The following is a 129613-nucleotide window of genomic DNA, read 5'->3' on the forward strand; positions in this document are numbered from 1 at the left end:
GCGGCTCACCAGGATTGATGGTCATAGCTGTGTTTGGGGCAGGAGCATAATGTGTGTGTGGTGGCACATAGCAAGACTCGAGAGGGGGACTCCCAGGAGATGGAGGACTGTCATTCTGGTCAGAGTGCGGGTCCTCACTTATTCCACTGTCGCTTGGAGAGGGCGGCCATAATGGAGAGCCAGACACAGAGTCGGTCCCACTCAGCAGGGCATTGAAGAAGACTTCACTACCCTGACCTGACATCATCATCTACCAAACAAAGACAAAATACATACTACTGGTTGTATTAAAGTCCAGGGAGATTTGCTGAAAGTGTAGGTCTGTTGGAAGCATCACTCACATTAGGGTGCATTAGCCAAGGCTGATCATTATGATGCGCCAAGTTCTCATGGCATAAGATGCCATCGTTCTTATCAAAAAGCAGATCCAGCAGTTCTATACCATCACAAGCCTGTTTTGTGAAACATGAATATTTATGTAATTTAATGACATTTCCTGTGTGCGTAAAAATGAGAGCACTCCAAAGCAAACAACTGAAAAAAGATCTCAAACATTCTGTCTGAAACAAAACACACTTTATTCATTATAAAGTTTTGCTTTAAAGCTAACTCATGCATTTTCTGAACTTTGGTCTTTGGCATACATGACACATCTAGCAACACTAGATCACAAAAGCAACACAGTCACTGCATCCTAAATAAGAGCTACTTACTGGTTCTGAGTTGAAATCCATTACTTGTCCTGTCAAGGATACCTCCAACAATCCAATTATAACTGTACAAAGCCGTTAAAAAAAGATAATAATAATAACTAATAAATAAGCAAACAAACAGCTATGTAAGCTACTCCCTTGTGTTTTAGTCCTGCCTTTGTCTCTATCTGATTTCAATATGGGGACAAAGTTTAAACTCCAACACTACAATCTGATCATCAGGAAAACCTCTGGCATCCCATTGGCTACTGCTAGGTGACGTATATCTTAGCTACAGCATAATGAAATGCCAAATAATATTGCCAGAAAAAAGAAACAGATAAATAATGTAATACCAAATAATTATTTCAGCAAATTACAATAAAAACAATAGTTTATTACCTGATTGCGTAATAGTACTAAATATGTGAAAAGAACAAAATACTACTAGATTTTAGTTTTACTACTAAAATAGTTGCATGTTGTTGTTTTTTTACTCAGATCTTTGGTTTGGGTTTTGCCTGGATGATCACACTGCACTTCTGACCTGCTCAGATCAAAGGTCCTTTTTTATTTTTTTAAATTAGGTTTGATAGCATGACCTTTAACACAGTTTACCTCACCTGTTATATATTCACCTATTACCAAACATTATCACATTATGAAATTTTGTTGTAATTTATTAAGGTTTTATTATGATACACCACCATTTTATTGTACTTTGTAGAAACTTAGGTCATAAAACATACCGAAAGACATGATGGTGAATTTCATTACTGTATCTTACACTACCATGGTGTTATATGCTAACTGTGTTTATTGTGACTATGACACACTTTTATAACTCACCTCCTGCCATTATTGTCTTAACACAGATGCTATCATGGATTTATTGTGGCACTTTGTTAATGATGTCACTACTAACATATATCTGGCTATATCTTTAAACTATTATTTGATAGTAGGTTACTATTTGATATAAAAGAACAGCTTTTCCCCAAGTGTCCTGGTCATAACACATGTAACTACGGTAAGGCCTTGTTTGTTTATTTTGTGAGGTTCCTATATTCCCAAAATCCTTTCTTTCTTTTTTTTTATTACAAATTACAAAAATGACAAAAAAGGAATTTTAATGAAATTAATAACAAATTTTAGTGTGGCACATGCAACATCAATTCTTTAATCAACCAGTTCTGTCTATGTTTAAAAGTTTTATTTTGTTCAATTGTGCATAATAGAACTACAAGGATGGCATAATGATTCTGATGGTAGTAAAACTTTGACCGTTTATTACAATTAACATATGGACATTTCCAGCAAATTACTATCGTGGTTTGCGACATTAAACAATAATTTAGACTAGGGTACATTTAGACTAGGCAATGCATATACTAGCATTTTTTTGGAAAAAAGGAAATCCCAAAGGAAAAACGACATGGGGAAAAAAGACAGAGAAACTCTACATATATTTTAAGAGGAGCTTATGATTCCAGAGGATTCCAGGAGTCTAGTCACACACAGAGCTGTGAAGTGACACTGCTAACTGATTTAACTTAAGTGAGTACTCAGTCAGAGTTGTTTGATTAGATCAAAGAAGCATTCCTACATACAGATTTACGGTGTTTAAAAGGTTTCAGCCAAGTTTTAATGAAAGATTAATGTAACCTTGAACAAGCATGTTCAGGTATGAACATTCATTAGTAAAAAAATGCGAAAATAACTTTTTAATAAGACTCCTGAATAAATATTTCAAGGAACGCTGGGGTGTATGCTAACTTGATACACTTTTTATGAGTCTAATCATGGTTAATGCAATGAAATCTTTCAGTGGACGATTTCATGGTGTGAATTAAAATAGTCAGCCATAGAACAAGGTCATACACATAACTCACAGAAACTCACAGAAAACAATGAACAGCTTGGTATGCAATGAATTGTTGATACTTCGCAATGAAGTTCAGTGTGGAAGTGGCTTAAATAACCCGGATGTCTCCCTTCACTCAGAAACTGTTCAGTATTCGGAAGGGGGCTCCCTCTGGTAGGGAAGTTGTAAAACTGCAGGTGAGGTCTTTACAGTACTCCCCTTCTAGGCACACCTCCAGGTGTTCTCCTTCGGGGGTGACCTCAAGGTCTGGAGATTATGGAGGGGGCCCAGGATGTCATTGGGAGGAACCCATGATCTTTCCTTGGGGCCATAGCTCTCCCAATCTACTAGGTACTGGATCTGTCCCCCTCTCCTGATGGAGTCCAGGATGTCATGGATGAAGTAGGCTGCTAATCCCTCAATCTTTAGTGGTAGTGGGGGTTTGCAGTCTGTACTTTCAGTGGTAGGGGAGATGTGGGCTGGCTTGAGATGTGTGGCATGAAATGATCGGGAAATTCGATAACTGGATAGAAGCTGCAGTCGTTAGGTGACAGGGTTTTTCTGTTGTAGTATTTTGAAGGGTCAAATATAGCATGAACTTGAGTTTTTGACATGGAAATTTTAGCTTCCAATTCATTGTTGATAAGCACATCATTTGGCCAGGCTGGTAGGGTGGGTGGAGTCTTCTGCTTTGGTCAGCCTGAAGACACCGGTGTCAGATGGCTTTACTCAGTCACATGTGGGCACTCTCCCTCATATCACAGCTCCTATGGAACCAGTTAATATGTCCAACAGAGGAGACTGGCATCGCAAAATATACTAGAAGGGTGTGAGGTCAGTCGAGGAATACAAAATGAAATTTTGATGTACTCCACCAAAGGCAAGAACATGCTCCATTGATGTTCGTTGTGGCTGTAGCAAGATTCTAGATTATATCCAAGATCTTGGTTAAGGCATGCAGCCTGGCCATTGGACTGGGGGTGGTAGGCCAATGTCAGACTGATGTAGGCTGGTAGCAGAAGGAGACACAGTCTTCAAGGAGACCGTAGGACCAAAAGAAGAGAGCTGTGGCCGTCACAATGTGAGATCTTGTATGACAATGTATGTCAACTGCAATGTGAGAGGACTCAAGTAATAGAGCTGCCAGCTGATGGGACGTCTAGAACTGGGCACAGATGCAACATGCCTAGACAAACTTTTTGACATCCGTAGTCAGTGTATACCACCAAAAAGCATTTTGTATTAACATTGTGGTAAAGGAAATATCAGGATATCCAGAGCTTGGAGAGGAGTGCACATATTTCACTGGTTCTTTGTCAAAGACTTGTGAGCACATTCTGTTGTTTGGAGGACAAACAGGCGTGGAGCTTCAGTCTGTTGGGCGCATTGAATTTCCTCCATGTCCCAATGTACAGGGGAAATGATGACTGGGGTGGCACTTTGATATTCTTGGTCCCTGGCCTGTATGTAAGTGTAAAATACAAGTGTGTGAAGAGGGCTCATTGGGCCTGGCAGGGGTTAAGTCGCTTTGTGCCACCGGCACACCCACTAACTTTGTGTCGCCGGCGTCTGGAGCTTTACCACATATTCAGCAGCTGTGTCTGTCCCTTTGCAGAAGCTGAACAGAGACCTCCTTACCCCTGCAGGATACTCGAACACATCCTGGATCAGCTGTGCAAAGTAGTAAGCCGTGCAAAAGTGCAATTGTCCCTTGTGAGCGATTATAAAAAAACACAATGCAAACAAGAGTAACTCGGAGAAACAGAACAAGATCAAACATGTAGAAACTCACAGAAACAATGAACGGCTTGGTACACAATGAATTATGAATGCTTTGAACCAAAGTTTAGGGTAGAAGTGGTGAAGTAGTGGGTTCCCTCAGACAGGGAGGTGGTACTGTAGAACTGCATGTGACGTTGTTGCGTATTCTAGCTACTTTTTATATTCCTAAACTTTTTTCATTATATGAGTTTTTATTTGCACAGACAATTTTGCTCCAAGTTGACATTATTTATAGGTCTAGATGTTTCAGGGACCAGTGACCAGCCTAATCGGGTAACATTGATAAGAACACAATTAATGGTTTGGTTGATTTCCACCATTGATTTTTTTTTTTTTTAAATCATGAAAAATCTGGCTATGCTTCACGGCATCCATTTTGAGAACCACTTCAAGAATTTTGCACTGATTATAGGCTGCTGCTTTTTTTTAATATTTAAGCACATCGGATCTGAAATACAATTACTTCAATCTGTCCTCAATCAAAGCTCTTTGGGGAAATTATAAAAGCATTCTTCTATAAGGACTTGTGGTTTTCAAAAGCTGGGCTTCATTATAATCTTCATGAAAAATTCATGCAGTCCTGAACATGCTTGTTTAGCTATTAGCATTTATGCATTCCCGATTTAAAAGAGCTTGTAATCAGTTATTTTTCATGCTATGTAGTACTCTGGTGTCCTTAAGGATTTTTAAGTTGCTATCAGATAGTCTGATAGCTATCCGAAAGCTAAAAACATTTAACTATCCAAAAACATTCGAAGAAAGCTTGGAAGGATTTGTTATGTGGAATTATCAGGAAATTTATTAGCTTCCTGGCAGATGCCTTTTCTTTCAATGTTCATTCTTCTGTCTCAGCTAATTATAGCCTATTACTAGTGAATGATAGCTTATTGCAAAGCATTTTCAGTCTTCTCTGATTTACTTCTACTTCCAGGTTACATTATCAGGAGGGGTTTCTTTATTATTCAAACCAAAAAATTGTACCGTATGAAGTGAGTATACTCTAAGGCAAAAAGAAATTTCAGACATTACAATGTACCATTCATAATTAATGACCATCCACTGATGACATACAGGCTGTCAAAACTTTTGTCCTAGCTTTGACTGATCTGTACCATTTTTTTATTTACATTTACATTACAGTTTCACTGGTAATGGTAATTTAATGAATGTGTCAGGACTCTTTTCTGCCAGAACATTAGAGGTTTTTCTGGCAGCATGTTGTGTCATGTGCTTGTGTTTTATGTTTTGTTGTCATGTGTCTGTTTCCCGCCTGTATTCACCTGTCCCTAATGGAACATATAGCTGTTAATTATCTGTTAGCTATTAATTATCATGCCTATTTATCCCCTCTGCAGTGCATGTGGCATCGTGGAGTCCTAATCTCTAATTTGTCCATGGTTTTTTTTTCAGTGTTAGTTTTCTATTTATTTTGCCATGCCTTTTACCAAGTGTCACATGGCTTATTTTCCTGTCTATATTTCATGTTATTTTTGTTAATAAATTGAGTCGCTTTGTTGTCTCTGCACTTGGGTCTGGTTTTTATTCCTGACACGGCATTCTGATCTGCAGGATGAGCACACTTGATTTTTTGAGATAAATTAACTCACTTGGATTCAGGCCCAAGATTTTAAAATAGAGATAGCAGCTATTTGATTGAATATTTGATAGACTGTATTTAAGATATGCAGTCGAAAGCAGCACCTGCATGGTATGTTAAAGCTGTTGAGATAATTCAGAGGGTAAGAAAGAAGGAACAATATATTACAGATGAAAAACATTGACTAGAGATGGGAAGGAGCATGAGGGGAAAGATATTTATGTAGATTTTTGAGTCACAGTTGAGTCACACAGTTTGTCAGTGCCTGTGACAGCAGTTCCAGGCTTCTGGGTTTGTTTGTATTATTAGAGAGGAGTCTTTTTAGAATATAAAAGTACACTAGGGGAAAAAATAAGAACAGCTTGCAGCAGCAACTACAGCTCTATACTTTTCTTTACCCTTCACTGTGAAGGCTGTATGCTTTCTTATGAAGTCTGTTTGAACAGTTTGTGAATTTTTCCATACTAAAAAAAGAAGAGTGAGCAAAACCAAACTGGATTTACTGGCCACTTTTTCATAAACTATAAAGTTACAGATAGCTTGATAGGAACTCAGATAGTGCAGTTGTGTCATAGATAAAGAACTAAAGACTAAGCTAGAAGCATCTTGGTTAGAGCTTTTTTAACACAATGCACAGCACCTTTTATGACCCAGGGCTTAGTGAAAAGTTTAGAAAAAAATATAATTAAACAGTAAACACTATAGCACTGATTACATACACATATAATTACATGCAGTTTAACATAGTCATCACAGTGTCTCATACATACTAAATACAAAAGTGGGATTAAACTGTAGTCTTGTATTATTCACAAAATGCTGATATGCATAGTATAAAGAGTATACTGTCATTAAAAACTCTCAAGTTTTTTTTTTTCAATCAGATTAGCAATTAACTTGTTGAAGTTGTCTTAATCAGATTGTATGTAGTTGGAACTTTTATTTTCTTGATAAAATTTATTTTCAAATAAATATATAATGTAAAATCCTAAACACACATATATATATGTGTGTTATTTATTATTATTATTATTATTATTATTATTATTATTATTATTATTATTATTATTATTATTATTATTATAACTTCAAATCAATCACTGGTTTACAAAGACTTTCAGATATAAAGTTGCTACAGGAACAATAGTGCCACCTGCTGATGACTAATTTTTTTTTTGTTTTGTTTTTTTTTGTTTGTTTGTTTGTTTGTTTGTTTGTTTTTCAAACTGTACTGAAGTGGCTCATCGGGATTAGAGAAGTAAAAGTTTAGTGATTTTCCTGTACACAATAAACTCAATTTAATCCTAATTTTTGTATTTTTATATAACAAACGTTTTTTTTTTTTTTTTTTTTTTTTTTTACTTTATATAGATATAATTTAATGGGATATCGGTATCCTCTCTAATATTATATTTACTGTTAAAATATTTATAAGTAAAATATTCTGAGGTCATTTTTGTTTATTCAGAATCTGTAGATACAAATCCCAAACTCCTACGTGACTCCCTACATAGGTGCACTCTGTAGGTTATAAAATAATGGAGCATGTAGTAGACTAGATATTCATTACCATCGTTTGTAGGCAACCGTTTTCTGACGTCGCCACGCAACATTACGCGTGACGCACCCTCGCTATATATTCCTACGCGTTGACGTCAACGGCCTCTTCCCTGCCTATGCCCTGGTGAGGTAGGCAGTGTAAAATTTGTGTCTGCTGCTCCACACAGCGAATCCAACAACATCCGTCAAAATGGTGAGTCTTGTGTTTTATTCACCGCTCATATACACAGGCATGGAGTTATAGCTTAGCTTTGCGTTGCCATTTCAACGCTTCGAGTTGTTCCAGATGTTTATTTTTCAGTTACCGGGCTGCCATTTGATGCACCGGGAAAGCAAAATGGCGGCCTATTGTGTTTCACCGTTAGGCCTTATACCGTGTCGGGGACATGGATGCTGCGTATAGACGTTTCATGGTGGTCTTATAAGAAAATGTTTTTGATATTTTTTTACCCCCGGTATCTAACTTGCCGTAAATGTTGCTGGGATTCCATACAGTATTTTCTCAGGCGTTGGCCGCTGGCTAACTTGTTAGCCGCTAGTTTTCTTGCTAACCCCGTTTTGACGAAGGGAAAAGGCTTGGACATTAACTGTCTGACTGGTATTCCTGAATCTAACTCGCATGACAGGATCTTGTAGGATTGTACCACAGTTACATGGCTCTGTGTTCACGTTGTTCGACTAAAACCGCCAGCCGGCCCGCGTGCTGTGCCGCTTATATAGTTACACGTGGCCTGTTACCGGCTGATGTGGCGGCGCACTGCGTTCAACCAGAGAAAATGCCGGCGTCATCAGTTGGCACGAATCATGATTTTGATTTAAGGATTTCTCTTTAGTGCTGGTGTTCTGGCCTTACCGTTTACGATTATCCCGTAGATGCGGGTTGTATTGGTATTGTATTATTTGGCCAATAAATCTGATTCTGATTCTGCCTTTTCCTGGTGTTTGCCGGTTATCAGAATCGGAGAGCTTTATTGCCAGGCATGTTTTCACGTGAGAAATTTGTTTTAGTGACGGAAGCTCCAGTGTAACAGAATGACATACAAATTTAGACAAAATTGTATATACACATGTACAGGTGTGAAATGTGCAATTAAAATATACGAATGTAGGCATTTTGTATGTGCGATTGAAGTATACAATATAGCCAATAAATTATGATTAATCTTCTTCTGTCCTACACGGACTTTTTCCCTTCTGGATTGACGCAGGTCTAATTGCGTCAGCAAAAACATGTCGGACCTGCACTGCCCTTTTGTAACGTGTACATTGTATTTTATGTGTTTTATACATTAGACTTCTTGAGAACTGAAAGCTGTATGCATTCTGATTTTAAACTGTTTCCTTCCTCAGGTGAACTTTACAGTAGACCAGATCCGTGCCATCATGGACAAAAAGTCCAACATCCGTAACATGTCTGTGATTGCGCATGTGGACCATGGAAAGTCCACTTTGACTGACTCGCTGGTGTCCAAGGCTGGTATCATCGCTTCAGCCCGAGCAGGAGAAACACGTTTTACTGACACAAGAAAGGATGAGCAGGAGCGTTGCATCACCATCAAATCCACGTGAGTGATTTTTGTCCCTGGTCCAGAGTCTGACGTTTCTGCCAAGTGGGATTTGCTTCATGTTAATTGTCTTATTATTATTTTGCAGTGCCATCTCCTTATTCTACGAGCTCACTGAACATGACTTGGCCTTTATCAAGCAGTGCAAGGACGGCACTGGCTTTCTTATCAACCTGATTGACTCCCCTGGGCACGTTGACTTCTCCTCTGAGGTGACTGCTGCTTTGCGTGTCACTGATGGAGCCCTGGTGGTCGTTGACTGTGTGTCTGGTGAGTGCAAAACACTATACTGAACATTGTTTACCTGAAAATGGTTAAACAGCATGATCCAGTTTTAAGTTGGCATGAAGCCCAAACCTGACCTGTTTGCTTTTGTAGGGGTGTGTGTGCAGACAGAGACTGTGCTGAGGCAGGCTATTGGTGAGAGAATTAAGCCTGTGCTGATGATGAACAAGATGGACCGTGCCTTGCTGGAGTTGCAGCTGGAGCCAGAAGAGCTGTATCAGACTTTCCAGCGTATTGTGGAGAATGTCAACGTGATTATTTCTACCTACGGAGAGGATGAGAACGGACCCATGGGTAACATCATGGTGAGAATCGCACATTTTGGGTTTCTGAACTTGGTGTTAAATCATTGCAACTCTGTCATCTGAGCTCTGATTGGCATTGATTAAGTAGGATGTTATCATTTTTTTCCATTTGTAATACTGAATCAATTGTCCTGTTGGCATTGCTTAAATAACTCAACTCTATTTTATGTTTTAGATCGATCCAGTTGTTGGTACTGTTGGGTTTGGGTCAGGACTGCATGGTTGGGCCTTCACTCTTAAGCAGTTTGCTGAGATGTATGTGATGAAGTTTGCTGCCAAGGGTGATGCCCAACTTGGCCCTGCAGAGCGCTGCAAGAAAGTGGAGGACATGATGAAAAAACTTTGGGGTGACCGGTAAGGCTTCCTGCTTAAGACAAGTAATTGTGTGTTTTGGCTTAATGCACCATGTGAATTGTGCTGTAACAATTTTTTTGCCTTTTTAGGTATTTTGACCCTGCAACTGGGAAATTCAGCAAGTCTCCAACTAGTCCTGATGGCAAGAAGCTCCCTAGGACCTTTGCTCAGCTTATCCTGGATCCTATCTTTAAGGTAAGCAGAAACAACTTTGCATTTAAAGCAAAGTCAGTTGTTTTGTATGTACTTCAGTGATGATTTAATATTCTTCACTTTGACCTGACTGTCTAGTGATGAAAGCATTCAGTCTGATATTTTGGCTTGGAAGTATAGACTGCAGTTGCTTCCAGATTTCACTGTTTAAATTTCAGTTCTTCACAACAGCTTACTTTCTTCACAGGTTTTTGATGCCATCATGAATTTCAAGAAAGAGGAGACAGCTAAGCTGATTGAGAAGTTGGACATCAAGTTGGACTCTGAGGACAAAGAGAAGGAAGGCAAGCCCCTGCTGAAGGCTGTAATGCGTCGCTGGCTCCCTGCTGGAGAGGCTCTGCTTCAGATGATTACCATCCACCTGCCTTCCCCTGTCACTGCTCAGAAGTATCGTTGTGAACTGCTCTATGAAGGACCTGGTGATGATGATGCAGCTATGGGTATGTTTATCCTGGAAGATTCAATGTGACTTAAAAGCAATTGCATAAAGTGATCAACTCTGAGTAATTTTTATTTATTTTGAAGGTATTAAGAACTGCGATCCCAAAGCTCCCCTTATGATGTACATCTCTAAGATGGTGCCCACTACTGATAAGGGTCGTTTCTATGCCTTTGGACGTGTCTTCTCTGGCTGTGTCTCTACTGGTCTGAAGGTGCGCATTATGGGACCAAATTACACTCCTGGCAAGAAGGAGGATCTTTACCTCAAGCCCATTCAGAGGTTAGTGCTTTCTTTTTATTTTAGTTTATTTATTTTTTAAAGCAGTTGAGTGGTTCACTTCTAGGAATCTTTTTGAAGTTGTTAACGTGATTGTTTTACATTAGGACCATTTTGATGATGGGCCGTTATGTTGAGCCTATTGAGGATGTGCCCTGTGGTAACATCGTGGGTCTGGTTGGTGTGGACCAGTTTTTGGTGAAAACTGGGACCATTACCACCTTTGAACATGCCCATAACATGCGCGTGATGAAGTTCAGCGTCAGCCCTGTGGTGAGAGTGGCTGTGGAGGCTAAGAACCCTGCTGATCTGCCCAAGCTGGTAGAGGGTCTGAAACGTCTGGCTAAGTCTGACCCTATGGTGCAGTGTATCATTGAGGAGTCTGGAGAGCACATCATTGCTGGAGCTGGTGAGCTGCATCTTGAGATCTGCCTGAAGGATCTTGAAGAGGACCATGCCTGCATTCCACTGAAGGTACTACCATGCCCATCACTGTATTTTTCACTGGTATGAATGTGCAGCCCGAGTTGCGAATCATGTCTAACTTGTGTCCAACAGAAATCCGACCCAGTTGTATCCTATAGAGAAACCGTTTCTGAGGAGTCCAAAGTAATGTGCCTGTCCAAGTCCCCCAACAAGCACAACCGTTTGTTCATGAAGGCCCGTCCCCTGGCTGAAGGTCTGCCTGAGGATATTGATAAGGGTGAAGTCGCTTCTAGGCAGGAGCTGAAGGCACGTGCCCGTTATCTGGCTGAGAAGTATGAGTGGGAGGTGACCGAGGCCCGTAAGATCTGGTGCTTCGGCCCTGACGGAACCGGCCCCAACGTACTTGTGGACGTAACCAAGGGAGTGCAGTACCTTAATGAGATCAAGGACAGTGTGGTAGCTGGTTTCCAGTGGGCCAGCAAGGAGGTGAGATTTCTCCTGTTCAAGTTTTAGGTTTTCTTATGTCTTAGTTTATTTATCCAGAGTAGCTTTTTTTCTCACCCTTTGCTTTTTCAAACTACAGGGTGTGCTTTGTGAGGAGAACATGCGTGGTATTCGCTTCGATATCCATGATGTTACACTTCACACAGATGCCATTCACCGTGGTGGTGGCCAGATCATTCCTACAGCACGCAGAGTGCTTTACGCCTGCCAGCTGACAGCCGAGCCCAGACTCCTTGAGCCGGTCTACCTGGTCGAGATCCAGGTGAGGGAGAGCAGGCAGTTGTTAAATTCTTGCTTGGGTTAAAGTGTAGATTAGTGATTGACACACCCCCTTCCCTATCCACAGTGCCCTGAGGCTGTTGTTGGTGGTATCTATGGTGTCCTGAACAGGAAGAGAGGACTGGTGTTTGAGGAGTCCCAGGTCATGGGAACCCCCATGTTTGTGGTCAAGGCTTACCTGCCTGTCAATGAATCTTTTGGTACGTGAAGCATGAGCATACCGATTGCCTTTTCTCTTTCTATACTGATTGTTGGGTGTAATTCATTTTTCTTTCCCCCAAAGGTTTCACTGCTGACCTTCGTTCCAACACGTCTGGCCAGGCCTTCCCACAGTGTGTGTTTGATCACTGGCAGATCCTTCCTGGAGATCCAATGGAACCCAGCACCAAGCCAGCTCAGGTTGTAGCCGAAACACGTAAGCGCAAGGGTCTCAAGGAAGGAATTCCAGCTCTGGATAACTACTTGGACAAATTGTAAAGCTCTCACTAGGGACTGGACTGGACTGTACAGAACATCATGAGCACTATTGCTTGCCAAAACATGTGATCGAGAAGTTAACATTAATAAATAAAAATGGTATTGTGTGGAAATGGCTGTTTGTCAATTCATGACTGATATGCCCAGATTTTTACACGTGGTTAAAATGGTATTAAATACACAATGATCAACTTCTACTTTGCTTCCTTACTTGCTTGATTTAAAGCTGTTTTATAGTGTAAGAAATACCTATTGGAAAAATTGATCTACTTGAGTTGTTCTAAGATGGTTAAATTTGTATAGAGGGGTTTGGTGTGGCACTTCACTTTCCTTTAAGCATCAGATTTTTATTGCAGGAGACATCCATGTTCTTGTGTTAATTCCAAAAGGATAGTGATTTAATTGAACCACATCCGAGACCTATGATAGGTTTCAGGTGTGAAGCAAGTCTGCAAGCATTGCATCATTTCTTACGCAAAGAAGCACAAGTGTACAGACTTTAATTGAACATGTATTTACAGCACTTTTACAATGACGAAGAAACATGGTACATAAGCAATACATACAAAGTTAACCTCATTCAATTCAAAATTAAAATGGCATTCTGAATGCAAGTGCTCCATTGGAATTGGTACTGAAGATTATCAGGGGCATTTACAGTTCAACACCATTCCTTTGTAAACATACTTTTCTGCTATTTTTCAACATTTGTATGCCTCAGAAAATGTAACAGTCTGTATTTCAAACAAATGTGTATTTTGCCCAAACACGTTTTGCAGTTGTGTCTGAGTCAAAAGTGCATCAGTGCAACTCCAGAATGTCTACACATTACTTACTAGAGTCAAAATGTGGACCCAGTTTAGACCCGTTTAACATTAACCAAAACTGAAATTTAGCTGTCTGTTACTGAGTGGTAAAAGCTCTAATGACAGCATCTGACCAATAAGATGTCACAATCTGGTCATAGGTTCAGCCTTATGCGATGAGGTGCTACACAGGTAGAAAAACATCCATACCCAAAGCACAACTGGGTACATGATAGACTTCTCAGAACAAAAAAAGAAAAATCATTTGGTTACTGATGTCTACACCAGAGCAGTTCATTGAAAGAGTAATAAGTAGTGAAGTAGTCCACACGCATCCAACATATCCACATCCATCATTACGTGTAGAAGATGAGCTCGGGAATTTGTCCATCTTCTACTGAAGTGCCGTTGTTGTTTCCTGCAGCATAGCAGAAGGTAAAGCAGGTCTTTGTGCCTGTAGCTGGAGCTTCATGCGTGACTTTGCGCATACCCTTTGTACCATAGTGGGAGTCCGGACCCTACATATAACCAATGACAATCTCTTATTAATGAATTGAGAATCATTGTTTAAATTGTTTGAATTGTTATAAACTGTTTGCTCAGAAGACTACCTTAAGTGTTGCACAGGCAATGTAGTTGACACTAGGGAGAATCTCCACAGGCTCTTTAAACATCACACGGAAGGTGTTAGCCGTGCCGTCACAGCTGAAACCAGTGTCATTCTGCCCCAAGACTGTGTTGCTGTCTGTGTGAATGATCTGTGTAGAAAGACTTTTTTGTTTTCTACAAACATATTTCACATAACTGGTTTTACAAGGTCATTTTAGTATCTATAAATAACATATCCATTGGCATTATTATATACTATTGCCTGTTCAACTTCACCAGCAGTGAACAAAATTCTGTTGGTACTAACAGGTCAGGGTCTAAAAATTATATTACTGTACCAAGTTAACACCCTGTTAGCAAAGATTTGGTACAGCAACAAAAACAATACGAGTTGTTATTTTAATTATAAAGCTTCATGGTAGTGCTTAGTGAAAAGGTAAGTCAATCTTCACTTGAAGACAACCAGTGACTTGGTTGATCAGAAACCTTAAAGAAGGTCATGAAAGATCCTATTTCAGTCAAGAGGAGTTTTGAATTCTCAGTCTTTCCTCATGGAGAAAAACCCAACCATTTTCAAAATGGGAAATGCTTGGTGGATAAATAGATTGGTTGGTTGGTTGATTCTTGAGTTTGTAAACAGAACTCTTGTTAAATGTTTTCTGAATTGCCACATTTCCACCCAGAACTATATCCCTGGCCTGGTACTACACCTTCAGTTGTTGCTGGAGATGAAAAAACTTTAGGTGCTTTTGGAGCACCTTTTGGGTCAAATAGGACATATAGAGCTTTGCTTACCAAAACTTCCAGACACAAGAACAGTTGTTAATCACCCTGATTAACAACTCACCATAATTATATTCCCGGCTTCATATCTACTGCATTATCAGTCAGTCATCACAATACTGTTATTTGCACTACCATGCACTTCATGTACATAACTGATCAGTCATATATTCTGTATTCAGATTTAATACACGTACTGTCTATATTGTATCACATCGTCTGTATTGTCTCGTATAGTCTGCATCGTCTTGTCTTGTATAGTCACAAACAGCTGGAACCAAATTCATTGTGTGTCAACACACTTGGCAGATTCTGATTCTGATATTAACTTAAGTGAAGATAGCTTTAGGAGACATAACAAATCTACCATATTAACAGCACTATAATTGACCATAATGAAAAAGATACAGTATATAAAGCTACAAATACAAAGATATAAATATTTATCTAGATATTATTATAACAATTTTACTATTTAACTATAATTAATGATAAGGAGTTCACTCATTTGGCAATCTGCAGACACTACAGAGAAAAAAACATGAACACATTTACACCACACCATTATATTTCCTGACATTTGTTAAAAGTCCTACCTGGATGTTGACTTGATAGTCAGTTGGACCATGTATGGAGCCATAAAGCCCAAATCCCACCACAAATATCCTGCGATTTACAGAAAACCTAAGGAGAATTTTTGCATAATAAATAATCTATCCAGTGCATCACAGTAACACTTTAAAAAGTCTATCTGCACTTTTAGGATTACCGGATGCGGTCGCTGGTCCCGCTGTACCCCCAGCGGCTCTCCACCTGGCCGAAGCGTGTGATGCTGCACTCTTTCCCTCGCAGACAACAACGTGGACGATCGATAAACTCCACGTGAGGTTTGGGGTTAACGGTAAAGTGCAGGAACAGGCTGACCACCTCTCGATCTGTCAGTATGCCTGACTGAGCTGGACCTGAGACAAACACAACCAATAAAGTTTAAGCATGAAATTCAGTGTATTCTAAGGAGACATTTGTTATGAAGTTCTCAGGCAGACTGTGAAATAATTCACTATATTCATTAAAATATCAGTAACTGCACTCACTTTTATCCATAGTAAATTTGTATGTAAAAAAAACCAAACATCTATTTTTGACTAAAATGCAATTTCTGTTTCAGTTTTTTGTGGCTCGGTGCACTTTCTTACCTTAACATTAACATGTGATAAATATAAAAAATGTAAGGCTTTTATCATTTTTCACATAATCTTGTGTGTGACACAGATCACTCAATCTTTAACAGTTGTTTTATAACGAACAAATGTAAACTGCTTAAATAACTATGGCTAACAGAGAGAATATTGTTACCTGCTGCAAATTCTTCTATGGTCATAAGCGGGAAGCGGATGAGGCCGAGGGCTTTGCCCAGCACTCGCCTCTTGTTCTCTGGTGTAGGCTGCAGCTGCTGCCTCTGAGTCTCAGCCTCGGCCCAACGTACCGCTGCTCCAAACAGACGCACCTCTCGCACACCAAGTGTGTCCCTCTCCAGTACCGCCACCAATGTGTCTAAAAATTACCAATAACTTTATCAAATAATATAATGTACAATGTAACAATCGGGTCACTGAAAAAAGTCATATTTCTGTCAATAAGTCATCCATCTCATTTCTGTGCATTTACATAAACTTTAGCTGTCAATAACATTCATTTGTACATCCATCTTTTTTTCCCCCAGCAAATCAATTGGAATCTCAAGGATATTCATATGAAATATTCAGACAACACAAAAACTGTAGCAACTAAATTACAGAGGATCAATGATGAAATCCAGATATCAGCAAGATCAGTATTACAAAAGATTATACTGTGAAAATGTTTTAAAAATATATTATGCAGCCCTTAAAGAAAACACAGAAAAACCCACCAAAACTGGAACCATTTCACTGGTCATTTTTACATTTATATGTCTGGTATTCAGCAGACACCCTTATCCAGAGTGACTTACATTTTTATTTCAATTTATACAACTGAGTGAATGAGGGTTAAGGGCTCAGGAGCACCAGCAGTAGCAGCTTGGTGGATCCGGGATACGAACCCATGACCTTCTGATCAGTAGTCCAACACCTTAACCGCTGAGCTACTAAGGTCAATATCCACTGTTGAGTAGTGTTATCTGTCTCCAGAAACATCTTATATTTATCTATGTTTGTGAAGATAGAGAGATACCAAGACGTATCTTTAGTATGGTATGATATCATACAAATGATCCCAATTACTGGGCTAAAATAACTAAAGAAAAACACAGTACCACAGCACTGTTTCTGAATTCTGAGTGTTTGGAAGGTGTTTAACTTCCTACAAACTAACAATAACAATAAAGTCAGCTGTAAATCAAATGATACTGTAATATAAAATAACATAATTTATGTTAATGTGCTTACGCTTATATGTTACAAATAGAATAACCATTTCACATAGACTTGTATGGTGGATGATCTATATCTACAATCCTAAGCTTAATGGTATAAAAATAATTTGTCTCATAAATATTTTGAAGATTTCTTTATAAATATTTCTTCCTGAAGATAACTAGGGGGTTTTCCCCCATGAAGGGAAAGCAATCAGAACAGAGAACTTTGTAGTTTCTGGGTTCTCAGTAATACAAGATGTGTTTGTTGTCTTATTATCTTGAAAGAGAGATAAAGAGAAAATGGTGAGGGAATGACAGCTTACAGCTGCTATAACTAACTTGTCGTGCAGGTTCAACAAATTTACATTTACAGCATTTAGCAGCCTTATCCAGAGTGACTTACAACTGAGCAACTGAGGGTTAAGGGCCTTGCTCAGGGGCCCATCAGTGGCAGCTTGGTGGACCTTGGGTTCGAACCCATGACCTTCCGATCAGTAGCCCAACACCTTAACCACTGAGCTACCACATCCCCAGCTACCAACTTTGAGAAATGCAGAAATTTTCAAATAGATAATCATTAGCACATTGCTGTGATTTTTAGATAATCCAAATCATTTTATATTAATTATTTAACTGTCTGCTGCCTAAATTTGAGCTATATGTAAACATTCAGGTCTGTCTGAGTGTGATCAGTCTGTAAAATGATAAATACCCAGGTCAATGTCAGTGAAGCCTTCAGCAGCGAGTGCATCTGATGTGTTCTTGTCTATGTTCTCAAGGCAAAGGCTGGCAAGCTGTGGCTCGTCAAAGAGCCGTGCCTGAAAATGTAATGAGACATGTTTCTACATAATTAAAAGGCATTTTTTACAACAGAGCAGCTGATTGCAAGCTTTGAGAGTTAAAGCAGTACTTCTGAATCTACAATACATTCATTGCTAGTAGTGTAGGTATTATAATAGTTTGATGTTCTTACACAGCAAGGCTTTGTATATGCAATCATCTCAGAATTACCACATTGGTGTAATCTGCTTATAACACAACATTAAACACATAAAAACTGCTGATACATGAAGTCAAATCATTCAAGAATAATTAGTGTGACTGCAAAATAACCAAGAAAGACATTACAAATCGACAAACTGTAAGCAAATGTGTCAGTGTAGGTGAATGGCATTAGGCTATGCTATAACTAGTCTATAACTAAAAACATACGTTTGTGTTTTTTGCTACTTAAACAAGGCTTGTTTACTCTGTGTATACACAGCACCATTTTGAATCCAGAGTGGCCACTGTGTGCTACTGCCATGCCACCATCTTGAATCAAAGGTTACAGATTAACCCTCAACTCTTACCTGGGTGAGTAACATAAAAGCATTGTCAGCTCGTAGGTTTTTCTTCAGGAACTCAACACAATGTGCCTCGAGTGCGGGCACTGCGTATTTTTTTGCAGTGTACAACGTGGTCATCACTGTCTCTGGCCCAATTTGTACCTCATCAGAGTACAAAAACCTGCAAATGGTGGGAAAGCAGACATGGCTTATACATAGCTATGGATTAAAAGAATGGTTTGATTAAAACATCTAATTCATTAGTTGCAATTAGAAAAAGGTCCTGGTTGATTAGTTTCATTTGCAGTGGAGTAAATGGAAAAGATTTATTTTCACCTAAGCATTTCTTTAGGGCTTCTAAACAGCTTTGAGATTAAAATTTGCCCACTGTCCCATAGGACACAAAGGCCAGAAAGGTTTCACGGGTGTCCCTTTAACATCTCAAATACTTATAATACTTAAAGTTCTAGGATTTATTGGAATTTCAATCATTTGAACATATATTACTTAGAAACCGATTGGTGGGGGGGGTGCAAACTTCTGCGCTCAAATGTAAGCTCTGATCCCGCTTTAACGTCAAGGGTATCTCAAGGGCATGTGAGACAAAAGATCAGATGGAACACTAATAAAGGTTATTACCACCAAATTATGCTGATGTTCTTACTTAAGGAGGGCCAGAAAAGCAGCAGGTTCCACGTCGGGCAGCTCGATTTCGGTGGATGTTGTGGCCATGCCGCCGTTAAACATGGCATCAAACACTGCGCTCCCAACGGCGAGGGCAAATCTGTCGAGACGCAAAGAGACATTACTATGTGCTGAATAAAAAAGCGGTCTAACTGATGACGACTGAAGGGTTATTTAAAAGTAAAACAGCCTGGTGAATTTTCAGACTCTGTGTATCTGATGCTGCGCGTTCAACCTAAACATCACCCATAAGGCGCAGCCGGATAGAAAGACGCGAAAACGCAAAAGAGCGGATTTTCTGACTGTTTTCCAACACAAGCTGTTTACAAAATGCCAAATTAAACATGTTAAAAGCGTTTCGTCAGGACTTAAAGCTGTTATATTATTGCTTCCGTGTAAACACTTGCTAGCTTCTATCGACGTTTCGGGGCTCTGTGTTTTCTCATTAGCTAATTTTACATTTTAAGAAAGTAAACAAATGACTTATAGAACTGCATTGGCCCCATTTCGGCCCTACCTGTGCGCAGGAATGCGCTGCACTCCCATCCCCTTCCCCACCAAAAAATGGACGTCGCTCAGCACCTCGTTGTTGAACAGAAACGCGAACCTTTCTTTCACCGTGCTTTTTGTTGCCTGCCAGTTGTAAACGGGTTCACGATACACGAGCACTGAGGCTGGGCTGCCGGGGACAGAGGCCGAGACTGCGGACGCGCCCGCAGACGATGAAGAAGATGAGGAGGAGGAGGACGAGGATGATGAAGATGCCGCCGCCGCCGCGCTGGACGTCGACGTGGCCGTCATGTTCATGTTGGAGGCGGCGCGAGAAGCGTCTCTGCTCGCCGTGTTGTGAGGCGCGGATTGCCGCGGAGGATTCTGCGCGCTCACGGTGTTCGCGGACACCAGCGCGGTGTCTCGATCGAGGCCTGGCGCCTGAGGATCAACGTTCCCCGCGGACCCTGCAGACCCTGAGCCCAGGTTGCTAACGGGTACCGAATGAGCACCGTTGCTCGGCCGAGCGTTGCCCAGCGAGCCCGAATTGGATGGATTTAAACAAGCGGAGCGGCTATTGCTCTCACCCGCGGCCATCTTGCACGGAGAGCACTGCAGGCTGGGCTGGAATAAACGCACACAACAGCGCATAACCAGAAATAGGGCCTAAATGAGCCGAGAGGGCGGAGAGAAATGGCTTCACCCAGCCGTCACTTCACTGTCTTCCATGACATAAAATGTAGTGTTTTTACATAAACATAAATCACCCCATGTTTGTCTCCAGGCTTTAATTAAGCTACATGGTTCCCAGTATTTACTTAATAGAATGATGTATATACACTCACCCATATATGTATATAAAATTTCTAATAAATTTCAATTCGCATCCCATTTGAACAAACATGCCACCTCACAGATGAGTAAATCAATTCGTATTTATTTGTTTGTCTATTTTTTTATTATCTCAAAAATAAACACCTGTTTTCAATACATTAATGATTCATGATGCAATTTTTAAAAAAAATAATAATAGTACTCACATGCAATAAAAAAAACTTCGTGTAAATATGTATTGTTTTGTTAACTTGATTTGATTTTGATCTTTTAGACGAATTAAAAATGTGAATTAAATGAAATTAAAGTCTAGTCCCAAACCTTTACATTATTATTATTATTATTATTATTATTATTATTATTATTATTATTATATATTTAGCTCAGGTTCACGCCGTCAGGATTTACGACAGAAAGTGTGTTAAAAAAAATTTTGTAATTCGCTTTCTAAATGATGTGTAAAAAAGCATTTACAAACAGCAGAACAGAAAAAAAATTGTTCTTTTTTTTCATATAAATGTATTTCAGTTTAATTAAATTAGTAGCCTAAGTTGTTGACAGGCGTCCAAAACTATTAATGGCAACAATTCCGGAAAGGTTATTTACAGGGTTAAAGTCATATAAAGTCTGCGCTCTAAAGGGTGGTTATATTATTAAGATAATAACACGCTTACCGATCAATCTAAAGACGGAAGCAATCAAAACTTTTTAGGATGTCTGTCTGCTTCTATATGTACTCACCTAGACAGTGAGTGCGCGCGCGTGCGTTTGTGCGTGTGTGCCAACAGCTGCCTGTAGTCTCACTGTGTAGTGCTGCCTAATGAGTCAGCGTTCCTGTGTGCAGGCTGGTGGATTGAGACGGACCTCTCGGCCAGCGACACATCATGTATTGTCAACACTGCCATCTTGTGTTGTTACTATCTTGTTATTTTAAATGTAAATCCTCTGAAAAGTACCCCGTCATTAGCCATTTGTGAACCTGCCCAAATTCAACCCTCTTTGAAATGAAGAAACTGTTTTATTTCTCAACCAGGAGAGGTTTGAAAGACTCACAGCTAACACGTACCTATGATCCATGTGTCATGCCGCCACGTGTGTGCTACTTGGTTTAAAGTGCATTTAATTTCATTCAATAAAAGACTAATAAATTATGGGTCATCAAATAACGTTAAAATAATTTTTCAGGGTGCAACGAATGTGTTTAACATTATTTGTGGTGCACTTTAAGATACAATTGTGCAATAACAATGCACATAATATAATATATAATATTTATATAAGGTGCACACACACACGCATAATATTAGACTATTTTCCTGTATGCATAAACTGTAGTCTGTGACCACCACACTGCTTTTTCTCACCATTTTCCGAATGATGTTCACAGAGATCACACACAGGAGTTTAACCCTAGATCAAGGTGCCTTAGGGGCCGCCATTTTCAGTGACATTGGATTAGGACAGGGCTTTGACGTGCTCAATGTAGAATGGAGAGGACTGTTAGAAAGGTGCCGCTCCGCCTACTCAGTCAAATCCAATAATCTTTAAGAAGCCCACCTCGACTGACCAATCATCTGTTGTGATTCCATCTAAGCGAACCTCGTCGTCCAATCAGCTTTGAGAACACGCCACACACTATTATGCGGTTGTTGATTTGGGAGACACATCTATTCAGGTAAGCTAAATTGTTGTACCTCTACCAAGCTATACAAATAAAATTAAGTGTATTGATTTAGAAGCAGGCGTTTTTTTTCGCACCGCAATCTGGAAACGAGTTCACATCGGTGCTAGCTGTTTAGCATTGCTAACTGTTATGCTAGTGGTAATATATGCTCGTTTGTTGAACTAGCGCTAGCATTAGCTATATAATGCTTGCTAACATTACAGACAAGAGCAAGTATTAACTCCGAGACATTTTAATAATCGTTATTACACGACAAAAATAACATTGAGCTTTTGCAGTTAGTGAAAAAAAAATCGATCAGGTATATTGACTGTATTGACTAGTTTTAAATAGAAAGGATCCTGCCAGGGCTGTAATGTGAATGCATTTGGCATTAGACTAAAAATATTTTTGCGTAGTGTCGCTCCAGATTGCTTTAGCTTGGTCTGTACTGTTGCCAATTCAGCTGGTTGGTGAATTATGAGTGATGCTTAAGAAGAAAACTTTTCAGAAAGGCTGAATGGTTAAATCGTTCGTGTACATGATGCTTGCACAACATATCCAATCATTCCCTCTTCTGTGTAGCTGCTTTTGCCTGGCCAGAGTCACTTTGGATCTGGAGACTATCCTGGGTGCAAGTTGGGAATACACCCTTCATGCACTGTTAGACTATAACAGGGCACTGGAAACATATTCATCGACAGCTAGGGGCAATTTAGAGTAGCTGTGCCATCTACATCAATGTAAAAGGAAAGTGAGAGGAAGCCAGAGAACCAGGATTGTGAGAACATGCACCATAGATGTGAGGTGGTAATACTACCCACTACGCAACTTAACATATTGTTAATCCTTACTGTTAAGTTAGTTTTGACTTCTTGGTTATGTGTCCCCTGAATTCTGATCTTCAGTCGTAATTATTTTATCCTAGGTTCCATAGGAACAGATGAATCTGTAATGGGGGGAGTCAAACAAGAGCAGAGCGATGGTCCTGGATCAAAAGGTTTTCATCATTCAGACTCAATGCAAGAAGAGGTAAGAATTCTAACAAGTCATAAACTTGTCTATGATCTATGATGTTTGAGATACTTGAATTTATTTGTTATCTGCTTCACAAATACAACTTGCCCAGAACAATAATTCACTCAATGCCCAGCCTGTGAAAAAGCGTGGCTGGCCCAAAGGTAAAAAGAGAAAGAAGGTCTTGCCCAATGGTCCCAAGGCTCCAGTGACTGGGTACGTGCGCTTCCTGAATGAAAGACGAGAACATATCCGTGCCTTGCACCCTGACCTCCCTTTCCCAGAGATTACCAAGAGACTTGGGGCAGAGTGGAGCCGCCTAGCTCCCCATGACAAACAGGTAACTTTCTGTCAATGCACATCTTAAACATTTGTCAAAATTATACCAGGTTAAGTACATTGTTAGTGCGTAGCAAATTCTTTTTGCTTGCAGCGTTACCTGGATGAAGCAGATCGGGAAAAGGTGCAATATGCACGAGAACTGAAGGAGTACCAGAAAAGCGAAGCATTCCAGATCACCAGTGCCAAGATCCAAGACAAGAGAATTAAGAAAGGTCAGAATTTTTTGTAATTTGCTAGTGTTCAATGCACCATTTGGTGGATGGAGCAGTTTATATTCTTGTTCAGTCTGAATTTATGAAGATGTACATTTTCCACTTATTTTTAATTTAATTAGAAGTATTTAATAAACCATACGATCCTGGGTTATGAAACTTTATACTCATAGATCTTCATTCTGTGTTGAAACTGAATGCAAAATGTTTTATTTTTTGTAGAGGAGTTAACATCTGTTATTATAAATGCCAATAGTTCAGCATCTTCAACTCTTAAGGTATGTTTTAACTGCTGAATTGCAACAAAAGAAGTTCATCAGTCATGTTCAAATTTTTCTTTCTTGATTTTTCAGTATTTAATTAACATGGAATTGTACTTATTTTATACATCATTTCCTGCATTCTGTTCTTCAGAGTTCAGATCTCTCTAGCAGATTTGACGTGCCCATTTTTACAGAAGAGTTCCTCGATCAAAACAAAGGTACAAGTATTATCAAATATATATAATCACATAAAACACAAGTTTCTTTTTTATGAAATGTTTTATTTTCCCTCACAGCACGGGAGGCTGAGCTCCGGCGGCTGCGTAAGGCCAACGTGGAGTTCGAGGAGCAGAACACCATTCTGCAGAAGCACATAGCTGAGATGTTTAATGCCAAAGAGCGTCTGGAGGCTGAGTTGGGCCAGGATGAGATGCGCACACAGGCTCTGCACCGCCGGCTGCAGGCCATCAAACAGACATTAGTCAACAGCCTGGCTTCCGTGCCCCTGCCAGGTCAGTCACTCTGGTGTTTGTTTTGAAACCGTTCAGCTGTACACTGCTGAGATCGAGGCTTGCCCTGATACTGTGACAGTTTATTAACAGTACAAAGTGCTCCAATAACAACATCCCAATCTGATGACAAGACACTACTTTGCTCTGGACATATTTTATGATTAATGATGGCAGATCAGACTGCAAACTGTGTTCTTCAAACGTAACCTGATAAAAACATCTTCTGGTATCTTTTAGTAGAGAGCTTCTGGTTGGCCAGCCTAAGGGTACAGAGCAGTATTAACGAGCACAATCAGTAAAAAAGAAATGTGTCTTCCATATTTTTATTTTGTGTAAAACTACTTCATTTGGCAAAATTGCAAGTACAGGATTCTTCTTTAAAACTACTACCACTGAAGACACTTGTGTAAATACTTTTTATGACAAAGAAGGCTTTGTCTGAATATGTGTTGTGACATCACATTATGTCAGGCTAGGTTTCAAGTGTTTTTGTGTTACTTTTTGCGATCACCAAAGCCTGGAGGGATTTAATAACCACCACTGAATATCTGTATATTGTTTTGATAGACTACAGATACATACAATGTTGTGTTCTTTTAAACTCATACTTTTGAGTAAGACTTCAGGAGATTTGGTTATATTATTATAACGATGTGACTTTTCTTTACTGATTTCTTTGTAAAATTGGTCTCTTGTTTAACAGGCACAGGTGAGACTCCCTCATATGGAACTCTTGACACTTACCTGAGTCGTTTGAGCAGTGCCTTGGAAAGCAGTCCTCATGAGCACCGCACTCTGCTGATCAAGCTCCAAGAGCTGCTGGCTCACTTAGACAGGTATCTTCTTAATGGTATAATTCTATGTTTTTGAATTTTAATTAAAACAGCTGTGTCAGAAATACCAACTTAAAATGCACACCGCACACTTTACCATTTATAAAGGCAGCAACCTCTCAAACAGAGTACTTTTTTCCTACTAACCAAAGTAGAAACCATTATCTAGTTTGAAGCTAATCACATGTGATGCTGCTAGCTTAAGAGAATAAATAAATTTTTTAATTTTACTGTTTTTTGGGGGGGTTTTTTTTGTTTTTTGTCAGAGTTAGCTTTTATGCCCAGTATGACCTCGGTCACCATCAGACGAACGTGTAATTGTTTCCAGAGGCAGATTATGCTTGTCTTGTTCTCATCCAGTGTCAGCAATTGTTAGCCCATCTCCTCTTCAGCTAAGCAAACATGCAACCACTGAGCACATGAAGTGTCCAAATTTTGTTTAGTCGTATCAGTGGGTTCTTGAAGTGCACTTAGTTCTTGTTGGGATTTTCAGTGCGAATACGTCTCACACTATTTATAATAAAACTGGCATAGAATAGTGCATACATTTGAAATTTGGGACACATCTTCATTGTACTTCTTGCAATTCATTACACTGGCTGTAAATGTTTTTGAAAAGCTTAAGATGAAAGCTTAGCAGCTCAATTAACAAAATCTGCAATAAATCTCAAATATACTGCTTTGTGGATAAAGTGGTAAAGTGCCAACTGAGACTTTTTTGACCTCTGAGTGTCCATTTCATCTGAAATCCATTTAATTGACTGACAAGCCAAGAAGCTTTTATTGTCATTTCAACCATATATATAGCTGACGCAGTGCATAGTGAAATGAGACAACGTTTCCCCGGGACCAGGGTACTACATAGAACAAAAACAGATACATAGAACAACACGCATCTAAGGACTTAAAGTAAGTTAGTCTTAACCACATAATGTGCAACCTGGTGCAAACAGTGCAAGTCCAACATTTAACTCCAACTCAGTGTTGAGTTGAGGGTTCTGTGACATTTCAAATGTGTGAAGCACACTTTCGAGTTTCCTTTTTCAAACTATCACTAAATACAGGAAGGTAGATGGAAAATTAAAGACTACTTTGTTGTTGTTTTTTTATTAGTTATTAAACTGTTTTAAAATGCTACTTGTTTTGGTGTTATTAATAGCGACATATAGCTTATGTGCCATATTTATTTATTATTTAACCGCTTACCAAACTGTTCTGCTTTTTTTAGGAACCAAATTAACCCATCTTGTTGTGATAAAACAGTTCTTGACAGTACCTAACATTATTTGTGATTCTATCCATTCTCATTTCTGTTTTCCAGTGAGAAACTCTGAGAGTCATGTGCAGCTGGGCTGCGTATGGGTTTGAGGCTTTGAATTACAGCACCATGAAGACAGGATTACTCAAAATTACTGAAGGAAAATCTACTTTTTATGGGGTGCAGTTGTGTCTCAACATCTAGACGTGGTCGATTCTTTAGGCACTATTGACACGGTCATTTTTTTAGAATGTTTTAATTTGTTTTTAATTGCTTTGTTTTATTTGCATTATTTCTTACTTTTAAACTGTCCTATTCTTCTCTTTTACTTTTTACATTTTATATCAATTGTCCATTTGTCATTCCAGAATTGTAAATCATTTTCCAGTAATTAACTGCTAATATGTAATGCATTGCAGTATTTCAGGCAGATTATTATTGTGAAACTTTTTTCCTGAATGTAGATTTTACATGTTACACTGATTTATAATAACTTTATTTAAAAAAAAAAAAAAAGAAAAATATAGAGATGGGTACTGAAAAGCTGATTCAGGGAATGTTTTGATGAAATTAAATTCTTCTTGTTTTTAAATGTTTACTCTGTAAACAAATTTTCTGTAATGTGTTAGTGTATAATTCATCATAAGTGTATGCTGCTCCATGTTGCAGTGACCAAAAATGCAATAAAATGGGGTATACAGTATTTTTGTGTTAAAGTTTTTTCCTTTAATTATTCTCCTTGAATTAATTGTAATTTTCATATAAGACCTCATTTTATATTATATTATATTATATTATAGTGAATTATGTTTTACATTTCTTCACATCTTTATTTATTTATTTATTTATTTATTGGGGGGGGGGCAACGTAACTAAAAATAATAGTTAATGTTACAAATCCAAAATCCTCTTCCTACAACACTTGGGGGCCAGTTGTTCAAAAAGTTTAATCTGGATCAAAATGATCCGGATTTGGAAATCCCATTTTTTCCTATTCAGGATCAGGTAATCCGTTTTACTTTTAATCACCCTGATCCAGATACACCGTTTTCAAGATTACTAAATCCGGATTACCTGTGCTCTAAATGGGACAACATATCACAACGTGGGCTACCAGCTATGTAAAGAACAGGTAGAAGAGCCAACATGGGGTCACTGTAAGAGCTTTTTATTTTGAGACAAAACCCAAAAATAACAAACATCCATTTCCATTCATAATTTCTTTTATGACCCCTCATCTGAGTCATAAAAAATAAATATACATTAACAAATACATTGTGGAAATTTTGAAAACATCTTTAAAAAATTAAAATGGCTAAATGTCCAATAGTTAACAAAATTAAGAATGTTCAGTGTTCTTTTTCATCTGAGGAGGAGAGACCAGCATTTACAAGCTCTGCTTTTATGAGGCAGATCTGAAGTCTTGTTTAGAAGTTTTGCTTCAATAAAAGTATATACACTAAATTATACAAATGTATTATTTGACCCATTTTAAAGTTTTACTACATTTTCCTCCTGGAATCCACCTTGAAATCCTACCCCCTGTTGGGATCAGGATAATCCTGTTTTTTTGGATCAAAGTTATCCAAATCCTACTGACAAGTTTTGAATAACACAAACTGAAGTTTTGATCCAGATTAAAACTAGGATTGGATTCTGTAATCTAATCGGATTTCAGATTCCTTCTTTCCCTTTTGAACAACCCATTTTCAAGATTTGATCCAATCCGATAACCAAAATCCGATCAGCTTACCTTTGAACAACTGGGCCTTGGTTATTATACCACATACAAATCTTGTGCACTTTGATGCTTGAACATTGCTATACAGAGGTCTAATCACTAATCAACCCTAATATAATTGCTTGACAAACCTTTCATTTTCTGAATAAATTGTGTATTTGCAGTGAAATTTATTTTATCCATCTTGTCCAGCAGATGGTGGCATTTAACATTTAAATATTAATCTCAGTTTCAAATAATTGTCCAGATGTTTTGTATAATGCTTGTTTTGTCAAGCTCTTCAAAGTAATTTTTTCTGTTTTGACTATTCTGCATTATCCTGCCTGTTTATTAGGTATATCTACATTGTACCTACACTTGTGGGCCATTGCAGGGGAACCATATAGATGCAGTTTGTATGTGTAAATTTACATCTGTTGTGCTCTGCCTTGTCCTAATAGAACTGGACCAACACTGACTAGATATTATTTGGCTAGAATTTGTACAATAAGCCTAATATTTAAATACTCAGTCCATAAAGCTCTGCTGTGTTTCTCTTGCAAAAATCACTTTCCTAAAATCAATTTCCTAAAATCCAATCCACTGACACAAGTTTGCTAGAACGAAATCAGCCCAGTCTTTTTCTCCATACAACATTTTGTTTTTCATTCTTTCTTATCTGTTTGCTGTGCCGTTGTGAATGATTTCACAAAAATACAAAATGTTAAAGACTGTAATACAATGTGGATGGTAAAAATGAAACTTAATTCGTGTTATGAATTCTCAGCTGAATTTATTCCTCTGGCACTCAGAAATAAACAAAATGGAAACAAAATGCACTATAATGTAGGAGAACCTGACTGTTGATTAATTTCCTAGCGTCTTCCAAGACTACCATAAATGTCTTTTTTGGTGCACCAATTTTCATTAGCATTTCTTTTTAGAATTGCTCTGATTTGATGGGGTTAAGTGATGCTGGTGACCGCGTCACGCCGGTTCAGCTTTTCTTTTTTTTAGTGACGTCACGATAGTAGCTGTCCTCGTAACGGCGGTGCTGAACAAGATGGCTGTGCGGCGGTTCAAGAGAGGCTAACAAGACGAAAAAATCACCGTTTGCCCCCGAAGAACAGCGAGGACTTATGTAGAAACGACACTCTAGACAGTCGACGTTTAAATTTCAACTACTTGCTCGTGTTATATTTGGTCAGTGAGTTCTTTATTTCGATTGAAAACGTGTCGGCTCTGATTTAACGGTCCTGTCAACGTAAAGCGTTAAATATATTTCTCTATTCTGTAAAGCATCAAAACCGCCAACATAGATTATAAACAGCTGAAAGAGATGTCACTGTTGTGTGTTGGAGGTAAGTAAGGCTTTATGTCACTCGGTGAACTGAAGTGTGGGTGTGGGGGGGTGTAAATGGACCACCAGCTGTTGGTTAGGATTAATGTGGCTAATGTGTTAACTTTGCTATTATCGTGCTGTCTCACGCTTTAAGACCATTTTGAGTACGCTGGTTTTATCTGAAGTTGATCTTTAGATTAACGCTTAAATCTGATCAACTCCGTGTGGAGTCGTAGTCACTTGAACCGCCTTGAAAATGTGCGAATAATTTCACACGACGAAAGGAAGGACGACAGTAAAATTGGGAGGCATTTCAGCAGAACCAGAACCTCTATTCATTGTGCTTACAGTGCCACCTTGCTCAATTCGGTAGTCTGTGGATTTTGTCGCTTTATCTGTCAATTAAATATTACTGTAAGATGAAACCTCAACAATAGTGCAGGCTAAAAAAACCCTTAACGTTACTGCAAAGATGCCAGATCAGCACAGGGAAATGAGCTTCTTGCATTAATGTTCAGTCGCTGTGAGTGTGTAGGTGTGTTCCCGCGTCGCTTCTTATTTCGAAGCAAAAATTTGATGTACTATTTGGTTTTATAATAAATAAGCTTACAATGAGCTATAAGACCCTTTATTATCTTTTGCCAGATATTAAATTAGTGTGACTTGCTTGCCTTAATGGGTTCTGTAAGGCATAGCAAAATCCTTGAATCATTCATTCATTCATTCATTCATTCATTCATTCATTCATTCATTCATTTATTCATCGTCAGTAATACTTCACACACCCATTCTCTTTTAGGGAGAATTTATAATACCCAGAACACCTACAGACATGTTTTTTTGTAGGAGACCTACACAAACAAAGAGAGAAGATGTACTCAAGCTCAGGATCAAGTCAGTGACCCTGGGGCTGTGAGACAGCAACTCTACCTTCTCTGCCATTGTACTGCCTACAGTTAACATCATCTTAAAATAAACTATACTGCAAAGTAGTCTCACTCAATTCACATGAAATTCACACTATCTGGTACCTCATAAATGCTGAATGTTTTCCTTTACATATATCTGATTTAAGGTTGCTAATACAGAGATAGCATTTGCACTGAGATGAACTGTCTGAGTTAGAACAGGAAACTAACTAAATAATAAATTAGAGTTGTCAAAAAATTAATATTGCAACAATTTCTTCACACAAGCAAGTCTGTAGTTAAACGAAATAGCTTTATTTAGCATAACCACATGATTGTGAATGTGATTTTGATTTTATACAACAGTTCTTTAAGCTAAAATGAATACAAAGTGACATTTTGGACACAACATGGCCAAATGAAATCGATACAGAAGAATCACAATCACTATATTATACATAAACTGGCTTGCTCTCTCACACTGATTTGTACAGTCACATTAAATGTGCTTCTGGTGACATTAGTGCCTTCTTAATTATTTACTTCAACTGAGTAGCTTCCATATTTTAAGTCTATAGATATATTCCTAAAATGCATCATTTGTCATGTTTGCTGATGATTTGATAATTACAAATTAATGGAGTAATACACACAGTGAAATGTACCAGTTTGGTTATAGGAAATATAGCCTTTATTGGAACCACTTAAACCACTCAAATTAGTGAAGTAGCTGTTGTATTAATTAAATGACACCACCATGCTCTCAAAGCAAATTGTTATATGTTGTCTTTTTTATAGTCACATTTAATAGAGATATACGGCAAATACCCCACAGATTTTTTTAAAAATTGTGTAATTCTTGATTATAGAATTATACAGTAAAACTTTTAGTAAGGAGAAATTTAGTGACTTTTATCTTTGGAAAGAGTCTCCAGTGTCAGCTGTAACTGGTAAAGCCATTCCCTGTTGATGCTTTACACTTTCTGATTTCTCAGTAGTTTCATGAGACTGAAAAAAATTACTCTGATAAAATTGATCATATCTTACTTGGTTTATAGAGATATAACTATAACTGGAGAAAATGTGCTTCTTTAAAAACATTCTCACCATATCACAACCACTGCCGCTGATTATTTTCCTATAAACGTAGACCCCACGTTTTTTTCCTTAAATACAATGTGCTTTTTTAAGAGTATTGGGCTGCTATTGTGCATTACACATACAAATCTATTTGCAGTTCCTTTCCCACTTTCCCCCAAGTTAGACATTTCCATTTCCCCCACTAGACAATTCTCTTCTGTTACATAATAGTTATTTACCAGGGAGGGTTAACATGCGCTTTCTTTAAGCCTCCACATCTCATGTAATATCATAGGGTACACTTAAGTACATAATACACTTGCAGGAGAGCGCTAACTGCCCTTTCCTATACATGAGCTCACGCACACCCCCACATTCAGTTAAGGCCCTTCAGAAAGACAGAAGATTTGTTGTTGTCAAAAAAGTATGCAAACTTATATGTAGTTCATCTCTATCTGGCACAGCAAAGCAGAAGTAAACATTGAGATTGTAAGTACTGATTTATAATCTTTTTGAATATGCTATACTGCCCACACATACAGGAAGAAGGTATGATTGAGGAACACTGATAAAAACATCAAAATGACAGAAACTTGCACATTTGAAATCAGCAATTTTAACACCTTTCTCTCCAGGACTGATGTACTCTGTATGACTTTGATACTGACTTATGTCTGTCATTTAGTTTAGGCTATTTATTTGACTGTGGCTTTCCAAAGTTAATTGAACTGACATATTTCTTCTCTGCCCTCACATGCACTGTAGTGGCCTGATTTCATTATAAATGACCAGGCTCAGAGTTCTTTACAACCTTTGTCCCATTTGCATGCACACCTACCAGTCTGCCACCAGTCTGTAATGAATTAGGCAGAGTTTCCATCACCGCCATCCAAGTGCGACTGCATGCGTATGTGGGCGAGTGTCAAAGAGGCTGGACAGATTCCTGGCAATTGCTTTAGTAACCTGAGCAGATGCACTGTACTAAAGCTTGTCTGTTCTCAGTTGGATGATTTTGTTTTGTATATTTGTTAATAATCATATCCATTATGTTTCTCTTTTTCCTTTATTACATTTATTTTTTAAATGTCTTTCACTCTTCTGAAGATGGGAGAAAATGATATAATATAAAGTTTGACACAGAGTGTCACTGTGTTAATGACTCAATTTTGCTTTAATGTTTCAGTTAGTTGTTAATATATGTTTATATTAGAGCGAATGACCGATATGCTGCATTCTTATTCTCGTGAATTCTTACACCCTTCTGTTATGATTCTTGGAGTTCACTAAGCAAGAACTGAGTCTTCAGCAAAAATGTAATAATTAGTTACAAGACTAAACAGGTCATACACAACTGTCTTTACTGGTATGATATGTTGCAGTTCATCAAAGGCTTTCAGGAATTAAATCAATGCAATTTTATGTGTTCCATATTATGAAGCGTATTCAGACTATATTCATTAGTTCTCTGAGCTTTCTATTTTTGTGAGACAATGCCAAATGTCACACCTTTTCACACTTTACCCAAGCTGGCTCATGGATTTCTACTATAATTATATATAGTAGAAATATATTATTATTATTATTATTATTATTATTATTATTATTATTATTATTATTATTATTATTATTATTATTATTTGCATTTTCTCTTTTCAAAGCAGCATGACTTTCTGTTTAAACAGGTTGTCAGTATTTTTCAACATTTGAACCCAGAAATAATTTGTGTTTGGATTTTCCTCTTCATTGGTAAAGAATTGGGTTTAAACACATCAAAACCAGGCCTTCAGTGAAAAGATATTTTAATATTGTTGCTTTTTTGTTTTTAGTTTTGGATGCAGATATCAGCTCTCTGTCACACTACAGCAGCTATTTTTAGTAGTGGGGATACAGCACTCGATGGCACTGAGAGATTAAATAGAGCTCATGTGGAAGAGATGGAGAGAGAGTTTATATGCATGGAAGCTACATAAGAAGGGAACTATGTGTGCTAGTAAAACTTGAAGAATCTGTTACAAGGCACATTGAACCTGATTTTGTGTCTCGTGGTGGACCAGCATTTTAATAAGAATCTTTATGTTAAATTGTCTTTCTAGTCACTGGTCTATAGGGACATTAAATTACTTTTATCTTATGTCTACACATTTATGTATGAATGGCATTGTGTAATCAGGCCTAGTGTTCAGCATATGACACCCTCATAACACAAGGCTTTTAATTTTTCGAGGGAGAAGTATCCGTGCAAGTGGTTTTATAGGGTACTACCCATCTTCATCCAAACTCACGAATGAGCTTCATAAACACATTGTCTCTATTGGTCATTGGTCAAAATTAATAGATAACAGCAACCTTTCTCTGCTTTTACTATTTATAGGTATGTGTTTGAGTAAAATGAACATTTTTGTTTCATTATACAATAAAACAGTTCTTCCAAATTCCAAATAAACATATTGTCATTTTAAGCATTTACTGTATTTACAGAAAATGACAGCTGGTCAAAAAAAAATGATGCAGTTTTTCCAGGTCTCAAATAATGTAAAGAAAACAAGCTCATATTCATCAATACCTAATGTTTTAACTTAGGAAAAGTTCAAAAATCAATATTTGGTGTAATAACCAAACCCATAAAGAGAAATCCAAAAGATTTTTGTATGAGCCATCATTACAAACCTTAAAGAATGAAACATTAAAGATTAATGAGTGTGTTTTTTCACTGTGGATTCCAAAGTGAAAGGTGGGTGTAGGGGATTAACAGGAGAGCTTTGAATTTTAATGCCATCTTTATTGAAGCTTGCCATCCATGTTACATGGTTTTACATGAATTATGAATAAGTATAGTGATGTCAGGTTGCCTTTAAAAAACAGTTCTTCCAAAATCCCCAAAGCATAAATGACAGCAGTGTTCTGCCTCCTTCTGTGAGCCTCAATATCTTTCAGTTTTTATATGGCTAATTTTTATATTTTTATAAATCATTTTTTTAATAAAATTATATTTATGGTATTTGGCAGACACCCTCATTTAGAGCAACGTACAACAGTACTTTGCACTCTCTCTATACTGGTTCACTAGTTCACAGATACCACGAGTCTAAAACTCTGTTGGAAGGAAACATAGCACAATTTCTTTTAAACAAACAGTTTTAATATTTCAGGAAGTTAGGTTTTTACATGTCTTAGGGAAGTTCATTCTACCACTTAAGTTCCAGATTAGAGAAGGGTCTCCATGTGTACCTACCTTTTACCCTTGAATAAATAAATGATGCACAAATGTTTTTTACAAGCTCCAGCATCTGCACTTGTATTTTCACACTTGTCCATTATATTCTGTAGGTACGGTAGTAATTTATGTAATTTATTATTTTTTCCTTTGCTACAGTGAAAAAAGCAAAGCTAGATGGACCACAAGGTAGGTCAACAATCTTTACTCAACAATACTTGCTGTCCATTTTCATACTCTGTAGGTTTCATTTATCTTAATATTGCAGTACAGCAGTGTTTAAGACGTGTGTGTGTGTGTGTGTGTGTGTGTGTGTGTGTGTGTGTGTGTGTGTGTGTGTGTGTGTGTGTGTGTGTGTGTGTGTGTGTGTGTGTGTGTGTGTGTGTGCGCGTGCGTGCGTGCGTGTTTATGTGTGCGTATGTGTGTGCGCTTTCCAGAGAAATTCAACACCTATGTGACACTTAAGGTGCAGAACGTGAAGAGCACCACCATTGCTGTGCGAGGCAGTCAGCCATGTTGGGAACAGGATTTTATGTTGTAAGAAGAACTTATGCATTTCTCACACTGTAAAGCACAAGAGACTTGGCTGAAGTAATTCTAGTGATTTTACTAGGGAGCTATTTAGATAATCGTGATGATTTTGTATCTCTCTATGGGCTTGCACAAAACATTAGCTTTCACAACAGTTTATTCTTTAAATTTTTTACACTTACTTGTCTAAATGCTATCAGAAGCTTTTATTATTATTATTATTTTCTCAGAAATATCTGGAGTTCCCTAAGTGGTGAGATGCACACATTTCCTTAATGGCCTCAGTCTCGTGTGCAAAGATGTTACCTAGTGTTGCTAGCAATAATTCATGATTTTTGAACAGACACTTTTGAGTTCTGCTTAAGCATTTGTACATTCGTTTCTAGTGTATGGCAGAGGAAATGTTTTCAAACAGCCAATACACAGCAAGGAGGAACAGGCATCATAGATTATGTAGTTTCAGCAGCCTCTCTCACTCTCTCCACGTTTTCATGGTTCCAAACAGAGCAAAAAGGCTAAGTGGTTTCCTCTTCATTACAGACCCTGTTGTTCATAATGTTTCAACCCTGATGATCATGTTACGATCAGGAATGTTTTCATGACGCCTTGAATTTTGTATGAAAAAGGTGCTGAACAGCAATTACAGAATAACTTTCAGTGACAAACACTTAACCTGACTCTACTGAAATTGCCTGTTAACAAGGTGTATCGTTTACTTACCCTCCTCCTTGCTGCTTATTGGCGTTTTCCTCACATATGTGTGTGTATGTAGGTATAAACAAATGTATAAAGAGAAGTGTCTGCTCTGCTTCTTAATGTTGTACTACGCTGATTTGTAGATTTTCCAAACTCTTAAAGTGTCTCTTTAAGTGACTTATATCTCTGCCTGTGTTTAATGTGGCTCCAGTCAACGTTCCGAAGGATTTGCCCTAGAGTCACAAACACAGTGATTGGTACTCATTTCAAAGCTATTATAAGGATTAGATGCAGATTTCCTTCCTGTGGAGAGGAACTTAGGGAGAGTCATAATGCAGATGGTAATGATCTTTCAAAGAGAAAGTATAGAAAAAAATCTATGTTCTTTAATTACGATGTATGTAAATGTTCACTTCAAATTATTTAATATCAAGGGTCTTACATTAAACTGTCATGGCAAATCCTGACATTTACAGTATCATTTTTATAGTTGCTGTTTTGAAAGTCTCTTTCGTTTCACCCCTTTCATTCCTAGTGAGATTAACAGGCTGGATCTGGGCCTGACTGTGGAGGTCTGGAACAAAGGCTTGATCTGGGACACCATGGTGGGCACGCTGTGGATCCCTCTAAGCAGCATTCGCCAGTCCAATGAGGTATGGCACAGATGGCATGTTCGCATCCAACAGCCTGCAGTAATACTCACCCTCTGTAGGCCTATACATGCAGAATCCGGCCAGCTGGCTTTCAATACATTTTAGACTCTGTCAAATAAAATGAAAAACATCAAATACAGTGAGAAAAAAAATTATTTGACCCCCTGCTGATTTTGTATGTATTCCCACTGACAAGAAACGATCAGTCTATAATTTCAATGGTAGGTTTATTTTAACAGTGAGAGACAGGATAACAACAACAACAAAAAAAATAAATAAAAATGCATTTTAAAAAGGTTATAAATTGATTAGCATTTTAATGTGTAAAATAACTGTGTTTAATACCCTATCAATCAGCAAGATTTCTGGCTCCCAGAACAGGTTGTAGACAGGTTTAAGGGAGTAATCCTCCCGTGTAACACACTACGTGGTGAAGGACTGACACCCTTCGGTGCCACATGGTCCCCCTGCTCAAGAAAGCACATGTACAGGCCTGTCTGATTCAGAGGAAAACTGTGTCAAAGTGTTATAGTCAGATGAGACCAACATCAAGCTCTTTGGCATCAACTCAACTTGACGTGTTTGAAAGAGGAGGAACGCTGACTATAACTCCAAGAACACCATCCCCACCGTCACACATGGACCTGGAAATATTATGCTTTTGGGTGTTTTTTTGGGGGAACCCGACAACTTCACAGCATCAAGAGAACCTCCTTCCCTCAGCCAGGACATGAAAAATGGATGGGTCAAGAAGAAGTCATAAAGGTTTTGAGGCTGATGTTTGGCAACTCGAACCTTCAGCTCCTTCCACAGATTTTCTATGGGATTAAGGTCCTGGAGTGGCCAAGCCAGTCTCTAGATCTTAACCTACCTTAAAATTATTTTTAATTTTAAATATATTTTTTAGATATAGTTCATGATATGAGTGACATCCAGTGTTATACATGATACCTAGCACATTCACATATGTATAATGTTAAAAAAAAAAACATTGCATTGTCTAAAATTATATTCTTAGAAGGTATTAAATAGAGAATATCTTACATATACTACTCATATGTTGTTTCATTTCATTTCATTTAACTTTTCAGCACAGAGCAATGCTGTAAGATAATCTCAGTTACAGTATTTACAGTTTTTGTAGCATTCCTGTATGACTACTGTATAGGTACAAATAGACATTTCATATTTACCGGTCTATTTTGGTAACCAAAAAACTTTTCTCTGAAAAAGCGTTCCCATTTTCTGGACCGCTAACTATACAGATTTATTTAGTAATTTAATTTCACAAATGGTTTTGCTTGAAAAGGTAACAGGACTATTCTACAAAATGATGCATTTCACTTCTTTTAATTAATTTACATTATTTGACTTTACAAACATCTGCATGTAGACTTACGTTCTAAGTCAGTTTTGTTCAAATGGATTTTTGATTCTTTTTCTAGTTTTGGGAAGCACTAAAATTAGACAAAGGTTTAAAAGCCTTCCTTCAATAACTTATTAATGGTATAAAAAGAATATACTCCTTTTCTTCATCACACACTGGCAACAATCAAATATCATAATACTGTCTTTTTAATTTCCTGTTTGACAGGAAGGGCCAGGGCAATGGATGACTTTAGACTCAGATGTCATCTTGGCAGAAAATGAGATCTGTGGTACTAAAGATCCAACTTTCCACCGTGTGCTTCTGGATACGCGATTTGAGCTGCCTTTAGGTAAAGTGAGCACTGCAGTCTGATATATTGTGTGTTTAATAGGAAGCCTAGGTGACTTCACTCTGTGGCATGCCCCAGAACTACTAGCTGTTAAAATCTCATCATTTATTTCAGACATTCCAGAGGAGGAGGCTCGCTACTGGGCCAAAAAATTGGAGCAGCTAAATGCCATGAGGGACCAAGATGTGAGTTTTCTCATCCATCTCCAGACTTTTGGGCCAGAAGGCCAGAGCAGCTTTTAATTAAGAGAAATTGTCACTCGGTCATCAAGAATGAATTGTCTTTATTACCTTTCTCCTTCTCTTGTGTATATGCTGATGTAAGGGAAGTTAAAAGCTATTTTGTTATTACTAGCTATTAGGCTCTTGTATTTATTGTGTTGTTTATTTTTATGCAGTATTCATATCAGGAGGAGCATGAGAGACCACTTCCTGTGCCATCAACACAATGCTGTAAGTAGATACACCACACTCTTACAGTCAGTGCTGCCATACATACACACACAGGCTCAGACACTCATTTCACAATATATAATAAACAGCCTAAAAGGTAGAAGGTGCAGAAAATACAGACAGCTTTAGTGTCAACAATTAAGAATGCATTAAAGGGGAGGCGAGGTGAGAATAGCTCCTCTGGCTATATAGTTAATGGTTACACTAGATGCTATCATAATATCCTAATCACATTTAGTGTCATCCTCACCCGCAGTTTATGCCCTTGTCACATCTGGCCTTTATGATTCCCCGAATCACCTGCTCATCACCTCTGTGATCTATGTGTAGCTGATCTCCTCTTTTTTGTTGCAGGTAACTGGAGTCTATGGGGAGACCAACAAAGTAAGCAGAATTCATTTATTTTCTTGGATTTTAATCCCAACTTGCTATTCCAGGAGAACAATTAAATGTGGCTCCGCATGGCTACTTTTCTTTAAAAGTCATGATTTATATTGTTTTCAAAAATTAAAAAATGCTATTAAATTAAAAAATGTAATGGTTCTATTTAAAAACATTCACTACAGGAGACTGTAGCCAAATGTTCATGTACAATATATAACCCTTCTGTCTGCTGTCAGTGTTTTTATATAATTACTTCATGCTTCCAGATGATGATCCAGACAGTGCAGTGGATGATAGAGACAGTGATTACCGAAGTGAGACGAGCAACAGCATCCCTCCTCCCTTTTACACCACATCCCAGCCCAATGCCTCCATGCATCAGTACCCGATTCGTAATATGCACCGTGGCTCCCACTACGATGACATGCAAGACTATGACTACGATAACCAGAGAGCTATGAGGTACATAGTGCTATGGCCCCTGTGTGTACGTAGTTTATTTTAACTGCTTCATTCAGGAACCTCGGACTTTATTTGAATTCAGTAAATAAACTGTTATATATGACAATGAATTCACATTATCTCTATGAACTTCCTTTGAGTATTCAGGGGTCTTGGATAAGCACTTAATGTGTACCTAGGATTGATGGCGAGCATCACTAGCACCTCCTCTGACCTGAATACTGGAGATACCTTCAAGCCTATGCCTGTCCCCTTAACTCATGTTTCTGCATTTTTCTCCAATTTTTCCAAAACAATATCAGTTTTGGAAACTAGTGTTGCATTGAATGATGGGATGCATAAAGATTTCATGAGTAATCCATTTTTCTATATAAGACAGAGGTATATGAATCTTTCAGTGACATATTTTAATTTGTAAATGGCTACAGAATGTTTGCTAAAGCTTTTGTGAAGAGTCTTTTATGCAGCCTGGTGAACCAAACACCTGGAGTTGGACACTGTACCATGTTGGTTTCACTATGTCTGTCCTTTAAAGGCCAGATGCAAATAAGCCATGACTTATGCTCCTCCTCTTCCTGCCTTGTCCCCTCCCCTTCCCTCCTCCCAGACGCTATGATAGTTTAGACTCCGCCACCAACGGTCGCAGTGATCTCGATTCGGCCTCCGGCTCGAGCAGGCGGACCAGCCGCCAGTACTCCTTAGACAGTAGGCGCTCGCTCTCTGATAGGTGGGTCTCTGTAGCTCCTTCACCTCCACCTTCCTTTTCCTCCTGCTGCTCCAGCCTGTGATTCCATGCCGCTGTGATGATGTCGTGGATTTGGACATGTCTGGTCCTGTGGTCCTTGCTGTGTTTGCATGCATGCGCACAACCCTCTTCTTTTACATGCATTACCTATATTGACTATATATACATATATATTTCTGTATCTTCTGTTCTCGTTGTATTTCTCTTCTGTGCCATGACTGCTGTGTATTTAATGATGCAACATGAGGTTATTTTGATGTGTCTGACTGAATACTTCTGGTTCTCAGCCGCTGTTTGTCATGCTGTATCAGGTCAGCTTAGTGTGTCACACACTAAAGAAGAATGGTATGTGTGTTCTTCTGATAGGCTGCTATTTGCTTGTCTTTTGCCTGACAGCGATAGAATAGTCTGTGATTTCAGTATGTCTAACTTCAGCTACAGTAATTGCAGAGCAGTTAAAAAGCCCATGTTCAGAGCTGGCAGCTGGCTACACTGTAGCAGGCAAGGCATGTCAGAGATCAGTGGATTTGCTCCTCAGTGTTTACTGGTTTTCTCTTCATTCTACAATACAGTGCCTTAAAATTGGCCACCTTCTAAATGCTCTTGATGGTTTTTCCTCCTTGGAGTGTGATCCGTGGATATCACAGCAAGACCTAGTCAGTAAATTATCTAAGAATATGTTAGAATGGTTTACATTTACATTTAAAAATAATGCAGACTGTGATTTTGAATTTGATTTTGTGATTTTGACATCAGAATTTTAATTCTTTAATTCACTTACATCAGCACTTAGCTTTCATTTGCACTTTCATTTGTTTTCACATCAGGCTTAAAAAAGATATGAATGGCAAAAAAAAAAGTTAGCTAGTTACGTTCAGTTGCTGCTGATTATCAGATGTATTGTCTATATTCAAACTACACATGATTTCATATGGTGTTAATGCTGTCAGTTGATATCCTTTCCATTTACATTTGTCAGTCTGACCTTTTGCATTTCCTGCTTCGGCAGAGGGAGGGACAAAATTATTAGACACAATGCAAAAAAAGCTGCTGGGTCCCTGGATCGGTTCGAGATGCTCAAGATATATTATTTACAGGAAAATATGATGATGCATATTATGAGAGTATTTTTAGAGTGTCTGACATTGGATTCTACAGGAATTCAGAAAATATAGAGAAGGAAAGAAACATTAGCTCGTGGTGAACAACATAAAGGAAATATCTTCGTGATTGTGCATGAGTGAGGAAAAACAAACAAAAGTGCGACAAAGTGAGTTTTGATTAGCTTCAGAGTAGGCTTAATACAGTAGGTGAGAGGGTCTTGCAGACATAAACATTCTGTATCTTTCATTTGTCTTTTATTCGTGTTAAAGTTTGAGCTTTGTTGAATTGTGAGCGTGGGGGTGCACTCTATGATTGAATTTGTGTATTTTTTTCATGTTATCTTTCTCTCTCTCTGTCTTACTTGGTTGATGATGGATGGATGGATAATGAACTTGTTATCACTAATGACTGTTCTTTCAGTCTTGTTATCTTGCTAATGGTAGGAAAAGCTTTTTGAAACCTTCAGCTTTTGTGCTATATTTGAGTTTTGACATCTGCTTTCTTCACAGCTTAGTAAAGTAGTGTTACATTTTAACTTTAAGTTCTCTTTTGCGTTATGTTGCACTGGCCTTCTACATAAACATGCATACATACTAGGGCTGTCAGAGTAAATGACAACTCATTTCTCACATTTTAAAAAACATGTAAGCTCTAGGAAACTATTGTTTATTCCTATGTGTAGTAAGCAAATAGAAAACAGGAATTCATAGTGTTGAGCTGATTATACGTGTATCCTGCATAACATGTTTATGTCATAGATTTTACTTGTGGTTTATATGATATGAAAGCATAATTGTACTGCTAATAGTTGATAGTGCTAATCATAATACAGAATTATGGGTTTAAATGCATTTGAATGCTAAATATTTTAAGTAATTTGAACTGAAATGCAATATTTGAAAAGAATTTGGCAGCCTTACTACACAAACAGAGAAGTGTTTGTCAATGTTACCATTCTCCCTTGTAACCATAGGAACCTACCTTCGCTCCTGCATCTCCTCTCTTTTTATTCAACATGTCCCTACTGTCTCTGCAGTCCCACAGGGTCCAGTCGATATGCTTCGTCAGGCGAGCTGAGCCGTGGGAGCTCACAGCTCAGTGAGGATGGCGAGAGCTTCCGTGGCTCTGGAGAGTTCTATGATGAGAATGATTCCTACCACTCATGCCACTCCTCGGTCAGCTATGGTAAAGAGTCACCTGGCTGGGACCATGATGAGCCCCAAGGAGTCTACAGTGACGAAGGTAGTTATGTCAAAGATGGCGGAGAGGAAGGCGCACTTTATGAGGATGAGGATGGTGACTTGTATGAGCGGCAGGAAGGGGATTACCCCTACGAGGAGGAAGACGGAATGGGCTTTGAGGAGGATGAAGAGTTGTATCCGCAGGACGGGACACTTAGTGAGGAGCAGGAGCCCCAATATACACCCACCCCAACCAAGGCAGCTCCCTTGTTAGCACGGGAGTCCTCCAGCTTCAGTCGGCCACCTCTGGAGAAGCAGACATCACTTCACCAGCATCAGCCCCCACAAGCTGAACTTCATTTCCGGCCTACAGATTCTCTCACAGAAGTTGTTCCAAAGCAGCAGAGCTTTGACGACTTGAGCAAACCTGTCAGCAAACCTGTCAGCAAACCCACAGCACCTGCCTCTGATCTGGAGCCCATTGGTCCAGGAGCACCATCATTTAAACCTGTAACAAAACCTTTTGGAAACACAGATGAGCTGAAGAAACAGGTTGAGCCTCCAGTCACTGAGCACTCTTCTGCAGCTCTGCCAGAGAAACTGGAAGCACCACCAGAAAGGTGAATTGTCGAATCTAGATTCTAAGCAGAGATCGAAAAAAATACAACAAAATGTAGTTACACCATAGCTGTTTTGTACAAATTACCTGTATTGTTTTTCTATCACCATTAAAATGCTAGGTTTAATGCTAAATGCATTTTAGCTGAAACTCTCCTCTCCTCTCTACCCGTAGTGTGGCAAAGCATGATGAGCCAGTGGATCCTGCTGAACGTGCTAAGGCCAACTGGTTGCGACTCTTCAACAGGGTTCGAATTCAGCTGCAAGAGGTGAGTCAGTCTGATACGAAGGCATGGTGTAGCAATAGAACAATAGAATACACTGATACTGTCTGGAAGCTTCCTAACCTGCAGTTTTCTTTGTGGAAAAGCAGTCCGTAATTTGTTGTGCAAAGGCAATGCCCAAAAGGAGCAGACATATTTGTTTGTGCAGTATCTTTTGATGTTTTTTCTATGTAGTTTTCATTTCATTTCATGTCTTTCTTTCCTTTTTTTTTTTTTTTTGCTGTTGACATTTAAGATCATTTATTATATTAATTGTTTTTCCATAATAAAGGTTTCTCCTAAATTTTGTGTTGACCCATTTTTTTTGTCCTTCACCCCATTATTGTATTTTTTTTTTCTTTTTCTTTTCTTTTCAGTTTTGTGTCATTGCCATTGCGATTGTCATGCTCTATCCTGAATGGCCAAGACTGGATGAACCCTCAGAAAGGTGGGTGTTTCTGTGTGCAGGCTGAGCTAAAGAGTCTCTTTTATAGGGGGCTTCTGCCTTTGTCTTAAGAGATGGATTTACAGCTTTTACCAAATGACAATCACGAGGATAATGCTGGACCGCAATCTGGCTTCATTTTATGAGAGCCGCATATGACGTCAATGATATCTGCAGGCGCATATCTCTAGTCACAAATTTAAAAAAATAGTCTTTTCTTCTAATAGGAACAGTACCGAATGAAATTACAGTCAGTGGGTTTAAAATTGTTCTGAATGAGAATTGAATGTGGTCTAGCAAATGGAGAAAGCGGTAAAATGATGTTGCTCTATGTCTGTGTCCCTGCTGCTGTCTGCAGGCCCGAGGCGAGACTCCTGGTCTGGCTTCATTGTTTCTACAAGCAGGGTGAGTGAAAAAGAAAATAGAGAAAGCTACTTTCTTTATAAAGAAGTCTGTCTGAAACAGTGTTGAAAATAAGTTCAGCTGATGAGATTTAAGAAAACTTGTAGGAGAGTCAATGTTCTTTAATTAAGATAATTTCAAAAAAGCCTAATCATGTTGGGTTGCTTGTGGGCTCCTTCACCATCAAAACCTTGTAAACAGGGTTTAAGAGATTTCTTTTGTTTGCATTTTTGCTCAGGCCTGGAGGAGCTCTGTACACCATTGACAGCATGCCAGACTTGCGCAAACGAAAGGCCATTCCTTTGGTTCGAGATTTGGTGAGTTATATTTACTGTCTGTCACTACATCCGTCTTATGTCCAAGGTTCCCACGTAAACACCATCATGTGACACCTTCTCATATTATTATCCCAATAAAACACAAATACGCAGTTGTCTAACACACTGAGTCATTACACAGATTTAGTTCTTGGATTGGACATAATTTGAGACTTTCTGCTGTAACATATTTTTAAATCTATGCACAACATTTTTACATTTTTATTCCCCTCTTCGGTCCGATCATATGACAGCTACCAACAGGAGAGTGTGGGAGATAAATGTGCTTCCTCTGTGCTGACTAGCGAGCGCATTAGAGTAACACAAGTGCATTTAATAATTTTAAACACTTAATCCTATTATTATCACTGCTGACTTTATTTATAGTGTTAAGATTGACATTTAATCTTTTTAGGTCAAAATTGTCTTGCTACTGTTTTCAAACAACAATTCTAGTATACTTTGAAAAAGTATAACTTTACTTTTGCTTACACCCTGCATCATTGACCAATAAGTAAATAAATTAGCACCGTGCATATTAGCAAAGTCGACACCAGGGATGTTTACTCTTTCTACTCTTTGTACTGGATGGCTTCATATTTTATATATTTTATATTTCGTTGTGGGGGGCACAGTGGCTTAGTTCGCCTCGCACCACCAGGGTTGGGGGTACGATTCCCGCCTCCTCCTTGTGTGTGTGGAGTTTGCATGTTCTCCCCGTGCCTTGGGGGTTTCCTTCGGGTACTCCGGTTTCCTCCCCTGGTCCAAAGACATGCATGGTAGGTTGATTGGCATCTCTGGAAGATTGTCCGTAGTGTGTGAGTGTGTGAATGAATGAGAGTGTGTGTGTGCCCTGTGATGGTTTGGCACTCTGTCCAGGGTGTATCCTGCCTCGATGCCCGATGACGCCTGAGATGACCCGAGTAGTTCGGATAAGCGGTAGAAAATGAATGAATATTTCGTTGCTCTTCTGTTCTGCCGGTCTGGGTTACAGGCACCCTCTCTCTAATCTCCTGACAAAGACATTTTATTCAGACTGATACCCTCAACACTCTGAACTCTCTTAAATACATCTGAGCCTTCATGACTCACAGTCATGATTCATACTAAGCACCATACTAACAGAGCATACTCAAATTGTATAATACTGGAAACTGTAAACTATTTAATCATACTTCTTGAGTGTTTTGGACATGAGCATTTGAAACGTACAGTCCTAGGTTTGTTGAAGTAAGAGATGTTAACTGTTTAGCCCAACCATTTTAATCCAACCTACAATTCTGCATCGTCACCGTAAAGAACAAAGGTTCCCAGGATTCCCTCGTGTAGACTTCCTTTTAGAATACCATTGCATAAAGGCTTGCATGCTTTTCTATTAAAATGATACTTTTTGGGTATGTCATTAATGATTTGTGAGTAATGGTTTGCCCAGCATCCTTATAGTAATGTGTTCTTTTTTCTTTCCCTTTTCCCTGTCCAAACCTTCAATAGGCAATGGTGAGTCAGATTTTGAGAGTTTTCAATGTGATTTTGAAAATGAGATATACTATAAAGATAATTACTGTGTAGCTATGTAACTGAGAAAATGTTTGCATGTATAGGGCTTTTCGATATCCTATTCTGTATTTCAAAATATTAATTATACTGAAAGTTGGGAAAACATTTTCTTCTTTGTGCTTTCTACTTTAGTCCCTTGTGCAGAATTCTCGCAAAGCTGGAATCACCTCAGCTATGGCCTCCAGCACACTCAACAATGAGGAGCTGGTATGCTCACATACATTCTTACCCTTAATGTTCGCTGTCAAATTATGTCTGGGTTTACTATATGTTTTACACTTGTATTTATATCCCTCACACAGAAGAGTCACGTGTATAAGAAAACCCTCCAGGCTCTGATCTACCCCATTTCCTGCACTACGCCCCATAACTTTGAGGTGTGGACGGCCACTACGCCAACTTATTGCTATGAGTGTGAGGGGCTGTTGTGGGGTATTGCCCGACAGGGTATGCGCTGTACTGAGTGTGGTGTCAAATGCCATGAGAAGTGCCAGGACCTGCTGAATGCTGACTGTTTACAAAGTAAGGTCTTCTTTGGTCAAAATATTATTGGAACGTTTTGACAATTTATTTATTTTTTTGTTTGCACCATTTCAACTTTTTTCCATTTCAAGCAAATAAACACACAGTACTAGTTCTCTCTACAGAACTACTGTATTGCTGTTCCAAGTAATTTGCCTTCCTGCCTTTAGGGGAGAATTTATTCTAAAATCATATTTATTCAGACTTTATCCAATTTCTTTCAGGAGCTGCAGAGAAAAGCTCTAAGCACGGTGCGGAAGATCGTACTCAGAACATCATCATGGTTCTAAAGGATCGCATGAAAATACGCGAAAGAAACAAGCCAGAGATCTTTGAGCTCATTCAGGATGTGTTTGGAGTCCCCAAAACCACTCATGTCACCCAGATGAAGCAGGTCAAGCAAAGTGTCTTGGATGGAACATCCAAGTGGTCAGCCAAGATCAGCATCACAGGTCAGCCAGATGATCATCACGGGTCTCACAAGTTAATTGGCACATGTCTCACTCAAGTTACAAACAGCTGAACACCTAAGGCTAGTTTCTCTGACCCAGATTGCTTATTCTGTTGCACTGATGTGTTGTAATGACCATAAAAACTGGGTCAAAGGCAAAAAAGAAAACCAACAGCAACATGGTAATATCCCTATAAAATAGGGAGTAAGAGTAATTTATATATTAAGAGAGTAATTTATATATTTACTGTTGCATTTGATTTTTTTGGCTCAGCTATTTGATTCATAAATAAATAAATACATTTAGCTGCACAATAAATCCATTGCTTTCCACAGTTCTGTGTGCACAGGGACTGCAGGCCAAGGATAAAACTGGCTCCAGCGATCCTTATGTAACAGTGCAAGTGGGCAAAACCAAGAAGAGGACCAAGACCATCTATGGCAACCTCAATCCTGTCTGGGATGAGTCCTTCAATTTGTAAGTGCAGCACTCAACCTCTTAGTTTGAATGAGATCTGTTATAATTTATTGCATGTACAGTAAAATAATTATTTTCAGAATTTTTTCTAGAAGTGACCTGAAATGATGTGTGTTTTCAGTGAGTGCCACAACTCTTCAGACCGGATAAAGGTACGGGTGTGGGACGAAGACGACGACATCAAATCACGTGTTAAGCAGAAGTTTAAGCGAGAGTCAGATGACTTCCTGGGGCAGACTATCATTGAGGTGCGGACACTAAGTGGAGAAATGGATGTGTGGTACAACCTCGGTAAGTGAAATAGATTCAGTTTTCTCTTTCTCCATGACCTGTTTTTGTAACACTAATGATGATGTACCTTAAGAAACAGACTGAATTAACCACAACCATAGAGGATAAACTAAGCCTCTGTTCAATTATGTAGGATAATGGAAAAGGGTTAAAAAAAAAATGGTTATGTGTCTGTTTGTGACAATCATAATGACACAGTCTCTAATACTTAATCACTGACTGTTGAATATACCATTATACTGTAATTGCTCTATACCTTTTAGCAACACATTCTTAGAGAGTATTAAAAGAGAACACTACACTATCATAGAAGATCCATTGGTTGCCAATGAAAGACATTCATTTCTCTTGGTCTGTTTCCTGTTCAGACAAGCGTACAGACAAGTCTGCTGTGTCAGGAGCTATCCGAATGCACATCAGTGTGGAGATCAAGGGAGAGGAAACAGTGGCCCCTTATCATGTCCAGTACACCTGCCTACATGAGGTCAGTCAACTTCTCTGCACAACACTTACAGTGATGTTTATGCAAGCAGGTGTTTTTGTTTATTTCAAATAGAATTTTTTTGTTATTGTCAGTAAATCTCTGATGTGTATGAACTTATATTAGTATCGCATGCCATCCAGTACCTTTTGGATAATGTTATCTCTGTCACCCTGTAGAATCTCTTCCACTATGTGACGGATCTTCAGAACAACGGTGTGGTAAAGATCCCAGATGCTAAAGGCGATGATGCCTGGAAGGTCTATTTTGAAGAGACACCTCAGGAGATTGTGGATGAGTTTGCTATGCGTTATGGAGTGGAATCTATATACCAAGCCATGACGTTAGTTAAAGCCTGATAAGCATGACTAATAAAAAATTAAAACATAACAATATTCAGAATTTTAATGAGCAATTGAAAGTTCATGTCATCAGTTACTGTAGAATGACAACAGCACTGAGCAAACAGTCATTATGAATGCACAAGTACTTATTTTATCTTTTTTCCTGTTTTCATTAGACACTTTGCCTGTCTATCATCTAAGTACATGTGCCCAGGAGTGCCAGCAGTGATGAGCACTTTGCTGGCTAACATCAATGCGTACTATGCCCACACCACACAGGCAACCAATAATGTCTCTGCTTCCGACCGTTTCGCCGCATCCAACTTTGGGGTTAGTGGCTTGAGCATAAATAATAATAAAGTATTGGTGGCATTTTTTGAATGTCATTAATGGGTTATGTGCCTTACAGAAAGAGCGCTTTGTAAAACTCCTGGACCAACTACACAACTCTCTGAGGATTGACCTCTCTATGTACAGGGTACTGTGTACTGTTATTTTATGTTATTGCTTCTTTTACTGTGTCTCTCTAATTAATTCTTTCTGTATTTTAGTCTTTATTCCCACCCCACCCCCACCCCCACTCCCCCACCCACACCCACACACACACACACACACACACACACACACACCCCACCCTCTCTCTGTCAGTTTGGCTGTCTCTAAAGGCTCTATTTTATTATTTTATCCCCAGAAGACAAGTCACTTAGAGAGTTTCCTGCAGGCAGAATTCTGTGCTGACTGATTATAATAATACGGATGATGGACATGACAGCATTATTAAATAACCAAAAGGATTAGATTTAACTTAGAAAATTAAGCTCTGTCCTCTGAGATTATTATTTTTTCTTTTTTTTCTTATGTATGTAACAGAATAATTTCCCAGCCAGTAGTCCTGAGAGGCTACAGGATCTCAAATCCACAGTGGACTTACTCACTAGTATCACTTTCTTCAGAATGAAGGTATTTTACTCTTTACACACTAAACACACCAAATCAGTGCATCATTTTGCATCCATTGCAAAATTTCACCCATTTTGTCTCCCAGGTCCAAGAGTTACAGAGTCCTCCTCGTGCCAGTCAGGTTGTGAAAGACTGTGTGAAGGCCTGTCTGAACTCCACATATGAATACATCTTCAACAACTGCCATGAGCTGTATAGCCGTGAATACCAGACTGACCCAGTAAGCAGCACCAGCTCCAAATCTACACTCCATCTAGATTACGGTTTTGTTCATTCTTTAGGATGTCAGTATGTTATAGGCTCTCCTTAAAAATAAGTACATAATTGCATATTAATTAAACATGTACAAAATTTGGAAATATTTGCAGGAGCTTCTTTTCATGGTCATTTATTTTGCTACCATACAGTGGTTGGCCTCATCTGGCTCTCAGGAGCATATTTAGTGGCTTTAATTTTTGAAGTCATTTATCCCAGAGACATGGCAAAATAAATCTGAGCTTCCAGCTATGGTAAAGTTCCATAACTAGTCTTATTTCATTTAGTCAAAGAAAGGGGAGGTTCCTCCTGAAGAACAGGGTCCAAGTATCAAGAATCTTGACTTCTGGTCCAAACTGATCACTCTAATTGTGTCTATCATTGAGGAAGACAAGAACTCCTACACTCCTTGCCTTAACCAGTGAGTTCATCACAAAATCTAACTTCCCTCGTCAATTACATCACATGTTTTTTATGATTATTGCTTGCTGATTCCAAAACTAGATTTTCCTATATAGGCAGGTTGGGTATGCATTATTACACATTCTCATATCCTCCTAGGTTTCCACAGGAACTGAATGTAGGGAAGATAAGTGCAGAGGTTATGTGGAATCTGTTCGCCCAGGATATGAAGTATGCAATGGAGGGTGAGTGCTGCAAAGTTATTTTCACATCAAAAATGCAATAATGCTAGTTATATAATTCACAAATGCACACGCAATTACAGTTTGAGCATAAGATCTAATTATTATAACATTTTGGGAGGTGTATTCCAACTTTGTTGGTTTCAGAGATCTGAGAGGGCAGAGCCAGGTATACAAGAGCTGAAAGGGTCGGGCTAAACCACAATATTCTGTCAAAATACTGTTTCTAACATGGTTATCTATAAAGGTATAAAGATAGGCATGAAGTACAAACTGAATGTGGGAATAATAACTTAAAAACTGTGACATGATTCTTTCATGCAAAGTTTATTTCATATCTTGGTACAGATTTACTAGACAAGCTATAAATTTCCAATGGAAACAGTTATGATTTCAGCATATTTATAAAATTTCTATAATTACTATTCATAAGGTTAATTTCTCTGAAGTCTCTATATCCAGCTCCAGCTAGTATGGAATGTAGTATTTTTGTTACCTCTCCTTTTTTCAGAGCATGAAAAGAACCGCCTGTGTAAGAGTGCTGATTACATGAATCTGCACTTCAAAGTGAAATGGCTTTACAATGAGTACTGCAAAGATCTGCCTTTCTTCAAGAGCAGAGTACCGGAGTACCCAGCGTGAGTGACTCCTGTTCCCATTATCTTCTCACACATGCATGCACAAACACACACCGACCGCATGAAAGTGACATTTAAATCTAATGATCTGTTCATATGCAGGTGGTTTGAACCTTTTGTAATCCAGTGGCTGGATGAGAATGAGGAGGTTTCTCGAGACTTTCTGCATGGAGCTCTGGAAAGGGACAAAAAAGATGGAGTATGTGTGTTGAACATGACCATAGTTGCTATGTATAATGTCATTGAAATTTGATAGCATTCCTATGCTAGTCTGGAATAAACATACAATAAATAGATGGCTAGATGAACAGATGGATGGATAAATAAAAAAAAATAGCAACAAGAAACACAGTTATTATTTTTAATTAAGGAATGTCTTAAATAACGCATTTTTAGAAGTTGGATTAGAAAATACTTCACCTGTTTCCTATTTGCAAATCTCTGCTGCATGCATAAGATGTCACACCTGCTGCTGTCTAGCCACAAATACCAGCCACCCTCCTGTCTATCTGGCTTCAAATCTTCCACAACTTTTCCTCTCCCACTCACTCTTCATTTATCACTCTCCACAGTATCAGCAGACATCAGAACATGCTCTCTTCTCCTGCTCAGTGGTGGATGTCTTTTCCCAACTCAACCAGAGCTTTGAAATTATTAAAAAGTTGGAGTGCCCCGACCCACAGATCGTGGGCCATTACATGAAGCGATTTGCCAAGGTGAATAACAGTAGTGTCCCTTGTAGGATATCTGACTTGTATAATGCTAGTGCATCAGTATCATTATCAACATTTTATAGCAGTTGTCAGCATAAGGTTGCATAATAATTGGACAATAATAGCTCATATTATTATGGCATTATTATGTAACTGTACTGTACATCAGTATTGTGTGTCTGATTGCTTCATGACTATTGTTTGAGTACTTCTTGCAACATAGCTGCTGCTCTCTTTGCTTTTACTATAACTATATCTTCTTGCTCCTGGTTAGCTGATTAATAAAAGTTGATTCTATATACCCATTCCACTGGCAGCTCTTTTAACAGCTAAATAAGTGAAGGCAATATACTGTAGTCAAAGATGTAACTGTTTTTTCTGCTTTTTCTTATGCAGACTATAAGCAATGTCCTGCTGTCCTATGCCAGCATAATTTCCAGAGATTTTCCAAACCACTGTACCCAGGAGAAAGTGGTAAAAAAGAATTTTAATGTCTGTTACAATGTTTTCCAAAACAAGTTACATAGTTTCCTAATAGCATATTTTTCTTTTCATCCAAATCTAGAATGCAAAAGATGGTGCTGTAAAGGTACTGTATGGTTCAGGGGTATAAATTTAGATGAATCAGTTTTTAATCTGTAATTAAACAATCCGTTTTAAGGCTTAAAAAATGTATGAACGGATGAATGAGTGAATCATCTCTCTGATTTTAAAGGAGCGATTTGCTGACTGAATTCTTACTGTAATATACATTCAAATGGTATTTTTTATATTTCACAATGTGTAAAAATTTGTATTTCCACAGCCCTGTATTCTGATTAACAACATTCAGCAACTCCGGGTACAACTGGAGAAGATGTTTGAGGCAATGGGAGGCAAGGATGTGAGTTAGCATTAAGCTGTACCATGTGTTCTATAGTAATTTACAGATACACACAGCCTATGTGATTATTTGCTGGTGCATTGTTGTTTTGGCTTTACCTTCAAATTTTTCTTGTTTTAGCTGAATGTTGAGGCTAGCGACATTTTAAAGGAGCTGCAGGTAAAACTGAACAATGTTCTGGATGACCTGGCCAGGATCTTTGCCACCAGGTGAGACCACCAGTTAGTGCGAGGGATCAGCCAGGTTAAAATCTCATGTGAAACCTGATGCTGACACAATGTCATTTAATGTTTTAGAACTTTAGTTGAAGCATCTAAGCATTGATTAGCATTTCATAGTAATGTGATTATTATTCTATGGCTGTTTTTCCAGTTTCCAGCCCAACATTGAGGAGAATGTGAAGCAGATGGGAGATATTCTGAGCCAAGTGAAAGGCACAGGCAATGTGCCAGCTAGTGCCTGCAGCAGCGTGGCTCAGGATGCAGACAACGTACTGCAACCTATCATGGACTTCCTGGACAGCAAGTGAGTTTTCTCTACCAAACCTTCCTTCTACTGGTTTTTATCCAATTTCCTCTCTAAGATACAACCAAGAATAAGACTACAGATCTAGGAAGTGTGTATGCTGACTAGATATGGTTATTGCATGGCCATAAACAGAAAGGTGTATTGTTTTTGCAGCCCCAGTGTGCCCAGTTTAACTCTTCAGGGTTTTTATATTAGTATTGGTAGTATATGGTAAAATGTAAAATGGTAAATGTTAAAGATGTAGTGTTGACTCCAGATTAAACATCAGCTCAATTTTTTTAACTTGTATATTTTATTTATTTTTTGCTATTTTCACAGCTTGTCACTGTTTGCTAAGATATGTGAGAAGACAGTTCTGAAGCGAGTGCTAAAAGAACTCTGGAAACTTGTCATGAATACTATGGAGAAGACCATTGTTCTGCCTCCTCTAACTGATCAAACGGTGAGAGACTAAACAATTTTTTCAGCCATTTTTCAGGCATTTCTTTTCTCCTTGCACCGCTGCATTCATTCTGTATTGGTTGCTCATATTTGTTTGTCTTTTACTTCTATGGTTATCATGGGTTCACAGGTAATGCCTAGCTAGTGTGATTATGGCTAAAATTATAGCTAGAAAAAGACTGTATGCAGAAATTCACAATTGAATATATCAACAGCAGTCGATTGTATTCCTGCTAAAAAAATAAAAAAATGCCAAAGGAAAATATTACTCTATAACATGCAGTGATGCGTTGCATTACAGTTTACTAGTGTCAGAATGAGTCTGAAATGTTTTCTGCTTAAAAGTGTTTAATGTCCCCAAAAAAATGCAGCGACAAACACAAGAACTGTGGTGTTTTGGGTAAAACATGTGAGTATCACTATAAGCAAGTATCACTCACTGGCTCAAGAACTCAGAGTAGGAACAAATATGTGTATCCAAAAACCAGTGATAATGTTTCACTTTAGTAAATTCACTGTAGAAAACTTGAAAATTGTCCTTCACTCCTGTTAGTCATCACCATGTCATTTTGATTATGATTATGATTATAATTTTTAAAACGTTAAAGTTCCCTCAGCATTTCCTGTCCCACTACACATTGCTAACTTTGCTTTCGCCTCCTGTCACTATATATTTCTAGCTTACATTTAAAACTAATAGATTCAGGTGACTTTTCCATGTCTTGATACTTGTGTGAAAACGGGGTTACACATATTAGAAACTGTTGCTAAATATTGCATATTGTTTTCCGGTAAAGCTTGTCCCAGCCCCTGAGGTGTGACTAAAATATTCCAGTAACAACCCCCACTGAGACGTTTTTAACAATGTCTGTTCCATGGCCCACTTGCAAAAATCTCTTCCATTCACCTGAAGATACTCAGTATTGGCCTAGGGAGTGCACCATTGTCATCCACTAAAGGCTGCTCTTTGTTCTCTGCTCTTGGTGGCAGTTTTTTTAAAAATAAGATTCCTGTTGATGAGATCAGAGACCAGCCTAATTTTGTCTTTATACATCTGTTATTTGTGTTATTTATTTTTATTTTTATTTTTTATTATTTATTTATTTTTACAAAAGAGCCCCATGTCTGTACTCGAAAACCCCTAGTTTCTGAAATAATATGTTCAGCTAAAAGCTTCCTAACTTCTTGCAAGTGTTAACACTGTAACCCAATAGGCATAAAGGCAGAGAAGCTGAAACTGGCAGTGTGCAGACTCAGGGCCTTTTTGATGTTGATGCTGCTTTGTTTTGATGTGGGGCTCTTTGCAGCTTCACTGATCCTTCTTTCTGATTATTATTACATTCTCGCTTGCCCCCCGCTCCTCCTCCTCCTCCTCCTCCACAGATGATAGTAAGTACAGCAGCCCTCCTCTTTGTGCGTCTGTCTGTCCTGCAGTTCGTCAGTACCGGGTGGCCATCCACCCACTCCTTATGCTCTGTGTGGCTGCAAGCCCCCCTCCTCCCCACCCAGTGTTCATCCTCATCTGTCCATCATGTCTCTTCATCTTACTGTCTCCTCCACCTGCTCTCTCCTTCCCCACTGTGCGGCCTCTTCCTATTCACCTCTTGTTTTCAGCTGAGGTGGCTGCAGCATGGTGCATTCCTGATTGACATGATCAAGGCCTTTCCTAATGAATCCTTCAATCTGGTGGCCCCTCCACACTTCTTGTCCTCCTTCTTCTTTTTAATCTTCTATCTTTCACTTACTTTCTCCTCTCTGGAAGTGGCACTATCCCATGCTTCCACTGTCTCCTGTTCCTCCTTCTGCATTGTGTGGCAGGTTTTTGGCCTGGGTGGCTCTGGTTGTGGCTTGGTGGTTTGGTTAGTAACTTTCACCTGTTTGAACCCCTCTTTCCCCTGTTGGTCTGTTGCTTGTGTCTCAACTCTTGATTCTGATCTACAGTCTTCACTTACCAGAATTTGTTTTGTCAGTCTGTCCTTTTATTGTGCTTTCCTAAAGTGGTTAAGACAAAATTACCTAATTGTTTTTATTTCAGACCAAGCAAGCTCTCTGGCTAAACTGTTTTTGTTTTGTTTTGTTTTCAATAAAAATGTAGGCCACATGGTAATAATTGTGTTTCCTCTGCAGCTGTTATTCAATATAATGCCCTTGAAATTATTTTGATATTCTTTTAAATATATTTATTTTCTCACTTTTCTTTATTTTGAGCTTTTCCATCATTTGTTTAAGAATATGCTTGTGGTTACTCTAACGATTTAACATTTTCTTCTGTGTGCCAGTTTTTCTGCAGTGATATCAAGTCTCACCATATCAGGTGGATCAGGGCAGATCAGGCTTAGAGGACATTAAAACTTTAAATCAGGCCCATCCTAAATGTTTCTGCTGCAAACCAGATACTGTTTTCTATACATCTAAAATTAGAGACACTTTATTTCTTATGTAATACGCACATTTGTATGCTGTTATTTGATTGCCTTGTCAGTGTCAGTCCCTGTCATTCAACCAATGTTAGAAAGGTGGAAGCACTTCTGGAGTTAATAATGCATTTCCTCTCTTCACAGGGCAGGGTGAAGCTTGCTTGTCACAGTGATGTAAGAACTAAAACCCATTTAGTTCAGTGTGTCCTGTCTTTCTTCCTCTCTCCATTTCTAAATGTCTTTCTTCTCTGTCATATGGTTCCTTTGTCTAAAACCAGTCATACTGGAGCAATAGTTTCTTTTTTTCTGAGATTTTCTTAGTGGTAGCACTATTCATCTCAAATGTCCCTGACATAGTGAATGAAAGATACCATATTCAAATTTTTTATCTATTTTTTACCAAGAAATCTTTTTTTGAACTGTGGTTCTCATGCCCACACTTTGAGTACCCTAGCCTGCAAAATTTCCTTATATTTATTTGTCTTATCAACTAATTATTAATTATTAACTAATAAAGTAAGTAATAAATAAATAAATAAATTGCTTGACAGACATTTCTCAAGTGTTCAGAGCAGGGTTCTCCTTCACCACCCAGAGGAACCACTGTATTACTAGCTCATGTAGGTCTCAGTGGTACATATTAATATATATATATATATATACAAAATAGCACAATGGGTGTTTATTTACTGAGTGTGTTGTGGATTAAGATCATACTGAAACTGTTTAATAAACAGTTATGAAGGAACAGTGTCCTTACTATTGTGTCATCCAGTTCTACTAGGAAGCCCACCATGTTGGACAGTATCTTAGTGCCTAATTTGTCTTATTACAAGATCAATGTCTCATAGGCCACAATTTTATTTCCCTTTTTAACTCTTTATACCAGAGGCCAATTTGTGTCTGTATTGGCTATGCCTATATTCATCTTACAACATATTTCTGATGTCACCCACCACAGTAATTAGTGGTATATCAAAGTAATAATAATAATAATAATAATAATAATAATAATAATAATAATAATAATAACAACAACAACAACAATAATAATAATAATAATAATAATAATAATAATAATAATAATAATAATAATAATAATAATAATAATAATAACAATAACAATAATAATTATTATTGTTATTATTATTTTTATTATTATTATTATTAATATTATTATTAGAAGTTTTTCATAAGTATTTCTTTTTTTTTGTCCTAGCCTGCTACATTTAACTGTTATAATATAAAGTTATAATTTTATTATTGCAGTTGTATACAGTGTTTTACTGTTTAAAAAAAAACTTTAGTTGTACTGCCCATTTTATCTTTCGACCAATGTTACTGTGTAGAGGTGTGAATTGTTTGCTCAGCAAGGGGCTTACACCCTGTCACCAGCAAGGGGCTTACACCCTTACACCCCTCACCAGCAGCTAGACACAGAGTTATGATAATCTACACAGGAAAACTCAACAGTGTCTTGACAAATGTAAAAATGGTCATGCGAAATATTATATTATTATTCTAAATAATTATAAATCAAGTTCTCAAAATCTCAAGTTCATTCCACCTGTGGAATGGAATTCGGAGTACTGCAAGAAAGGGTTACATGTGAAGTGAAAACTTTCCTGTTCTCTTGTTTTTTTTTCTATGTGTTTGTGTAATGTTTGTATCTGTTTCCAAGTATACAATTTTGCTGTTTGGAGTGAAATTGGTTTTAAGAAATCTGATAAATTTCATTTTCTTCTTCTATTTCTTCTATTTCTTCTGTTGTTATTATTATTATTATTATTATTATTATTATTATTATTATTATTATTATTATTATTATTATTATTATTATTATTATTATTATGTTATTATCATGTTATTATTATTATTATTATTATTATTATTATTATTATTATTATTATTATTATTATTAGTTGACCATAGTACTCAAATAGATGGTGGTCCTAATGGATTTTATAGACCTTTCAGCTCTTTCTGTTTGTACACTTATGTAAGTTGTGTCCTCTCTGCATAGCTATGTTTACTGTTTTATGTTACATTCTGTAAATGCTGTCTGTGTGTGAAAACACTGTGTATTTGATTTCTTCAGATGTTTCTTAGCAATTTCCTTTTGCTGTTACATGACCTCACCGATATCCTTTCCTTGTTTCTTCTGTCTTTGCTTTATGTGTTACATGCTCCAGGGTACACAGCTCATTTTCAATGCTGCTAAAGAACTTGGCCAGCTTTCCAAGCTTAAGGTAACCTAATGTTAATTATATTTGTGGATAATATAGTTTCTGATGATAAGTAAATGTTGTGGGTACCCACCTGACAGGAGCACATGGTGCGTGAAGAGGCAAAGGCTTTATCACCCAAGCAATGTGCAGTTATTGAGTTGGCCCTGGATACCATCAAGGTAAAGCTCTGATTTTTAATATCTCCTAAACATCTCATATACCACTAATTTAGTGTGTTAATATTAAATGTAAGACACTGTACTAGGTAGACAGCTCTTAACGATGCTTTATTTTGTAGCAATATTTCCATGCTGGAGGAGTGGGCTTAAAGAAGACTTTTCTGGAGAAGAGTCCTGACCTGCAGTCTCTCCATTATGCCCTGTCTCTCTACACACAAGCTACAGACAAGCTCATCAAGACCTTTGTCCAGTCACAGAACGCCCAGGGTATGCTCTTATTCATCTTGGATTTTGGTATTCATCAAATAATGTGTATCACAAATAGGGCACCCTTAGTTAGGATCTAATAACTTGACTCATATACTAACTTAAAATACTCGACCCATGATAATTCGACACAGACTGATGATTTCTATAAAAACATGAACCGAAAGCTAATAAATTAGGGCTGCAAATCTAAATTTACTTATTTCCGACCTTAATTGTGTGGTTTGTCAGTTATGTGAGTGTCATGCACAGTAATTTATTGCAGTGCTATTCGTTTGCAGCTTAAAGTGGTAATTATGCACAACATTAGAAAAAAGCAAGGATCCGTTTTGGAAGCAGAGCTGTTTTTATTCAAGTGTTCAACTTTTTAACAGGTGAAACAGAAAAACAAGTGCCTGGTTACAGAAGTTTAAAAAGGGTAACAAAAAAAAAACCTTAATTTCTTAAACCTTTTTAAAAATCACACTACAGACCAATCTTTAATGTCGCAGGGGCTGTCAGTTTTTGAATAGTATTTTTTAAGAGTTATTGTATAGCTAATAGTAAGAGTTATTGTATAGTAATGCATTGCGACATGAGATTAATAACAGTGACAATAATATTTGTACATTTTTAAAATAATAAATCCCAGAGGGGATTAATAATTAAGTAAATTAAATTGTAGTACATATTGGTACATGTTACCTATTCCACCCTAGGCCTATTTTTCTATTTATCTTTTGAGTATAACTCAAAAACTAGAATGTGTATTCAAATACCATTTTTTTACCATTTCTGCATTTCACCATAAATTTTTTCAAGACGGATTTATCTATTGTGTATCAGAGATATTATAGAGAGTTTTTTTAGAAGTATGTCTAGGCGGACTCTGAGGTTTATCAGGGTGTATTTGAAGAATTCTGGTACCAAAATAAAAGTTATGTGAGATTGCTGCAGAAGTGTTAAAATAAATAAATAAACATATATATATATATATATATATATATATATATATATATATATATATATATATATATATATATATATATATATGTCTTTTTTTACGATTATAGTGCATCTATTTTCTGACATTCACAACCAGTAATACTATACCCAGTATAATGTGTAATATAATAATATTTTACATACATCCAATAAAAAACCCTAATGATTATGACCAATGATTGACTCGAATTTATGATTTGAACAGCATTCCTTCCTCTGCTTATATTGAACTCTGTCATATGTTCTGTAAGGAGACAGAGACTTTTCTGGATACTGGTGTACTTCTCCTCTACTTCCTTTTTTAGTATATGTTATTGTAGTCATGCGTATGCTATGGGAATCCTGACACAGTTTGGTTTTCAGTGCCTCTGGCAGAGAAGCCCATTTAATGAAGGATCACTTGTAATGTAATTAGAATAAATGTCATTCGTTTAGCTAAGCAATTAAATACATTTACAAAGGACTGAATGTAATGTAGTATGTGTGTGTTGAGGGAAAGCCACAGCAGATTATTAAAAGACTGAATGAAGCTGAATCTGTATTACACTTTATCAGAAAACCCTATAAGGGCTTGAAGTGCTTATTGAACTGCTGGTTTGTCTTTTTGTCTCTTTCTCTCTTTCTTTATCAATTCCTCTTGCTTTCCTCTTCCTCTTTTACTTTGTTTCTCTGTTTCCTTTATTTTCTCATTTATTTATTTTTTTAATTGTTTTGTTATCTCCCTATACATCCTGCCCTTCCTTGTCTTTCACCAGTTCATGGAGGGAAGGGGATAAGGTTCACCCATAGCGAGGATGTGTACCCCGAAAAGGGTACGTCTACTAAGGGCTCTTACTCTGCACCACTAAGGACCAGTGGCCCAGCCGAAAGCTTCTCTAAGATGATTTTCAGATCATGTGCATCCCGTTCAAATGGCCCAAACGCATGCCCTGAAATCACTCATATCCTCCCACAGAGTCTCAACAACACTGCCTTGCATGTACAAGGTCTTGGGACTGACTTGCTGTATGTGCACATACATTGGTTGGACATGTATAATGGCACAACAAGATGAAAAAAAACCTGAAGTGTGTGTGTGTTTGTAGGTGTGTGTGTGTTTGTATCGTGGTGAGAACCAAATGTCCTCACAAAATAGGAAAATCTGACAGTTTTGAACTTTCTGTCTGTTTCCAAAAGCAAAAAATACATTAAAAAAACAACAACGTGTGAGTTAGAGAGAGAAACGTGCACATTGTTAAAGGGTAGTTCAAGATTTTCCTTGGCTCAGTCATGTTCACATGTGTGTGGGGGTCTTGGTTGGATGGCGCACAGCTGGCAGCAAGCAGACTGAAGCAACAAATGACTGAGATGATCAAATCTTTTTGGACAGTTTTTTCTTCTGAAGTGTGAGAATTCTGCAGATTCTGTTGCTCATCAGATCATGTGTATTTATTTCATTACTCCATATTTGAGTAATGAAGTAGTATTAATGGAGTAGGACTTAGCGTGTCCGGAGGCAGGGACAGTTCTTTTCATACCTAAGCACTCAGGAAGACTGTCCTGAAGGAAATGGTCTTTTCCAGAATGACCCTGTCTACAGGGCTTATTGAATGTTTCGATGAGGATGTACATTGTGCAAACACAGCCTCTACACAGCCAGCCCCTTGAAGTATCCCCTATAGTGGCAGTTTTCCCCAGTCTGCATTTAGAATCACTTTATAAGTGTGGCACAAATGTGGAACAAATCAAATATTCCACAAATAGTCCTAAAGCATTCTCAGTGCAATCCTTCTCACAAGTTTTGTGAATACTGCAGTTGGAATAACTTCACGAAAGTACACAGCAGCCTAAATAGCTATTTTTAGCTTACTTTGCCTACTGCAGAATAGATCAGCGAGTGCCTGCTGAATTTTGCTGTCTAACTGGGCCATGGTGCAGAGAGTCAAATGTGGATATCACCCTCAACCCCTGCTCTTGCGTACCTTTAGGCAAAACACAATAAGAGAAGCCTTGCCACAGAGAGTGCTGTCAATAGCCTCTTTCCAACACATTTACCCAGCCAAATGGTAAATAGACTTTGAGTGCGTGTGTGTGTGAGTGCGTGTGTGCGATGCATGTGTTTGGATCCACTTGAGTCCATTGGGAGAGGCGAACAACTTTACTGCCCCCGGCTGGACGAATGAGCCATACCTGTTTGCATGTTGCCCCTCCCCACTACTTTTTCAACACAGTGGCATGGAGCAAAAGCTCAGTAAACTCAGGCACTCTTCTTACTAACACACACATTCTGTTGGAGGGGTAGCACCTGCCATAAACACACTAGGGGAGTACCTGTATCTATATTCAGATGTAAATGAAGAGAGGGTGTGGTTTAAACTATAAAGGGGATTGTTTACTTGTTGTTTGTTTTCTCCTGAACTAAAGTTCAATCATTGAATTTTGGGCCAGTTTTGATTGAAATGGGGTAGAAATGTGGTTTTAATTGGAGCTCAATGAGGCAATGTTTAGGTCATAAGCAAAACAAAAATCAATATTTTATCTCTTATTCAAATCTGTATTTGTACCATATAATTCTGAATAATGTATTTGCATTTACTCTATGTTACTGAAGATTTTTTTTTGTTTTAGCTAAATGACAAAAGATGCAGTGTACAATCTTGCCTTGCTCCCATGGCTACATAGCACAGTGTAACCCCTCTAGCAGAATGTTATTACACACACACACACACACCTTGCAGGACTGATCATTCAGAGGTGATGGTTCTATCCCTGAAAGTCTGTAGGTGATGGAAAAATAAGCACGTTATGGCATGTCCCTGCCTGAGTTTAATCTAGTGGAAGAGAGTTCTGTGCAATGCCCTTTTTTCTTCCATTGTTGGAGCAATGAATCCACCACTTTCCTAAGACAAGTAAACACCCACAGCATGTGTGCAGATCAAATGCAGATCTCACATAAAGTGGGCCCCTATATGGTTATTTTAGCTGTCTTTTGGTTCATTTTGCATGAGCATAGTTTCAATTTATGAATTACAATACAGCATACAACTTTATGAAACCTGAAGTCTGAACCAACCAGTGGGCTATTTAAGGTTTACATCATACCATTTCACAATCTTATTGTCTGTCCACCAAATCTGTTAGGATTATCACAGACAATTTCCCTGTACTGAGTTAATAAACACTATATTGCCAAATGTTTTGGGACACCAATCCAAACCATAGAATTCAGGACTTCCAATCACTTCCATGTATAAAATCAAGCACCTAGACATGCAGACTACTTCTACATACATTTGTGAAAGAATGGGCTAACTTTCTCATGAGTCAGTAGCTACAGATCTCCTTGTGTGGCCTACAGATTAGCTCAAGAATAGTGCATAGAGAGCTTCATGGAATGGTTTTCCATGGCCGAGTCGCTGCATCCAAGCCTTAGATCACTACGTGCAATGCAAAGCATCAGATGCAGTGGTGTAAAGCACTCTGCCACTGAACTCTAGAGCAGAATCACAAATCACGCTTTTCTGTCTAGCAAGCCGATGGACGAGTCTGGGTTTGGCGGTAGCCAGGAGAACAGTATTTGCCTGACTGCATTGTGCCAAGTGTAAAGTATGGTGGAGGGGGATTATGGTGTGGGGTTGTTTTTCAGGGCTTGGGCTTGGCCCGTTAGTTTCAGTGAAAGGAACTTTTAATGCTTCAGCATACAAATACATTTTGGACAATTTCATGCTCCTCTGAATTTTGGGAATGGCCCATTCCTGTTTCAACATGACATTTCAAAGCAAGGTCCATAAAGACATGAATGAGCGAGTTTGGTGTGGAGGAACTCGACAAGAACTACCTTCACATACTGTAGTTCTGTCTCCAACCCGATAGAACACCTTTGGGATGAATTAGAGTTGAGACAGTGAGCCAGGCCTTATCGTCCAACATCAGTGACTGACCTCACAAATGGGCTTCTAGAGGAATGGTCAAAAATTCCCATAAACACTCCCAAACCGTGTGGAAAGCTTTCCCAGAAGAGTTGAAGCTGTTATAGGTCCAAATAGTGGGCCAACTCCATATTAAACCCTACTGATTAAGAATGGGAAGCTCATGTGCATGTAAAGGCAGTATAGTGTACTTTTTAATATACTTTTACATTTACATTTCTGGCATTCAGCAGACACCCTTATCCAAAGTGACTTTATACAATTGTTTATACAACTAAGCAATTGAGGTTTAAGGGCCTTGCTCAGCGGCCCAGCAGTGGCAGCTTGGTGGACCTGGGATTGGAACTCATGACCTTCCGGTCAGTAGTCCAGCACCTTGAACACTAGGCTACCATGTCCCTTTTGGCAATATAGTGTAGTTTATGTGAAATATAATGATTCTATTCTACATTCATTGTAATATTTTGACGAGCTATCGGTTTTAGTATTGCATATATCACTAAACCGTCACACACTATAACAAATATTGTGTAAACATTTATCTTACTTGAATATGTAATAATACTACGTTCCTCCACTGACATAATATCCTTTCAGTTGTAGCTAGTCATCTTTAAAATATACATAAAAGAGAGCAAGTGCCGGGATGAGATCCTGATTTGTGAGCGTTCTTATCTTCCACTTCTTCACAGGCTCTGGGGTGGATGACGCTGTGGGAGAGGTGTCTATTCATGTGGAGATCTTCACTCATCCCAACACAGGCGAACACAAGGTCACAGTAAAAGGTCAGCTGTACTTCTAACCAGTTTTGGAACATTTCTTTAGGATTAACTCTTCTGGATGGGATGCTTCATTGTAAAGCAATGTTATGATTGTAAAGCAACACCTCTCTTCATAGTGGTTGCTGCAAACGACCTGAGGTGGCAGACGTCTGGAATATTCCGACCATTCGTGGAGGTCTACATCATTGGCCCCCACCTTAGTGATAAGAAAAGGAAGTATGCCACTAAATCTAAGAACAACAGTTGGGCTCCCAAATACAATGAAACATTCACATTGTGAGTATCATCTTTAAAAAATGTTATCTAGCAACTATTTAATATAAGTATTATTAGTGTATTTACATGTTCAGGATATATTAGCATTGTTCTTGATAAAACCTGAGGCCTGTATTTCTAACCTTGACTATAGCACGCTGAGTAATGAGGTGGGACCAGAGTGTTATGAGCTGCAGGTGTGTGTGAAGGATTACTGCTTTGCGCGTGAGGACCGCACTGTGGGCATGGCCGTGCTGCAGCTGAAGGATGTGGCACCACGGGGTAGTGTGGCATGCTGGCTCCCTCTCTCCAAACGCATCCACATGGACGAAACGGGCCTGACTGTGTTGCGCATTCTCTCACAGCGCAACAATGATGACGTGGCCAAGGAGTTTGTCAAGCTCAAGTCAGACCAGCGCTCAGCTGAGGAGGGCAGAGGGAGCTAAAGGTATTAATGAAGAAATTGCAGATTTACAAAATGACTGCCCACCTCCTTTTTCTGTTGAGTGTTGCACTAAAACAGACAGCTAACACAAACACACACTCTCTGCAGATTATACTGGACCAGTCGCACATGATAGTGATGCCTAAGACACTGCCATAACCTGCTATGAGGCTTGTCTGACAAGCAAATTGCAGTACATAAAAAGATACAGGTATAAAACCTTGTATCTCTATAATAGTTCATCTTTGTGGTGTCCTTGATTTTCAAAAGTACATATTATATGACAAAACCTCATGGTTAAAAGATATTAAAAGAACATATTTATCTAGTTATTCATACATAAATATATAAAAATTGCAAATATTCTTTCAATAATATATATGATAATATTGTCTGCCATCATATTGAAAGATGTTTAAATGGATCCTTTTTTGGGAAAAGGTACAGAGCAGAAATATACCTGAGTGAAAGCAGGGTTGCTATATGTAGTGCCATTGATGCCTCCCAGAGCCCTAATACCCCAACTCCCTTGTTTAATATCTGATAATGATGTCTGTGGAAATCTTGTCTCTAACTGCCTTGTTCATTTTACAATCATTCCTGCACCTCCACATGGGTGTCTCAGTGTCAGGGTTTTTCTCTTTTGTTCTCAGTGAAATGTCTTTTTCCACTACTTCTGAAAGGCACACTGTTTAATGGGGCCAATGTTTTTTAAAATTATGCAAACTTTTAGATCAAGCACAAGAACATTATTATACAGTGAAACCATTGCTTGTGGTGCAAGTAGCTGGGACCAAATACATTTCACAAAGCAATTGACCAATATTACTTTGATAATTCTTTACATCCCACTGGGAATGATGTGAATCAGGAGAAAGCAATGTATTGGCGGCTGACATCAATTTAAGCATTTGTTGTGCTAATGTAGGCAAACATTAACTGAAGACCTTGGAAGCTAATGTTGAGAAGGTTTCACAAAATGCCACTACTGCTACTATTAGCCCTTAATCATTTGATTTACTGTTATCAATGTTGGCATGTTTGGGTGAAGTATTTCTTTAAACCCAGTGCCATTCCTCCCTTATGTCCAGTTTTTGGAGTTTTGTATCAGTTTCTTTGTGTGTGAGCATGTGTGCCTTGCATGTGTGGTGTATAAAGTGAGTGCATGACTGAGACTTTATAAATAAAGAAGGCAGTGTGGGGTGTGGTTCAGGTGCAAATATAGTGAACGTCAAATTTGAGAAGTGACTAAGTGACTCATTTGCATTGTTTACTTTTATAAAGTAGCATCTGTTTTTACATAATTTCCCTACCAGGAGACACATCAGCAAAAGAAATTATCTTCAGTTCAGAATAATTCCACTGCTGTTGCCATAGCAACCCCCATGATCTTGCCACCCATCTATGGGTTACAAAAGCACAAAGTGTATGTAGACTCTGTGCTTGTTTAACCAGATAAATACATATCTGCATTGATCATACCCCTTTATTTCCAGATATTTAGAAGTCAGTACTGGGAATGTAGCTATATCAGCCCTTAGTGTTCTGAAGTGTTTCACAGTGGAGGTCAGAGATAATGACTGATTAAAGCTTGGGAGGACTGTGTGGTTTATCTTCAGGACGAACGAGATCTGTTGAGTGCTGCTAGAGCTTCAAATTTAGGCAACCAACATTAAAACATCTCACTTATTTGCATTCCCTAGATATCAAACACAAGGAACATTAGCTATGTCGGAAATCGCATAGTTTTATCGCGAGCTAGCTCACAGTGAAAAAATCACCAAAATAACTTTAATGATATACTTTAATCGTTTACTAAAACTAACAAAAATTGTTTTGACATAACTTTTTTGCGGTGTTCACAGCCTATTGTATGTTAAAAAGGGAGGCACCTTATGCTGCAATTTATATTTTAATGAAAGGCTGATACACAATGAGAACGCTGCTTTATATCAATGAGTTTAAATATTGACCTGAATAACTTTACAGTCATTAAGTCGCATTTCTGATATCCTAAAAAATTAAGTATTACATACGGCGGTAACTGGTGCACAGTATATATCCTACAGTGCATAGAATGCTATTTGAGACACAGCTATATAGCAGGAAAGAAAACAGTTCACTCAGTGGCAATTTTGGCAATGCCTTTGGGTATTAACATATAATTAAATGTTGAGAGACATATAAACCCCTAACTGAAAGCCAAACAGATATTTTAATTAAGTATTTAAAATATTTGTTCAAATCTGACCCAAAAGGCAGATTAACTCAAAATGGCAAGACTTTGTAGTTCACTCTACATGTAGGTGGAGGCCATTCAAGATTCAAGCTTGCTGGTCCCTCCGATCTTTATCTATTCGGTTTTTATTTCTATCACAGCTTACAAAAATGTATCATGTTAGGCATCTAAGCAAAGCAAATAATGTATTAGATCATTTCATAGGAAGCCTACTGGCTTTAGATAGACTAGGATATTAAATTAAGAGCTCTGTAGCTAAACCACATCATATCTAGTTGAAAAGATAAGAGATGTGAAGTCTGACCTAAAACACCAAGATCACCAGTATCTGTGCTAGCATCAGTGTAAGAATGTGAGAAATCTGACTTATTTCCAGCTGTGGCTTTAATTATTCATTGAGACGTCCCCTAATTCGATGTGGATTGTTTTGAACAGCGAGATGTTGCCTCGCTTTAAAATGTGTCTGGGGGAAAGTTCTAGAAAGTGCACTACCAATCAAAGAACCATTTGGAGATCTGGTAAATTTATAAATTAGTTATTTTAAACCAATTCCTCAAATTACTGATACAACTAACATTTTTTTAAAATGTCAAATCACTAGGTGTAGACTTAGGTTTAAGTAATAATTATTGTTTACATTGTGGATTATTAATACCAACAATGATGTCATGGTTTATTGATCTTAATTATGTTACAATAAGTATACAGTAAGTTTTTTACAATTTTATTTCTGATTCTTTTGAATCGAGACTGTTTTACGAGGGAAACATTTGCAGAATGCAGGACAAATGAATGCTGCACAGATGTGAGAGAATGTGAAGCTGTGTGAGACGCCAAAGTGACTGTCAATAAGAACTAGAAGCATAAACAAGTGAGAGCATGTAAACAAAGCACACAGAGATCACGCTTTCATGCTTTCTCACAAACTCACTCACTCACACACACACACTCACACACTCACACGCACACACATGCACACACACACACACACACACACACACACACACACACACACACACACACACAGCACAGCACAGTCTGACCTCACCCAAACCATGACTGTAGATAGGAAGCAGTGCATGTTGGAAAAGATCTCTCTTGTGCCAGCATGTCTTTGATGTGTTTTTCAAAATGTTGTCTTTTTGTTATTTATTTTGATATTTGGTATTATTTTCTATTTTTGGAAGGCTTGTGAATATATAAATCTGTATTACTGATGTGTAGTGATACAGAGTACTAGCATGAGAGTTTTTTTTTATACACAGATGTTTATAATTTCTGTTTTTCTAACTATTATTGTTCTTATTGGGGAAGAAAGTGAAACTAATAGCATTTTTGCTGTGTTTCTACTTAATAAATGGTCATAAATATATGAAATAAATGGTTATAAATAAAATAATTTGCCTTTGTTATTATTGTTGTTATTATTATTGTTGTTGTTGTTATTATTATTATTATATTCCACAATTAGTGATCACTGGCACGTACAATAATATGACAACTAAATCAATAGTCGTATAACAAAAATATCTATAGAAAAAAAAACAATTAGAAATCGAATCCCCCAAATATATCTGAATGTAAACGTTAGATGAGGGCTACACGAATATGTGTGAAGTGCACGTGCTGTCCGAGATGTCTTCCTTCAGACTCTACGCAGGAAGGTGATCTTGAGAGCTTCCGGGATGTGCAGCTGCTCGGCGCTGATTGGTGAAGGCGGCGTGTGCGGGAAGGTGACGGGGAAAAAACTCTTGATGTCCAGCAGTAGTCCTGCGGGGTTTCCATCCGCACGCCCCTTCAACAGGCCCTGGCGAACCCCGTTCACAAACTTATCATTCTCCAACGAGCATGCACTCTTCATCCATTCATATAAATATACAAACTTATCATTCTCCAACGAGCATGCACTCTTCATCCATTCATATAAATATACAAACTTATCATTCTCCAACGAGCATGCACTCTTCATCCATTCATATAAATATACAAACTTATCATTCTCCAACGAGCATGCACTCTTCATCCATTCATATAAATATACAAACTTATCATTCTCCAACGAGCATGCACTCTTCATCCATTCATATAAATATACAAACATTCTCCAACGAGCATGCACTCTTCATCCATTCATATAAATATACAAACATTCTCCAACGAGCATGCACTCTTCATCCATTCATATAAATATACAAACTTATCATTCTCCAATGAGCATGCACGCATGTTTGCTGAATAAAACATGCATTTTTACCTGAACAATGCGAATAAAACGGAGTGTGACTCTCTCTTCAGCATCACTCTGTGGGGTGTATTGTGATAAAAGCTTCACAACCTGCGAAACAAAATATTACTATTAGCATACAGCACAATTACACATACCCGTCTTTACAGGAGCATTATATCAAATCCAGGTGCACCACCTGCTGGCTGGACAGAGTATTGCAGGTGTTAACTATGGCCTGTGCGTCAGCCTCTGATTTCTTGCTCATTTGGAGGAGCTGTGCTGCCTGAATGAGGGGCTCCAGTGAGGCTGCAGCTCCCTTTGTCTGCAGCCCACGACTCCTCAGCCACTCCTCCAGCAAACTCACATTATAGCTGAGAAAGTAGAAACAGTGAAAAAAGAATTGGAAAGTGATGTTGCTGTTGATGTATTGTGTAGTGTATTGATTAAGTGAGGTGTTTGGAAATGCTGCTGTAAGGATAGCACTAAAACTGTTTTATAATCAAATCTATATGTATAAAATATACTAGTATGTGAACTTCTTATGCAGTTCTCAAACACTTACGTCAATCTTTTTTGTTTGAGGTAACACTTCCTGTGTTAACAGTGTTTGTGTCTGAAGCTGTTATGAAAATATGTTTTTATACTCTATACCTTTTTACAATTTCAGCTCTAGTCTGTTTTATGGATTTTCAGCATTAAATATTGCTGACCGAATCAGCAGGCCACGGTTCCAGCAGCACATGTCTTTGCGCAGTATCAGGCTGTTGAGCGAGCAGGCAGCGAGCAGGTGTGTGACCTGGCGGAAAGCTTGCTCGAGCAGTGCTGAGGGAAGCTCCTGTCGCACCATTGCAGTGTGCAGAGCTCCCAGCTCCCTCAGGACAGTCGCCATGTTGATCCCATCCAAAGAGCCTGCATACCGTGGGTCTGGACCCACACACTTACGAGAGGTGGCCAGCTTTACCACAGCTCCAGACAGGCCTGGGATGGTCTCACTCTCTAACATTGCTGGGACTGAAGCAAATTGAAACAAAATGTTAGTTCAAAAAGCCTCAGAATAACAGCAGTAATTCTGTTATTCTATTATTCCCATCACTCATTATTTATTATTTAACATTATTCCAAAGTGATAAAATGTACATAGTTTTTAATATAACATGTATGGAAAAAGTCTCCAGTTTTCTGCCTTGGGACAGACTTTAGGATTTATTACCATCAAGAGGGAAAAGAAGACTGATTATAGAATGACTGCTATAATAATAAGTGGTCACAAGAATTAATAATTTAAAAAAAAGACTAGGATGTGCTGTAACTTGAGGTGGTACCATTAACACATTTTCCTATAACAGCACACCCCATCATGTTTACATGTTCTTGTGATATCACTGTCTATGAGACAACCAAAATAAAAGTTCTATATGCAACAGTGAGGTGCTATAATGAGAGAACTGTACCAATGATGGGCTGCAGACGGATCTCAGAGATGAAGACAAGCTGCTGGTATGCCTGAATACACACATCACCGAGCATTCGTACCTGCTCCTTTAGCTCGACCTGCAGAGGAAGCACATCCTCTGTTCTCCCTGTACCCTATTTAGCCACAAAAATCATTTCATGTTTAATAGCTCAACATTTAAGACAGTCCAACATTTCCTCCCATAATAACAATTATAAATTAGCTGTAGAGAATATGTTCTGCATGTGTAACTTACAAACAATTACCACAGAAAAGTATTTTTAAACCTAGACCTTGCATTAAAAGAACCATAATAAAACCAATTAATACTACAAATACTATGAAAATCACTTTAACTGAGGGCAGTTGTTGGTACAGATATGTATTAGAGTATAACTATTGTAGCTTTGGATTTGCATTATATAATGTCCTTAAATTTGAATTTTAAGGTTGTTTTGAATGCCCTCTCAGCACTAGGACACCATTCAGAATTGCTGTTTTTGGTCTACACAGTAAATAAAGTTTAGGTTGCAAAACTACCAGAGTGTTAGTTGAAAATCTTTGCTTTGTCATGCACTGTATTACTGATATTACTGCTGGCATAAGTTGCTTAGACTGAAATAGTTAGCACATGGAAACAGCGAGCAGCTGGGACCTGTGTGAGTGAATGCTGAGTAAGCAGGTCTTTAAGTAGGTAAGCGTTCTTCAGCCACAGCGCCATCATCTCCAAATCACCTCTGTGCTTCTAAAGCAAGAAACAAAAATAAAGTCTACATAAGTCTGCATATAGTACTGCTGCATCATCATCTCTGTATGACCTCATTCCTTGAATGACATCTCCCATAAGACCCCTCTCAAAAATAGTCCAATAACGTATACTGTTAGAACTGATCCTGCTTGAAGTAATAAATATGACGGTTTGATAGAAAGTAAGACAAAGATAAAGAAATCCTACAAAGCCATCAGCATCACAGCTTAATATTTAAGTTAAGCATATTTATGAGGTTTCCATGCTACTATCAGAACTATAAAGATTTTCAGTTATCTGGCAGAGTTCGTAATCAAACTATTTTTTGGCAAAGTGTGTTTGTGTGTTCTTTTACTTTTAGGGCTGCTTTAATGGCAGTCACTGTGGTAGTACAGAGGCCTCGGGCTCGAGCCTCGTCCCTGCTGCAGTCTGCCTGACGCACGCACAGGAAGAGGAGTTTTGCTGCTAGTCCAGGTGCCAGAGACAGAGCCACATCCACTCGTACATCTACAGAAAAAACACAATACTACACTGAGACATTCAGTAATGACATAAAGGTAGTATTATTTATATTGTATTTTGTGTGTGTGTGTGTGTGTGTGTGTGTGTGTGTGTGTGTGTGTGTGTGTGTGTGTGTGTGTGTGTGTGTGTGTGTGTGTGTGTGTGTGTGTGTGTGTGTGTGTGTGTGTGTGTGCTTGTGTCAGGACTCAGCCCGGACTTTGGCCACGTGCATCTGTTCGTCTGCTCCTCCCTGTCTACACACCTGTTTCCTAGTGTGATTACCTTGTGTATTTAACTGTGCCGCGTTGCCTTGTACTGTTGTCTTTGTCCTGTCTCTAGTCCGTGTGGTGTTTCATGTCCTTTTGTTATTAAACCCTGTTGATTTGGCTGTCCTGTGTTTGGGTCCGCTTCCTTACCCCGAGTCATGACCGTGTGTGTGTGCATTCAGCAGAAGGTGTATACCAACATATAATTTATCACAATTAGGGTTGTACAGTCCTTTTGAAATGTTCTAAAAGAAAATTGCACTTGTAAGTGGTAAGTGTAATACTATTTTGAAGTATTAGACACAGCACAGCACTTATAGACACTGAAGTGTTTAAAGACATTTTACTGTAGTTACAGCTCACAGTTTTTGGATGATAGGGTGTAACCTTTAAACAGCTGTGTCATACAGAAGCAGAAGTATTTGTGAGTTAGAGAGGAGGGGGACTAAAGATTTAACATACTTCAGCTGTCATTTTAGCTTCTTAAAATTAGCATCAGGCTCAAAGAATTCAGGCATGCATGTATGTAATGTAGGAACCGTACTGCAAACAGACTGTGATTGGTGTCTGAGTGTGTTGGGTATGTACCTGTAATTAGGTTTTTTATCAGTTTGCTCTCATCTTTCTTCCTACACTCCAGAAGTCCAGTCAGAGCCAAGCTCGTGTGTTGTGGTGAATTCACAGTATTCTGACTTGTCGACATGGTTGTGCCTGAGAAGAGCCAAGTTATACTGTCACATTTAAACTGTGTATCTTGTGTGTGTATATGTGTCTTTCTTTTATATCTGACAGACCTGCAAATGAAAGAATTCGTCTGAGTGTCACTGTATTTTTCAGCTCCTTTAGTTCCCTCCTCATTCTACAGCAATCCTGTTCCTGAACCTCCAGCTGCTCCATTAGCTCCTAAACACAAACATATAGTCATCAAGCTAAAACTAACAATAGGGTTTAGTGGAGAAGAGCCAGCTTCACTGCAGATAGATGCTAAAGAAGAGAAGCTGTGAGTGAAGTTGATGCAGATGATCACCTTCTGCTCTTGGTTAACCGGAGCATTTCTAGTTTGGGCTTCCTGGAGCTGCTGAATAAGTGCAGTTTTCTCCTGCTCGTGCTCAGCTCTTTGAGCCAGCAGCTGCTTCTCCAGAAACCTGTAGCAACACGTAACACTGCTGTCACACTCCACACACACAAGTCCTTTAATACATTCTACGTGTATATATTATTCACAATTCGATATTCAAGATTTTATTTGTCATGTACACTGTTTTATACAATATACAACTTGCAATGAAATAAAAACCCAGCATGTTGTGTGTGTGTATATATATATGTAAAGTAATTCGAAAAAATATACACTAAAATAAGTATGACTAGAAATAAGATTAAAGAAACAGAATATTCATGTGTAATTGTTGTGTGCTATCAGTACAGAATCTGCATGTACAGAAAAGTTATGTTTCAAATGTGCAGATGTAAGTTTTATATCTGTGATTCTCCACACAACAATTAAAAAGCAGCCAAATTATTATCAGCAATGAAAAGTGGCTGAAAATTGGTAAGAATTATTTTGTTTTAACCAATAGCAACTCAACAAAAATTTCATTTTACAAATAAATATGAAATGTTTATATTTATTTGCATCACATTAATTTAAAAATAATAAAAATAACTTTGTATTCTTCTAAGTATTCAACATTCAATAAGATAAATATTCAGTGAGATGAAACTGACTTGTTTGCCACCCTGACAGCATTGTAAGCATGGTGAAGATCTTCTCCTTGCATTTTTCCTCCTGTGTCCTTTGTCACTCCAAATTCTTCCATTAATGCATTCTATATCCAATGCAGTACAGTATAAAAGCAATTCAGTCATGCGCTGGGTTAAAATTGAGTCTGAACATTTGCCATTTTATCAGTTAAACTGACTATATAGGTGCACTTTGTTGGCCAGTTTCCATAATGTATCCTAATCTATGGGAAATAGTTTAATAAGATTATCACGGGGCCACTGCTGTTGAGATCCTATTCGGTTCTATTTATTTTCTGTTCTAAATCATCATGAAATTTTCCCAAGGAAATATGTTTTTTTCTATGTGATCCTCCAAAGCCCAAGGCCTTTGGGGATGTTTTTTTCTTTCTCAATTTTAAGACACCTTGAATACAAGTGTCTGGACACAAAATACATGTAAATAATAATATCCAGCGAACAGATCCAGTGTCATCCAGAAGAGCACAGGTTCTCTTTCAAGCTTTAATCCTTGCCATCTTTACCTCTGATTAATAGTGACAAATTTAGACTTCTATTTAGATTTCTATTAACCTGTATTTGTTAAAAGTGCTATAAAAATAGATTGAAGTGAAAAATGAACAGTGATGCTGTGGTCAGAAACAGACACTGATGAAGAACAACAGAGGAGGATCTAAATGATATTTATACTGAAAACAGGTGGACCAACAAAGTAGGTGTATCTAATAATATGGCTAGTAAATGTACACAGTAAGTAAACCCACAGAAACACCTAATGTCTGACACCAGCAGCATAAACTCAACTGGTCTGAGAATGGTTGACAAATTATATATAACAGGTGTAAATAATTTAAATAAACCTGATATCCAGGATCATGACTGAACAAGCTTGATGTGCTTGACTGGACAAATTAATTAAAAACATGATTCTGAGAGTGGTGCCTGGTCTCACCAAAGGTCCTTCTGTGCTGCTGAGCCTCCTGTCACAAGGTGAGGTGACACTGATCCTCCTGCTCTCCTCATAAGAGGAAAAGTCAGGGTAGCTGCCAAAGGATGGAGAGATGGGAGAAACAGGGTCCACAGAAATACTCTGAGTGGAATCGGTCCTTTTGTGTCCAGACCAATGCTGCAGCTGTACAGACACATGCATGTAAATCAGCTTTCATACAAAAAATAATGGAGAGTATGAATCTCATATCAAGTTTTACCTACACTAGGTAAATTTCACCTAGACAAGAAACATCCTAGACAACAACCTAGACATCTCAGAAGAGAAACAACACTGCAGCAGAATTCTCTCTCTTCCCAACTGTCTGTAGAAACAGTACCTCAGCAGTAGGGAGCATGCTCATGTCTCTCAGGTTGTCGTATCTCTGCTCTAAGCGAGTAAACTCCCTCAGCAAGCCCTGATATCTCCTCCTCTCTTCTTCCAGCTCCACCTGTATCGCTTCGCCTGCCTGTGAGACCAATTGCTGGTTGCTCTCTAACACACACACACACACACACACACACACACACACACACACACACACACACACACACACACACACACACACACACACACACACACACACACACACACACACACAAAGCAAAGTCTTTCATTTCCAGGGTAGGAAACATGGCCTGTGTGCTTGTCAGTCAAAACAATAAACCAGGTTAAGGTGTGTAAAACTAGGCCACTAGTTACCTTCTTGAATTTTCTGCTGCTCACATATACGAATGGATAGAGCATCTCTTTCCTTTAGCAAAGAGTCCCTCTCTACTTTCAAAACTTCCATCTCCTAAAAGGAAAAAAGTTAAAACAGCAAAGCACATACATTTAACATAAGGAGAGAAACATGCAACATGGACTCTACATTACTGAGGCTGAACAGTTCTCCACAGACTCATGGCAGGTTCTGAGATATAGTGGACACACAGACCTGTGTGAGCCTGTGAATCTCCTGAGCTGCTCTCTCCTCAGCTTTCCTCTTCTCCTCCTCCTGTTTGGCGGTAAAAACTGGAACAGCTTGGCTCTGCTCCTGGAGCTGCTGCTTTAGATTGAGCAGAGTTGAGCGCAGCTGTTCCACCTCTGTATTGTGTGACTCACGTTCAGCATGGAGAGATTCACGAAGAGATGCACGTTCTCTAGCCTAAGATGCATCAAACACATACAGTACAGAGAATTGTTATGACCTTTGGACTGAGCCTTTAGCATATATAATGAGAAGGGAATCATGATTTCTTTACATATCAGCAATTTTAGCCTTGAAATTGGTTGCCTATGTTAAGAGGTTAAAACTTGGCAATAGATGGAACATTTTATGAAAATGACTTAATAAGATGTTCAAATCAACAGAGAAATAGGTTAGAATAGCAATGTTCTAATAAATTTAAAGTGCAAATAAGGTTGACAATAATTTTGTAACCAGTGTTTCAAAAATCTTCTCCTCCCTCACCTGTTGGTCAACACGCAGCTGAAGTTGCATGAGTTTGACCTCCATGCCCTTGTTGAGCTCTCTGTATCTCTCTACAGAGCGTGCCTCTGCTCGCAGCTTCCGTAACTCCATACATGCAGCTCTCCTTCGTACACAGCACTGCATCAGCACCACCGCAGCTTTAATGCGCCTGAACCAACGACGAGCAAGCCAGCAGCGCACCCACGACTGCAGACAAACTGCTGCCTTCTCCATCAATACCTACAGCCACAGCATTAAAGATACACCACTTTGAATTTATTATGCAATCCTATACACATGGAACAGATCATAAGCTCAACATAAACAAATTCACATCTAATCACATATTTAATGGTTTTCTCTTAAGATTTACAAAGCAGTTACCAGTCTGTAGTTACGGCGAGCCTGCACGCCCCTGGCAAAGGCCTGGATAGTTATTGCGGCCTTTCTGGCAGTAAGGAAGCGGTGTCTTACTATTACCATACGGTATGTCTTCTGAATGACCAGTGTTGCCCGTGTGTACCTCAGAGTCCAAGCCAATCTAACATCAGAGAGCATCACATTAACAAACAATATTAAAGCAAAACAGTGAAGTGAAGACAAAACTAAAGAATAGTTTAGAACAGTGGCTCACATTTCCTTCAGTCAGTAATAGTTTTTGAAAACAAAGCAAAATATGCTAACAGCAAATTTGCAACTGCTGTTTAACAGAAACATGTTTTTTATTGCAATTAGCTAGTTAGTTCTTGCTTAGCTATTCACAGAATATTGTGTTAGCAGTAGCATAAAAAGCCTAAAGCTTGTATTTAGTTGCATAAACCAGGTAAAACAATTATTTCCTTTTGGATGATTTATGTTAATAATATTTAATTTAGCTTTTTTCACAAATCAAAAATTTTTCAAAACACAGCACACTGTTCACACTGTTAATCATGTTCATGACAATAACATGAGCTACACCTAAGCCTGTGACATCACTGGTTCTGTCAATTTAGCACTAAAACTAGAATCAGCTTGTTTGAGGATGAAAGATTGTCACCTGCGGGCCAGAGCTCCCCGGGTGTATCTTTGCAGAATTAAAGTTGCCGACCGTAGCTGCAGGTAGCGTCGTTGCTGGATCCAGCCTCTCATCCAGCTCTGGATCTTTACCCCTGCTGTCCGTAGCCTCTCAGCCCTCAGCTTCTCCAGCAAGGCCACCTGACCTGGCCGAAAGAATATTTTTGTCTTGCCAAAGCAGTACTGCTCAGGTTCAGGGATAAGGGCAGGAATTTTCTTTCTGCAGGATGCCCGCAAATCTTCCTGAACAGACAAGACTTGGAGGAGAACTCTATAGCGATTGAAGAAGTCCTCATATGTCCACCTGGAGAAAAAAACAAAACAAAAAAAACAGGTTTGGCTTTATCTAAAATCTGAAAAATTGTTTTAAAGATCAGAAATAAATGTTTTGACTAAATGAGTGGATTGACATGGTGGTTTAAATTTTGATGTGTTGACTCAAATTAATCAAATGACTTGATTTAATCATAAAAAAAACATATTATAAGTTTTAGATGGTTATTGTTTTCTCTAACTATGCATTTCCACTTTCATTTTTTACACAGTTGAGTTGTGATCTTCTATTTCAGCTTGTCTACACAATTAGCTGCATATGAGAGTTTTGACTTTGCCTGGATGGGTAGCCTGCAGCACTGATTCGGATTGTCTCCAGCACACCACAGGCTCGCAGCTGCTGCACTGCTCTTTTAGGATCAAACCTGAGACAGAAAGAGACAGATTACCCAAAACAGTACTCAAGATAGCAGTTACATTTTTTAACCAGAGACCCCAGCATACATACAGGAAAGGCTGTTTGAGGTCGTTGGGTTTGATGCAGCGGACGTAATGTGGGGTGGTGCTGTTCAGAGTGTCCATCAGGAGCTGCAGAGACTGGCGGAACTGGAAAGCCACTGTCAGTCTGTGCTCACGGTGAGCTCTTTTTCCTGAATGCACACTCGCAGGTACAGAGGCAGAGAGAGGGCCCCCAGCTGACCCTTGATTAAACAATTCAGCAACAAACTCCAACTAAAGAGACAGGGTATGTTCTTAGATTATTGTTCAGGTTTCACTTTTTCAAAAGGGTGTAGAAGAAGCAAAGTATCTGTACCTGACTGGCTCGCATTATATTAATAGGTTCCTCAAATATCGTGTCACGATTCTTATCTAAAAACCCTTCACATTCATACTGGACCTGAAAGAGAAATATAAAGATATGCATTTAAACACAGTAAAACTAAAACACAGTAGAAGAGAATAAAATTTGTAATTGGTGTGTCTAACCATGTCAGCGAAGTGGAGCACAATAAAGGTAGCATTGGACATGCGCGGCTTACTGAAGTTGGGGCTTTGATTCAAGTGCTGGTCATAGAGTTTTTGAGCCCAGTTTTCATCGGAGCCTTTAGGAATCTGGTATCAGAATAATACCAGATTTCAGCAAAGCTTGTTTGTGTGGTGCCATATGGTTAATCATGGTTAAAAATGACCATATTTATATACATATATACATATATGTATGAGAAAGCAAAAAAAAAATAAAATCCTGAATCACACAATAAATAGGGGGTTCCAAAACGATAGACTGTCATCTCCTTTTTGACATCTTTTAATCTATCCCACATCTAGATTGGATGAAGACTGGACTCTAAAGATGAGACCTGGAACACTTATTTAGGACAACTTACTCTGCATTCCTCATCCAGTAGGTCCAGAAGACCCAGAGAGCCCTCAATGAGGGTGATGCATGGCTGGTTATCACTGAACTCAATACGGTTCCATGGTAGCTCCTCTCGCTCATACTCCTCCTGCTCCAGCTGGAACACATGCTGCAATAATAATAATAATAATAATAATAATAATAATAATAATAATAATAATAATAATAATAGTAATGCAAGAGACCACTAATACTAACACACAAACACATATCAGCAGTGGAATATAGTCTAGGGAAAAAGAGATGAAATGTGTCACTTTTTTCCATTATCTATCATTATTCCCATTACACCACCATAATAAAAAGTGTTAAAAATAAATTTAAAAAAAAAATACATTATTACAAATGTATTAATACATTCTATGAATTCAACAAACTCTCCTGACAAGGCAATTTTTTGGCATTTGTCTGTAATCGTTACCCGGGTGAACTGTTGCTGAAGTTTCTCATTGGCATAATTAATGCAGAATTGTTCAAAGCTGTTTCTGTCAAAGGTCTCAAACCTGTAAAAAAAAAGAGGGACTTCTTACTTACATAATAATCAGCAAAGATCAAGGACTGGACGTGAGTAAAACTATCCTACTGTATATTTCCCAACGCACCCATAGATGTCCAGCACTCCTATAAAGGTCTTAGGCTGCTCTCTGTGTGACCTTAGAGCTGAGTTCAGCCTTTGAACAGTCCAGGTGAACAGCTGCCCATAAACATGTTTAGCCAGAGCATCCCGTGCCTCATTAGCCTTCTGGGCTGACATAGGCTTTACCAGTAGCTCCCTACCTACAGCTAGACGCTGATGGCACAACCAGTGGGCCATCTGAGTTCTTTCAACCCCCATTAGTTTGGAAAAGATCACCAAAGATCGGTCATCTTCCTGGCAACACACACACACACACACACACACACACACACACACACACACACACACACACACACACACACACATAACACACCACACACACACACACACACACACACACACACACACACACACACACACACACACACCACACACCACACACACACACACACACACACACACACACACACACACACACACACACACACACACACACACACACACACACACACACACACACACACACACACACACACACACACACACACACACACACACACAAACACTGTTTGTAAGGATATACATTTTAGAAATAGTATTTATATACATTTATATAATGCCCGCACATTAATGTAGCTACGTTCGCCTCTGCCACTGGATTGGATATTAATGTTTCCAAGATGGAGGACAGCTGCCAAAATCTGAAAGAACTCCATCTGCTGGTCAAGTGGAACTCCTGCAGAGTTGAACCAACATTACATCAGATCACACATGAAAACAGTTCAAATCAGTGTGTTATGCATGCACGTCTTACCCAAAACAGTCAAAGCATTTCGAGTGTGCTCCAGCTCCATGGCATCATCTGTACCTGGAATGTTTATATCTTGTCCTTGGTTAGTGTATCGAAAATCCTCTGCAGCTTCTAGGAACAAGAGTTTCAGATTTTCTGGTCAAAATCTAATCTGTGCAAAAAAACATGCAGACAGGATTATATTGCTTCTGACAGACATTTATAGCTTACTTAGTTTGAGTAGCCTCAGTTCTGGTAGGTCTCTGGAGGCACAGAGCTGGTAGAAAATGTGATAGTTCCTTTCCTCTGGGGCCTAAAACACACAAGGAACAAAAATTAATATAATTTATTATGAACCATAAAAATGAGGAGATATCAGTAGTACACATGATTTTAGTGAAATTTAAGTTACCTGAAAAACAACTCTAGATTTCTCCAAGAGGTAAGTCCTCATGTTCGCTCCAATTATATCTCCTTTAGATCCAAAGCCGATCTCAATATACTTCCCAAATCTGCTGCTGTTATCATTTCGAGTAGTTTTAGCATTCCCAATGGCCTTCAACGCAAAATATTGTAGATTTTAATACTCTCTAAAATTCCACTAAATGTTTATTAATATAAAAGAACACAAGACAAAAGTCTGCCCCACTACCTCCATGATGGGATTGGAGGCCAAGACTTTCTCCTCTACACTGGTCTGCTGAGCTGCTCCTCCAACCACAGCAAAGTATCGCATGGTGAACTTGGCAGACACGGTTTTTCCAGATCCTGACTCACCACTAATGATAATGGACTGGTTTTTCTCCTCTCTTCACATAAAAAAAGTTTTTTACACTCAGTACACTACTGTGTGGTGACACACATTAAGTGAACAGGAATAAAATTTTTCTACAGAAATAATAGTAAACTGGCTTTGTCCACTTTGTCCACACTTTTACATTTAAGATTCCAAAGTTTTGAGGCACTTGTGTGCTAAATGCAGATAGCCAATCATGGCAATTCCAGATTACAGATCTATGTTACAGCTACTGCCCTGGTAATACAAATTATTCAGCCATTATTGATGTTTCTATAAAAGCGATAAAATGAGCATGATGAAAAATATGCACCAGGCAGAATCCTTTTTTTTAATTATTATTTCATACTATATGATTAATACCTGCAGTCCCACAATTACTACTGACCTGATCATGGTACGATAGGCGTCCTCTGCTATGGAGAAAATATGAGGATCCATATCAGCCATGTCCTGCCCGCTGTATGCATCAATCACCTCTTCTCCATAGATGGGCAGCTGTTCATATGGGTTCAGGGCAACTAACACAATGCCTAAATAAGGTAGAGTGCGAAGGAAATAAAAGAGTTGATGCTTCAGTTGTTCTTTAGTGAGGTAGGATTCTGCAGGGAGGGACACTTGAGTGTGTCCACGCTCAAAAATGTGAATCATTTGATGGAATTGGAATTTACATTGAACTTTAGCCCCTTTTATAACAGAACATATAGCTGAGACTGTAAAAGCTGTTTGCTATCTATTGTAACCATTCTGAACAGAAATTACTAACTGTGATTCCTCAACATTATGAAGTGCAAGACTTCAAGGAATAATTTCAGGCATCTGTTAAAGACATGTATTAATCATTTTGAAGATTAATTTAGCAGGCGCTATAATGGCTCTCAATGGTTCTGTTGTATCTGACAAATGTTGTTGAGGAGGTTATATAGTGGTTATATCAATGGTCACGGGAGATTTGATCTCTTCTGAAGGACATTAAATTTGACAGAGAGATATTAAATGAAAAGTCATTTTCTTCTTTTTATATTGAGTTAATCAGCAACAAAACATGAATTTTGACCTTTGAGAGAAAACGGAAAGAGGACTTAATATTAGTCAGGGATTTTGAACTGTTTTAAGCATACACACTTCAAAGGTTTCTGAATTGGGATGTAATTTGTGTGTGTGTGTGTGTGTGTGTGTGTGTGTGTGTGTGTGTGTGTGTGTGTGTGTGTGTGTGTGTGTGTGTGTGTGTGTGTGTGTGTGTGTGTGTGTGTAAACTGGTCACACACCACAGTAGGTGTAGATGCTGTTGTAGTGGAGGAACCGCACACGTAGGTTGTGCAGCACGGCAGGCTCATGCAGGAAGGTGAGCGCTGTTAGGTTGTTTTCACCCTCCAGTATATCTGGGTTTCCCAGAGGGGGCAGACCAGCAGGAGGCATCACTGGGTACTGCATCTGCTAAACAAGAATAAAAAGGGTAATCACTAGTGGGATTAAAGAAAATTCTATGAGCCCACAGCTGGAGATGAGTTTTACAGTCATTCCAGGAGGATATATACAAATGCAAAATAAAATTACAGAGGGTTAGGGCTTTTATTGGTGGATCTCAAGAAATCCTAGGCAGAAGGCAAGTATACACCTTACATAGGATACCAGCACATTGCAGTTTACCATTACCTCTCTCTCTCTCTCTCACTCACACACACACACACACACACACACACACGCACACACATACACACACACACACACACACACACACCTAGATCCGGTTAACAGAGTCAGTTGAGAGGTAGAGAACTCAGAGGAAATTGTTGTTAGTTATGTGCACATGGAATTAATATCTGGAGGCTTATTAATGGACACAGGACAGATGCTTCACATGTGATTAATCCTCCTCTTTTATTGAACTCCCCCAAGCAACACACATACTTACAAAGTTCCTATCTGGGTATTTCACCTAATCCTAAACAAACATGGACACAGGGAGAATATGCTCCATAATCCAACCTCAGTATTAAACTGGAACCCTAAAGTTGTGAGGCAGCAACACTACCACTGTGCAATCATGGCCACTATGTACATTTGTATATTTCTTGTAATTTTGCATCATTTAATTATATATTTTAAAATAATTTTCAGATATCTCACTAAGTTTTGTCTGAGGTATTTCAACTGGTTATATTTATTTTATATATTCAACAGCATGTTGATACAGATTTTTCACTACAGTTAATAATGTTACGGTTGAAACAACGTTGTAAAATGCGGTAGTTATGGAGACTACTGACAGCGTGACATGACTCATAAATCTGCCTTTACTAAACTGTAAAAACGGTGTACTTCCAGGATCAGACATTATTATAGTGTAATGTATGTTGAAAGTTAAAAGGACAATATTTGCCACAGCAGCAGTAGACTGGTCTGAGTATTATGATCTATTGTTCAAGAAAGGAATATGTTTGCTCAATTTTTTTTCAACAAAGAAGCCATAGCTTTTGATAAATTGTTTGCTATTAGTGTTGTACTGGATTATATCATTAATGATGGAGGTATATGAATGTGTGCATATGTGTCTCACTGTGCCATCGCTGAGTTTTATTGTGAGTTGCTGTTCTCCAGGTTGGTAGTCCTGTTCGAGCTGAGCACACACCCACACCTCTTCAGAATCCGGCACCCACACACACGCTCCCTTTAGAATAGAGTGGTTGACATACAGTATAATAGCCTGTGAGTTCCCACATCACATTCTTCTTCGATTTCATCACAACTTTATGTAAAATTATAAATTACTCATTCTATGCATTTTGTATATGGATGTTTGGAGAATAGACTTGAACAGTGAATATTCAGCTAAACATCTGCCACTGTAATTCTCTAAGGAAAGAAAGGTTGACACTATCATTCTGAACAGCACACAAATAAACACAGTAACAGCATTTCTCCAGCATCAGCACAAATTAGATTCGTATGCATTAAATATTAACACCAGTCATTCATTCCTGTCCAATCTTGTGGCTCTTAAGCTTAAAACACTCAGTGAACATAAAAAAAACCCACAAGTATGGTTTTCCCCTGAGCTACAAATTCATTCTAGGATTTTAAGAGAAAATTATTTTGGAAAGAAATCTTTTACCATCTCATGAAGACTTACATCCAGTACCTCTATGTCAAGCAGATTTCCATCCTTACCTTAGTGTAGAGTTCAGGAGATGCCATATTATTCAGTTATTTACTGTAGAAACAGTCAAGGCGGAATGTGAAAATATTTTACAAATTAAATATTAAAATTAATAATAAAAGCTATTCACTACAACAATGATAGCAACACCACTTCCTCTCTTTGTCCCTCTCCCTCACAATCTCAGGCCTTCTGCCCTTTGCTCTGGCATGGAACGAAGGCATCATAACTTTAATGGCAAGTTAACGGTTAATCTGCACGTGGACGCCAAGAGGGACAGTAAGGTTTCATTACTGCTGCCAAGCAAGCTTTTTAAAGAGCTTATTTGGGTTAATATAATGCATCATAATGCATTTCTGTTTCACTGTTAAAATGACAAATGAAAGCCAGTCACTCATCAAACATACAGGAACACTTTACTCTGTAAAATGTAAAAGAAATGTTTAAACCATAGAATTAACATTAAACAAAAAACATTAGACATGCAATTTCAACTTAGCAATGTGTGTTCATTCAGAAAAACAATTGTTTTTATTTAAATTTTTTTGCAGTACTATATAGAGTCAGCATTCACATTTGGATTCAGATTTAAATCCAGTACATTGTGAATAATGTGAACAACAAATGATCCGACATTGATGATCCGCAGACTGATGAAACATAAATGAAGGTCTGTGGTGCGAGTTGTTTTATTTCTATTCTATTGTGCCAAAGATGAACTTATTGAGGTCAATACACCAATGTAAGCTTACAAATGTACAAAAACTTTGTGGCAGTTTATGATACAACATATAATTCATACTTGAGTCAATTAAAAATAACTAAATACTGAACTCATCATCATCTCTGTAACCAACACTGAATTTGTAGATTATTCAAACATTGAGAGACCAAAATTTAGGAATATGAGGGATGTGATTTCGAGCATAGTACAAAAATTTTACTGTGGAGAATAAACGTACCAAACATCCAAGATTAACATGTTCCATGTGGTTCCTTCAACAGTGCTCTATATTGTACAACACTAATTGTAATCCTTTTTTACAGTCCCACTATCCTGCATCTTTAAAGGAATAGTCATCAGCTAAGATAAGCTCCCCATGCTTAATTAATCAGGCGGATTTGAGTTTGACCCGATTGTCACATAACTCCCCCAGACACAACCCAAACACATAGAAGTGCCACTTTCAGCTCTGGAATTCCCAAATAGTTTGTTCTTCTAAACATAAAAAATAAAACAGAACTAAAACCTAACAGAATAAAATCAAACAATGACTAAAATCCAAACTGACAGCTCTGGAAAGAAATCCCATCCAGTGGGTTTAGATTAGTGTCCGTCCTTCATAGCAGGAATAAAGCATCTTGGTAAAGAAGTTGAGCTGATCTGAAGGAGCGAGGGGTTCTGGTCCTTGTTAGATGGTTGAGTTGATAGGCCTGTATGCAGGTAGTTTCACACATGCCTTGCTGCCCTAAAAAAGAGGGGATTGAGCAGCGGTTATCTATCCCAATATTGCAGTGCTTTATTTAAAGATGCAATTTCTTAATAAATGGTTTTAACAGTACATCCAAACATTAATAATTTATTAATAATATAATATTTAAAATAATATAATTAATAATATATAATAAAAAACATATTTGATAAGTTGTATCCAAAATGGTATTCATATAACAGGCAATGCAGGCTGTTAATACTTTCAAGTGCTGTAACTTTACAGTAAATATACAGAAGTGGTAACATATTACTCTAAGATATTGTTGTTATTTGCTAGCCTTCACAGCAACATAATTCATCCGAGGACTATGAGAAAGACAGACTGCTGCTGTTTGAGGGCACTAATGAACTTTTTTACATTGCCTGTCTGTTTCATAGTGACAAATTCTTGTCAAATTCATTGGAAACAGCCATCTGCTTGGGACATAATTACACAAATGTTTGTCTGGTGTTTATTTCCCAAATGAAGTATGTCATCGTCCATTCCTGGAACATTCGGCATTCAGAATCCAGGATCTCCCAGTTTCTATTGTTCTCGGTTCTTCCAGACTTCACGTCCATCAGTGAGAGAGTTGCATGTGTCCTCACCTTCGCTATACTTCCTCCTTTTCATCATGGCAATTTCCCTCATCCTTAATGGCCTCTTCCACACTTGAAGCCTCCTCTACATGAGCCAACATGTCAGCCATGAGAGCCTCCTCCAGACGCTTCCGCACGTTGTACACCAGCTCCTCCTGTTTCCTAAACCAGCAAAGAACACAGAACATTTTGAGCAATTCATACAAAGGCAATTATTTCATAATGAGGATAAAAAGCATCCATATATAGGGTTCCACAACATTACTTAAGTTGTTTTAGGATGACAAAAGTGAAATAACACATTCATTTTCTAAGGGCATTATAAATGAGTTAAAAAAAAAGAGAGTAAAAAGGTAATGTTGAACTATTAAAAATATTCATTTCCTTTACATACCCTTGGCAGATAAAGATATTTTGTGTATTTTAAAAAATATATTTTTCAAGGTGATGGCATGGGCCAATATGTGAACCATTCCTAAGCATGTCTAAAATTTTGTCTAAAAGCAAAATACTTTTATTTACATGAAACACAGAGCTTTCCTAAATTTCCCAAAAACATTGCATGCACAAAACATCATCATTAAATGGCATCACTAAATACAGCAAGCATCATACTGAACATTCTACTAGTTAAGACAAGCTCAACTTTAATGTTTAAGTACGTGTAAACAAATGTCCCAGTTACAACTTGTTCTAACGTTACTTTATCCTGACACAATCATTATCAGTTAGGATTTGACCAGGTTGAAAATATGTGTGTGTAAATATACACATCAAATATTTCGATTATTTTATATTTTAAATATTTTAAATATTTTGAACAGTGTGATCGGATCACCTTTGTGGTTAAATCAGGCAGTCATTAGTGAAAAAGCCCCTGCTTACATTATACATCATCATGCAGTTATTAATACAAAAGTGAAGGACTGGATCACTAATTACACAGATGCTGATATCTGGTTGCAGACAGCATTGCAATGCTTGGTGTAAATGGGGACAAAAATCCCCCATATATGGAGTAACTCCTAGGCAGTGTGAGCCTCACCTGATGTCTTCATCTGTAACAATGAAAGCCTTGCAGAGTGGCTGGGCTGTGTTCAGCCACACTCCAGGGTTCTTCTCCACAGCTGCTGACAGCTGGCCTGTGATGGGAGAAGAGCTGGTGTGCAAGGCGCTAGCAATCGCAGACAGCAAGGTTTTATCCGTGCAGCCAGGTCCTACTCCTGCAGGAGAACAACGCCACCTCACTTTAGTCGTGCTGGTAATTATATAGTAATAATAAATAATATATGTTAACAATATTCAACAGTTTCACATAAATATTCATTTTCCTTGCAAAAAATGACATTTTCAATGTAAGAAGTGTTTTTAACTGTCACACCCTGTAGACCTTTAGGTAGATCCATGGTTTTCACCAACTCCTCTGCAATGTCATAAGCATTAAGACCACTCAGCTTCTTCTCCCAAAACAACTGCAAGGTAAAAATAAGGCCATTCAATAAGGATTAGATACAGGCTAAAAAAACGCACTGAGGTAAATCAGCACCGGAATTATTGCCACAGTATATAAATACCAGCTAAAGGTCATAAACAGAAGCAAGCATTAAAAATGAAACATATCATCATCCATGAAAAACAAATCGTTTATTCCATACCTATGTCAACAGTCTCATGGTTACACAAAACAGGAAATGGTCAAAGGTTCCCTTTTTTCAAGAAGCTTGTGTTTTTCAGAAACTCTTCAGATATTCTCCTTATAGATTTATAGGTGACGGTTTGTAGTTAGAAGAGAGTAAAATATAAATCTAGGAATCTAGATTTTTTTTATTTAATGATTTTGTTAGAAAAAAGTCTCCAGTTTGTCCACTTCTTTAGATGAAGATTTTGTGTAATTACCCAATTATTCATGTTCTTGCTGATAAAGGATGTCAATACATTCAAAATTGGTCACAGATTACATGAGCTAAATAATCAATGTTCTGTAGTAAAGCATATTTACATTTTTTTATATTTAACCTTGCTTGTGTGTACCTGTCTTGGCTGGTCTACAGCTTTCTGTGGGTCTGTTTTGACTTTGTTGCTTGGATGGTTAGTGACTTTTGTGACGGGCTGTTTGAAGATAGATGCTGTCTGTCGGACTGGGAGAGATGTATTCAGGTCTGGTTTTCCCTATAGGACACATAATATAGGATAAACATCATGACACGGCTATGAACGTTTCACATACAAACACCACAGAGTTATTTGAGATAGACACATCGGACTTAAAAAGCAGTCAGCTTGAAATAGTTGTGAATAAATTTTGTATAAAGACTTGGATAACATAAGTAATTATTAAAGGAGACAACTAAAAGGATAAATTGGTCTGGGGCATTTTGATGGCATGGTTGGAATCCACTTGTCCCCTTAGAGAAAAGAGAGACTGGAAATCAATACAAAGTTATTCTGTCTGATCATTATCGGATAATTATATTCCCTTCAGGATTAAAATATCCTGTAGGAATGGTCCTTTCCAAAATGATGAAGTCTAGATCAACAGGGCATAAAGGCTAACTGAATGGTTTGCAGAGGATGAAAATTATGTAAATAATAAGCTATGACCTTAGCAGTCACTGGATCTCAACTAAATTAAACACTTGTGGAAGTTTTTGGAGTAATATTAGACATTGTCCCCAACATCATTAATAAAAACAAAACAAAAAACATTTAGATGAGTCAAATAACCTCCAGGCATTTTATTAGCAGGTGGAAGCTACTGGAGAGCGCAAAGCAAACCCATGACACTGCAATACCTCCCTATGTTCACCTTTTATGAACATAGACATAATTAATTTATGATCACAATTATTATTATTATTATTATTATTATTATTATTATTATTATTCACTTTAATTGATGGGAAAAACATATGGGACATGTAACCAAAGTCACATGTAACTGTGGGATTTGTGTTCGACAGCAGTTTATACATTAAGGGATTAATCTGCCCTCACCTTTGTTTGACTGTTAGTATCGTAGCGAAGCCGCTGTCTGTTCTTGTTCAGTTTACTCATGAGCATCTTGCCTGTGCGAAAATCGAACGAGCTGAGGTCCATGGAGTTGCCAAGGTAACGCACCAGCTGAGGCTTGCTTCGAAACTTCTTACCAGCGGGACTTACAGGAAAAATAGGACAAATCTTATGCAAACCATTTCAATCAACACCACAATAGAAATAAATAGCGATTAAGGTTTTGGTACAAAAATCTATAACAGATGGAAATGCATGGGGTTATTTTTCAGACCACTGACAAATGCAAAAACAACCAGTCGCATGCAGTGATCGTAGCCTAGCTAGATAAGCCAGTTTCACACCAGGCCCAAAGTCTGATACACCTAATGACTGTTATGAATGATTTTCACAATGCATTGATACTGTTTATAAGGGTTGATACTCATATCAGTTACTGTGCTCATTCAGCTTGACTAGGTTTTTTCCTTTCCAATGAATTTGAAAGAAATCTTTTAAACTTTGAAAAATGTCAGGACTAGATATTCAAATCCCCACTCCTACCATCGGGACGCTTAAGTAATCATATCTCTCATATCATAATCATATCTAACTGTGGAACTTAAAGGTGTTTCCAAACATTTTTGATAACATGTACTCAAAGAAAAGAAATTATAATTATCATACTTATATACTAAAATTCGAATTGTATCAACCCAATATTGATTCAGATATTGTTGTGTGTTATGACATGTATATGACGTGGACAAAATGGCGAGATCTAAACAAGATGAATATACTGAATGTACTATACAGGTCTTGGAAACCTTTTCCCAACATGGAAAAATGGAAAATTGTTCCAGTTTTTACAGGAATTGTGCATCCAGGTACACAAGCTAAAGCTTTGCACCTGTCTTTCCACACAAGCTGTCTATCATGCAAGTATGAGCACTGACACTGTCTTGGCATTTTTTCCCATGCAGCTGTCAGAAGGCAGGACTCACCACATCTAACACAAAGCCAAGCTTTGTTTGTGCAGTGTGTGTGTGTGTGTGTGTGTGTGTGTGTGTGTGTGTGTGTGTGTGTGTGTGTGTGTGTGTGTGTGTGTGTGTGTGTGTCCTTACGGGGACTAAATTTGCAAGCATTATATAAGAATAAAGTATACATCTAAGGGGCAGTCGTGGCCTAATGGTTAGAGAGTCTGGTTCGTAACCCAAAGGTTGTGGGTCCGAGTCTCGGGCCGGCCACGACTGAGGTGCCCTTGAGCAAGGCACCAAACCCCCCAACTGCTCCCCGGGTGCTGCAGCATAAAAATGGCTGCCCACTGCACCGGGTGTGTGTTCACGGTGTGTGTGTGCACTTTGGATGGGTTAAATGCAGAGAACAAATTCTGAGTATGGTTCACCATACTTAGCCGTATGTCATGTCACGTCACTTAAGTATAATTTAAAAACAAATAGAGGTTATGTTAATTAGCACATTTTATCATTATGTCTTCACAGATATGAGGGTGTGTGTGCGTGTGTGTGTGTGTGTGTGTGCGCCTGCCCTCCACTTCCTTTTTGGTTGAATGCAAACACAGTATGAAGTTACATAAATATTGAGTATGACTGATCAAATGAAGATGTCATGCCTGGTGTTCTCAAGCTTGCCAGATGTGCAGCATGAAATGGGGATATAATAATAACAATAATAATAATTATTATAATAGTAAGCCTACCACAAACTAAACAACCGACCCGCCTCTCTCCTGTGCTCTTCCTCCTCTTCCTCACCTCTGCTAAAAAAAGAAACAAGTTGTGTCTATTTTGGGTCATGGGCCGCATACTGCTTTTTTACATCGTCCTGAAGAGATGAAGCTGTATTTATGCTGTTTTTTAAGACATCTATGAAAAGGTGAGACATTTTGTTCACTTTCTTGCAGCACATTTACTTTTACAATCTCCAGGTCTGGTGTGGCATTATGTTACTATTTCATTAGTGACCATGTTTGGGGCACAAAGCAATGAAATGTTTATTTTTTTACACATCGCACTAAAACACTTCTTAGTCTGTGTCGAGATTTGGGAGCTGCAAAGAGAGAAAGAGAGAGAGAGAGAGAGAGAGAGAGAGAGAGAGAGAGAGAGAGAGAGAGAGAGAGAGAGAGAGAGAGAGAGACCACAGACTGTACACAGAGACAGAGACACAGAGACCCAAACCATAGACTGTACACAGAGACACAGACCACAGACTGCACACAGAGACACAGACCACAGACTGTATACAGAGGCACAGACTGTAGACAGACATACTGAACTGTAAAAATCTGGTTTTACATCCAAAGCAGATAATCACATAAACCAACCATCAACTTGTGACTTTTAATAATATCTCATAGATAATATATCTGTAGACTCATTTCTGTGTGCAGTTCATTTTAAAAACTGCACCAGTTTAAAGGGTAATTCATTCCCGTCTGCTGAGTCTCACCGAGTCCGAACTGAAAGGTTCAGACAAACGCTACGATTGTTTTCAGCTCTGCTACACGAACACTGCAATTCAATGAAAACGGCAGTAAAACGACTTGTCCTAACGTTTGCACCAGCCGTAAACGTGTCAGGACGCGTGAAAATGTAATTACTCTGCTACGGACATGTCATAAAGCTGTAATGATATGCGGCTAGTTTTAGTTTAGCTAGCAAAAATAAATAAATAAGAACACAAACGACCATAAAAAGCCTCGGTCCACTATAATCAAAACACAAGGCCAACCTGTAAGAAGACAAGCTCGTTTTTATTGCATTTCGACCCCCGTTTCTCATGTGAAACACACGTGAAAAGGGAGAGAAAGCTAGGCTAGCTTTGTTACCGAGAGCCTGCGTTATCTTACGCAGGAAAACTGATCTGCTCTCATGAACAACAGAAAAGCCAAAGACATGTTTTATTCTCACACAAACAAGCAGAACGGTGATCCTGCTGTAAGAAGGAAAATACAGACACGTTTTAATGTAATATTTGCATTTGATACTTACTCGTTTTTCTCCATTTGCATGCTATTTGTGTGTCTCCTGGTTGATCGTTAAAGCCCCTCTCTTCTCCTCTGCACTTGCGCTTCCCCTCCCCCTGCAATGAGACTAATGAAAGACATCATGCGCCCTGCAGGGACAATCACACTCTCTGGACCAGTGCAGCCACTGGAAACCACCTCTATTACCAGTTACACCAACAAAATGTAATTCAACGTGTGATTACAGTGAAAAGATGAGTGGTTTCATTTGCAACTTTACAGAAATACGGATGTAGATTTATATGATTCATATCTACTGCATTATCAGAACTGTCAGTCATCACATCATCTGTATATGTTACACACAACTACTACTGATGCATATTGTACAAAAAGCATAATATTGCACAATATTGTTATTTCCACTACCGTGCACTTCTCACACTTTATGTACATAACTGGTCGGTCATATATTCGTCTGTATTGTCTCGTATAGTCTGTATTGTAATGTCTTTTATAGTATGGTGTTATTTATGGCTGTACTTTTGAGAGTCACAAACAGCTGGAACCAAAATAATTGTGTGTGTAAACACGGCCAATAAACCGGATTCTGATTCTGATATTTAGATACCCAGTAAGCAAGCCAGAGGTGACGGTGAGCAGGAAAAAACTTACTCAAATGACATGAGGAATAAAGTCTGAGAGAAAGAGAGAGAGAAAGAAAGAAAGAAAGAAAGAAAGAAAGAAAGAAAGAAAGAAAGAAAGAAAGAAAGAAAGAAAGAAAGAAAGAAAGAAAGAATTGTTAGAAATACTCTAGAAATACTCTTATTGTAAGTTGGTTTAAAATTGAGGTTCATTGTGAACGTTCAATATGAAACATTACTGCACAGGCTGATTTTTTCTAAGCTGTTATCCAACCTTTTAAACCAAGAAAACACAAGGTTTCCATATGACTTAATGTAACTAACTATAATTGCCCAATATTAAAAGGTTTCCCTGTTAATTAGGTTTCTTGTCAAAATGATTTTCTGATTCATTTCTGACAAAGGAACATGATTTAATAATTTAATACATCCTTTAAACTTACTATGAAATTATAATGCACAGATCTGTACAGACAGTAACCCCATGCTCAGGATTGTTCCTGGGACCCAGGAGCTGTTAGGCAGCAGTGCTAACGTGCCATGCCATTAACCATATGATATGTGTAATATAGGCTGCTGCTGTTGCTGATAATAATAATAATAATAATAATAATAATAATAATAATAATAATAATAATAATAATAATAATAATAATAATAATACATTATTATTCACATATGTTATCTTACAATAATGTTAAGGCTGGAAAAAGCTGGGAGCACAGTGAGAGTCAGTCACTCTTTTAACACCATCCAAACTGCACTCCTCAGGGATAAGATTGTGTACATGGGAGTGGACCATCATCTGTGTGCTTGGATATTGGACTATCTCACAGACCGCCCACAGTACGTGAGGACTCGTGACTGAGAGTCTGACATGGTTGTCTGCAACACTGGAGCCCCACAGGGAACGGTTCTGGCCCCGTTCCACTTCACCGTCTACACTGCAGACTTCATGTTCAGCTCAGCAACCTGTCACCTACAGAAGTTCTCTGATGACTCTGCCATCGTCGGTCTGATCACAGATGATGATGACAGGGAGTACAGAGGACTGATCCAGAACTTTGTGGACTGGTGCCAACGGAGCTGCCTCCAGTTAAATGCGAGGAAAACCAAAGAACTGGTGGTGGATTTCTGTAGGCACAAACAAACTGCATTACCACCAGTGAACATTCAGGGAAAGGACATTGTGAGAGTGGACTCTTACAAATACCTGGGTGTTCATCTGAACAGCAAACTGGACTGGACAGACAATACTGAGGCAATCTACAAGAAAGGGCAGAGAGACTCTTTCTGCTGAGGAGACTACGGTTTTTTGGAGTGCAGGGAGAGCTACTGAAGACCTTTTCTGACTCTGTGGTGGCCTCAGCCATATTCTATGGTGTGGTATGCTGGTGCAGCAGCATCTCTACTGCAGAAAGGAAGAGACTGGACAAGCTGATCAGGAAGGCCAGCTCAGTCCTAGTGATTCCTCTGGACACTGTATAGGAGGTGGGAGAAAGGAGGATGGTAGCAAAACTATCATCATTGCTGGAGGACGACTCTCACCCCCTGTATGAAACGGTTTCAGCTCTGAGCAGCTTCTTCAGTGACAGACTGTTACATCCTGTTACTGTTACAAGTGTCTGAAGGAGCAATACAGACGTTTTTTTCTCCCTGCTGCTATTAGACTTTACAATCAAAGCTGCTCCCAGTGAACCAGTCACCATAATACACACTGGATTACTGTTTATATAACAATAACACAGTATTTTAAACATGTGCAATAACATAAATTTTGAAAAACGTGCAATATTACATGCAATGCAATATTACATGCAAGTGTAACTACTACTCGTGGTCTCTTTTTTTACATTTTGTTTAATATATACTGTATATTATAGTGTCTATTCTTTTTATATATTAGCATTTTCTTACTCTTTGCTGCTGAAACAGTGAAATTTACCCATTGTGGGATGAAAAATAAGTTGTTATTTACTACAACAGCAAGCTGAAACTGTGTATAATACAAATTGTATGTATAACTGTGTATAATTCTGCCATTTTATAGGTTCACACTAGTGGAAAACCATTTCAAAGCTCATACCCAGGTTAAAACCCACACACCTTTAATGCATTACTGGAGTTTAATTATCATTAGCATATTCAATACTGTAGTTATATTGCATGTGCAAATATATAATTGTGCATAGTTCTTAATGTCTGTCATGCTCCTACCATCTCAGTTTTGTGTTAGTTTCTTCTTGACTTTCTGATCTCTGCTATCGTTGCTGCCTGAGGATCGGATTACCTGGGCCGTGTTTTGGATTTGTAAGCAACTGTTTCTTGGAATACTGTGAGATATGTGGAGTAAGATAATATGGAATTTATATCTTGCAGTTGCTACTGTGGATTAATGTGTGTGGACTTCGTCTTGTTGCTCCTGATCTGTATATCTGTGGATTACAGAGTGTGAACTTTGTATTTCTTTATCTCCTGCTCTGTGGATTATTGTGCGCATCCCCTGTTCTGAGGGTCTCTGTAAACCATGCTATGCTGTTTCCCTGCCCCCATGTGTTTCTGGATATTAGGACTACTTACACTGTGCACATTGAGTGTAATAAACTGTGTGCTCCATTTCACATATTAAACCTTTTTATTGAAATTTTGTTTGGTGTCCTGCATTTGGGTTCCACTGTGCAGTCTTTGACAGCAATGTGTGGACAGACATGGACCCAGCAGGTTCCCAGAGTCTCCAGGCTCAATTGAAAGCCTTGACTCAGACTTCCTCTGCCCATGAGTGCTATCTGCAGTACATAGGACCCCCACACCCCTGCTCACAAACCCAACCTTCCCCACCCTGAACGTTTCTCTGGAGAACAAGACCTCTGCCGAGCTTTTCTTATGCAATCTGTCATCTGGCCTAGCAAAATTGGCCTACGTCATCTCCCTTCTGTCCGGCAAAGCTTGCATATCACCAAATGCTTGTGAGTGGGAACGCCGATTCGCTGTGTGCATCTACTATTATTCCTTTTCGAGTGAGCTCTGCAAGGTGTTTGACACCAACACACCCCAACAAGACACAGGTCAGAAATTTGTGAAATTTTGTGTGAAATTTCCCAGTGCGGTCACTAAGCCGGGGACTTCCATATGGCGGCTGCAGATTCTAGACGGAACTCAATGGCCCTTTGCAACGCCTTTTACCAAGGTCTTACCACTGAGTTAAAAGATGAGTTCACCGCCTGTGAACTAGACAACCCGGTCTATTTAGCTACCTGGATCAGCCAGTGGAGCATCACGCAGAATGCACTCTAACCTCTAGTGGTCCACTTCTTGTGCCGCAGCTGTCCCAAGGACCCTGGCATCATAACATTCTACCCCTCAGTCGGCTCTACTTCAGGCAATAGATATCTGAAGACCTAGTAGAGATTTGATGAATGGAAGACAGTGTTTAACATGGTCACAGGTCACTAAAAATATCTAGTGATGCTGTTTTGTCTGACTTATGCCACCGCTGTCTTCCTTTTTAACAACACCCTCTGTGATATGCTCAACTGATTTGTTTTTATTTAACTCGACAACATACTCATTTACTCACATTCCCCAGAGAAGCACATTTACTATTTCCGGGCCATCCTCCAGCGGCTGTTTCAGAACCACCCGAACGTGAAAGCTGAGAAATTCGAGTTTTACATCGGGACGCTGAGCAAGCCTTTTTCAGACTTAAAGACTTATTCACATCGGCCCCCATTCCCACCCTGCCCGATGCCACTTGTCAGTTCATCTTGGAGTTGGATGGCTCTGATCTCAGGGTGGGGGCAGTACTATCAACACAACTGCCAGTATAACCGCCTCCACCTCTGTGCCTCCTTTTCATGTATTTACACTTATTATGTAAATGGATCACAAGAACCTAGAGTACCTCTGGACAGCCAAAAGACTCAACCCTCATCAGGTCCAGTGGGTGCTCTGTTTTGCGAGGTTTCAGTTCACCTTTTCCTACCACCTTTGGTCTAACAGCAGCAAACCCAACACTCTTTCTCTTCAGTTTGCCCCAGCTGAAGAGGAACCAGCTAGGGAATGCTTCCTCCCTTCCTTCACTGGGAGTTTACCACCAACCTCTGGAGGGAATTCTGCTACTAATCTTCTGGATTCCAGTTCCAGACCAATGGCCAGACAGAACGCATCAATCAGGAACTCAAAACTGGACATTGTTTCCTTTGTGCCAAGGACCCCACATATCGGTCTTCCAACTTGATCTGAGTTGAGTATGCCCACAACTCCCTGCCATCCACTGCCACTGACCTGTCCCCTTTCCAAGCTGCTTACAACTATAAACACCATTTGTTAACCCCCAGGAGCTGGAGGACTCTTGCCTTGGTCAAGTGCTGTAGATGTGTCTGGAGAAGGGCACAAGCCACACTACTCAAGTCACCCCACAGCTGGACTAACCATAAGCACTGTCCACCATCCTGCTCCGCCATACAGTGTCGGCCACACGTGACTTACCCTCAAAATCTCCTGCTGTAAGCTGACTCCTCGCTTTGTTGGGCCATTCCCCATCTCAAAGATCCTCAACCCCATGGCCATTTGCCTCAGAATACCTAGAGTCCAGAGAATCCACTGGACGTATGAGCCTCTTGGATCACGCTAGGATTTATAAGCCCCTGTTCCATTGAATACCGTGTGCTGACTTTATATCTCATTGCTCCTGATCTGTGGATTATCATGTGAGGACATTTTATGTCTTGTTGCTCCTGTTCTATGTATTATGTGTTGACTTTATATCTCACTCTGCGTTTTACCAAGTGTGAACTTTGTATCTTGTTATCTTTTGCTCTGTGGATTATTGTGTGCATTTACTCACATCCCCTGTTCCGATGGTCTCTGTACACCATGCTGTTCTCTGTTCCCCTGCCATTGTTTGTCTCTGGATTTTAGGACTATTACACAGTGCATGTTTAAAAAGTCATTTTCTGTTAACTAAAGCCTTGACGGTTCTGATTTTAGTATCACCTTTAAGTAGGGATTGGTTCATACAAAATAATACACCCACTTTATAACCATTACATCTGTTGTATAGAATATAGTTGTAGTCCTTCTTGAAATGGAAATGTTTTTAGGATATATAATCCAGAACAAGCCATTGATGTCTGAAATAGATCAGAAAAACCGCACATGCAATGCCACAGACCACTACAGCTGGAGTCTTTTAAAGGTCTTGGTATTAATGTAACATCAAATTAATGTTCAAGATTTGCTCAAAATAATAACCTCTGTGCTAAAAATATTTTTCCCACAGCCTGCAATTTAGCCTGCCTAATGAACTGGGATTGGGTGGTATTTCAGTAGACACTACGCAACAGGCAGACAGTCTGAGTATGAACTATTATCCAGTCATATAGCTAAAGACGATCAAACAATAACAACAGCCGCAGTATTAACATTAACATGAGGTCATATCTAGTAAGATACAAAACACAATGAGTTTTGCTTTTAAAGGAAAAAAAAAAATTAGTGGGGTCATGTCATGCAGTGCGAATGATTAGAATTTTTAGTTATGAACATTTGTGAACATAGTTATGAGCATCATATCATAACAGCCTCCAGTCTCAGTTTGTGGAATTTGGCTATTGGAATTTCTATCTATACAGCCTCAAATGTGTTAGTTACAGTAGATGGGGACGGCTAGTGCAGTCACTGTTCTAGTTTTCACAGTATAGTGTAGTTTTTAACCATTTGTAGTGATATTTAATATTGCAAGACTGTTATAATTTACTTACATTTAACAGTCATTCCATAACCAGGCCTCTTTTTTTTTTGACCCTCAAATTAATATCACAAAAATAAATTTATGTTACAGAGAAATTGGACAGTGCAGTCCTGAAAACTTTTGTGTAGCAAAAAACATATTGATAAAGTGCACACACTGGAACCTCTTTCCATCAATATAAAATAAATGTTTTCTTATAGACATCTATACCATAACAAATCATATGAATTAGATGTACACAGACACAGAAATATTAAACCAATAGCATGTTTTAGAATTGAAACTGTGTACATCTATACCATAACAAATCATATGAATTAGATGTACACAGACACAGAAATATTAAACCAATAGCATGTTTTAGAATTGAAACTGTTGTCAGAGCATAGAAAGTTCAATTCAACGCCTTCTGACTAATCAGCCTGAAGAATTCATATATAACAAAATTTGAACTAAAGTCAGATCAAAATGGCAATATGCAGTTGTTTTTACCTACCAAATGTGGTCCATGGGAGGACACCCAGTAAATGGGTGTAAGGGCCAAGGGAGCCAGAGTCTCAATGAAGCGCATTGGGAACAAAAGCTTGCATGCCTGGTCCGTTTCCAATAAAGAGCTACTGTAGCACGAGCATTATAGGAGCTCACTCCTTATATAGATCAGTTTCTTTTACATCACATATGAGAGAGGGCACTAGAATGCACTATCGAGGAAGGAAAGCCGGCAGAGGCAGTGTGATTCTATTCTCAGTGTGATTCTCGGTAATTTTCTGCTGGGAAACCTTGGGTTCTGGGATTGATGTGGGTATTACTTTGATACACATCACCTACCGAAGCACTGTTGCAGACCAAGTACATCCTTTATGGCAACAGTATTCCCTAATGGCAGTGAGTTCAGGTTTTTGGCTTGTTCTCCAAATTCACCAGATCTCAATCTGATCAAGCATGTGAGTTATATGATGGACAAACAGTCAGCTCCATGGAGGCGCCACCTGAAATTTTAGGACTTAAAGATCTTTCTTGGTGCTAGATACCACAGCACAATTTTTGGAGTCCATGGCATGACAGGTCAGAGCTGTTTTGATGGCAAAAGGGGGATCAGTGGGGCAGTGGTTTAAATGTTATGGTTGATTGGTGAATAAAAATTAAAGACATTTTGGAATTGGGTGGACATTATTTTGACTATGAAACCTTATACAGAGCCAGTCACCATTACAGATTTGGAATTTTGATTGAGTTTCTATTTCTTCCCTTTTGTTTAGAAAGCAGCAAAGGCTTTCAAAATAACAATACACTTTCTATTACATGTTTTTATTTATTTAACTTTTTAAGGTATACAAGATTCAAACCCAGACATTGAAAAAAAAAGTAGAATTTTGTTATTAAAAATGGCACATTTATTGCTACATTACTGTTATATACAGGACAGAATCTTAATACCTACTTATATTTATATATTTATATTTATATATATATTTATAAAAACAAAAGACAGAAGTAAAAGACTGAAGAGACACACGCACACGAGCAGACCCACACACACACCCACACACCAGGAGGCACTCTGAAGCCACAACAGAAGTATTCTGTATTGTTCATGTCCCCTATTCAAACTGTTGGAATAACAGTGGTGTATTAGTATAAACATGTCAGGCAGGAAGTTCTGCTTCAGATACAACAGTTGTTATAAATGCTGCATTTTGAAACAATGGAAGTTACCATAAAAATATAAATCGCCACAGGACATGCATGTTCATGCTTGACAAGAATGCTGAAATTTAGTTGTGTGTGAAATATTTATAGTGATTGCAAACAAATTTAAAAGGAGAAAAATCATTAGAAATCCCAAAATGCAGCTCCTCTACAAATAATTGTATCTACCAGTCAGTAATGGCTCACTACTTAACTGAATCAGCAAAAAAACAATTGTTTAATGTTCCTGGCGGTCATGTTAATGCCGTGACGGACTTCTTTAAGTTAGACAGATAAGGATCTTCATTTTCTTCTGGGTTTTAATAAAAGAAACAAAACCTCCACCCAGAAGCTAATCTGTGTGCCCACTACTGGAGTCCTACAATACGGCATTTCTAAAGTGTTTATAAATTTGGCTGGTGGTGGAAAATACTGCTAACAGTCTAGTGTTCGAACAACCATCATAATGGAAGATACTTCTCCCATAGTTTGACATGCTTTCCAAATCTTGGGTACTTGGCATCAGACACCAAAAGAAAGAAATGTGGGAGGGGGTACGGGGTAGGGGAGTGTACACAAGTAAACAAAAAAAAGTCCAACCACAAGCATCAGATTATTGACAAATCACACATACCTAATCAGAAACGTATAAATTTATGAAAGTTGATTCATTTTCTTCCCTCAAAAATGAAATGTCAGTCTCGAGACTTTTAGCCATACATTTACTTTGAGCACTTCAGAACATTTTAAAGATAAATGAAGAATAATATTTAAGAAGAAAAATAAATTTAGGCACTAATAAGGCACCAAATACGACTGCCTTGACAATGAGAAGGCCACATTGAAAATATTCAAAAGGTCAATTATGCATTCCTCCCTCAGTAATCAAATGCATTCCTATAATCTCTTTTGAAAACAGATATTTAACAGTGTCCACAGCAGACAGGATTGTAGACAGATCATGAATTAACACTGTATTATCTTACATACGTTAAACCATCCATGTAATCACACAAATAAAAAAATGTTTTTAATCAGAAATGGATATATTATATACTGTCAAATGAAATAATAGAACTGAACTGGCAGTATTCTGACGTACAGCGAAAAAGGAGTAGGATCTATATTTGAGTGTACATTCAAAACCAGTTGCATAATGTGTTCAAAACTGAGATGAGAGACGGGCAATAGTTGGTTAATAAATTTCAAAATTCAGTATGAAGGGAATTGTAATTGCAGACAGTGATATAACTGCATTATCTTCCTTTTCCCTTACCAAAGGAAAGATTTTCATCCATCAATAATGTTTTGACACAACAGGCTTCCTAGAACGCTCAAACATTAGAATCAATTCAATCCTTTACCTGTTTTTGTATAAGAGCTAAATGAAGCCTAAACACAGCAACACAGAGAGTAAATGTTACGCATACAGACACCGTCCGTGGTCAGAGGAGCGCAGCTGAAAAGAATGGACCAGAAATGGTCATTACGCAAATAATCCAGAGCCGTTCTGAAATGCACTTCTCCAGTCATTTTATCACACCCTGCCCTGCTCTCTCACTTGAACAATATAGATTTCTACACTTCAAATTAATAATGATTTTTTTTTATTTATAAATCTACAATGTATATACTAACAAAATATATATTTTTTATATATATACGTTCTTACATTTTGCTCAAGTTGAAATAATATCCTTTATGCATGTGTGAGGTGGACACAATGAGGTTTCAGTGTTTTGGCAACAACAGCCGATGAGAGGATATATGCCTGTTTTCAGAAAATGCTTTGAACTGGTGTCTTAGGATGGACAAGAAAACAATGAAAGATGTGCTGGAGTATATACTCTCTGCAAATCTTCAGCTAGAACATCAGACTTACTAAGCTGACAACAAGATAGCCCTGAAATAATATGGTAACGCTTACACTGCTGGGCATCAGGGTTTCATTCTTGGTTTAAAAAGGAGAAAAGATAACTGGAAACAAGCAGGAATGCTGAGGCTCACACATACCACACGCTGGTGCATTTACTTAGAAAGGTACCAAATACTTCAAACTGGGGTCTTAACAGACACATTTTCAGTGCTCTCATGAGCTTTGTGTTTGCTCTGACTGGCAGAACAGTGATTGATCACAGTCTGATGTTTAAAAAAATCTGAAGTGTTATTTGAAAAAGAAAAATCTAAGTTTGGATTGAAACCATTAGTTTCACAAGAGTTTGATGAATTTAGCTGGTCTGTGAGCTTTCTCCCTTTAAATACAGACCTTGGGCATGTTGGGATATGCAGTCCCCAAAAGCACCACAGGTTATCTCCCACTTCACATGGGTTTGGTAACACAACACATGTAAGACTGTACCTTTAAGCAGGGAATGCCAAGCGACATAAAAACATTGCTCATTTACAAGCAACTCCCAAACAAAATTTGTTCCACACAAGTAAGCAATTTGCTTCAGTGTCTCTTATAAAAATGTAACAATTATTTAGGCACAAATCCTTGATTATATTTTGACATATGTAACTTCTTCCCCCTCATACTCTCAGCTGTGGGGTAAATTGTCCTTGGTAGATACAATATATCTATCCCTGTGTTCCATCAGTTCATGGAAGCAGAAAAATACTAAAAAAAAAAAAAAAAGGAAAAAAAAGAGGAAAATAAAATACACAGTTCTTCACATTTACGCTGGTAATCACAATCAGGAGTGCAGCAAAATGGGTTGTCAGTTTGGCAGTACACTTGTGTTTCTGGACGTGTGAAGATGCACCTCTTACATTTCATGGACGATACACTTTCCAAGTCAACATGTGTGAAAACACACATACACACTCATACACACACATACTTTGAAGAGGATGAAGGAAGAGATAAAAAGGCCACTTCTTCCATGAGCCACTGATCTGCAAAACATGTCATATTGACATCGGTTTAGACATGTCAACACATCTCCATTTCATAAAAGAATAATCACCAGGATATGAAAATTGTAGTAACAACAGAACATGGAATATAAATGAAAAAAATATATCCATGGATCACCTTGAAGCTCTATAGACCTACCATCATATATGACCGACAGAACTGTGTCCATCTCCTCCCAGAGTAGGGTGAGGTCCTGGCAGCTGCATTGGAGAGTCTCCCACAACACCAGACACCTTTTCTTCCTCCCGTCGTTTCAGACAAGCTGCCTTTGGGTTCAGATTGCGCTCTGGAAGCAGGCAGATAGATAGATAGATAGATAGATAGATAGATAGATAGATAGATAGATAGATAGATAGATAGATAGATAGATAGATAGACTTTAATTGATTTGCTTTAATTGAACCATAATTTCCTACAATTATCTAGCAAGAAAACCCAATCCCATATATTAAAGTCTTCCATGCAATATATATATATATATATATATATATATATATATTGCATGGAAGACTTTAATATATAGTTTGCAAGTTTGTACTGTTTCTATTCCACCTAAATGGTACCCAAGAGATTATAATATTTGAGAGGATGAAACAGAGAGCAGGGATTTTGCCACTAAAATGATTCATTAATGCAAAGCAAGTGATAATTTGAAGAAAGAGAGAGTAACCACTTCAGTAATAGATATATTTTATCCAGCACTGACCCCGCACTTGTTGCTCCAAATTGAGTATGACATTGACAGCCTGGTGAAGGATGAGCAGTTTGGTCTGTGGTTTGTCCGTGCTCAGGTGTAGTTGACACATGCGGCCAAGCTCTTTAAATGCTTCGTTGATGTCCCGCACACGCAATCTCTCACGCGCGTTGTTGGCTACACGCCGCTCTTTCTCCCGTTCCATCTTCACTTCCGCTGGCAGATCTTCATCGTCCTCATCATCTTTACTATAAGGGGTAGGGAAAAGGAGGTCAATTTAAATAAGAAATGTGTGTTTAAAAAACTTGCTACAATTTAAAGTTGTTAATTAAAGCAAATGAATTAGTCAAGACACATTCTGAAGTTTTCTGCTATAGTATTACACAGAAGCTACAAGCAAATATCACGAATATCACGAAGATTTAAACCGACTTTTCTATAAAGACATGGTTTTGCTAAAAATATGGACCTTTATCATCACAATCATATCTGAAACAATTGTGTTAAAACACTTTGTGGCAATACTAGCAAGTTTCTTGCTCATACCAAAATAGGTTTCCAATGATGATTCTAGTTTCAAGATGGGTGAAGATATACAAGATATTAAGCACTGTTTTAACTGTTTTCCATTTTTAATTAATAACCGAATATAATAAACCATATAAGCAAGCATATTTTTCTTTTAAAAATAAAGAAGTATTAAAAATTGCTTAACAACCTGATGTGTTTGTGATAAGTGAGTTATTATTTACACATGCAGAATTGGTCAGATGATTGCATTTGGGATGAGGAACAAATGCTTGTGTGTGTGGTTTTTTTCTTTTCTTCATGATTAAAGCAGTGTTTTGGCAAAAACAGACAAACAGCAAAACAATTTTGTAGGTGTGTGAGAAACAGTGCATAGCTATAGCTAGCAGTTAATAACTATCAATGAATAGTATTAAACACCAGATGAACAATGAGTCTAGTTTTACAAATACAAACCAGTACAAGTCCTAATATATAATCATGTCAGTTCAGTTTTTACCAAGCAAATATTAACCAATGGGGAACGGTCATAAATGTCTGAATGTGTTTACTGTGAAGTGCATATGTTCTACACAATAGAAAGGTTTCGAGCAAGGAATATAATTGACTGATCTTGAAGCGGCTCAGCAGTGCAATCTATAGCGGGAGATAAACTTACTCTTCTCCCTGGTCTGAAACACTTGAATGGATCTGGAGGGAAAACGCCTCCTTTCTGAAAACAATGTGAGAGTTGGGGAGGGGAGGGAAAAGACCATGAGAGAGAGCAGTGTGCCTGGGATAAGCCCAGACACTTTGGAAACAGACTCGGCCCTTTGTTCAAGTGAATGAACACAATAACCTAAATACAACATTACACACAGTTCGGTGGAAGGGCGTGATTTATACAGTCTCTCTTTGAGCCATGCAAGATGTGGAAGACTCAATTCTCAAATCATCTGTATGTCAAAGAAATGTTTACTAACATCATAACATAATATCATAATATACCTTGTTCTGTTGCGAGACACTTTGGGGTCCTTCCTTTCCTCTTCAGACTTATCTGCAATGGAAGAGTTGTCGTCGTCATCTTTGTCTTCCCTCTTGATGTCGGAGCTGTTTGAAGAGTGTGTGGCTACACCACCTGGCAAACCTGCAAGCAGAGAACTAGTATAAAAACACAAGCAAAGCACAACCATAAATCTCTCTGCACAGCTGAAGGTCATTTGGTAAGATCTAGTTGGTACGGACTAGTGAAGCCCTCTGGTGCTCCTGTAGGCTGTGGAGTGCCGGAGGCGTGGGACGTTGGTAATAGGCTGCTGCTGGGAGGGAGGCATGCAGGGTCATCGTGATGGCTTCCACCCTGCAAACACAAGTCAATACAGAGAAAGGTTACTAAACATGTGAATGCCTTTCAATATAGTTTTATATATACAAATTACAGTTATTAAGGTTTAGACAAAACCCAAGTGAATAATCAAACAGGGAAACTATAAAAAGACAAAAATAATCAAGATAATTTTTATCATAAAAGTAGTGGTTTGCTGCTGTGACTAAATTAAATGAATAAAGTAACTTTTTTGTGGCTATTACATCACGCCTGTAACATGTAACTCGATTTGCCCTTTAAAGGTTTTCTGACAAAATCTCTATTGGAGAAAGATGTAAAATTTAACATACAGTCATAAATTGAATCCACCTCCGCTATATCATTGGAATCAGAAAGTGTCAAAGGTCTAAAAATGTATGTTAACTGTTTCAGAGGTAGAATTAATACAGTGCTGCTTTTCAAAGTTACACAAACACAATGTAATCTGGTGAATAATGCCAATGCCAGAATGATTCCCTGTTAATCCAGGTGCTTGGTGAGCTTACCATAGCAGGATGTCTGTTGCTCAGAGCCAGACCAGCACCAGGAAATCCCTGGCCAAGGCTTCCCAGGGATCCATTATGAACAGACGCGGAGACAGCATTCAGCAGACTGTGAACCTCTGAATGGGCTCCACCAAGGTTTGCACCTGGGCCCTGACCCACTGCATGACTGCGCAGAACATGGATGGCCTCCTCTAGATGGTCTTCCATTTTATTCTGCTGTTAAAGTAATGCAGAAGCATGACAAAAACACTAAACAAAAACCTTTTTTTTTTTTTGCCTTTTTTACCGTTCACAGCTGATTACTTTAGGGTTTAATATTTGGCTATTTTATAAGCCTCAAGAAAGGTTCTTGATACTTACAAGTGCATGTAGTCCACCTTCATAACTAGGTGAGAGAGTTGTTTGGCTAGAAGATCTTGGCCACTGAGAAGCGCCTATGGAACAGAATGTCAGCATGAATCAAACAAAGAATACATTAAAATCTGACATGCAGTAGCAAATAAGGAACAAGAGAGGGCGCTCCAATGATGTGTTTGGGGGAAAAGGGAAGCTCGTTTGCAGTCTGGGCATGAGCTTGCAAACACCGCAGCAGGAAAGTGCAGTTCTAATATCTGCCTTTCTTTTATCATGACTTTCTCATCGACATTCCATATACAGTAAAACAAGTTTACTTGGAGAGTCATTAAGTGATATGAACTGGCCATATGACCAAAACAGTATTGTCGAGGTTTGGCAGGGTTTAGGAAAAATGTTGCATGTGACATACCTGCAATGCCCTGGGGTGAGCCGACTGGCGTTGAAGGTGTGGAGGGGAAATTGTTGCTATTGTGGTCTGAAGGGTAGATCTGTGATAAGTAAACACACTCGGTTATTTTCATTAAACCAACACAAGTATGAGGTAGGAGTACATAGATATAGAGTTAGGCATGGGCAAGATCATGTTCTGTAGTATACGACACAATTAGTCATTATACTTTAAATACTATAGCAGTGAAACTAGTAAATCAGTTTTAATCACAGCCTGTAGGGCAGAAACTAATGAGTCCCCACTCACCGAGGCTAGGGCTTTTCCAATCTCATCACCTGAGCTGCCTGTAGCTGAACTTCTACTGACTGTAAGAAGGGGAGAAAAATAGTTATTTACTACCATTTAAAAACACTACCCCACTTCAGGTAGGCTTGAAATTTATATTTAAGATAAAAAAAAAATTAAAAACGTATGCCAGTAATAGTAAACCCAATTGGGAAAAGTGTCCCTAAAGGGAAAACAATGGATTTTTCAAGAACGATTCATTTCTTAATAGAGCCTTTCTTGGGACATTGAGAAATTTTATGATAAATAATTATTATGTTTGATTTCGCAAAACAGATTCTGTGGCTTTGAAGCAAACACTTCCCACATGCAAATTACTACAAGAAAATATAATACCCAGAAGCTTTTAGCCACAGCATCTACCAAATTAGCTAATGTTAGAAATTAACACAATGTTAGTATAGTTTGCCAGATGTCTTGGGCAATGAAAATATATTAAACCATTTATTCTTCTCTATGTTCAGGAAAGCTCTACAGCTCAAAGCAAACCATTTAATGCTATCCTTCTAAATATATATCCACCTAAAAAAAGGCATACCAATGACAGCTTCATATGTCAAATAAGAATCTTTAGGCAGGTGAAAAAGAGGATAATTTGTGACTTAAACCAAAGACACATGAACGGTTTCACACCCATAATGCTGTCAGCTCCGTTAATGGACGACGTGTGGTTGTAGGCTCCGGAGCCTGAATGGAAGCCGTTGACGTCAGCGCCATGGAGAGGGTAGTTTTGTGGAGAAAGAGGCAGTGGCTGGCGCTTCTGAAACAACATGATCACATCAGTAATAACAGATCACTAGTAACGAATTGTTAGTCTAACAGCTAACAGACAAAAATTATGTAATTGGTACTATCAGAATAATACCTATGCAATTACTGCATTTGGATAAAAGGCTGATTTCCAGAAATTATGTTGATACTTTAACATATATGAAAAAAATTATTCACTTCATTATCCAGATTCTCTAGGAAAATGCAAATGCTTATTTAATTCAGACACCAATCACAGAAAATAAAAGCATGAAACAAAACTGCTTGCTTTAATGGCTCAGGATGAGCAGGGTAATGGAGCAGAGAGAGACTCACCATCCTGTCCTGTGGATTGATGGCAGTGAAGGAACCTGGCTGGCTGATGTGGGGCGAGTTGCCCAGCATGGCCGAATAGCCTGACTGGCCCAGAGGCCCAGAAGATGCCCAGGGATCAGGGGAAGGATGCAGACCCTCTATTAGTAGGAGATAACAAATACAGTTTTGAATATACTACAACATTAAACACAATTAAAAAGCATTAAATAACCTTTTACATTTTTTTCAGTTAATTTTAAACATGCTTCTGAAAAATGGTACATATTAGAATTCCATGTGAACCCAGACCGTATCCCTAAAATTTGCACACCTTGCATGTAGAAAGAGCCGGGGTACACAGGACCCGTTTTGGAGCCTGGATATCCAGCACCGTCTCGAGGATACTCATCACCGGACGTGGAGGCATACACCTGGCCCAAAATAAAAACCACATACTGAAGCAACAAAACTGCATCTGCGCTTAAGGGAACAATCGAATAATGGCCTAAACAGCAATATCTGCACAGCTGTGCATGCTTCAGCTATTCAGCACTCGAGAGAACTGAAAAAGGGCCCAAAGAGTTTGTCAAGTGCCCTTACATCTATTTATTTTCTTTATTAATTTATATATTGGGCAAATGACGTGTGCAAGTGTTTCCACAGTGCTCCCTCAGAATAAGTGACAAGGAATAGGACACAGCATGCTGGGAAAGGTGCCACAGCCATGTCGCGGCACAGTCTGTGCATCCTCTTGCTCTCTCCCATGAGCCAAAAGCAGGAGAGGATGGGCGCGTACAAAAGGGCATCACTAAAAGCATCATCCAGATCAAGTCAAGCACCCTCGGGATGTATTGCACTACAGAATCAAGCAAAGCATTCTCTGTGTCTATGGCACCCATTTAAAGTGCCATCTTTTTTTCTCGACTGCCCAAATTAAATGAATCGAAATAACGAATAAAAAGATCAGAAATCAATGTAGCAGAACCTGAAAGCACTGGCAGTTTGGGGGAAAAGACATTTTCAGATTCATTTTCCACCTCAAGATGCTAATTTGTATTTCTTCAGTAGACGTCATGCAAACAACCACATGCCGCCACATATCACACTCTCCTACATAATGGGCCACCATATACTCTTGCCATGTATGATTTGTTAGAAACTCTGTGCACATGTAAATACCGGGGGGAAAGTAGTTTGGAGCCCAGTGGAGAACTGACAACTCCAGCAAACTGATATTTCTCTTTTTCCTGTAATTTGATTTAACCGGGAGAAGTGGGAAGGGAATGGAGAGATGCACTTCTAATTACAGAGCCATCTGCCTGCTCCTGGAGCCTGTCCAACTCCACAGGCAGCTGGGCTGAAGAGAAGAGAGGAGAGGGAGGGAGGAAGGGAAGGAGAAGAGAGGAATAAGGGGGGAGGTGGTGAGAAGTGACAAGGGGAGAGGTCTTGCAGAAGGAGGGGGGGAAAGTGGAAAAAAATAGACTGGCTGGTCACATGGTAGCTAGAGATGAGAGCCGGTGAAGACAAAATGAGATGCAGCCTTTGTCACCCAAAAAACTCAAAAGAAAAGACTGCGGTGTTGTTAGAAGGCAATACTTAAGACTAATACCTAGCATGAACTAGAGTAATAAAGCCTTTGGTTTTTACTGCAATTCGGAGTTAAAAAAAAAGAAAAAAGAAAGAAAAAAAAAGTGATTTAAGACAAAGGACAATGAATTAAAAATGTCAAAGCTTTAAACATATAAAAGCCAAAAAGAGCCCCATAATGTACTACAAGCCTTCAAAAAAAAGTCAGCGCATGCTTTAGGGCAGTAAAAGAAAGTGGCCCATGTTGCTGGAGGAGTGGGTGTTGGGCAACAGGAAGTTACCTAGCAGACAGAGCTTCACCATTGCAGCACAGAACAGGAGCTCTACAAAAAAAGGGAGGGGGTGCAACTCAGGATCATCAGCTATTAATCTGAGCAAAGACAGGTTAGTGAGACAAAGAGGGAGAAGAAAATGAAAAGAACAAATAAATGGGGCACAGAAGGGGTACTTAGTTCTGGTACCAGCGTGCAGAGGGAAAGGACATTGTCGTGTGGTCAGGCTTAGGTCGATGGGAAGCTAGTGCAATGGGTGGGGGAGGGGTGCATTATGTGCGTCTGGAGGGCACGTGGTAAGATCATTTGGCTTCGAACCAAGACAAAACAATTACTCTTTGAATGGGCCTTAACATTATTAGCAAACAACACCGAAGCCTGAACCCATTTAAAATTCTGGCCTACAGAAAAACTGCATAAAAAGAATCCCTCAACAAATACCTTTTATAAGACCTTCCACCATTTCCTGTTTGTGCAACATGTCCAAAAGTGTTGAATGTGTATTTCTCTAGCAATGACTTTGTTTAAATGTGTTTCTTCACAACATGGACGTTTTCCACCCAGAGTGTGCCAGCAGTCTCTGGCAAAAGTCTTATTTACTAATCTTGGCCAATATATACGTCAAATGCAGACGACTTGCTGGGAATCCTAGAAGCCTTTGGACTTTATAATATAATACTGCACTCATTCCCCAGTCACCTGGACTGGCTTTTTTTTTTCCCCTCAGCATTTCCCAAATTAGCTGAAGCATGTTCACAGCTTATGGAACACAGCTGTGTGACGGCCCTGCTATATTTTTGCACACATCCATGGATTCAGACTTCCACGAGAGCTGCAGCTATAGAATAGCTCAGAGAATTTAATATGGACTCGAGTATTTGTTACAGTGCAATTGCGTGACTCCTGTCACAAAACTACTGATGCTGAACTTGCTTACTGAGACCTGGAGGGGGAAGGGGGAATCTAAAGGCAGCTAAGATGCCTATACTTACAGAAGATGGCAGTCCTGGTGGCTTCCTAATCTTTTTTGGCTGGGTGTCTGAAAAGAGAAAAAAGGTCACAAAGCCTGTCAGCCAAATTTTCATATTAATCTATGCGTCAGGGAGTTGACAGTTTAGCTACATTTATACTTCTCTTACCAATGTTTCCATCTGGTGGGCGTCTCCGGGGGTTGTTGGAGAATGTGGGGTAAAACTGAGAGCCAGACTTCAAGCCTGAGGGAGACATGGCATCAGCATTGGCCATCACAATGTCTGAAGGCAGGAACCCTTGCTACACAGACAGAAAGAAGCAGACCACATAGAAATATTTATTTGACTCTTGTTCAACCACATAAAAGCAAAGTTCAGAACAGGGAGAGCACTCAAGTGTCAGGGTGAGATTTTACCCATAATAGCCCCACTGTCATTCTTTTATCTTACCTGGGTACCAAAAGAAGTATAAGGTCCCCTTTCATTCTTTCCTGAATGCAAAAATAAATAAACAAATCAAAAAATTGATTTCTTTGGCAGAGACTATACTACATGAAACACACAGAGGATTAAATATTATATTATATTATTATGACCATGCTAGATGTTTTAAGAAGCTTTTTTGTTTAAAGAAAAAAAGAAAGAAAAAAAAACAGCAGATGAAAGTTATGAGTCAGCCCCTCCCCTGAACGTGGGGGTCTCACTCAGCTACAAAGAGGCACTGTTGGTCAAACCTCAAGGGAGAATTTCTGCCTCAGCGGCCTCAGCATCACACAGACAGAAACACATGTAGAGACACAAAGACACTCTAAAGAAAAAAGTAAAACCCACCGCCAATCCCGGAGCTGAGGAATGGGGAAGACAGCCCATCATGCTCACTGTAGTGTGCACTATCGCTGTAACTCTGTATATGTTTATTAAAAAAAAACAAAAGTTAATATTTAACTCCTTCCTGTATTATATATAATTGTGATATGTAAAAATCACAATTTCAAGATCCTGTAGTTTTCACAAATGACCCGGTCTCTTACGTACCCGTCCATGGTTGAACGAAGGGCTGCCCTGCTCACCAGCAGCCCAGGGACTGGAACCACTGCGCTCATCCAATCCTGCAATACACAGGATGCCAGGAAAGTTAGTGACAGACGGTAAAGAAAAGCTCAACAGATTCAAGTAGAGAGAAAAAAACATTCAGTTCCTTCTGTGCTTATTCACATGGGCTTTTTTTGACATTTGGTTTGTGAATCTCTGATTACAGGAGCTGCAGTCTCAAAGGCTACAGTTATGGGGATCTCATCTCAGGGCATCACACAGCCCTAATGAGCTAACCCATGTCATTCAACAAGGATTAATATCCAGGATTATGAAGAGAGCGTCCGATTATTAGGAGTTCATTACAATGCAGAAATGATGTAAAATTGAGAAAGAAAAACAACAGATCAAAAGAATAGCAATGAGATTTGTGGGCATGACATACACAGCTATGTTACCTATACAGGGGATAATTGCAGCCTGCTTCTTATACTAGAAGATATATACAGCATCTGTTTCCAAAACCACTATGAAAGAATTTATGAAAGCATACAGAGCCTAATTTTCGTATAACCCTCTCCTTTCTCTCCATGTTTTATGCCTTAATGCTCGCTAAGCTCTCTGGAGACACACAGCTTAATTGCATGCTGATTTGCATAATTGTGCATATTAATGGCTTCGCTTTATGAATATTCATATTCCCCTTTTGAGGGAAGAGGGGGCTTCGGCGATCGCAGCGGCTGAAGGCTGAGCATGAGTGATGAAGCTAACAAAGCAGTGCAAACAGCGACATCCTTGCTGACAGACGTGATCTATGAAGCCTACGCAGGCGGCATGGCAAATGAAGTGGGCACCGACTGGCCGTGTGAAAGAATACCGAGTATAAAATAGTTTAAGGTGGGAAACATGAAAGCAGGGAAAGTCATTCAGAGAGAGTGTGAGGTGCTACATGTAGGACTTGATTTAAGCCTTCACTTGCATCTATGACAGATCCTTGACAGCTCTATAGACCTCCAATGAAGTTTTAAAAATCCTGTGTCGGTACAGTATACTTCCCGATGCTTGCAGTTTTCACAACCGTGCAAAACAGGCTTCAAATGAATGAATTTAAATGAAGTGCAGTCTTTTTCAGTTCCAGTTTCAATAAGCTGTAAATAGGTTCACATCCTTCCTGGTAATCTTAATAGATTTGATAACAGCTTGCGGAGGGAGTTTTAGAATGAGAGAAATACTCAAACACCACTGCCAACATTGACAACCAAAATATTACACCTAAGCAATCAGGACATATCAAATCCCAGATTTAGAGGCAGAGGCTTCTGAACAGAAATCACACTAAATCCAAAGCCATCCAAGCAGAAGAATAGAGGCTTTGATTTAAGGCGAGCATGTGTTAGGATGGAAAGGTGTGAGTAAGAGGGAAATGAGCTGTGTCTTGTCTTAACACTGTGCATACTGAGTGATGAGACAGGCAGCTGTGGAGGTGAGTGAGAGGACGGCCGCAGGAGCCCACTCGGACAGAGCACTCCTGCGATCACGGGTGTCTAGATACACACCAGCGAAGTCAGTGATGAAGTGGGGGGTGGTGTCGGGCTTGGAAGGAGCAAGAGTTTAATGCAATTAGCACCCTTTCGAGCACTTTGTTTTGAAAGACAGACACAGCATGGATGGCCTCTGCTTCATACCGCATGTTTAAATTCTTGCAGTTTAACTTTTTACACTTAAGTGCAAAGCACTACTGATCATTTCTACAGAGAAATGATATGTTCTCTTCTTCAGAGTTCAATCAAAACTAAAGTCTGCTGCTTGTAGACTTGTAAACAGCTAATTAAAAGTTCTAGGAAAAGTTCTGATCTGGGATCAGATGTTAACTTGGACATAAAAACAAAACTGACCCAGAAAAAAAAGCACCCAAAGCCTCCTTAGCTCCAGGCTGTCTAGAGTCATCTTGTTTAGCCCGGACATATTCATATGGCCAAGTTATTTCAACAGGCAAATAACTTGCTCATGAACTAGATGATTCATTTTCTTATCTCTAGATAAGTGCTGTCTAAATTTAAGAAAGACGTCACTGATCTTTCTCAGCGTGTATTTTGCTATGTTCATGCTGGGCTGCTAGTGAGCTCTTGAGATGGTAGGGGGCATGGATGAAGCTTTGTTTCAGTGCAGAGCCGTTTCCTGCAAGTCGGCGGGGGGAGAAAGTGTTCTGTTGTTCAGGGGGAGAAGTATTTTATGCTGTGAGGTGGGGGAATCATTTAGAGACCTCCATTTAACCCTTTGTTCTCATATTGTTCTCATTCAATGAGATGTTTAGTGTGTCGATTGGGAGAAAAGAACAGGCCTGAGAAGAAAAAAAATCTGAAACAAATGCAAGGACACATCAAGCTATTAACAAAGCAGTGAAGGGGCTGAATCACATGATATGGTGCCGAAGAAAGAGTTAACACGGAAATTGGGAACTAAAGTTGGGCAAACAAACAAAATAACCCAAGCAATCTATAAGGTTACTTGTTAATATTAAGTTAATTTCAAGACTAGCAGGTCAATGTGTTGAGAGAGATTAAAAGATATGTAATGCAACATTAAAATGAAAAGTGATTATATTCACATTGGGAGATAAGAGAAACTCACCCGAACCACCAAACTGACTGCTGGCGAGTGTGGTTGGTCGAGTCTTCCCATTGGCCACAGGGGGCGCAAACATCTAGCACAAAGGAAGGACAGAGGGGGAAAAAAAGACATTACAGCATGCAGTAAGGCTTCAACATAGCTCAGTTCCAAAGGAGAAAAAAAAAAAAAAAAGAACTCAGCCTTAGAGAATAACATGTGTTCTTTGAAATACAGACCGATTTATCATTATACCACAATTTCTTAATTTTTCTAAACCACAGATTCCTTTAGTTATAATCATGGTTTTAAGCTATATTATAACAACATTCAGTAGCTTCGTGCAATCACTGACATTCTCCATGTGTATGATGACAGCTTTGTCGATGAGACAACTGCATAATTTTAAGCGTTTAAACATCCTTTTGTTTTACGCTAATCACAAAGGATCATACATGACTATCAAATCGTTAGATTCATCAGAGGAGCACAATATTACACTTTAGTACACCAGAACCAGTACAAAAGAAATTATTTTAAAAACAGAATCGACAGGCATAAATTTCATAGTCATTGCTCTTGTCCTGATCATAAACATTGCACATTTGAGCTAATCAAATGCTAATTAAAGCTAAGTTTGGGGAAACATGGTGACCTAACCATGGCCTCTGTGAACTTTTTTCCTCCTACTGTGGAAAAGATTGCATCATCCCTACACAGCACAGAGAATAAAAAACTTTCACTGTCCAAGTAATTTTCTACGTTTTTTCTACACTCTTTTATGGCAACACTTTATTTTAGTCATCAAATAAATATGACAGGACCCAAGCAGATCAAAAGAAACAGCCCAATGTTATCAAACCCCAGTCAGGATGCTTAAGGATAGAACCTTTTCTAATGTATAGATGTTGCTCATAACTTATTTTAAATTCCTCATAGAAGTACATTTACATCTCTGTACCTGAAATAATAAAGGAAATTAAAATATAACAAATAAAATAATATAAAAATATATACACAAAGAATGTGTAGAAAACCTTTTGGGATTTTGTACAAATAAAGCTTACAGCAACCCTAATGAAAGATCCCAATCCCTAATTTATCTAGACAATAACACTCAGAACAGGCTCATCAAAGTCACTGAAATAAAACATGGAATGTCTATAAAAAAAACATATGGCATATTCTGACAGTACCAAAAAATATACAGAAAAGAAATAAATAAGGTATAAACAAACAATCTAAATTCAATTGCAAAATGGAATGAAAATTATTATAGCTAGCGAGGCTAACCATGACCTCATTCTAAAGAAGTAAACCATGTCTACATGCATAATAAAGTTATAATAAATATAAACATAAAATTAAAATGTTTTAATGAATTTATTTGTTTTCCTTTAAAGATTAAATATAACACAAGCATAACACAACATACTTCACTAGATTCCTGCCATGATACACAAATAACTTGTATAGCTTGGAGCAAGGTTGAAAATAAAGGTTTGCACAATAAGCTACGACGTCTTTAGGTACCTGGACCGCACTGTGTACAACAAAAGCATGTGTTGAGTGATTGTAGTCAGGGGCTCAGCAGAGAAATGAAAGGAACCGTTGCAATGTGACAGGTCTTTCCTCACTACACGGAGGATTCACATGCATGCAAGCCTTGAAAATTCTAATATATGGGTCACATTCTCACATCTAAGCACATTTCAACAAAAGATCACAAGCAGGTAATGAACTTCTCAAGTGTTCCCTCAACCAAGCTAAACTCCACTGCACCTCAACCCCCAATACCCCGTTTCCCCACCCCCATTCACTCTTTCTTTTCCTTACCGCACTAAAATCCAAGAGGTCGCTGAGTTCCTTATCTGTTTCGACCGCCATTCTGTGGCCCTGCTGCTCATTCATGCCCCGCTGTCTTTAAAGAGCCCTGCAAGAGAAAGTTTTAACTGACGTGAGCAAAACGTAAATTAAAACTTAGGCTATTGTTTTGCCTGGGCAATGCAAACAAGTCAACTGAGACCAAAGCAATAATTGAGAAGTGCAATTAATATAATTGTTGACATATGACAGCAATGCATACAAGTCAAACTAAAAGGTCCAGAACATTCTTGCCCCACCCTGATGCAATCTCATCTTCAGGATGACAACTTTGGCCTTGGCTTGGAAGATAAACCAACCAAGATGATCTACCCTGGGTCAACTCCACTGAAAAACAATATTCTGACTAAATACTCAAGTATATACTTGATTAATACAGTTTACAATAATCTTCTCTTCTGTGCCACAATGAGTAAAGTCATAGCTTCTCCAACCAAGAGAAATCGTTCAAGTAACCACTCAAGTTTTAGTGTTTTCCACACTCTGGTGTTTCCTCAGGTTTTAAGCGAGGCTTTTTGCAAACCCTTTTACTACAACTTGTAGACAAAAAGGACATATTTGTAGGAATTAATCACTGGTTCAACATACAAACTTTTTTTTTTCTTTTTTAAATTCAGTGAATATAAGAAACAGAGCTGAATATAACCAAGAACTTATATTTTGCAAAATTACCAAAAAGATAGACAACATTTCTCCAGTCAATGGTCAAGGTTATGAAGAATCTACATCAATCTAAGATCAAATTCTATCATTTTCATTCACACATTAGCGACTCAAAAGCAAAAAACACACAAAGCCAGACAAAGTGTGCCATTTAGTGTGGTAGTGTGTAACCGTGTGTGTTGTACTAGTCAGTACCTCAGCAGGCTATGCAACCTGTTGTGGTGCACGATATTCACATACTGCTTACTGTTGTACTATGCGACCTGTAGTCGCTTGATATTTTCACAAGAATTATTATTATGTCCGGGATTTTATTTATTTATTTATTGACATAGCTCAAAAAACGAACAGCGAGGAACTGAAAGCGATGTAGAAAACAAGCCGATAGAAAAACAAAGAAAACAACAAGAAAGAAAAAAACACCAGACTATTGAACTGCTTCATACAAGAGGTGTATAGTGACATTATAACGATATTATTGTGTTATTGTGGTGATATATCATGGTGAAAGTTAATAATACAGGATTATAAGACTCAACTACAAATAAATAAATAAAATGGAAATCAAGTTATTTTGCACAATATCCTGGATCAAACGCGACGTTTTGGATATAAACGAAATTTTAAAATGACCAACGGTCAAAGACAGAAGCTAATTTATTAGCATTTTATTGGTGAAAAGCACGCGAGGGCGCGTGTATGTGTGTGTAGCTTAATAGGCTATTCGTTATGAAATCCGTACGCGACTAAAAAACTCGACGAAAAATGTCAACTTTTAGTGGGAGAAATGTTTCAGATGGAGTGAGAGGGAGTGGAGTGAGATGGGGCTTCGTGGTTAAATTACTCGGGCTGTATAGTGGGGGTGGGGGGACATGAGGAATTTCCTGCCAAACGTGCGACTACAGCCGGAGTAATTTCACCACCGCTGTTTGAAAAGTGTTTGTGAACAGGAGAGAGAGAGAGAGAGAGAGAGAGAGAGAGAGAGAGAGAGAGAGACACACACACAGAGAGAGAGAGAGAGAGATAGGAGAGACAGAGAGAGATAGAGACAGACACAGAGAGACAGAGACGCACACACACAGAGAGAGAGCGTTCAGCCCAATTGAACTTGGTTTACTCGACAAATTAAGCATGCTGAAAACGCTAACAAATGATTTGCATGAACAGCTCCAGATTAAGTCGGATAGCAATCAAAGAAAGTTCACCCCTAAATCCGATAAAAAAAAAAACCTTAAGTCTTTAGAGTTGCTGTAGATTTGACACAGAAATAAAACTTCAGCTCTCCTTTTCCCAGAAGGTCCTCTGAAGCCTGCATTATTCCTCAGACCCATTACAGAGGAAATGGAAGTTCAACACAACAATAAGTGACTTCAGGACTAACGTGCACACATTCAGCCTACTTACAGTAGACAAAATTAAAGAAAACAATAAGACAGAAAGAGTAAAACGCAGCATGTTACCTCTCTTTATAAGATGCTTTACATCCAGCGGTTATAAAGAAAGGTTGACTCTCATAGGAGGAAAAAAACCCCAAACTTGAGCACGATTCGAACCTCGGCGCATGAAAAGCGTCGGATCAACATAAAACGTCTCCTATTTACACTTCATCCTTTAGTGCAGCAAATCCGCGTCGTTAATAAATACAAAAGTATACAAAGTACTCGGTCGTTATCCAAACAACAGCCACAAGTCTTCCTTTTTTTGTTGTTGTTGCTACAATTGAGATGGATTCATTCTTCTAGTAGACATCTTAAAGCTCCTCCATCCACATTGTCAGCAGCAACAACGTATTCCTCCGCATGGAAAAGAGGGGGCCTCAGCGCCAGCGGTGTCCAGTTTCAAAATGCCCAGAGGAGAAAAACAGTCGTGTCGCCTTTTTTATACAAGTGAGAAATAAATACAACAACAGGAAGCATGAAATGAACATTAAAGCTGTATCGTACAAGACACACCGCGCAGTTAGAGTAAAGTAGAAGAATTACCGATGCGAACTATATATTTCGGCGGACGTAGATCGTAGGATAATAAGCTGTGGTACTACAGGAGCAGCACGCGATGGAGAGATAAACCCGCAAATGAGTAGCCAATGGAAGAACGAATAGAAGTAACGGACGGCACAGAAAGCCAATAGAAATAGTGGTTGTTCAGTCAAGCCCCACCCATTTTCGTGACGCCTGCGGTGTGCTCCAGTGAGGCTGTGTGAAGGGGCTCGAGATATAGTTTTATTGCTCTGGTTATCGTCGCCTCCTGCGATGAAATTTCTACATGGTTTAAAACCTGCTTAAAAATAAGACTAGCAGGTGAGCGGTTTACTTCGTAACGTTTAGTCATCATACAAAACATAATCCCTTTGCACTCGTTAAACGTTTGGGTAAAACTTTGCTGGCTACGGTTCAATTCTGAGACGCTAAACAGAGAAATGTAACGTCTACTAACTCAGTGTTAGTGCAGTGTAGAAGGGTCCCCTGTTTGGAGGGTTTACGCAACATAAACGCGTTCGTATTATTTCTGATTTTCACGTCTGAATTATTTCGCAGTTCAATGTGAACACGACCAGTGAAGTGGCATTTTTTCTCCCTCTCTGTGTGATTCATAAAGCTTCCTGTTTTCTGTTTTTTTTTTTGGGGGGGGGGCAGAGCGGAGTCTGGGATCGTCACACGGAGTGGGGGAGGGGAGATCTGGCCACAGAAACCGATAAAGGCTCCGTCCAAACCGCTCTCTAACCTACTAAATAGTACGCAGCCTAAAGTGACTTCCGGCGGCCTGTCATTATGCCACACTATGTAGTGTAGTAGTATCCGGTTTGGGACGGAGCCTGAGAGTAGCCTCAGATAGGGAACTGGTTAACTACAGTTTATGTAACTCTCATGCTGATTTCTAAAGCATCCCATTCAGAAGGAAAAGAAAACAAAATAGGAATTCAATAAAAATATAATAATAATAATAATGCTAAGAAATTAAATGAAACACCTACGACTAACCGGTTTAATATATTGAATATCTAAGATGAAAAATACCCACCATATACACCTTATAAAATGTCATTTGTTGCTTTAATTGGTCATCAAAGATATCTTCTTTAGTACCCTTTAAGTATTTTTATTTCACCTGGGAAACCTTTAATTCGTTTTTATAGAGTAATTTTACATTAAGATGTATACCAGAAGTGTGTGTGTGTGTGTGTGTATATATATATATATATATATATATATATATATATATATATATATATATATATATATATATATATATATTACACATACACACACACACACACATACATGCATATATATGTAATGAATTTATAATGAACTCAAATTTAATTGTGGTGATGCTGGTCACTAGGGAAAAGTAAAACTAAGAAATTGTTAAATAATAACATGAATTTCCCTTGAGTAAAGAGCCTCAGTAAATCGCAATAATTAACCCCCAGGGTGTTGTACGGTGTGCAGTGTGTATGGCTGTTACACATAGTCTTACTGTTTCCACCGAATAAAGAAAACAGCCTATACTTCACAATAGAAAAAAAAATCTTATTATCTTAAAAATGTATTCTTTTCCAAAATAGAAAACCGGTGATAATTGTAGTATACTAGGATTTTTAAGGTAGTTGGGCTCATGTAAGAACAGCAAGGTTCACTACAGTGCTTGTAAACGCTCCAAGTAGTTTGTAGTAACAGCTGGGCCTGACATGGAGAGCAGGCACTAGGGCAATGAGACGGAAGGAGGGAGGGTTACAATGGACAAAAAAGAGCAAGAGAATGGAGTTAAAATGAATTACAGAAAAAAATGACATCGAGAATCATGTATGGTTTGGATTCTCTTAGCATGGACGTTGGAAATTTGCCAGATTTTGAACAGGCTTTCGTAGTGACTTGGCTAAGGTAATTTCTGGAGATTTTCATATGCATGGTAGGACTCATTATCTGAGAGAGTGACTCTGTTGAGCCCTTCGCACTTCCTCCTAGCCATTCCCCACCCTCTGTCCTTAATTAACACCAGATGTAGAAGTAAAATTAGCATATGTTTTGTACATTTGTGTAAACATATAAAATATTTATTAATGTATAAAATAACAATAATAAACCACAGAATTTGCGTACTCACTTATGAGGGAATAGAATATTCTCAGTTGTGTTTATTTATTATTTCACAATATTATGCTTGGCAATTGAGATGTATGTATAGAAATGAACATATAATTATCATTTAGTTAGTGCCTTGAAAAAGGTGTCCTACTATGGTTCATTTGACATTAAAGATGATTTCCATATGTTTGATGGCAATAAATACATATTTTGAAAAGCGGTAGCCTGAGACACACAAAGAAGTGTATATGCGTATACATATGTTAAATATAGTTCTTTTATTGGATAGATGGAAGCCTATACATATCATATTATAAGGTGTTTAAGATGTAATTAAAGATGTTAGGTGATGTAATAATTAAGAGAAATATACAGCTTTAAATTACAGCTTTTGGGGACAATAAGTATTTGAAACCATACGAGGCTGACGTTTTTGGTTTTACACATATTTTGCTACTTCCCTGCGTTCAGTGAATCAGCCAGATGTTCAACATGCAGTGCACTGCACTCGTCAACTACCTGCAGTGAAGGTTGAGATCTGAGACGCATACGGTACTGATCAGACACAAAAGTAGGCCAGCCTACTCCGTGAGCCCCAAACCTCCACCATCCCCCATCCTTTCCCATCACTTCAAACACTGACTGGCTCTTGTCAGTCACAGGCATGTTTCAATCTTTTGTTCAAGATGGAGGCTATATTACAAGTTATGTTTTTCAGCATCTACTCCGGATCTCTTTAGCTGCTTTTATATCCATTTTAAGAGCTGTTACATATTTATGAACTTAAAAAAATAAATAAAAGCTTTGCTTCACAGTATGCCTGCTGGTAGCCAGGGCTAGATTGATGGCTCTGGCCCGCTGCCCATGTTCAGGGTCTATCTACGCAGAAGGTGGGAGAGAGGGAGTGAGAGAGAGGAATCTATCTGTTTTGCTCGCATGGCTGACAGTAAACTGACCCCCGCTGAGCTTGCTTGATCGGAGGCCAGTAAAAGGACATCGAAGCTGAGACATTCACCTTAACAACCCCCCATTGCCTCAGAAAGGGACCATTTATTACTCCTATCTGGCTGTCCATGACATCATGTACTGGATTCTTTTCTGGATGCATTAAAAAAACCTTTACCTTTTCAACCACACAATCAGGCAAAATATCTAAATATTAACAAAGACTGCTGAAAAAAATAACCCCAATAAAAAGAACTCCCTGCATTTGACTTGCTTTCAAGCATGAATTCATTAGCACAATCATGAGCTCCCATGAACAGTAACAGCCCCACACTGATACCAACACACCTGCCGAAATGAAATCCCAGTGTTGTGTGGTTTGCTTGAGCAGCTCTTTCTGTGTCACTCATGCATCGGGTACAGTGAAAGGGGCACATGCTTCCTGTTTACAAACCCTAAGATCTTCCCTGAAGAACATGCTGTATGAAAACGCATGGATAAAATACCTGAAGCAATGCATAGCTGATAATATAAACCTAGAGAACATCATTTTACAGTTATATGTCTGTATATTTCCGATGAGCTGAGAATATTTTGAAATTTTCATTGTGAACTATATTTGCATATATATATAGATATATAGATATAACTTATGAGAACAGTGACAATAGAGAAATGTTGTATGTGACCAAGAAAAGCAGGACAGAGAGAGATCAATGAGTGTATGGAGGATGGGTTGTGAGAATATTGTGGGTGTTGGAGGAGTTCTTGCTCAACAATAAGAGAATCATGTTGTTGTGCATGTGTGTGTGTGCACGTGTGTAACACAGGATGGGGGGGTTCTTATTGCTTTGTAAAAGTGATGAAATGATGTCTCTGTACAATGCAGCTGTTGCTGCTGTAGACATGCAGCTATGTCTATCTAGCTGGTATTCCATTTCTATTCTCTCAGTTTGTTTTCTTTACTCAGACACCTCCATTCACAGCATATGCACAGGTTCTACAATTACTAATTGATAACAGTCATGGTTTTGTTCTGGCCAATCCTAAAAATCATTTTGTATTTTTTTTTATACTATTCTATCCTTTTTGGCAGTCTAGAGTTAAAATTAAACGTTAAACTGACTGTGCTGTCGGACCCTTTAATCTTATTCACATCAAATTTTAGGGCCTAAAATAATGTTGTAGGCTCATCCCGAAGGAAAATGATCAGGATGCCTGTCCTAATATTTCTCTTTTTTTTGTTCTCTTTTCTTTTATCTATTTTCCTCTCTCCCCTCCCCCTCGTCTTTGCAGATTAGAATTCATTAGCAATCAAAGAGCCTCCAGAGAGCACTGGCTCTTAATTACCCACTCATTTGCATTTTTGCATATTAATGACTGCAGAGTTCTGGTGTGGCTTTTTTGCCGCAATGGTTTAAAGGCACCACAGGCTGGTTCTCTGGGGACTAAGTGATGCCCGTAGGTCATGCTTCAGCCCTGTAGTCTCTAACAGCACAGTGTGGGTGGACTGCGGTTAGGTGCACTTATGACACAGGGGTTAAGGGCCAAGGTCCCTAATCAACATATGAAAGAAAGATCTGTATTCAGCTTTGGCAAATTCTTGTCATATGGAATTGTTAGCGACACAGATACTGGCTCAGACAAACTGCAATGATAGTGTTTCTTTCTGTGATATGACCTGATTATGCTGCTTGTTGGTTAAGAAGATTCCACATTAGTTTGTTTTATGTTTTTGTTTTTTGTTTTGAAAGATCGTATTTTAACCCTTTAAAATTGTAGGCTGTCATTGAAGATAATTAAGATACATTCTTCTCAGTTGTAAAAACTTATCCTCATGTTCATTGTTAAAAAGGCAGCAGGAGTCCTTACAGCTTCTGTCACTGCATGAAATCTCTTTCATACTCTTTCTCATAGACACACAGACTCACTTTAATACCCTAAGGAGAGAATAAGGGGGCCCAAACACTTCTAAAGGATCGCCGCAGACAGTTTTGTAGTGTCCTGATATCTCAATCTATTTGTAAAAAAATAAAAAAAACATTAATGAAACCAAATAGCTGGTCTGTTCGACTTAATCAATTTTCTATCAATTACCAGGTTAATTATAGCTTGTTTTATAAAACAATAAGTACAGGAGAGTTGATACCATAAAAATAAACAAAAAATGTAATTACTCACAAACTAGCTTAAAACAGTGCAATAAAATACATTAGCTGAAGTATAAGGCCAATTGTACGTCCAAATCTACATCCTATTTCCTGAATAATATAGTATTTGGGACATGAATATCTATCCTAAGCTTCTGCTTCTAATTTCATATAAAAAGCATCTGCTCTCTAAAAACTGTTCTGGATACTTTCAGAAAAATGAAACTAAAAAAGTGCATATTTGCTCCTCTTTTGTATGTGTTTAAACTAGAAAGCTGCATGTAGTGCTCCTATATAGCAGTGTGCCAAATGTCACATTACACTTAGTCGAGACCAAGAAAAATGGTATATTCTTAATGCACATGCAGACTGAAAATAATATACATTCAACCAATCCCAATCAACACTATCCCCTTGAAAATGATAATTTATTGTAATATTATGACCTTATATTTACATATATTTTAATGAAATGAAATATAACATGAAATGTACTTAGAAAATAAACCTGTTTGCCACATTTTGCCAGTAGCTTAGTTTATGGGCCCCTAGTTTTTTGCTCTACTTTGCCTCCTAGTGGAATTTTTTCATTTTTTAATCTTTTCATTCACCAACTGGGCCTGAGCAGTTTAATTTACAACATGGATACTAAATTAATTTATCGGAACATATTATTACAACATATGTCTTGCTGCTCTGGTTCTGCAGGCTGTATGTGTTGCACCCCAGTTTTAAAACTTTACAGCACACAAACTACCCAATAAATAAATAAATAAATAAAATTTACACAAACATATATGTTCTGTCATATATAATATAATATAATATAATACACTGGACATTCTTCACTGTGCTTTCATTTGTGGATAGAAAAAGGCAAAACTCCCCAAAATAGAGCACTTTGTAGAGATTAGGGTGTTATTCATAGAGACCATGTACTCACGCAGTTCCCACAATGCTTTGCGACATTTTGGTGTCCAAATGATGTACGATAGCTGGTACAAAACCTCCATACTGTACTTTTTTGTAGGGAACTGGGAGTACTGTAGAGTAGCATTTTGAACATAGGGTAATATTTTACTGGACCATTTCAGGGCTGTGGGGGATGTGACTTAAGAGTGGTCAAATACTTTAATGGAAATAATACAGTTTAACAGTTTATACAGAACATTATTATTATCATTATTATTATTATTATTATTATTATTATTATTATTATTGTTACTAAACATATCATAAGTATTATTATTATTATTATTGTTATTATTATTAATAATAATAACAAGAAGAAGAAGAAGAAGAAGAAGAAGAATTTAAGTACCTCTTGTAATTTCCAGCACAAACCCCACTTTCTTGTGCCATTTGCTAAGTTTTCCATATTGTTAGCAAAACAAATATATGAAAGAAAACCAGAAACATTTGAGAGAAATGCTGTAGCACTTTATCCTCCCCATCTGGTAAATCAGATTTGTGTACAACACATGATATAAATAATGGAGTTCGAAAACCATAAAAATTTGGATTAATTTAAAAATACACTTGTGTTGTGTCCTTTTATCTGAATCATGCTAATTCTGCTCCCAAACATTTAGCTGTGCATTGGGAAGGCTTTAAGGCTTTAACCTGTATATCATGTAAACATTTGGATATGTAAAATGACTGAAAATGTTGTTAGGCCACTATATAAGAAATAAAGGCACTTCCAGTTTCTGCTAAAATCCGAGGCTCTGGCTGGTAAGTGGTCATTTCTTTCTTTGTTATTGTAGTTAAACCACCATTATCAGTTAAATCTAGTAATAAATGTGGACCTGTTCTGGAAAATATCTAAATAAAAACTCAAATAAATGTCCATATTATTACTGTACACATTTAAATGATGAGTCTAATATAGGAAATAAAATAAATGTTTACTTAAGGAGACCTTTTTAAAATATTTTATAGAGTTATGGTGTAAGTACAGTATCTCAGAATCAGACGTTTACATAATAATAATAATAATAATAATAATAATAATAATAATAATAATAATAATAATAATAATAATAATAATAATCGGATTTTCCAGTTCATGTCAAGATTTTAATTTTATTCTCCAGAAGATAAAATTGGTTTTAATCTGGTGGTTTGGCGCCATCTTGTGGTAGAAGACGTGCACTGCGAATCAAATATTTTTTTTTTGTCTTCATCTTTAGTTTTCTGTAACTGCTCTATCCTGGTTAGGTTAGCAGTGGATCTGGAGCATATCATGGGTATTCTCAGTATGAGGCAGGATTACAGCCTGTATGGGATGTATGTCAGTCACAGTGCAACCTGCACACACATACAGTATAGGGTCAGTAGTTTTTGTTCACCTCACAATCTCACCTGTCACTCATACAGAGATCAAATGATGAATATGAGACAATGGATTTTCATCATTCTTTACCCAATATTTATGTCTAGGAGCGTTAAACAATCTGGCCTGGCACATGGTTTAAACGCTTCTATTTTTCATGTGATCAAAATTAAGTGTGACTGAAAAGTGCTTCTAGTTGCCCACGTGTGTGCCCTGTTAGATTGATTAATAACTCTGAATTTCTACTCTTGGTTTGAGAATAGGATTTTGAATGAGAAGATTTACTGCCTTTAAACTTTTTACTGTTGTTAAAAGAGCCAATATGAACGGTCTATGCAAGAAAAGAATGTCATATTGAAGCTTAGAAAAGAGGGAAAATCTATTACCCATTACATTGGACGTAGCTAAGAAAGACACCAATGGTGTACTAATGACTAGATAGGTCAGCAAAAAGGAACGCAACAACGGTGGATGACAAACACTGTAAGTACTGTGAAAAATGTAAAACTAACTGTCTTAAAAGTTTTTTTTAACACATCTAGATGTCATCTTTTGATCTCAAACCCAAATGTCTTCAGTGTATAGTGAAAATAAAAGAATTGGCCTTGCAGCTCCAATACTATCAGAGGGGATTGAATGTGGAATTTAAACATCCCATTTCAGATTTAGTCCTCATTTCTTTCTAATAACTTCTAGTCTTCTATGAAAGGTTTCCATTAGATCCTGGAGAGTGGCTGTGGGGATTTTCCTGTTAAGCTAAGAGACCATTTGTGAGTTTGGGCTAAAAGGTCTTGGGTGCAGCTGGCATTATAGTTAATCCCCAGATGTCTTGAGTAGGGTTATGGGCTATGGGCAGGCTACTCGAGCCCTTCCAGTCTAAACCGTAGCAAAAGATGTCTCACTAGGGATCTGGTAGCCTAGTGGGTAAGGATTAGCAATTGGAAGGTTGTAGGTTTGAATCCCGCATCCACCAAGCTGCCACTGCTGGACCCCTGAGTAAGGCCTTTAACCCTCAATTGCTTAGTTGTATAAAATGAGATAAAATGTAAATCGCTCTGGATAAAGTTATCTACTAAATTACTGGAACTACTGGAAATGTCTTCACGGAACTAGCTGTGTTCACAGGGGCATTGTCACACTGGAACATGTTTGGGCTCCTTATTTCTAGAGAAGAAAAATTGAAATGTTACAGCATCAAAAGGCATCCGATCAATTGTGCATTTCCAGCTTTGCATCAAATAGTTCTGAGAAAAACCCACATATGGCTGTGATGGTCAGGTGCCTACATACTTTTGGCCATATAGTGTAATTCACACCTCTGGAAATTTAGCCTAGCCACTCATTCACCTCTAGTCATGTTTTTGGAAAGTGGAACGATACCAGAGGAAACGTACACAGAAATGGCCAGAGAAGTCATTTCCGGGAGTTTTCCTTGCCACGCTTGTCTTTGGTTTGCTTCTTAGATATTTAAATGTAAATTCATATTTCTGTAAACTTAGATATTTAAATGTAAATTCAGATTTCTGTAAAGTTGCTTTATGACAACAGCAAAGTGATGTATACATAA

The 129613-nt window shown here is 38.4% G+C and overlaps 8 protein-coding genes and 1 non-coding gene across 34 annotated transcripts in view; 4 read left to right on the forward strand and 5 right to left on the reverse strand.

The window, feature by feature from the left end:
• The window catches only part of creb3l3a (cAMP responsive element binding protein 3-like 3a), a 6611-nt gene extending 5709 nt beyond the window's left edge, over positions 1–902 (reverse strand). The window contains exons 1-3 of the mRNA XM_027169611.2: positions 714–902; positions 342–452; positions 10–250 (exon numbers count right to left, since the gene is read on the reverse strand). Of these exons, the coding sequence (XP_027025412.1) occupies positions 10–250; positions 342–452; positions 714–734 (373 nt within the window). The 5' untranslated portion in view covers positions 735–902. The remainder of the gene's footprint in view (positions 1–9; positions 251–341; positions 453–713) is intronic.
• A 6632-nt stretch (positions 903–7534) lies between these two features.
• On the forward strand, positions 7535–12818 carry LOC113657667 (elongation factor 2). Its single transcript, XM_027169583.2, has 13 exons — positions 7535–7688; positions 8846–9060; positions 9149–9330; positions 9439–9650; positions 9826–10004; positions 10094–10199; positions 10405–10657; positions 10743–10938; positions 11043–11409; positions 11494–11847; positions 11945–12127; positions 12212–12344; positions 12428–12818. The coding sequence occupies exons 1-13, from the start codon at positions 7686–7688 to the stop codon at positions 12619–12621; spliced, it is 2577 nt and encodes an 858-aa protein (XP_027025384.1). The 5' UTR covers positions 7535–7685; the 3' UTR covers positions 12622–12818.
• On the forward strand, positions 10252–10318 carry LOC113657952. Its single transcript, XR_003444275.1, has one exon. It is a non-coding gene; the product is annotated as a small nucleolar RNA SNORD37 (small nucleolar RNA).
• A 286-nt stretch (positions 12819–13104) lies between the features above and the next one.
• Positions 13105–20628, reverse strand: btbd2a (BTB (POZ) domain containing 2a). 3 transcript variants are annotated; one of them, XM_027169585.2, is made up of 9 exons: positions 19837–20607; positions 19210–19329; positions 18570–18726; positions 17930–18035; positions 16176–16373; positions 15589–15781; positions 15416–15503; positions 14039–14185; positions 13105–13945 (listed from the first exon to the last, which is right to left on the reverse strand). In XM_027169585.2, exons 1-9 carry the CDS (start codon positions 20367–20369, stop codon positions 13784–13786), a joined length of 1704 nt encoding a protein of 567 aa, XP_027025386.1. In that variant the 5' UTR covers positions 20370–20607; the 3' UTR covers positions 13105–13783. The 3 variants fall into 3 exon arrangements, with proteins under 3 accessions (XP_027025386.1, XP_027025385.1, XP_027025387.1); XM_027169584.2 differs by having other exon boundaries at positions 19747–20607; XM_027169586.2 differs by lacking the exons at positions 13105–13945; positions 14039–14185 and adding an exon at positions 14192–15090 and having other exon boundaries at positions 19747–20628.
• A 1460-nt stretch (positions 20629–22088) lies between these two features.
• On the forward strand, positions 22089–27355 carry hmg20b (high mobility group 20B). 7 transcript variants are annotated; one of them, XM_027169590.2, is made up of 9 exons: positions 22089–22227; positions 23144–23247; positions 23345–23572; positions 23666–23786; positions 24009–24064; positions 24201–24267; positions 24346–24561; positions 25265–25411; positions 26716–27355. In XM_027169590.2, exons 2-9 carry the CDS (start codon positions 23170–23172, stop codon positions 26760–26762), a joined length of 960 nt encoding a protein of 319 aa, XP_027025391.1. In that variant the 5' UTR covers positions 22089–22227; positions 23144–23169; the 3' UTR covers positions 26763–27355. The 7 variants fall into 7 exon arrangements, with proteins under 7 accessions (XP_027025391.1, XP_027025394.1, XP_027025390.1 ...); XM_027169593.2 differs by having other exon boundaries at positions 23369–23572; XM_027169589.2 differs by lacking the exon at positions 22089–22227 and adding an exon at positions 22267–23022.
• A 2044-nt stretch (positions 27356–29399) lies between these two features.
• Positions 29400–68799, forward strand: unc13a (unc-13 homolog A (C. elegans)). 10 transcript variants are annotated; one of them, XM_027169897.2, is made up of 47 exons: positions 29400–29575; positions 29672–29733; positions 35076–35105; positions 35354–35453; positions 36679–36796; positions 38391–38514; positions 38629–38699; positions 38912–38966; positions 39321–39350; positions 39617–39812; positions 40420–40539; positions 42698–43462; positions 43636–43729; positions 44527–44573; positions 44809–44887; positions 46379–46384; positions 46577–46651; positions 46747–46966; positions 47191–47418; positions 47754–47895; positions 48017–48186; positions 48555–48670; positions 48847–49010; positions 49188–49341; positions 49421–49489; positions 49882–49971; positions 50057–50191; positions 50514–50647; positions 50788–50873; positions 51382–51508; positions 51611–51707; positions 52081–52224; positions 52618–52695; positions 52787–52810; positions 53027–53104; positions 53225–53313; positions 53477–53629; positions 53951–54074; positions 55457–55462; positions 56635–56664; positions 58683–58739; positions 58817–58897; positions 59017–59164; positions 60904–60960; positions 64749–64841; positions 64955–65114; positions 65248–68799. In XM_027169897.2, the coding sequence occupies exons 2-47, from the start codon at positions 29712–29714 to the stop codon at positions 65537–65539; spliced, it is 5478 nt and encodes a 1825-aa protein (XP_027025698.1). In that variant the 5' UTR covers positions 29400–29575; positions 29672–29711; the 3' UTR covers positions 65540–68799. The 10 variants fall into 10 exon arrangements, with proteins under 10 accessions (XP_027025698.1, XP_027025701.1, XP_027025699.1 ...); XM_027169900.2 differs by lacking the exon at positions 60904–60960 and having other exon boundaries at positions 29400–29733; XM_027169898.2 differs by lacking the exon at positions 55457–55462 and having other exon boundaries at positions 29400–29733.
• A 345-nt stretch (positions 68800–69144) lies between these two features.
• si:dkey-110c1.10 (unconventional myosin-Vb) lies at positions 69145–85415 on the reverse strand. Of its 3 annotated transcripts, none has more exons than XM_047810032.1 (34): positions 85240–85415; positions 84629–84739; positions 83337–83502; positions 82457–82601; positions 81925–82081; positions 81685–81828; positions 81504–81585; positions 81297–81404; positions 81109–81218; positions 80508–80776; positions 80327–80408; positions 79874–80014; positions 79473–79598; positions 79300–79383; positions 78994–79217; positions 78824–78910; positions 78196–78516; positions 77541–77697; positions 77157–77396; positions 76641–76850; positions 76406–76499; positions 76044–76198; positions 75668–75847; positions 74701–74801; positions 74000–74117; positions 73767–73875; positions 73561–73683; positions 72561–72712; positions 72113–72202; positions 71456–71591; positions 70715–71015; positions 70201–70375; positions 70032–70112; positions 69145–69632 (listed from the first exon to the last, which is right to left on the reverse strand). In XM_047810032.1, exons 1-34 carry the CDS (start codon positions 85264–85266, stop codon positions 69423–69425), a joined length of 5016 nt encoding a protein of 1671 aa, XP_047665988.1. In that variant the 5' UTR covers positions 85267–85415; the 3' UTR covers positions 69145–69422. The 3 variants fall into 3 exon arrangements, with proteins under 3 accessions (XP_047665988.1, XP_027025840.2, XP_047665987.1); XM_027170039.2 differs by having other exon boundaries at positions 69145–69584; positions 83337–83505; XM_047810031.1 differs by having other exon boundaries at positions 83337–83505.
• A 217-nt stretch (positions 85416–85632) lies between these two features.
• Positions 85633–93572, reverse strand: mbd3b (methyl-CpG binding domain protein 3b). Of its 3 annotated transcripts, none has more exons than XM_027170117.2 (8): positions 93302–93572; positions 92011–92067; positions 90297–90456; positions 89334–89471; positions 88684–88774; positions 88348–88525; positions 87312–87464; positions 85633–86697 (listed from the first exon to the last, which is right to left on the reverse strand). In XM_027170117.2, the coding sequence occupies exons 1-7, from the start codon at positions 93319–93321 to the stop codon at positions 87317–87319; spliced, it is 792 nt and encodes a 263-aa protein (XP_027025918.1). In that variant the 5' UTR covers positions 93322–93572; the 3' UTR covers positions 85633–86697; positions 87312–87316. The 3 variants fall into 3 exon arrangements, with proteins under 3 accessions (XP_027025918.1, XP_027025917.1, XP_027025919.1); XM_027170116.2 differs by having other exon boundaries at positions 92011–92070; positions 93302–93567; XM_027170118.2 differs by lacking the exon at positions 92011–92067 and having other exon boundaries at positions 93302–93563.
• A 7471-nt stretch (positions 93573–101043) lies between these two features.
• Positions 101044–120583, reverse strand: tcf3b (transcription factor 3b). 5 transcript variants are annotated; one of them, XM_027169835.2, is made up of 21 exons: positions 119989–120580; positions 117818–117914; positions 116006–116078; positions 113378–113451; positions 113174–113246; positions 112793–112833; positions 112511–112643; positions 112364–112410; positions 109844–109943; positions 109534–109670; positions 109081–109207; positions 108409–108467; positions 108121–108199; positions 107715–107788; positions 107355–107567; positions 106731–106842; positions 106491–106632; positions 106162–106215; positions 104988–105223; positions 104420–104567; positions 101044–104259 (listed from the first exon to the last, which is right to left on the reverse strand). In XM_027169835.2, exons 2-20 carry the CDS (start codon positions 117890–117892, stop codon positions 104422–104424), a joined length of 1995 nt encoding a protein of 664 aa, XP_027025636.1. In that variant the 5' UTR covers positions 117893–117914; positions 119989–120580; the 3' UTR covers positions 101044–104259; positions 104420–104421. The 5 variants fall into 5 exon arrangements, with proteins under 5 accessions (XP_027025636.1, XP_027025633.1, XP_027025639.1 ...); XM_027169832.2 differs by having other exon boundaries at positions 107355–107570; positions 119989–120576; XM_027169838.2 differs by lacking the exon at positions 106162–106215 and having other exon boundaries at positions 119989–120583.
• Positions 120584–129613: the final 9030 nt, after the last annotated feature.

This window comes from Tachysurus fulvidraco, chromosome 2 (assembly GCF_022655615.1).
Source record: "Tachysurus fulvidraco isolate hzauxx_2018 chromosome 2, HZAU_PFXX_2.0, whole genome shotgun sequence".
Classification (NCBI taxonomy): Eukaryota; Metazoa; Chordata; class Actinopteri; order Siluriformes; family Bagridae; genus Tachysurus; species Tachysurus fulvidraco.

What these genes read in the sequence shown, in the direction of transcription:
- unc13a (XM_027169897.2), top strand. Translation starts at nt 29,712, where the DNA reads ATGTCACTGTTGTGTGTTGGAG. An exon ending in TACACTCCTTGCCTTAACCA is followed by an intron (nt 50,648 to 50,787) that starts GTGAGTTCATCA and finishes ATATCCTCCTAG; the next exon opens with GTTTCCACAGGAACTGAATG. An exon ending in CCAGTCACAGAACGCCCAGG is followed by an intron (nt 59,165 to 60,903) that starts GTATGCTCTTAT and finishes GTCTTTCACCAG; the next exon opens with TTCATGGAGGGAAGGGGATA.
- si:dkey-110c1.10 (XM_047810031.1), bottom strand. Translation starts at nt 85,266, where the DNA reads ATGGCATCTCCTGAACTCTACACTAAG. An exon ending in CTCGCCGTAACTACAGACTG is followed by an intron (nt 77,397 to 77,540) that starts GTAACTGCTTTG and finishes CTGTGGCTGTAG; the next exon opens with GTATTGATGGAGAAGGCAGC. An exon ending in CCATTAAAGCAGCCCTAAAA is followed by an intron (nt 72,203 to 72,560) that starts GTAAAAGAACAC and finishes TTCTTGCTTTAG; the next exon opens with AAGCACAGAGGTGATTTGGA.
- LOC113657667 (XM_027169583.2), top strand. An exon ending in TGATGATGATGCAGCTATGG is followed by an intron (nt 10,658 to 10,742) that starts GTATGTTTATCC and finishes TTTATTTTGAAG; the next exon opens with GTATTAAGAACTGCGATCCC. An exon ending in TCCAGTGGGCCAGCAAGGAG is followed by an intron (nt 11,848 to 11,944) that starts GTGAGATTTCTC and finishes TTCAAACTACAG; the next exon opens with GGTGTGCTTTGTGAGGAGAA.
- mbd3b (XM_027170116.2), bottom strand. Translation starts at nt 93,321, where the DNA reads ATGCAAATGGAGAAAAACGA. An exon ending in ATGCAAATGGAGAAAAACGA is followed by an intron (nt 92,071 to 93,301) that starts GTAAGTATCAAA and finishes TTCTTTTTTTAG; the next exon opens with CAGAGGTGAGGAAGAGGAGG. An exon ending in ATACTAACAGTCAAACAAAG is followed by an intron (nt 89,472 to 90,296) that starts GTGAGGGCAGAT and finishes TGTGTCCTATAG; the next exon opens with GGAAAACCAGACCTGAATAC.
- hmg20b (XM_047810608.1), top strand. An exon ending in CAGACTCAATGCAAGAAGAG is followed by an intron (nt 23,248 to 23,344) that starts GTAAGAATTCTA and finishes CAACTTGCCCAG; the next exon opens with AACAATAATTCACTCAATGC. An exon ending in TAGCTCCCCATGACAAACAG is followed by an intron (nt 23,573 to 23,665) that starts GTAACTTTCTGT and finishes TTTTGCTTGCAG; the next exon opens with CGTTACCTGGATGAAGCAGA.
- btbd2a (XM_027169584.2), bottom strand. Translation starts at nt 20,369, where the DNA reads ATGCGCTGTTGTGTGCGTTTATTCCAGCCCAGCCTGCAGTGCTCTCCG. An exon ending in GCTTTTCTGGCCCTCCTTAA is followed by an intron (nt 18,727 to 19,209) that starts GTAAGAACATCA and finishes CACCATTTGCAG; the next exon opens with GTTTTTGTACTCTGATGAGG. An exon ending in CTTCACTGACATTGACCTGG is followed by an intron (nt 16,374 to 17,929) that starts GTATTTATCATT and finishes GGTAATTTTTAG; the next exon opens with ACACATTGGTGGCGGTACTG.
- tcf3b (XM_027169832.2), bottom strand. Translation starts at nt 117,892, where the DNA reads ATGAATGAGCAGCAGGGCCACAGAATGGCGGTCGAAACAGATAAGGAA. An exon ending in CTTCGTTCAACCATGGACGG is followed by an intron (nt 113,247 to 113,377) that starts GTACGTAAGAGA and finishes AAACATATACAG; the next exon opens with AGTTACAGCGATAGTGCACA. An exon ending in CGGCTCTTTCTACATGCAAG is followed by an intron (nt 109,671 to 109,843) that starts GTGTGCAAATTT and finishes TCCTACTAATAG; the next exon opens with AGGGTCTGCATCCTTCCCCT.